This window comes from Periophthalmus magnuspinnatus, chromosome 7 (genome assembly GCF_009829125.3).
Source record: "Periophthalmus magnuspinnatus isolate fPerMag1 chromosome 7, fPerMag1.2.pri, whole genome shotgun sequence".
Classification (NCBI taxonomy): domain Eukaryota; kingdom Metazoa; phylum Chordata; class Actinopteri; order Gobiiformes; family Gobiidae; genus Periophthalmus; species Periophthalmus magnuspinnatus.
Genome location: NC_047132.1, coordinates 15,636,719 through 15,771,277, shown reverse-complemented (window position 1 = coordinate 15,771,277; position 134,559 = coordinate 15,636,719). Strand labels below are relative to the sequence as shown.

General features: G+C 39.0%; 8 protein-coding genes across 11 annotated transcripts; 2 read left to right on the top strand and 6 right to left on the bottom strand.

Annotated features, from left to right (window-relative positions):
* Positions 1–4,127: 4,127 nt before the first annotated feature.
* On the bottom strand, positions 4,128–4,811 carry her12 (hairy-related 12). The gene is made up of 2 exons (XM_033968829.1): positions 4,749–4,811; positions 4,128–4,436 (listed from the first exon to the last, which is right to left on the bottom strand). The coding sequence occupies exons 1-2, from the start codon at positions 4,809–4,811 to the stop codon at positions 4,128–4,130; spliced, it is 372 nt and encodes a 123-aa protein (XP_033824720.1).
* Positions 4,812–8,872: 4,061 nt separating this feature from the next.
* Positions 8,873–9,974, bottom strand: LOC117373773 (transcription factor HES-5-like). Its single transcript, XM_033969874.2, has 2 exons — positions 9,907–9,974; positions 8,873–9,801 (listed from the first exon to the last, which is right to left on the bottom strand). The coding sequence occupies exons 1-2, from the start codon at positions 9,958–9,960 to the stop codon at positions 9,373–9,375; spliced, it is 483 nt and encodes a 160-aa protein (XP_033825765.1). The 5' UTR covers positions 9,961–9,974; the 3' UTR covers positions 8,873–9,372.
* Positions 9,975–14,984: 5,010 nt separating this feature from the next.
* On the bottom strand, positions 14,985–67,151 carry ubr4 (ubiquitin protein ligase E3 component n-recognin 4). 4 transcript variants are annotated; one of them, XM_055223096.1, is made up of 106 exons: positions 67,015–67,151; positions 65,207–65,304; positions 65,024–65,127; positions 64,366–64,495; positions 63,800–63,948; positions 62,075–62,174; positions 61,851–61,992; positions 60,816–60,940; positions 60,585–60,709; positions 60,454–60,513; positions 60,179–60,369; positions 60,011–60,110; positions 56,945–57,082; positions 56,744–56,861; positions 56,356–56,397; positions 54,927–55,114; positions 54,690–54,846; positions 54,529–54,614; positions 53,806–53,975; positions 53,126–53,405; positions 52,592–52,724; positions 52,418–52,497; positions 52,212–52,340; positions 51,952–52,134; positions 51,747–51,869; positions 51,435–51,664; positions 50,825–50,943; positions 50,652–50,749; positions 50,401–50,558; positions 50,125–50,331; positions 49,930–50,031; positions 49,435–49,535; positions 48,955–49,342; positions 48,801–48,864; positions 48,512–48,703; positions 48,356–48,426; positions 47,904–48,096; positions 47,140–47,373; positions 45,728–45,898; positions 45,369–45,551; positions 45,126–45,284; positions 44,580–44,732; positions 44,277–44,504; positions 43,571–43,728; positions 43,323–43,497; positions 43,043–43,244; positions 37,295–37,458; positions 36,982–37,198; positions 36,411–36,627; positions 35,859–35,891; positions 35,523–35,586; positions 35,113–35,247; positions 34,722–34,893; positions 34,484–34,606; positions 34,278–34,399; positions 34,076–34,187; positions 33,257–33,387; positions 33,007–33,184; positions 32,792–32,896; positions 32,477–32,614; positions 32,074–32,242; positions 31,619–31,823; positions 31,321–31,434; positions 31,046–31,255; positions 30,806–30,955; positions 30,451–30,678; positions 30,296–30,374; positions 29,774–30,016; positions 29,521–29,689; positions 29,293–29,437; positions 29,126–29,211; positions 28,965–29,052; positions 28,662–28,855; positions 27,629–27,868; positions 27,416–27,554; positions 27,191–27,316; positions 26,980–27,108; positions 26,310–26,659; positions 25,755–25,845; positions 25,575–25,659; positions 25,359–25,486; positions 25,147–25,276; positions 24,904–25,064; positions 24,728–24,837; positions 24,472–24,613; positions 24,127–24,208; positions 23,873–24,046; positions 23,664–23,785; positions 23,278–23,475; positions 23,111–23,191; positions 22,943–23,030; positions 22,712–22,839; positions 22,512–22,619; positions 22,313–22,429; positions 22,028–22,218; positions 21,745–21,918; positions 21,579–21,678; positions 21,060–21,278; positions 20,539–20,652; positions 20,311–20,453; positions 20,108–20,233; positions 18,027–18,221; positions 17,117–17,341; positions 16,589–16,679; positions 16,339–16,501; positions 14,985–15,831 (listed from the first exon to the last, which is right to left on the bottom strand). In XM_055223096.1, the coding sequence occupies exons 1-106, from the start codon at positions 67,134–67,136 to the stop codon at positions 15,767–15,769; spliced, it is 15,585 nt and encodes a 5,194-aa protein (XP_055079071.1). In that variant the 5' UTR covers positions 67,137–67,151; the 3' UTR covers positions 14,985–15,766. The 4 variants fall into 4 exon arrangements, with proteins under 4 accessions (XP_055079071.1, XP_055079070.1, XP_055079069.1 ...); XM_055223095.1 differs by having other exon boundaries at positions 33,257–33,384; positions 47,949–48,096; XM_055223094.1 differs by lacking the exon at positions 35,859–35,891 and having other exon boundaries at positions 33,257–33,384.
* Positions 67,152–68,657: 1,506 nt separating this feature from the next.
* emc1 (ER membrane protein complex subunit 1) lies at positions 68,658–82,651 on the top strand. The gene is made up of 22 exons (XM_033969061.2): positions 68,658–68,777; positions 69,179–69,306; positions 69,404–69,469; positions 69,543–69,636; positions 70,035–70,163; positions 70,304–70,430; positions 70,504–70,653; positions 71,644–71,811; positions 71,895–71,966; positions 72,341–72,439; positions 72,524–72,620; positions 73,128–73,244; positions 74,652–74,851; positions 75,735–75,884; positions 75,969–76,130; positions 76,577–76,696; positions 76,916–77,053; positions 78,990–79,163; positions 79,547–79,757; positions 80,389–80,473; positions 80,558–80,687; positions 81,852–82,651. Exons 1-22 carry the CDS (start codon positions 68,686–68,688, stop codon positions 82,029–82,031), a joined length of 2,889 nt encoding a protein of 962 aa, XP_033824952.1. The 5' UTR covers positions 68,658–68,685; the 3' UTR covers positions 82,032–82,651.
* Positions 82,652–82,789: 138 nt separating this feature from the next.
* Positions 82,790–92,984, bottom strand: LOC117373166 (ERBB receptor feedback inhibitor 1). Its single transcript, XM_033969062.2, has 4 exons — positions 92,808–92,984; positions 88,108–88,258; positions 87,426–87,481; positions 82,790–85,604 (listed from the first exon to the last, which is right to left on the bottom strand). The coding sequence occupies exons 2-4, from the start codon at positions 88,152–88,154 to the stop codon at positions 84,685–84,687; spliced, it is 1,023 nt and encodes a 340-aa protein (XP_033824953.1). The 5' UTR covers positions 88,155–88,258; positions 92,808–92,984; the 3' UTR covers positions 82,790–84,684.
* Positions 92,985–106,907: 13,923 nt separating this feature from the next.
* On the bottom strand, positions 106,908–109,071 carry LOC129456389 (tripartite motif-containing protein 16-like). The gene is made up of 2 exons (XM_055223047.1): positions 108,776–109,071; positions 106,908–108,099 (listed from the first exon to the last, which is right to left on the bottom strand). Exons 1-2 carry the CDS (start codon positions 108,866–108,868, stop codon positions 107,269–107,271), a joined length of 924 nt encoding a protein of 307 aa, XP_055079022.1. The 5' UTR covers positions 108,869–109,071; the 3' UTR covers positions 106,908–107,268.
* Positions 109,072–110,833: 1,762 nt separating this feature from the next.
* On the bottom strand, positions 110,834–113,323 carry LOC129456375 (tripartite motif-containing protein 16-like). Its single transcript, XM_055222898.1, has 3 exons — positions 112,619–113,323; positions 112,166–112,434; positions 110,834–111,930 (listed from the first exon to the last, which is right to left on the bottom strand). Exons 1-3 carry the CDS (start codon positions 113,190–113,192, stop codon positions 111,106–111,108), a joined length of 1,668 nt encoding a protein of 555 aa, XP_055078873.1. The 5' UTR covers positions 113,193–113,323; the 3' UTR covers positions 110,834–111,105.
* A 3,166-nt stretch (positions 113,324–116,489) lies between these two features.
* alas2 (aminolevulinate, delta-, synthase 2) lies at positions 116,490–124,922 on the top strand. The gene is made up of 10 exons (XM_033969575.2): positions 116,490–116,617; positions 118,303–118,675; positions 118,852–118,947; positions 119,233–119,455; positions 120,760–120,944; positions 121,172–121,351; positions 121,708–121,872; positions 122,795–123,063; positions 123,673–123,835; positions 124,506–124,922. Exons 2-10 carry the CDS (start codon positions 118,327–118,329, stop codon positions 124,667–124,669), a joined length of 1,794 nt encoding a protein of 597 aa, XP_033825466.1. The 5' UTR covers positions 116,490–116,617; positions 118,303–118,326; the 3' UTR covers positions 124,670–124,922.
* The last annotated feature ends 9,637 nt before the right edge of the window (positions 124,923–134,559 follow it).

The following is a 134,559-nucleotide window of genomic DNA, read 5'->3' as shown; positions in this document are numbered from 1 at the left end:
ACCTTGCCACTTAACACTAATCTATTCATTAAAGTGTGGTCTAATTATGAGTCTATCACTCCCTGAAGGCTGTGGGATGAAACTGCAGTGTGAGATAAGGATTCCCAAAGGACACAGGCTGACAGCACATTTAGACTACATCAATCTTCTTTATCTTATCTGCACAGCCTGCAGCCATGGCCCATCCTGAACAAACCAGGGCACGCGTTAATATATATCCTATATTATATTGAATAATCACTGTCTGGTGCTTTTGTGTAGGCCTACTCTCTACGGAAGTGGCTCTTGACTTGGCTACTATACAATTCGAGACTTGGTTGATGTCCTGTTGATGTATGATGCCCTACATTAGATGGGATTAACCCAAGGGTGTCAAACTGATTTTGGTCTGGGGGCCACATATGACCTAATTTGATCTCAAGAGGGCTGGACCAGAAAACTCACAGCATAAAAACCTGAAAATAGCAATAAGTCACAATTTTTGAGCACAGAAACAAGTGTAATACAAAATGTGTTTATTTAAAGACTGTTCTTTTACAAAATATATTATGAACAACCTGAGACTTTAAGAAAGGTAGGTTCAATTTCAACACAATATCTCAGTTTTGACATTCATTTGTGTGCAGTACACAACAAATATTTAGTTTATTTAGTGTATGTTGCGATTAATATAGAAATTATTTCAACTCCAATCTGCACATCTGTGAAATAATTCTGTCAAATAATGTTTCAAGAGGCATTTCACAGAATTTAGTCCTGCTTTGTTTTTACTTCAGAAACTTGGCATCTTTTAGCCTGCACAAGTGCAACAATATCAGGCACCTGAGTAGCTGCCAATTTCAGAATGTCATTTAAGTGCCTGTGTGTTAGCTTTGAGCGTAGCTTTGTCATATCAATGAAAACCTGCTCACAAAGGTAGGTAGTCCCGAATGTGCACAGCATTTTTGCAGCTAGCACTGTTCATTTAGGGTATCCTGGCAGAAGACACTGATAAAATGTGTCCAAGCCCACAGAAGCAAATTTGTCCTTCAGTGTTAGATCACACTGTAAATCTATTATTTCAAGTTGCATGTCGGTGGGCACATCAGAAGTATTGACTGTGAATGGGGTGCGAAAAACTGTGAATTCTGTCTCGAGTTTGCTAAAGACTTGAAATCATCTCTCAAACTCCATCAACACTCCTGCAATCTTGTCTTTGTACAGACTCATGTCAGCAGTACGGTTGACTGCACATACATGTCTCAGACTAGGAAAATGAGCAGTGTGATTATAATACTGGGTGGCATTTTTTTGCACCCTTGCAACATTTTGTTCAGATTGTTCAAGTGCTCCATAATATCAACCATAAATTCAAAGTCCTGTAGCCATTGTTCAGACTGTAATTCCATCACAGGTTTACCTTTTTTCAGCGTGAACTGTCCAATTTCCTCACTTACATCAAAAAAGCTCTTTAGCACAGCACCTCAGCTTGACCATCTTACTTCAGTGTAGTAAGGCAGACCATGGGTGATGTTATTGTCAGTGAGAAAGCAGTCAAACTGGCTATTATTCAGGCCTCTGGCTCTGATGAAATTAACGATTTGAACAACTTCCATAACGTGATCCATTCTTAACGACTTGCAGCACAATGCCTCTTGGTGGAATATACAGTGAAATCTCCAAAAATCACCACCTCCATTTGCGGCTTGAACTTTCTCTCTGAACTTTGTCAAAACACCTGCCTTTTTTCCCCAAGCATTGAGGGCACACCATCATTGGCCAGGCTGAGAGCGTGAGACTAGTCCACACCTACTCTGTTTGGTGTGCCAACATCAGCGCAGAAAAGGTGCTCGACTGTTGTGGTATTTAACAGAGGCACCAACTCCAAAAATTCCTCCCTAACAGTTAAAGTCTCATCAACACCACAAATGAATATGGCCAGCTGAGCAATGTCTGTAATATAAGCAACAGAAAATGCTACAAACTGTCCATATCTGTTGCTAGTTCTGAAATCCTTTGTGCCACACAATTCCTTGACAGGCTGATGTTGGCAAAAACTTGTCGTTTCTCAGGACACATAATTTCTGCAGCCTTCAGCATGCAAGTTTTGACAAACTTGCACTCACGGTTCGGCTTTGATGATAATGCTATTTTGCTTGCAATCAGGTAGCTTGCTTTCAAGGCGGCATCACTAACCTCTAAGCTCCAGCGAAAACAGACTGCTGTCTCAATTAGTTTATCTTCCGTCTTCTCAATTCTTCATTCAAGTTGCTGTATTTTTTGCCATGCTGAGTCTCATAGTGGTCAGATTATATTCCTTCAGCACCACCACTTGTTGCATGCATACCAAGCACACCAGTTTCCCGTTCACCTCCCTGAACAAAAAGGAATTAGTCTTTTTTTTTTTTTTTTTTTTTTTTGAAAATCAGGGTGCAATCACAGAAGAGCCCATTAACTGCATTCACAAGAGTCAAGTCTTCATTTGTGCCCGCTCTGGACACGCTGCTAAACTAGGCCACGTCACGTTGCAAATGTTTAGGTTTCATATAAAATCAGCTGAGGGCCATTTCAGATTTCTAGGTGGGCCGGACCTGGCCCACGGGCCACATCTTTGACACCCCTGGATTAACCATTGCTCTTGGTTTAAAACTGATTTAGTCTCATTCGATATCACAATAAATATGAGAATCCTGGATAAGGAAGAAAAATATATTTGTTTATTTATTTTGTTGTATTATCCTATTGCTTCCATTCACTCACACTATTCTGAAAATTGAAAAAGAGATCTGAAACTGTATTTTAAAGATCAAGTTTTTTTGGCAGTAAACAGAAGGAAAACGTTTATGCCTCTAACTCAATATTAAGGCAGAAATGTGGGCCAAGGGGAAGCTCTATCAATGTGGCAGACAAGGTGGCAGGGAAAACTAAATACCTGTGTCCATGAGAGAAAGGAGTTTGTTAAGAATTATATATAAGATTTGAAGGAGAATCTCCATCAATGTAGAGAGAAAGGAAGCACTTCAACATTTCTGTCTATTTAGCAGATCCGGATCAGAAACTGGAGGAAGGTAAAGCCACTTAACAAAGTGTAGGCTTGAAGGAGTCACAGGACAGCACAGTATCCACACAGAGGAGCAGCCATCTCCCAACGCCACTCAGCCAGTTTCAAAATAGCAAGTGCATGGACCCCCTAAAGTGGAGGAGAAACCAGCAGAGGTGTCCTCATCTGAACTGCCACAGGCAGGACACCAGCAGTGAGGACAGTGAAGAGCCAGAAATACAGCTAGGAAAACCCAAAAGAAACCAATAGGAAAAAACAGCAGAAGACACCGACCGATGCCTCAAATGAAGATGACTACCGGCTGATTAGTGAAGTGAACAAAGTCGATAGACTTTTCAATTCAAGAGTTTTCAGCCAAAAAGTTCCTCCCAAGAAGCATACATTTCCTACGTTTTCTTCTATGACCATAATTTACCAACCCTGGTGACTGGAGGAGATGTTTAAGACCTTCATGCACAAACTCTTAATCTCGATGTAAGTATTATTGTATATATCCATTATTTTACAGACACATTTTATGCACTTAAAATATATTTCCTGCTCAGTTCAATAAGGTTGCTATTCATGAGGTTACTTAATACAGTTTGTTGCATTAGTATTTACATTTTTGGAAAACAAAGCTAAAATAGGCTTGAAATAAGAGGTCTCAGTTTTTTTGATTGCAACTTTTATTCATTGTCATACAAAAAATACAATACAATTAAGAGCATACAAGAACAATAAGTGAAAATACCACAACAACTTAAGTACGCATGTCATTCAGCACTCATGCAGTTACTCACACATTCATTCATAACTTTAACATTTGGTACAAAGCACAAGAGAAATATTCTCAACAACAGTTGCATTTAACACATAAAGGCCTTAACACAACCTTCACTCCACTGGAGTAACTACAGTTTGGTCCACCGTCATCAATTAAATGAGCAAAACAAACATCTAAGATCAAGCACGACTGGAATGTCCATCAATGTGATGATAAGAGCCTCCAGATCTGTCCAACAGGGGGCAACACAGAATCAATTAGACCAGACTGTGTACATTATCAGAAATACAGTCAGCAATCCCAGAGTCTTTGGTGAGGTGTTCACCATGGCCTCCAAACAGGGACGCTGTTGGTAACAGTGTCTCTGGGCTGTGGGCTGGTGGTGGAGCCCCGCAGCCAGGCCTCGGTCTGGGGGAGTGTGTGTGGTGCTCCTTGGACCTCCTTGTTGGGTGCTCTCTGTACCTGTCCCAGTTGCTGTTTGAGGAAGCACACAGTCATCTCCAGCACATCGGCCTTCTCCAGTTTGGAGCATCCCTCGCGGTGCAGTTCCTTCTCCAGGAGGACCTTAAGCTGCTCAATGCAACCGTTGATCCGGTCACGACGCATCTTTTCAACTACAGGCTTTCTCAACTAAAAGAAAAAAAGAAAAGATGATTATTATCAGTCAATGAAACAATGTCAACACATCAGTTAATACTAACTAATCAAACAATGAATCGAAAAACCTGCTGAATCTTGAGTGTAGTAATGAAGCATCTACAAGCAACTACAAGTCTTGTCTACAGTAAATGTTTTCAAGAACAGAGCAAACAAAAACTTCACTATATCTTTGCACCCAAACAGGCAATTCTGCAACCAGTCTTTGCGGTTAAAAACATAACATATCATTTATATTAAAGCTTACAAAAGTAGTAAATCCACACATTGTCCAGTGGTACTTACTTTGATGGGATCTCTGTCAGTCCTGGCTTGATGCAGGGTCGAAAAGCTGCTGTAAGGAGCCATCAGTTCAGTTGTTACTCTGTGAAGTTTCTGGAGCTCTGAGAGACACCCTAGCCCTTATATACTGTCCCATTACCATAAGAAAAGCCTCATGTCCCAGGAGGCACTGATGTTCCCACACTCACCACCCCCAGGGAACAATACTGACCTGTGCATTGCAAATAGGGACATTTATCTACAGTATCTAGCATGGCTGCTTTCCAAGATAAGCAACAGGTAGAGACTGATAGAAATAGAATAAGAATTAAAATGTATTGGGTATAATTTCAATGTACAAATGGTGTAGGATTCCCCAAAGGAAAGGATAGTAATTAGGAACCATATGCTTCCCTAGCAATAAAGCAATATAAAGTGTATAGCTGTAGAGGCCTATTCATTGTAAAAAATAAATAAATAAATAAATTAAATTAAAAAAAAAAAAAAAAAAAAAAAAAAAAGGTTTTGGCTACTAATAAAATATATAGTTGTAGACATTTGGAGACAAATTCCCACAATGGCAAGTCTTATAGTGTTGCCCTAAAGTGTTGTCCTGAGTCTTAAAGGAAAGGACCACAGAAATGCCAGATTGTGTAGCTACAATTACAATTACAGACAGACAGACAAACAGACAGACAGACTGACAAACAGACAGACAGACAGACAAACAGACAGACATTCAGACAGACAGACAGACAAACAGACAGACAGGCTACACACCGGGAATCAGATGAAATGCTTAATATAACAGCTTCTGACTACTACTGCTTAAAGTTCCTGATGACAAATGACATGTTAACACAGAATAAGCAATGTAGCAGTCAGTGTTATATATTCTAGTCTTTTCATTTTAATTAGCCTATTGAGAAAGTTTATGTAGTGATTGCCCAACTTTACGAACACTTGTTAGAAGGATAAGTGGAAACAGCTTCATTTCAACTAAACTGAGCCAAACTTTAGTTATCTTATAAACAGTATTCTTTACTATCGTCAGGTTAGCCAAACTGCAGCGTACCGTGTGCCTCTCGGAAGTGGAAGGTGTGCAGGAGCCCGAGGTTTACGGCGGCATCGTGGCGTTACATCCTCCGAGCGCGCGGGCGGGAGGTGTGAACGGCGCGAGGTTCCCACACAGACAAGCACGCGGAACATCAGGGCTTGGGCACGAGGATCAAAGGGCCGCAGGCAGCACGCGCCCCTCCAGGTGTGAAAACTTGCACCTGGGGCACGCACGAGCCGGTTCAGCGCGTGTCTCCTGTCTGACGTAGCGACGCACAGCAGGGAGCGCATGTTTATGACTGGGTACCCACAGAGCAGAGTGAGTGAAAGGATAACTCATGTTACCATAAGGCGATGGGCTACACATAAAATCTATAATACATAAAGGGCCAGTTATTCATATTCAAAGCATTCAACTTTTACTGTTCTAAGAGCCCCAATCCACGTGGGGTAATGAGAAGGGGACACTTTTTCATTTGAGTGGGAAGAAGACAAATTATCATAGATTTAGGTCAATTTATTTAGCCTACACCCTGAGTATTATTACTACGGGCTATGCTATATTTTCAAATAGGCTAACAATGCCCTTATTACTGAAATTGCTGTGGTCGCTGCCATCGCTATTCAGGTTGTATTATTTTTGCATGAGATAATAAGTTGTATATGACTACAAAGCTTTTTAAAGCCTCCTGGAGAATCAGTGCATTGTTGACTTGTTGTTACACATAAACAATGAACATTTGATACAAATCAGCCTACTTTCATATTTTAGCGGTGAAACTTTTCGAAATTCCCGCTGAACCGGAAGTGCCTCCAAAAAGAAACCGCGGTTTAGTAGAATTTACGACAAAAGTGGGCGGGGCGGAATAAGGTCAAGCCTTTAGACAGGTACTGTCTCTTTTTAGTTTCTGGAGTAGTAGGCAGGTTATGTTAGTTAGGTTATGCCAGGGTTGTCCAAACTTTTCTCATTAGGGGCCACATATAAAAACACAGACAAAGTTGAGGGCCAATTGAGGGCCATAGACTGGTCCCGAATACAGTGAATACTTCAAATCTGTGTTATTATTACAAGTTAGACTGAACCACTAGACTTTTATTCATGCTTTCATCCTCAACGGGACACATTAAATATTTGATATGGGCTTGTTAAAGTAGATTTTCAGAAATATACAGTCAAAAGTACTGTTTAAGGTAATATGGGCCAATTCACTTGGAACCTTGAGGGCCAAGAAAAATTGGTCTGAGGGCCACATTTGGTCCCCGGGCCACAGTTTGGGCATGCCTGGGCTATGCAGTTAACTTAACAGATTAATTTAACACACAGACAATCTTTCGTTAGTGCGTTGGCCTAATGTGTCTTGAAACAAAACTAGTCTTCATTGTTAATTACTTTTAAGCACGCAAATGTCCCGTAAAAGAACTGTCCATCACACTGAGCCTCGCAATCAAAATGTCATTTGTCCAAATTTTACAGACCATATTACTATATTACAAAATAAAATCTTAGGATAAATCTTGGTATCAGAAGCATTAGGTCAGATTTTCTGTTTAATCTAGCATGTTGAACGTCATAAACAATCAATGACTGAGTACTGACTTTCTGTCCAGGCTGACACATGTCTCTCTTTGGCCCCTGGAACTGCCCCTTATCCCAGATGTGGACTGTGGCTGGTTCTGTGGGCAGTCCAGCCTCTTCACTTTCCCACAGTTCCCCTCACATCGCTGACAGGTATGTAAATGTTAGCTAGTCTTTTGTCTTGGCTATGTGTCCATGGTTTAGATTCTCAAGTGCATAGCCTACTGTCATAGTGCCCCTGAGCAAGACACTCCATCCACATTGGCCAGTCCAGTTACAGTAATGCGACTGCTTGTAAAAGGCAGGGCATCTGGAGTACAAATCTACAATTATTACTATATGTGTACAAATTTACTTGTGGCTATAGAGATCCAGATGTTTTTTTTAGAAAACTCTTAGTGAAATCTTGGGAACATCCTAAATCTTGTATTTGCCTTGCTCGTGTCTCTGTATCGACACATCAGTGTTAACCCTTTCCTATCTGGTCCAGTACGAGAGCCCCAGTGTCTACATGTGAGTGCAAAGGCGAGCTCCCCTCCCACAGCCTACGGGGCGCAACTTTGAACCCTGTCGTAAAAGTGCAGCAGAGGCAGAGCTGGACCTGTGAGTGTGCTATCTCCAGTTTCCCACACTGCACTCCATTCAGTCAGCCCTCTGCACAGGACAATAGACGTGTGTCCTGTTACACATCACATTAGCCCACTGTTTGATCTCCTCTCCACAGACAGGACAGGGGAGAGGGGAGGGAGGGGGCAGGCGAGGGACAGCTGCGCAGGACTGTCAGAGCCTGAGAAAGTCCCAGCACAGCCAAACTCCATACCACTAAAGAAAAGTTTGAATGAGTTTTGGGTGGCACATTTTGGGGCGTGCTTCAGCGGGACATGGGAACGTGAGGTGGGGGTGTGTCCAGTTTGGGGCAGCTGTCGGGGGGGCTGATGGGAAAAAACTCTGGACAACAGAAACAGGACAGATTCACACACATTTGTCAGTATTCAGGAATGTGCTTAATCTTATTTCACACTCAAGTATGACACATGTTTGATTAATCTGGCAATACGATTGTTCAGTATGATTTACATATAGGCCACTGTGCTATGTGAAAGACACTGACCTAAGGCCTAATGTAATGTAATGGGACTGGTATATTTTATACTAGCCTATAAAGATTTTTATATTCATCAACTTCATTCTCATCATTCTCTGCAGCAAACACAGGACCAGTGCAGAGCTGGTGAGGGTTTAAAAGCAGATCAACTCTTGAAGTGTGCCTGGTGATACCTGTTACTCTATGTATAAATAGTAACAGTATAATAATTAAAGGTAATCAATAATTAATAGTTTAAAGAGCACAGAGACTGTGATGTCATGTCAAACTTCATGTGAAGTTGTGTTTATTTTTGTTTATTTTCAGCTGCTTCTCAGAAGCATCATAAATGTGACCTTTATCAAAGGCATTTCACAAGATGAACATCATCTCACATAGATAGTATACATTATAATATATAATATATACCATTATCAGACATGGGACAAATAAAGTCACAGTTTAAATCAAATGAAATCATTTGAGATTTACACAGGCAGATCCATAGGATCACAGGCTCAACAGATACTCAGTATCACACTTTAGTTTTTCTTATTATCAACAATAACCCAATGGGGTGTAACATGTAACAGACTCCAATGTGGGTTTAATATTTTAACATTGTAACCCAAAAGCGGGTTTAACGGTATAAACCAAAAATAGGTTTAACATTGAACATAGACATTTGTAAACAAACACATGACAGTTCTGTCCCAGAGGAACAAGAGAAGAGCTTCTATCGAAGTAAGAGAAGAGCTTCTACAGAAGTACAGAAGTCCACAGCTCTGAGGAACCAGAGCCTCAAATCTTCATCCACATGTCCCATCAGAAGCATAGGGACAGGAGCATGTCCCATCTGGGACTGAGGGGTCCTACAGCAGTCCATGACATCATAGACAGGGTTTAGTCCACTCCAGACTTTAAACTTAGTCCTACCAGGGCCTCCAAAGCCCGTTACTCTGGATTTGGACCTTGCAGTGGTCCTTCTGCAGAGGGGAGCGTGGGGGACTGACAGGAGGGCTCCCAGGGGCCCGTCCCTGGAAGTGTCCCAGCAGCCTCCTGTGCGCTTGGGTCTGCAGCTCACAGTGTGACAGGAAGCTGACAGCCTCCTGGATACAGCGTGTGTATCCTTCACCAGAGGTCCTCATGTTGGGGACAGGGGCTCTTTTAGTGGTCACTTTAGGGGGCGCCTGCTGCTGCCAGGCCTGTAGGTAGGCCACAGTCATCTCCAGAACGTCTGCCTTCTCCTGCTTGGAGTCGGGCTGCTGCCGGAGGAACTCTGGGCCCAACAGGGACTTGAGTTGCTCAATGCTGGAGTTAATCCGATCACGACGCAGCTTTTCAACCATGGGCTTTCTCAACTACAGAGAGAGAGAGAGAACATTTAGCATATCTGGGTCAAAATATCAACATGTGTCATAACTAAATATACTTTTAGTTATTGAATGTACCGGAGCTTAATTTACCTTATGAGCTGAAGCCATCTCCTTAGAGCAGTGTGCAGAGACAGTGGGAGCCATTGCAGTGGTTTCAGAGAAGAAGAGCTTCTGATCTGCCTACACTCAGCTTGTGCCCTGTATTTATACTCCTCCCTCTGCCTGGGAGCGTGTGGGTCCTGGGTCCGCCGCACTTTCTCACAGTCCCTTGGCCAATCACAGTGCTGGGAAGGAGCTGCCACACGATCAATGGGCTGTTTAGGGTCCCGGGACAAAGCCTGAGGGCCTCATGGGAGCAGGTGGAGTCGTCTGGGGAGGGTGAGGCCGGGGGAGGGGGGGTCACTCTGCATGGGAAAGTCCTGACCCCACAGACAGGCAGGACGCCGGGGGTGATGAAGGCACACGTGGGGGACACACTTCCACACAGAGCAGTGAGAAGGCTAAGCGATACTTGAAGAAGTTACTAGTATGAAAACTTGTATAGAAGATTGTGTTCAGGATCATAATGTGGATCCTGACTATTAGAACCAGATTATTTGACATTCATTTAGCTCATATTACATCAAGCAGTAGTATAGAAATGTATGTAGTTCAATGGTTACTTATCTTATGATTTGATAGGGTATTTTTTATAAAAGTAGTTTTGACTTGCAAAGAAGCATTGGGGTGTAGAAAGTTTTCCAATAGATTTGTAATTGTGATATAAATAATTTAATATACATTGAAGTCAAGAATATCATGTATTGTTTATAGTAAGTCATTTTACTAGTTTATTTTTGGTCATTTAAACCGTTTTAACTTCAGCTCAATCACAAACTAATAGAAATATATAATTACACAAACATTTTACTTTTTTTTTTTTTATTCATAAGATGCAGGACACCACAGCAAAAGATTGGGGAGAGAGTGGGGAGAGACATTCAGCATTCATCAGGAATCTAAAAACAATATACCAGGTAAGTTTTCATGCATATGTACTGTAGCTTAACCACTAAGCCACAAATCAACTAAGAAGATACCCCTAAGGCTTACTGCTATGGGAAAATTCTATATATTTCTAAGAGAGGGCTCTTTTGAAGTGTGCTTCACAAAGTTATGTTTGTGGCAGTAGCAGTTGGAGGGGAGTTATTGAGTGTTAAATTTGTCACTTGTCATGGAGGGCACACTTGAGGACACACTCCGTTCACACCTCTCTTTTCTTCACTTCCTATCAGCTGCTGAAGGAGACCACAGGAAGGAGACCCTAAATATAGACAGCAAAGGGCCTTCTATTAAATGCATTATTTTGATGGAGGTAAGTTTGTGTTATAGTTTGGAGATTTTCTGACCCCAAAACAAAGCTAATATTTCTCCAGTAGTGGATTGGGGAGATATTTGGGTTACTGGTACTATCCTTCAAAATATTTCATGATTGTTATCTTGATTCAAAATTGTATGATCAGAAACCACTTATAAATGTACATAATGAAACATATTTGTGCCCATCTGAATTCAAATGGGCATCTTTAACAATAGGACATATTTATAAAAAGTGTTATTTATAAAAAGATTTGATTGTAGAGATTGTTAGATAAAAATTTCAAATGTTCTTTTATGCATTAAACTGATTTGGCAGTGTCAAAGTAGTGTCTGTACTTTGTTACACCATGTCATTCATAATAACATTGGCATGACTGATGCTAAATTGTCCATATAGTTGTAGTTTTTACTTTTGTATATTTTTGGTTCAGAATATTCATTGCAAACTAGGGCTGCGACGATTAATTGACTAATTATGACTAGTTGACCATAAAAAATTATTGTAGTTGTGTTTTGATCATTGTAATTGTTAACGTCTCAAAGACATGCCAAAACACCTTTTTAGAATAAAGACAGTAGCATTATTAAATCAAAATGTGCAAAAACAACAAACAATTCCTGATTTTCAACAATAATACACATTTGTGAATATTCTCTATGTAGAAGCCTCCCGTGTTCGTATGTCAACCTTTATTTGGTACAAGTGAAATAATCGTGTATTTAGTATTGTTATGATACTAAACTTTCAAACTCGATTTCGATACAAAGGAACTGACTCAATCCTCGATACCAATTACAATACCATGATGAAGATGAAAAGGCTACTTTTTAGATAACAAAATTTACAAAGTAATTGTCCTTTCTTTATGTTAGCTTGAGGTCTTCTTTCTGTTATGATAAAGCTCAGGTGCATACTAAAACTGTTCAGGAAAGCTCAAATTTTGTCCCGTTAATGTGATTTTTTTGCTACTTGCTCAAATTAGTATCTAATTTCAATATTAGTTTCAGTATTGATTAGTATCTGATTCCCAATACTTTTGACAACCCTATTAACTAATTGAAAATATAATTGTTGTCTAGTCAACTACTAAAATAATTGTTAGTTGCAGCCCTGTTTACCTAAAACCTTAAACCGTTAATATTGCATTCCCATCACTGAGCCCAAACCATTATAGATAAATGGGCCCACTGAATCTCAAGGAATGCATGACGTAGCTCGCTTGTCATTTCTGAGCCTCAGTATGAGGCACACTTCACCCCCTTGGACCACCCCCGCGCCCTTCACGTCCCCTCACACACTCCTGTCTTTGGCCTGAGGGACGTGAGAGCGCCTACGTCCTGCTCATTCCCACACTCCGCTCTCCTCCAGGACACTGCTCTGGGGCAAAGGGGGACAAAAGAAGTGTGCTCCCCCTCCCCTCTCCCTCCTTCTCCCTCCCCCCTTCTCTGTTCCATATAAGGGACACTCAATAAAGTCCAGGCTCACCATCTGGACCCAGGGCTATTACTGAAGGACTATTGGCGTGAGAAACAGAGGTGAGGAGCCAGGCCAGTGGGAAAAAAGTTGGTCAGTGGTTGGGTCAAGTTCGGGGATAATAACAATGGAAGTTATGTGGTGCAATGTAAAGGAATACTATGATAGGGATGCATTAAAATATGAAATATGAACAGTGATATACCAAGTTACACCAAGTAAGTTGGCCTAAACTATTCAAATAAATGTTTTATTTATTTATAGGCCTATGTTAGTTTTTTATAATAAAAAGTACACTTTAGGCCTGAACTAATGCGTACATTTTATGTAAGATGACTATAACATAAAAAAAATGCATTTTTTCCCTTTTTTTTGTTTTAAATAAAGACCCAATCTGTAACTTTGCAAAAGCATGAACAGCATGATCAGTAATGTTACCAGTAGACTGATAAAATCATTCAAATGCAGTAAAATAAATAAATCTTATAAAACTTCAGTTTACTAAATAGGAATATTTGAAAATCACATTGGTCACCTCCAATGTATGTATCTCAATTCATGAGAACTTAAAGCTGGGGTCAGTATCTTTGACAGTGTCTGCAACACTGAATCTGTTATTTCTGAAGCAGATGTTTTTGGTGCATGTTCCCACCGCATTTCACCACATGCACTCACCCCTCCGAATCAGAACAAGGATCTGTACCAGGATCTGAACCAAGCCTTTCTTAGGACTGGCCCCTCCCTCCTGTTTTTTACACCCTGTCATTGTTGTCTGTGAATGACAAAGGTGATTGTCAGAACGGTGCACTGTGATTGGTGGATTGAAATAATGAGTCCTGATTGGTCAAAGTGTGTGAGAAATGGTCAGTGATAAAGCTTGTTTAAAGAAATTTAACTGGATATGGATATGAAGAACAACACTACCACGTAAGCACTTATAGTCATTATATACAACAATAAACAATAAAAGTTCAATTCAATTAGAAGTTGAAAGTAACTATTACTACTGATTCTACTACCATTTCTCATATTATTGATTAAAAGCTCATTTGAAAGTGTAGGTGCTCCTCAGAAATATTCCATTATTCAGTTACATCTTATTATGTTCATACTTCACTTTATTTTTTTATGATTAATATTTTCTTACACACAAATACAGCTTATTTATTGATCTAGTATCACAAAGCAATTTAATAAACACAGTTTAGGCTAATATTTACCTGACTAAGTGTTGTTATGTGTTATTTATCACACTGTTTAAACTAAAATCTGTATGGACACAATTCCTTATGTGCACAAATTAGATCAACAACATGATTTCAATTATTTTAAGGTCAGATGAGGGTCAAACTAGGTGAATATTATAGACTGACTATGTTTAAGGTAGGTTAAACATCAAGAAATTAATGTCAATGTAATGTCCTCGAGAAAAATGGAAACTCAACATATTTTTGGAGTGTAATGCCTAATAATTTATTTTCCTCAGTAAGTGCAGGATGCAAGATATTTTGGTGAATATGTTTTCCAATGTTTTTGTAGTTTTGTTTATATATGACCATTGATTCTGCGAATTACCTTTTCTGTACACAACCGTTTGCAATTTCTTGACTTTATTTTTTTTCTTTTTTTAATAGAGAATTTTCAGAATAAGAGACATTAAACTCACAATACAAACAAAAACAGAAATATATGTAATGACTGAATGTGCCTTAAGAAGTAAATACATTGGATAGACCCTATATTTGTTTGCTCATATTACAAGCTCTTAAAATGTTCTATTATCTTGTTGATAAAACTTCATGTCATCTGAAGATTCACACTGCCCTCTGGTGGCCTTTTGCATGCAAAACTTTGGTATCATTTGGACTTTTCATACGCCTCTCAGGAAAAGCCGGGCCGTGTAAAGAGACCACCCTCGCCACGGAGCCTTGTCTTTTCACCCTCTGGTTTTATGTTTTATTGAATTTTTAACATAATTGTTATGAAAACTAGCCAAAGGCGGTTTGAAAGTCCGGCTCAGACCAGGTGAGTCTTGAGGGTTTTGCATGTCCCGGCCCAGCCTATGATCCGAGTTTCACCTCTGCGCCTCTGAAAAAATACGCACTTGGTAAAAGCTGGAGGACCATTAGTAAGTTTAGCCGATTAAATAATAAAATGTCTTTTTTTTTTCTGAATTACCACAATCAGGGGGCCGGTCCAGATCAAAAAGTCCAGGGCCGATTTTTTCTCCCAGTCCAGCCTGGGTATATACAAGTGAACAGTTCCAACACGAGCAGTAATACATTTGTATTCTGGGTTTGTGTTTGAAATCAAATGAAGAGACAATATTTCCAGGTTCAGATAGAATAATTAGGGCTTTATTAATTCTCGGCTAAAGTTTCCAGAAGCAGACATTCAGCAACAGTTTGACAAAAACAGTTTTAGCAGCGGGAAAGAAACTGAGAAGAAATCTGCATCAACTCCACACTCCATGCATTCGGCTTAGCTTCACATTTCCAGATGCTGTTTTGGGGTAAAACAAACAAACCAAAAAAAAAAAAAAAAAAAAAAAATCAAAGAAACTATAGTCACAAACACATAAGTAAAGGCAGAAATGTGTTTAAGATATAACATGACAACTTATTATGATTTTAAGAACTTATTTCAAAATGAGTTGGTGTTTATTTGGGCATTTGAATTCACTGCTTTTTCCTTTGTTGCTCTGGTAAAGTCAATAAAAACATCAAAAAGAAAAATTTTAATTCCAGTTACATAAACCAACAATAGTTGTAAAGAATACAGACATAACCACTGAAACCTGCTCCTAACTGGTTTAAAAGCGTCAACCCAAACAAAAAGATAAAACCAAATGCCACTCAGAGTTTAAATATTGCACCCAAATATTAAGAGGGAGAACAACCGCAATTAAAATGATTCCTGCAAATGTTCTGTATTGTTATTTTTTTGTTAAAGATGTTTTGTGGTAGGAGAGGGAGGTGAGTAGATGCTTGGTGTTAAGGAAACCTAGCAGTGCGTAAAGAAAATAAACATACTTTTGTTTATGGTTTGAGTGAGTCCTGGTTTTAATTCAGTAATTTTGGGCTAGTCGTTTTCGGAGGGAAAGAAAGAGGAGTAGGGTTAGGGCACAGAGTTCAACACATCTTGTAGGAACGAGTCCGGGTCTGGGATTTCAGAGAGTAGACCTGAAAAACGTACAAATAATCTGCATTAGTTACTACATAAAGAAACATTAACATAAAGAGCTTATACAGTGCCATATAGAATACTTGCAGTAGATTTACATTAAGCAAAACTGTTTAAAATATCTTAATTAAAAAGCAAGCAATTGTAAAAGCATTGCTTTATTGTAACAGTACAGATAATAGACATACTCACTACAATATGACTATTTTGAAAATTGTTTGACCAAATAAACTGAAAATATGCAAAAAATAAACCTATGCTCTATTTGAGCAACATTTTATATATTGTAAGCAGCTCTTTGGACCACTGCAAACAGTTAAAAATGTGAAGTCCTGTTAATTTTAAAGATGATAAAAATCAGATAAAGCGTCTTTAGCTGCATGCATGGTTCTACACTTCTTAACACATTCATTGCAACTACCACAAAAACTAGCTGCCCCCAAAACTCTGCAATTATTTATTTGCAAGCATTTATTGATGTTTTGTATCTACAATCCTGCACTAACCTACGACATCGAAGAACTCCGCCAGGCTCTCAGCGGGCATGAGTTCGTCCTGGAAGGCTCGGAGGACCCTCTCGGATGCCTCATAGATGGGCATGTCATTGTGCCGCACGTACTCTGCCAGCGAGAAGGACCAACCGCCCTCTGTGGTACTGGTAGGCACCTTCTATAGCACAAATATAACAAAGAACAGGAGATGGAGTTAGAGAAGGTTCAGAAGAATGAAGAAAAAATGTTGGGCTAAGGTGCTTACCCTGAACATGTCATAGACCAGATCCACCAGCCCCCAGAAGAGAAGTGGGGAGCGGTAAACTGCATATTCCTTTGGTGCTTTGTCTGTGAGTCTGGAAGAAAAAGACAAGAATGGAAATTGAAATTAAAATGGTGTTTTTTTCCAATAGTTATTTCAATAATATAAAATTTGACAAAAGCACAAAAACTACTAAATTGCTTTTAAGAAATCTCCAAGTTTTTGCCAATATACTTTGCACAGCTAATTGTTAATGTTTTGTCTGTACTTTATATATTTATATTTTGTTCATTTATTCTAATACTCATTTCATGCATGCCTTTATTTGACCATATTTTATAAGTTACCATTTTATTACTAGCGTTATTCCTTGTTATTGCACATTCCTAGCTTAAGGATTGTGTTCACTGACAACTGATTCCGATTCACTACTAAAGAAATCTTTACTAACATAACAATAGTTTGAACTATTATATCTATTGTACAATACGCCCATTGAAAGGGCTGAATCTGAAAAGCCTTCTGTCTCACTTGTTGGTGGTGGCAGCGGAGACTTTGCGTGCGTGTGCAGTGAGCAGCAAGCGCCTGAGAAAGTAGAGGCGTGTGGTCCTCCAGCGCTCAGGCGGCTGAATGTGCATGCCCAGAATAGTGTAGTAGTGCGGGCCCTCCACCTCATACGAGCTTTCCACCCACTTCTCACATGGCTGCTCCAGGAAACTCTGCAGGTTCTTCTCCTCCCGGGAGGTAGCCCTTGTGCTGGGGGGGAAAGACAGGATACAGTTCACAACAAAACACAAAAACATTTTTACTATTGCTAAATCTAATTTATCAGGCTCACCTAGGGCAGGCAAAGAAATGTTAAAAGTAGGGTGTGTAAAAATATATTTCAAATTTACATGACATGACCAGTCTGTGTCTGTGTGTTTGGTTTTAAAGATTATCCAATTAGCTGGAGGGTATGTCCTGTTTTTATGGGGAAAAGTTTAACAACATTTCAATGTCCAATTCGAAAGATAATTCTTAGATAATTTTCTCATTTAGGTTGCCAGCTCGTACAGTTAAAATCAGTTGGAAATAAACCCAAAAAGGACTTTCTCAGACCTGAATATTCACTAGATAAACCAATCATTGGTCAGTGTTAATCCCGCCTCTGCAGCTCGTGGAGTGAGCTTTCATGAGACCTGTCCATGTACAAGATTCTGAGAATGAGCAAAATGTGACTGTTTTTATATGCACATTAAGACACTGTTAAATCAGTTTGAGAGTGCGGGCTATATGTCATACCTTTAACACATTCTTTTTTTTGTTGCTTATTCATTGGACTAATCTCGTCTCTGGGTTATGCTTACAGGAGAAAAGTTTAATAACAGCATTTCATTCACTATGCTATGCTGAGCCTAACTCTGAACACACATCGTTCCCGTTAGTGGTGTCTCCTTACGTGTTGAGCACATAGAGGACAGTGTGGATGATATAGGGGATGAGGTGGATGTTGCTCTCTCTCCCTCCTCCTCCCGTGTCCACGCTGAAGGACTGCTCTGTGGCGAAGCGCAGAAACAGCAGTTTGGTGTCGTGGATGTTCAGCTGGTACGTGGGCTCGCGCTGCCCTGTGCACTCCTGCAGATATGTGTTGTGCCTGGAACAACATGGCAACAGGGAAATTAGAATTAGATTAGAAGATGGGAAAGAAATTGCCATCTTTGAATGTAAAAGTGGCTATTTTATTTCTATGACACAACTTAAAAAAACAAACAGTTACTTATATAACCTCTAAATTATGTTTCATTTTGATTTGCCAAGACATTCCTGCTTTCCACTTTGGCTAGTTAAATTTTAGACATAGTCCTAATCCTGACTTATTTTACAACAATGCAAGCCATTATTTTTTGTACTATTATAATTGTGGCTAGATAAGACAACTACTTCAGTAGCTTTTTTAAGTAACTGCTTAAAGTAAAAAATGTAAAGCCCTAAACTTTTTTGCCATCAGAAAGTTGATTATGAAATGAATGGACACAGTAACACTACAAATTTGTTACCATTTTGTCAGTTTGTTACCATTTTGTTACATTTGCTAATCTTTTATTTGGTTTTAAGAAGGTACAATGTTCCAAAAAGTTTGAAGAAAAAAGTTTTTCACTTGAAAAATTACAAAGTTGTAAGCGTAAAACAAAAAATTTGTTTTACGCTTACAATTTTGTAATTTTTCAATTACAAATCTGAAAATTACGCTTTTGCCAGTTTTGAGACATTTGTTGCACCAAGTTTATCTCAAAAGGATTTGTAAGCGCAACTGCTGATTTGAACCTGAAGGCACCGGGGGTTGCAGTGGCAAAAGTTAACTAACCCGAATTCAGAAAGTACATGACCTTTATGTGATATTATGATGTGCATTATTAACCTTTTTAATAAGTTGTATACCAAGGTAAATTGCTTAGATAACACTTTTGTAGCCACACTGGCTTTAACAAGTTTTTCAGAAAATTAGATGTTACCATTAGTTAGCACTAGCGGACTTCTCCGAGGCTTATTTCTGCTAATAAGGCTAGTGTGGCATTATGAGTGGTTACAAACATTAAACATTGCGCTTCCAGTTTTCACTCTCTCTTGTATGTTTCAGGTGATTTGTGGTTGCTTTGCCTACAGCAGTGGAGCTATAGCACTGATGTGGGTGTGTGTACCGTTTTGTCTTTTGTTTTATGAACTATTTCCAAAAACGCAGTCCCTGATTCGCTGGGTGTGTATAATTTGCAGATCACGGACTGCCTGGGCAAGGGGACGGGTCCAAGAACTAATTAATTCATGTACTGCTCTAATTTATTGTATTCTACCCAGACGGCATGAAGTTAACTGAAACATTTTATGTCTTCACATTGTAAATTAAACCCAATGCTACATTATGTGGAGCCTACCCTGTTCTGTAATAAGTGTCTTTCTCCAGGTTAACTGGAGTGGCGTTGTTGCTAAAAATGTAACATCTAATATTTGTAACCACTCATAATTCTACACTAGCAGGAAAAAGTCAGGGAGTCTGCTAGCATAAGGCACTAACTAATGCCAACATGTCGTTTTCTGAAAAACGTCTTAACATTTTTGTAGCCACACTAGCTTTATCTTCACAATTTACCTTGGTTTACAACTTATTAAAATGTTGCAAATCATAATATCACATGAAGGTGACGTACTGTCTGAATTTGGGTCAACTACTCCTTTACTGTATAGCAACCAGTTTAGATGTTGCCATACAGCAACCTTGGTCCCTCTAGCCCCGCCCCCTGCTGTCTTCAGGCTTAAATCAGCCGTTGCACTTACAAATCGTTTTGAGAAATCTCAGCGCAACAAATGTCTCAAAACTTGTGAAAGCGTAATTTTTCAGATTTGTACTTGTAAAATTACAAAGTTATAAGCTTAAAAAGATATTTGTATGTGTAAAACATAAATATTTTTATTTACCAGTGAACAAACCAAAATTTACACATTAAAACCTATGGAGGTACAATTGTTCCAAAATGTTTTAGTTACCTCGCTAAACAGGTAGCAAAAGCCGATTCTGGCACATGTGGCCCCCAAACAGGAAGTAGTCCATTGCACTTGGTACTGGCATTCTGTAGAGCAGCACTCTCCCACTCCTCCCGACCTCGAGCCAGTCTGAACCAAACCAAATATTACACATATAGTTAAAGATATAATTTCACAAGAATAAAAATAATGTTATTGCTGTGTACCTGACAGCAGCTAAATGACAGTCGTAGTGGACTATGTTAAAGTGCGACACAGTGCTGTAGCCCTGCTGCTTACGAGGCTTGTTCTCAAACTCCTCCAGATTCACTCGTTTTGTGAACGTGTAAATACCCAGCACTTTGGTTGGCTGCAAAACACATGCACATTTTATATTCCAATTTCAATCTACATAATTGTTTTTTCTTTTTTCTAGAGCTCTGATAACTTTTTACCTGAAACTTATATCCCTCTCTACAGATGCAGCAGGTCAGGCCCGGCTCCTCGATCAACTCCTCCATTTGCTTCAACAGTGACGTCTTGGTCACCACCTGCCCCTTTTCATTGGTCTGAGAGCACAGGAAAAAACAACACAAATTTTCCAGATTAAACTATAATCTGTAAACTTTAATGATTTAAACAGATGTTTTTAATAATGCCACAACCAGAAACATATCAGGGGTTTAAATCAAGTACAGCCCTAGAAAATATTTGGCTTTCTCAGAACTCCAAAACTATGATTATACAAAAAAGTATAATAGACTAAAATTGTTCAAAACAAGCACAAATAGTCTTTTTTTGTGTATTAAATGACCCTGCAGTGGAAAGCAATTTGCTTAAGCTGCCTGGTCTATGTTCAAGAACCTTACTCCTTTCTTTACTTATGCATTTTAATAAGTTAAAAAAGAAAAAATACCAAAAAGCTATAAATATAAAACATTCTTCTCTTCTTTGTATTTATTAACAGTGCCCATACCGTCATGCCCAATGTGCCCAGTGCCTTCTGCCTCATTGCCATGGCCATTCGTTTCTTCTCGGCTCTGGTCTCCCTCCGAGCAGCATCAATCTTCAGGTTCACGTCACTGTGTTCCCTCAGAGCCTCCAGAAGGTTCTCTGCCAGAGTCCCGATGCCCTCGTCACTGGAAACCTGCTCCAGTTTATGTAGGTTTGTGATGGAATCTGTCCCTATCAAAACCTGTAGAGGGAAGTCCTTCCTGGTTACACAATTTCTGAATATATTGTCAGTACATTTATCAATTTCTCTACTTTTTTTAAAGCATGCATGCATTTCAATTGTTTGAATATTGAGTAAATTATGTTAGTAAAAACAAAGGTGGATCGTAAAAAAAACAAACATTTTCTTGAGTAATCTTTTAAACATTAGTAGTTCTATCAACTACTGTATGACTATAAATCAAAACAAAAAAAATTATTACATTATAGTATATGTCTAAGTTCAAAGCCGCATTAAGGATTAAAAGACAGCCCTAAGCACCTGTGTTGGAGGATGTTGTGTTGCTAAACCACGCAGAAGTCTAAGAATGAAAGGCAGCGCTGGTCGAGAGAGGAACTTCTTCCATACATCAGCATCAAGACTAAAACAAGAGGGGAAAAAGTTTAATGATTAGTTAACTGTGAAAAGTAGGAAATAGTAACCATACTTTTTCGCATTGGGGATATGTTTCTTCATGTAGTCCAGTGCGCTCTGAGTGATTCCCTTCTGGAGTATCAGGTCTTTGAGTTGGTGCCCATTGCTATTGTTTTTGATTCCTGCTGCAATTTTACAGAAACAGTCTAAAAACACCTTTTCATCTGCACTGTGCTCCTCGTCATACCTGGAAATCAACACAAAATCTAGTTAGTGTCACCAAAATCATGGATAATTTATGGTTTCATGTTTTTTGCCTGTAATTTTAAGTATGAGGAGAGTATAAGAATGTGTACTTGTCAAAACTGCAGCAGGGTTTGAAGCGCTCCACCAGGATCCTCATCTTCTCCAACTCTCCGAAGGACAAGTAGGGGATGATTCTCAGGAGGCCTTGTAAAACACTGGGGTTGGAGCGAACGAAGAGAGTATTGATCTGATCTAACAACATCACCAACTGGTCTTTGTCTCCCGTCAGCAGCAGGTTACCCTAAAACAAAAACAAATGCACAACAACAATGATGCGTTGACATAAGAAAAACCTTTTGTAGATGTTTCAAAATTGTCTTCATTGTTGTCAGTACCTTGTCCTCTGAAATCTCTGCATTGGCTTCATCCAGAATGATCTCCATAATGCTCAAGACCTGTTCAGCTATGGACGCTCCTCCGCTGTCTTTACTCTCCTGCTCAGCCACTAATGCCTGCAACAAACGAGATTGTCAAATTCTAATATATATTTTATTATAAACACATTTCCTTACATTGGAAAACACTATCACATACCAGGTTGAGGGTGCCCAACATGACATTAAGTGTGTTCATTTCTGGTTTCACAAGTTGCTGTCGGTTGATCTTCACTTTTACGCAGTAACTAAATAACTTCAACAGGACCTACAATTGAAGAAAGTAACAGTATATTTATAACCCATTCCAGTTAGATGGACCGAAAACAAAAAGTCAAGCATTATGTGCTGCTGTCTTACGGTGAGCAGGTGTCTCCCTTGTTTGAAGTCCTTGATTCCTGACAATCTGTTGAGCATACACTCCAGTCCTCCACACTGAGCCATCACTCCAGCCATTTTGTACACCTCCTCATCGTCCTCTTCCTCATCTAGGAAGAAAATCGTTTTACCTTGTATATTGGCTATAACATGAAAATAACCTGGGAATAACCCCTCTTTCCTGAATCACAACTGTGTATTTCTCAAACTAACCTGTGGTGGAATCTAGGGATTCAATGAACTCCTCTGTAGCATCTCCCAGCAACCCTCTCATCCTGTAGATTATTCTCATGGGCTCACCCTGAAGAAAGAAAATATAATAATTATTAAACGCATTAATTTGGGATTAAATTAAAATAACATTGTTTGAGAAATACAAACCTCATTTGTAGGGCACCACACTTTCTTGTAGACTTCAGCCACTGACAGATCCAAACTGATGATTTTGTTATTCACTAAAAGCTAAAAAAGGTTCAAAAATATGAGATCAAGTTTGGTCAAATAAAAAATTCAGTCCTGAACAGTACAACTGAAAATGGCAGCCATACCTCCATGCCACTGTCGTCCTCCAGCAGAGCCACCAGGTCACAGTCCTGGCAGATCTTATTCTTGATGTCCCTCATCAGGGGTCCGATCCCAGGCTCATTGCTGCTGTAGGGGTTCCCAGGCATCCGGCCCTGAAGGAAGTCCTCCTGCTGAGGGTCCTTCTCCAAAGTCACAAAGAACTCGGTCACCTCATTCTCCTCCTGGAAATCAGAGAGGCAAGAGGTAAGAATGTTCATATGATAATACAATCTTCAATAGGAGGACTTGAAGATTGCCAAACCTACTCAGTAATTTACTATTATTACTATTAACTATTATTAATCTTACAAGAACAATACTACCACTGTTTAAACCAATGTTTACTTTTTTTTTTTTTTTAGAAACTTACAGGGTAAATGATGCTGCACAGCCTTTCAAATATAAAGACTGGAGTCCTGTAGTCATCCAGATTGTACCTCTTTGCGGTTTCAATGCACACTGCCATGAACGCTTTGGTTTCAGACTCCGTACCTAGACATATGAGAAAAAGCATTTTAGCTCAATATCTACCACTGATTTAGGCTATATCAAAAATATTATATAAATGTGTTAACATACCTGTGGTCATGTCTTCGAGCATCTCCAGCAGCATGTCCTGAGTCTCGTCGATCAGCTTGGTCCTCTGCACCACCAGTTTCCTCAGACACAGGTAACCGTTGAGCACGGTGCCCACCAGCCGGCTCTTAAAGTGACGCTTTATGGACTCCACCTCCACAAAAGAGGAGAGCAAGCCTGCAATATGACAGAACAAAACAGGATTTAATATCACAGAACTTAAAGATTTCATTGTGATAAAAGAGGACTGTATTTACCAGTAAGGCTTTTGAGTGCATAGCCTTGCTGCAGGTCTGTGCTCAGAGTGGCTTCTTCCAGGGCCAGAAGATTTGCAATTTCCTAAAATAAAAGATAGTTTTAATAGTGCAGGAAGTACATGTTGGACATTTGAATGTTAATATAATCTATGATAAATTCAAGGGAAACGTTTTACAATAACATAATAGGAATGCATTTCACGTTAAGTGGTACAATCTTTTTCATACACAAAAGTACAAGTTTGTCTCCTTGGCTCCTGATAATACATGTAAATTAAATTCAAATGTGTTCCAAAGGTTAATTCCCATAAACTACTAGCAAACAGAAGGTCAGGTTGTAATTACCTTAGTGATGAGGTTGCCGATGTAGGGCAGGACTCCTCGAGCGGCGAGGTAAACTTTCCAATGAGTGGGTTTGATTAGCTTCTGATACAGACCCAGGTACTCCACTGCACACTCTCCTGCCACACTCAGCTCATCCAGGTAACTACAGGGACACACAAATTCATTCAAACATTATACAATACAGTGCACAGGGCATTGCCAAACTATTATATTTATATATTTAACTTTATTATATTAGTTTTATCTTTGTGCATACCTAGTGAGGAGGTCTAGGACTTGCTGTTTGCGACTGGGGATGGTGGTCAGGGCTTCTACAATGGTGCAGGCAGCTTGTCGAGCTGCTTGAGTGGCTGGAGTAAACAAAACCTGAAACAAACACAATATCGGTGAAGACAAGACCAAAAAAAGGACAAAATAGTCCTCGATATTCACCTGTCGAAGCCAGTTGTTGTGGCTAAGTTTGAGCAGTCGTGGGAACAGACCATCTCCTTTTCTGGATCTCATAAACTGCTTCCATTTCCAGGCATATTTCTCCAACAAGTACTGCCTCCTCAACTCTGCTTTATTCTGCGGCTTGGGCAAGTTCTCTTGGCCTGTAAAACAATAGATCATTAAATTCTTAAAACATTTGACAGTATTTGATGTATATTATATGACTGTCATGATGGTGCTCACATCTTGCTGGGAGACACTTCTTCCAAGCCTCATATGATGCTTTGGGGTCCTTCTTGAGCCAGAGTTGGGCCTGGGCATGGATCTCATTACTGTACGGTCTGATGGTGGTGAGGGACTCTACAGCAGCATCCTAAAAAAAAAAAAAAGATTATTTTGTTGATAAAACTGCGATGTTTGTGATATGAGTCAAAGTAATTCAGGGTTTTTTGTACCTTGTTCTTCTTGCTGGTTGGAGCGGGTGGCTTGATAAGCTTCTGGAGAATCCTCAAACACATTAAAGTGATGTTCTCCACCACAACAGGAGTCTTTATGTTGACAGACATCAGGAATAGGCTCAGAGCTGGTACAAAAAAGAGGTTACTGCTTGCACTTGATAACTTTTTGTGTATGATAAACTGTATTCCATAAAATGTCATTGATGGACTTACCACAGCGCAGCCGCAGCTCCCAACATCCTCCCTCTTTGGAGATAGAGTCTGTCAGCAATAGCATCTCGTACTGAAGATTACTGACCTGTAACAAAAAAGGCAAATACATGTCAATAAGGAATACTGAAGTGATGATTACATAAATTTAATTGCTATTGGTGCCACAATAGTGCAACTTACCAGGTCAGGATTCGCCCAGTGACCTTTGAGGGCAGCAGAAACTTTTGCAATGATGAGGTCGTTCATCTGTTGAGTGGCTTCTGGGTGATCTCTGTAAACACAAATATCAGGATTTTAACCCATTGGGAAAAACAGAGGTCGAAATGGGGATCACTAAAACCATATGCTGGAATTCACAACTAGATGATAAGGAAGGGGGGGCACTTACTCTATTGAAATAAATATTGTTGCAACTGAAATTCTTTAAATTAAATTTAACTCTGGTTGTCCAATTACAGAGTGTAATATTCAGGTATAAAGCAACTCAACACAGCTACAACCACTTAATAATAATAAATTTTATATATATATATATATATATATATATATATATATATATATATATATATATATATATATATATATATATATATATATATATATATATATATATATATATATATATATATATATATATAAAATCACACAAAAAACAAAATATATACATTTTTTAGGATACCAATTCCCTTTTCACAAAGATATGCACAAAATTTATAAAAACCAAAGTAACAGTACCTTGTGAGTAGGCAGATGAGTTGCCGGACCTCCTCCCTCATGGCTGCAGTCCCTCTCCTCAGATTGTACTCAAATAGTTCCCTGATCAATCCCTGCAGTACCAGTATCTGCCTGAGGGCAGGGTTAGTGGCCAGGGCCCTGAGCAGAGTGATGCAGTGCCCGGTGACGGCAGAAGCACATCCATAACATTTAGTAGAGGAGGTGTGCCCGCAGCCCAGCACGGACAGGGCGCGGTACTGAGACGCAGTGAATGTGGGTTGGTGACTGCTGCTGTTGCGGGATGATTTGGTAGCTGCTTCTCGCTGCTGAAGGTCGTACTCCAATAATTCTTTACGTGACGCTAGGACTTTCTGTAAATGCAACAAAATGTAATATATTAGTTTTGGTAAACATATTACACACAATTTCCCTTGTGGATCAATAAAGTTTGTCTAAGTACACAATATGCATTCATCAAATAATATAGATTTGAGATGTATTTAATTTTGGATTTAAATGAAGTAGGTCAAGTAGGGCTGGATAACTGAAGAAAAAATCTGAATCACAAATACTTCTAGTCATAATTTAAATCACAATTTGAAACATTTATTCATGTACTGCCAAAATCATTCAGAACTGAATAACATAACATTTTTTTATGGATGTCCCTGGATTGTTTTATGAATTTCACCTGTATAATCTTTGAGAGTTCATCAAATGATGTTTTGCAGTCTCCACTGTACTCCTGCGCAAGCTGCTGGATGTAGCGGTTGACATTTGCTGAAGACGTACCCAGACCTGCTGCTGCACCAGTGTCATCCTAGGAAAGGCAAGGAGAATCTAGTGCTTAGAAACACAAGCTTTTTATACAAAATCTGGCGTTTTTTTGTCCTTAAATCCACCTGTGGTTTCTCTGGTGCAGCTTCATTGACCTTGGACAGAAGGCTCTCCAGCTGAGGTCTATGGCCCATGAGCTGGTGGTAAACTCTGTCCGCTTTGTCCAAAAGAGTGTTGATGTTTGTTACAGCCTAGAGAGTACATAAACAGAAAAGATTATTTGGGCAATTTATATTGCAAGCACAGCACATTTTATTTTATTTATATAATCGATAATAATAAAGATGTACCTTCTTCCTGTCCTCTTCGTTTTCAATGGGGTCCACGGCGCAGCAGGGTTTGGCATAGAGCATGAAGTCAAAGCGAGCGTATTTACAGAAACCACAAGCGTTGCACAGGAACGGATCTTTCTCATCATAGTTGATTGATCTAAAATTACAATAGTTATTACATTACCGCAAGACTTCATCCTCATTATAAACAAATGGCATATAGTTCCTAACCTGCATTTGTGGCACTGGTAGACATTCTCCCCACAGTTGCCGCAGACTCCGGGATTGGCTGGGACAGAGGCGCTACAGCGAGGGCACTGCAGGGTCTCAGTGGACGCCTGGTAATTCTCGTAGAAATCTGAAAACTCGATCATTAGGTTGGAGGCAACAATGGGCAGAGGCAGGTCGATCTTCACCTCAGTCTGGCCAGGAGTGAGTTGTACTTTCTTAGCTTTGTGCCAACGTGCTGGTCTGGAGATGCAACAAAATGTTAATTAAAGTATTCATCATAATATATAGTGTGTGCTCTCTTGCGTTACAACAAGTCTGCCTAAGCATTATTTTACATTTTAGTGTCATTTTAGGACTATTACAATGTACAATCTCTGCACTTCAAATTCCATCAATATTTTACAAATAAGACAATATTCAATGGTTAAATTAACTAAAATGCCAAATAAATCACTAAAAAAAAAAAAAATGAATTTTTTCCCAAATGCTTAATTTCCTGTATTCTTTAGATTATAAATGACTAAAAGTTTCAGATTTTTAAGTTAGATGATGTTTCTACCTGCTATACTTTTTGAGATGGATGCTTTATGAATGCAAAAAAACAAAACATTTCAAAAGCTGAATAAAGATAAATAAAAATTAACTAATTTATGAGTTGGTGAATGATTAAAAATAAAAATTTTAGAGGCCCTAAATTAATAGATATTTGTCATGTTGATCAACATGTTCATTTATGAAATGTTTAAAAAAAATTTAAATTTGTTTCCTAAACAATTACATTGCAATTGCATTGTTTTGTTATTGTTTTGACGTGAGAATTTTTACATTTTTTTGTGGGAAAATCAGATATAAGAAAACAGAACTTGGTCATAAATGGGTTGTTTTTAAAGAAGATTTTGCCAATCTAGATAAATTGTGATATAGTTCACATGAACTGTGACAGGATCAAAACTGTAATGGTGTCTGGTAGAAAATTGTGATATTTGCATTTACTATTATTATGATCTTTGTGAAGGTGGTAGAATAAACTCACTTGTTCTTGAGTTCCACAATGGCCTGCACAGTTCTGTTGTTGTAGTACAGATTGATGGTTCGAACCATTTTGGTACGTTTGAGGTCTCCAATCTTCACCGTAACTTTGCTGATTGTGTGACTGCCGATGAGCTTCACCACCTGCTGTGTGGTGGTGTAGCGAGTATCCACTTTGATGGAGGACAATTTGATATTCTGGAGAGAAAAGATTATTATTATTATTATTATTATCAAGGGCAAATTTAGCAAAAAAGTAAGTTGACTGCTGTGTTAGTACAAACTGTTCTGCAATTGAATAACTTACTGAGAAGGGCACTTCCGGATTGTTACAGACCAAGCAAGGATCACTCTCCAAGTAAAAACCATCAAATTCCACCAGACCTGACAATGTGCTATAGAATGAAACTAAAATGATTAGTCTCTTTTAAAATAATATTGTTAACATGATATACTTGATACACATACTTGTAGATGTTAGAGTTAGGGTGATTTGTCAGGATATGGTTCTGTGCCCGTAGGATTTCCACAGCCTTTTGAGAATACTCCTTTAACTAAAAACACAAATACAGGATATAAATATCTACAGGAAGTACATTTAAAAATGTATGTAAAAAGAAGGAAACACAACCAACCTTCTTTTCTGTCTGAGGGGTCTTGAGAGAGAAGTATCCAAGCAGATCGACAAACTGAGCCGCTTTACGACCGTAAGCAGGGAGCTCAGGCCAAATCGCCCAAGTCAGCTCAAGCAGTAACTCTTGTTGGGATTTACTTGAGTTCCTAAAGAAAAACAATTAAAGTAGATAGTGTATAATAGTAACGGTCATTGGCAAGGTTGTCTTAAAATCTTTATAACTGATTACCTGTAGATGTGCAGCGCTAGACAGTGGGCCTGCCAGCGAACAGCTGATGAATTGGACTCCAGAAGGAAGCAGCGCAAGAACTGGATAAGAGTCTCTTTATCAGCAAACTTGTTGAGCTGACTGACAAGAGCCATGCACAGCTGGTCCTCCTGGCTTCCCCCTCCCTCACCTACAAAACAAATCAACAATAACATGCAATATGGAACAAACATTTATGCGGCATTAATAGCAAGGACTAAAGGAATTATTCTACCTTCTTTTTCCTTCTCCTTCTCCTCCTTCTTGCTCTTTTTGCTAGAGGACTTGCTCTGGGACGATTGGGAAGTGCCAGTTTGCCCCGCGCTGGTGGAGCCTCCCGCTGAGAAAGAGGAGGAGTTGGAGGAAGAGGTGGCCAGCACTTTACTGCCACACAAGGCACAGGAGAGTAGCTGCAACAGGACCGGAGACACACCCTCATCCACCAGGAAGCTCACTTGGAGCAGGAAGTACAAAACCGCTGAAAATACAGAGGGAAAAATAATATATTTATGTTTTAAAGTTTTACCAGAAGTTTAGTTCCAGAGGGGATTATAATCTAATAGAAAACTATATCAAAATTGGGACTACACCAGGACTCAACCAAGAGTAGAACAGGATCGAGCCAATGCTACATCAGAACTAAACTACTTCAAACCAGTGAAGTGTGAAAGCAGCCTTAGTTTTGGTATCTTAAAAAAGTTAAATAAAAATATATTATTCTGTTTTAATGACTAATATTGATACATTTAAGACTTACAATCATCCTTCATGCAGAATTTTTGCCAGTTGATGGTCCTCTGAGTTGCAATTTCAGCACAAGCTTTAAGGTGCTCCATCTGAGTGACAATAAGACATTGTCAAATAAATATTGACTTTGTGATATAAATAATGATAAAAATGCACAAATCTTACCAGACTGATAAGAGTGTCATACTGCAGGGCAGATCCAGATGTGGCGGTCACCACCCCAGCTCTGAGGAAGATGCCCTGTTCTTCCAGCAGCTTCTTGATGCTCCTTACATGAGAGTCCAGAGTGTGTAGGTCTCTAAGCTGACGGTACTTCTCCTTTGAGCCACAGATGAAGAGCAACAGCTTTCTGACCTGCCTTCGGACGAACGGGGTCTGCTGGATCATCAAGTACTGGAGAGCAAAGGGTCATTATACACTGTGCATCGTTTTGTTTCCACTTCAATTGTGCGTAACAGTAGCATATAAATCTGTATTATCTCACATAACTAGAACTTGATGAAAAAATTCCATGGCATACCTCAGACAAAAAGTAGAACCAAGAGTGGTCAAAAACTGGGGGAGGGATGCGTGGGTTAGTGTCTGCAATTTTCTTTATTTGATAGGGGAGTCGGAGCACCATCTCTGTCAATAGCTGTGAGTAGGCTTCAAATACATCAGCAGCATGGCCCTGTAGCAGAATAAAAAACAAAGTGGTCGCAAAACGCTGATTTACAATAAAAACATTTTTATACTTCTACAAAAAGGATTTATACCATACCTTAACATACTGACGTAGGAAGAAGGGGCTCATGTCTGGGGGAGAAGAGGCTGTGTGGGGCCGGAGCAACTGGCTGGTGGTCACTGCCTCCTCTTCTCCCTGTTGGCTTTTCCAAAATTCCAACAAAGACTTGAGCACATGCAGGCAGTAGTCAATAGCACCTAGGCTGAGCAGAGCAGTGGCTGTGGCATTGGAGATGAGAGACGAAGACTGGAAACAAGAGAAACACAATTATGAGATTAGGTATCTCCAAATGCATAAACTAATAAAAGTACCTCAGAGGAGGATTTGGAGCCAGATTTTGTTCGGGACATGAAGACGCTGAGAAGTCTCATGATGACCAGGTGGACCTCATTGATGGCGCTACGTTCATTCTTCTTTGAGACATCCTAAAATGACGAAAGATTTAACAAATTCAGCATTGAATAACAAAGTATTACCAAATATTCCCAAAACTTAGACTTTTTTAGACTTAAAATTATACTCTGAAACTCTAATTTAAATTTGGACTTGGAAAAAAACCCAAAACAGTAAAACAGCTGAACAAACAGCATTGCTTTGTAAAAACATTACCTTCTTGTTAATGCCCAGTTCTGCGATGAGTTGAGCGAGCAGGTCATCCAATGCCCCTTTGTCTTTCTCGTCCTCTCCGTCAAGGTCAGAGGTCAGCATGAGAATGACTTGCATGTATGGGATGGCCTGGACTCCGCCCACATTATGTAACTGGGAAAGGTGCTGGAGAAGGCGCTCCAAAAGCATGAGGCGCACCATGTGCAGTCTGATAAGGAAATTATCATCAATGGGAGAAAACAGATTTTATTATGATTTTTTTTTTTCATGTCCTTTTCCATTACATGGAAAGCTCATTCTAGGCCTATAAGAACCCTTCTAGCTCTGTTCACTGTTCCACCTCTGTGCATGTCTTAATTATCTTATCTTTGATGTCCATCTGGGGTATTCCTGTACTCTTTTATGAAATCTTTGCATAGTTTTTTTTTTGAGCAAACACTTAATTTAGCTTTAGTGACCTGTTACTGGTGTGGATGTCGCCCTCATTCTCTGCCTCTCCCTCAGACCCCTCTCCTTCCTGCTGGGCTGTTGTAGTGCTGATGGCTCCTGTGCTGGAGCTCACACTGCCTGGACCAGCGGGGTGCCCCTCCACTGTAGTGTCTCCATAGGCACTGCTGCGACCAGACACTAGAAAGACAACATGTACAAAATACAAGTTATATATATTGTAAATTATCCACATTTAATGTTAACATGAATAATTTTGGGTAGGTTAGTGGAAATACAAAACAAAATTTCAATTTTTAGTTTCTACATAACTGACTCAACTCTTGTGCCAAATTACACAGTTGTCTTATTTTGGCTTTAAGAAAAGACAGTTAAAATGTTTAGGGTTTTATTTCAGTTTGTAAAGTGACCCACCACTGTGCTCTCCAGCTACAGAGTCTATGGCCGATCCCCCACTCTCAGAGCCCACACTGCCCCCGTGTTCAGCTGGAGACGTTCTGAGCGTGGAGCCATCTGTGGCCGCTGTGCTGCCCTCGTCGTCTGAGGCTGGGGCTGAAATCATAGCAAGAGCTGGAACAGTAAATACACTGCCGTCATCCGGACAAGATTCAGCATCTGCGTACTGGCATATGCTCCATGCAACACACATGCACAAGCTATATGATGTTATTCTTGTGCTTATTACATTGAAAGGTCTCTCTCTAAACTATTCTATTTACTATCTGTTACCTGAGGCAGTGGTATCTGATAGAGTGCCAGCGTCCAGTGAAGAGGAGCTTGGGGCCTGGCCAGAAAGACCGAGGCTCTGTAGGCCAAGAGCACTGCTGCTGCTGCCTACAAATGCCAAACATGGATATTCAATATAAGTATAATCGAATGTATACTAATACTAATCTGTCTACTTCATAAGCACTCACACTTGGAAACAAATTGCTGTTCCATACCTTGCTGATCTTGCTGCAGGCTGAGTGCTATGGCTAGTTCAACCATTGTTTCGTCATCTGCATCTGGAGGGATGTCGAGCATTGGGGGGAAGCCCTCAGCTCCAGCCAGTAGAGCCTCCAAAGGAGATGGGTTTCCATTGTTCACATTATCTGACGTGTCCAGGACCATTGACTCAGACTGATCAAAAGGAATCCATGTTAATATTTAGCCAGAAGCTAAAGGAGTTTACTTCCTTGTGTTTCTATTTACCACCATCTCAAAACCCTCGTGGTCCACCTCGCTCTGCTCCTGACTCTCCTGCCGCCCCTCCTCTACTCCTGTCAGAACTGAAGATTGAATTTTGTCATCTGCATCATCGTCGTCGTCATCGTCCTTGTCTCCTGGGGAAAATCCAAACTATTTTGATTGTTTCAAACATACAGATCCTTTAACAGATAACCAGTAGTGGAACGTAACAAAGTAAAAGTAGTAAAGTACTGTACTTGAGTATAGATACCTAAAATTTATACTTGTGTAGATTTTAAAGCGGATAATTTTTACTTCACTACATCTGAGAGCAGGTATCTGTACTTTCTACTTGACTACATTTTTAATTCAACTGACAAGTAAAAGTAATTTTTATGATTGTCTGAGACCTGATGAAAAGTCTGCGTATTTTAGTTTCCTCAAACTACCAATGTGTTAAAAATAAACCCCCCATAGAAACAGCAACAGAAAAAACTGTGAAGTCAATTGTTTCTGTTTAATAAAATTCACGACAAATCTTTATCAGACTCACTACATTTGAAGCGTCATTAGACCTCAAAATCTCCGCAAAATACTTTCATACTTTTTCATCTGATACTTTTACTTGAGTAACAGAATTGAGCACTTCTTCCACCACTGCAGACAAATAAGACTAGTCTAAGCTCGATGGCTAGCATGCATTATGGAAAGTTCTTTAAACAAGCCTTCAGTGTCAAGATCCAAGTCCTCTAAATTTGAAATCCTGACATTTCGCAAATTGTCGTCACTTAAAAATAGCAAAAAGCACAATTTAGAACTATATAATATGAATACATCTGTCACCTATGGGCGTGTTGGATCGTGGAGGAGAGGGGAGGGTCACATGGCGACGCTTGTTTCTCGGTCTGAGCACGCGAATCAGAGCCTGTTTACAAGCAAAGCTGACCGATGTGTCCTGAAAATTGATTAGAAGGAAACTGTTAATGATTGGTTCAACATTTACTTAACCGTTGACAAAGTAACTAAACTCATTTGTCGTACTTACTGGACACAGTAACATTTGCATATAGATCTTGGAGGCTACATTGATATAATCCAGTTCACAAGCGCAATAAGCATGAATGATGTCCACCAAAGCATTTACTGTGGCTTCAATGTGGGTTAAGCCTGGAAAAAGAAGACAATTTAGAATAAAACTGGACTCTATTCAATACAATGCATTTTTACATTCGACAACAATTTGAAACTAACCTGGCAGGCAAGCAGGTGCAAGAAAAGCATTCTTTGGTTTAAGGGCATGTAGTTTCCAGAAGTTGTTCATGAGTTGAGTGATGAAATTACAGCTTTCTCCATCAAACGGTTTGTGTCCATCATCTGCTTGGTGGATGGACAACAAAATAAAAGCAAACAAAAACAGATTTTGTCTAAAAAGATGTAATAAAAATAAAAGTTAGATATTTTTCGGAACTGTTTATTTTCAGTTTCATACCATCTTGATGCAGTGCCTTATTCTCTGTAAAGTGAACCAGGTTGTTGGGTCTCATTATTGCAATGGAGCGAGCCGTGATCACCAGTCTCTGGAACACATCGGGGTCCAACTCTCTTCCTTCTCGAGTGCTGCTGTTCAGACACTGCACCGCATTACTCAACAACGACTGGTCCTAAGAAGATGAAAAATATGTATAAGTGTTATGGCAGCTGTAAAACTAAGCTAATTCACAAGTCTGAAAAATCTGTACTTTCTCCTGTTTTACAAGAATTTATGGTATTGGCAAAGTCATTAATCAATATAATGGCAATATGATGGTCTCATAAAGAAGATCCATGTCCTATAATCTCTGGATAAAGAGACAATCTGAAATTTGTAGAGTAAAGAGTACCTTGTGATTGTGATACGCTGTGCGGCTGGTGTGCAGACTGGCCAACAGTCCCTTGGTCTGCTGTTGGACTCCAGTGGGGGTCGGCATGGACAGGAGCAGAGTGGCTAGCTCCAGTGCGGCAGTCTTGTTTTTCTCCTGCAAGAGAGGTACAATTAAAATTTACTAAAACAAAGACTGTCAAAAAGTGCTTAAAATAAAATACAACTCACAAAAAAACTTTCCATCTACTTACATTATATATTTTTGTAGAATGACAAACAAAATATGAAAAATATTTTATTTTTAAAATGAATATTTATAATTAATATTTCACAGTTGGGCTTTCTCCTAAATTCAACATATCAAAATGTGTTTGTGTTGTGTGTATTAGTACTATATGTAAAAATAATTACATTTAGATTTGCTATTACCTTTTCACCGGAGGAGCCCACAGCAAAGCAACTTTCCAAAGCCTCAAGGGAATTGACTACCAACCTGCAACAGGAAAAAAAGATTTATGTCTCTTGATCACAAAAACAAAGGGGGAAAAACAAGCAAGAAATTAAGGTCAAATCTTAGTCTTCTACGAATGTGCTAAACTAAATGCAAAAGAACAACACTCAATGCAAGAGGAAATGCCATTGGGGGGTATTTTAAAAGTGGAGATGGTGCATGGTATGTTCACAGTCCACAGGCAGGGGACATCACACAAGCAGCAGACATGCACAAAACCCATTCAAGCAAGCAGAGAAAGGGCTGTTACTAACCGGTCCAATGTTGACAAGGACTCAGTTTCAGAACTTTTTATTGTATTTGTGGGAGCAAAAGAAAAAGAACAAAAAAGTGTGAGGTCCACATAAATAAACCAGTGAATTTGAATGATTCTGTTGAACAAAAGGAGAGCATGCAAGAGAGATGAAGTCACAATAGCCATGCAATATTTACTCCTGTAATACTGAATATGAAATTTTAAATGTACAGTTCCAATGACCAAGGCTTAATGTAGTTTTCTACCTAAACATTCTTTCAAGAATAAAGTTGCATTATACACCATTTATGCATGTAACACATATTTTATCAATTGTCCAAGCCCAAAACAGCGTATTTAGATTTGGCTACTGGGAAATCTAGCTTTTATAATACAGTAACCACAAGATTTGTAGCATTACCAGTTTTTCAAGCCCTAACTTTAAAACGGCAACCAATTAACTCAACTATAGAATTCATTCTGTAAAATGAATATTTCAAGAAAAAAGAAATACTTCTGTCAAGTTAATACATTTCCTGTTCTAAGGAGCCATAATCCCCAAAACATGTACCTTTCAAGCACAGTGCCACTGGCTGTGGTGGGGGTGGAAATGTCACCGTCACTGGAGCCGTTGCCCTGGTTGAGGTTGGGGCTGCACACGTTATTGACCGAGGCGGAGGAGAAGTCTTCAGGAGGGTCCTCTGGCCAGCCAAACTGCTCCTTAGTTTTACCATAGATCTTAATGGAATCCAGCATAGTGACACCGGCTGGGTCCACAGACGCACCAACTTAAGACGAAGAATTCACAAGATTAGTAACTATGACGGAGAAGTTTTATATTATATTATATAAAATTGTTGTGTGAATTAGTCTCAAAAATAATATGCATTTTGCAACTCTCCAAAAATAGACTATGAACCAATTTAAATTATATGAGTAAATGTTGCTTAAGACTATAGGTTTTTGACTTATTTATAAGTTGAAGACTAAGAAGCCTTAGCATTCCTTCTTGTCATTTCACAAACTATCATTTAATTGAGAATTAATTTACAATTAATAATGCTACCTTATTGCCTTTACAAATATAAACTTATTGAGCCAAATTGGACAATGTAACAATAAATATTTGCATTTGCTCTTACTGAATATTGAAAGCTTCTTGTCTGCCTGCAGGGCCTCTTCTCTTGTGAAGGGGAAGTCAAACCACCTGGCCCTGGTCAGGTTGATCTGCATGGTTCTCCCAAACACCTCCACATATGAAGGAGCTCTCTCTATGGCCTGGGTCCCCACCTGAACCCTCATCCCAGTCATCACCATGGAGCTGTTGTTATTGACCGCCTCCACTGTGAACCCACCAGGCTGAAAGTGACAGTTAGCAATAGCATATAGCATTTAGTGAAATTTTGTATTAATGAACAATAATTTGTAATTACTGTATAATTAATTTGTAAGTACCTTGGTGTTGGCCACATACATCCCAGTTGAGTTGAGTCTGTGTTTTATCTGTTGTCCATTGTAAACCTGGAGTAAGTCATTGCCTCCAAATTCCACCTCCGTGAGCTGCTGGTTGTGTTCAAAGAAGTCTACAGGAAAGGTCACCTGACTAGAGGTTCGTGTCGCTAAAAGGTAAAAATTGAAAAGTTGACTGGGTTACTGTGCTACATCAACTTTTTTTTAGCCTACTACCATATAACGTTCCCTCATCAAAATATGCCTGAAGTGGTTTTCTACATGATTTAAGTCTGAGTAATCTTGAGGTCTCTCCCAGGCACTATTGGAACAGCCAACAAGCCTATGTATACAGGAAGCTCTCTGCTCTCTGCCCCCCCTAAAATAAAACTCCAATACAATTTTTAATAACTTTTTTCTGCAAATATACCATTTTCAAACCACCAAAATGTAATATGGTCATCTAAATATGTCAAGAGTTTGTGATTAATGCCCCAACTTTTCATTACTTTCTTCATTCAAAGTACATACATTTTGTTAGCATTTGGTACAATTGCCTTTAAACTGTGACTTGGGTCAAGCATTTTGGATATTCTTCACCAAACTTCTCACAATAGTTGACAGGAATTTTGGCCCATTTCTCCTGAGAGAACTGGTGTAACGGAGCCAAGCTTGTAGGCTACTTTACTCACATGCCTTTTCATAGCTGTCCATAAATTTTCAAGAGGATTGAGGATCAGGGCTTTCCAACAGCCACTCCAAAGCACTGACTATGTTATCAGTTTGGCTGTATGCTTTGGGTCAAAGTGACATAAGGATAACATTGTCCATGTGGAAGAGCCATTTGCGCCCAAAAATTTAACTTCCTGGCTGATGTCTTGAGATATTGCTTCATTATTTCCTCATAATGTTCTTTACTCATGATGCCATTTTGTGAAGTGCACCAGTCCCTTCTGCAGCAAAACTGACGCAACAAGATGCTGCCACCCCCATATTTCACAGTTGGGGTAAACTTGCAAGCCTGAGAACACCATCCCTTTTTCCTCCAAAGGTAACAATGCTCATTATGGCCAAACAGTTCAATTTTAGTTTCATCAGACCACAGGACATGTCCTCCAAAAATAAATTATTTGTCCCTGTGTGTATTTGCAAACTGTAATCTGGCTTTTTTATGTTTCAAGGCATAGTGGCCTTTCAGCTCATGTCAGTACACTACTCGATTCACTGTGGATAATGACACACTCTTACCAGCTTCAACCTGCATCGTTACAAGGTCTCCTGCTTTTGTTCTTGGGTCGATATGCACATTTCAAACCAAAGCACATTCATCTCTGGGACACAGAACCAGTCTCCTTCCTGAGCGGTATAATGGCTGGACATTCCCATGGTGTTTATACTTGTGTAATTGTTTGAACACATAAAAGGTGTCACCTTCATGTTTAATCAATAAAAAATGTTGTTCTTTCAGATAACTTTTATTCCTTCGTCCTTAGTATCTCAGTGAACAAGAGTAGCCCACCTCAGAAGCTCTCGAGTGAACTCCCAGCCCGCGCCAAACACACTGCCACACCTCCCAAACCTCCCACATGGGCACACAAGAAAACATAACTTAACAATCTTCCCTTTTTTTTCTTTTTAGAAAAGTGCCGTAACAACAAAGAATGCAAACATTACTTGGGTGTATCTCACCCTCCACCGAATGAACTTCCATTCCAATGTAGCTGAAGTCATAGTGCTCTTCCTGTCCTACCTGAAAGGCAGTTTTTAACTGCAGGATGACAGTAGTGGAGAATACACCAGTTCCCCCCCCCAAATAAAATCATCCATGTGAGTCGCAAGGATTCCTTTCACTGTGCCACTCTGATCGAGCCAGTAAAACACTGCTGGGTCCACCTTAGACACTTTAGCTCCCAACTGCTGCATTGTATCTCTGACTCTATACCAGTACAAAGAAGCATCTGTGAGACCATAAACACACTTCTTTAACTTCCATACTCGTCCTTTGCTCTGTGCTTCCTGTGGTGGACGAATGTAAATAGCTCTATCCAGTGTTTTACCTTGCAGAAAAGTCTATGGAGTTCAGCTGCCATTTGTTTTGACTTACAACCGCCATAATCATTTTCAAGGATTCCGTGGCACATGTAGGTGAGTCTTTTGGTCTTGTGTGTTTAGCTCTTCAAAGCCTCTTGCCACGAGTCTAGCTTTTGGCACAACCCCTACAGCTGTTTCTTTAAGTGTGCACACCCACCTTGTTGAGACACATTTCTGACCTTCATCTTTGACGTCTTCAAATACATAATTTTTCTTCCAGTTTGTGAGTTCTGCAAATTTGGCAGGCATAAAGACATCGTCATGGACAACAAAAACATCATCTCTAATGTTGTAAGCACACTCCTTACTTTCTGAGGGGACCACTTGAACACTGTCCATTACTTCAAGGTTGACTGATCCTGATGTACCTGCTATTTCCTGAGGCTGGCTGAACTGCAAGTTGTACCAGTCTTTGTTTTCCCTTAGCCTTCCCTGCTCGGCTAAGGACTTTTCCAGTACGGCTTTGACCACTTTCATTGTCTATATATGTAATCACCTGGCCAACTTTTAATTGAAGGCTTTCATAGGAAGAAGGGGCTTGTGGTGTTTGACTGGTTCCTGTAGTTAGCTCTGCTGCATCAGGGGGTTCATTGGTCTCAGCATTAAGTGGCTCAGGGTCTTGTGTTGCGTCTTCATCACTTTCAGTGTCAGAAAGATCTGCTGCTGGTGGTGCTATAGGGTTTTCAATAGTTTTTATTTCTGATTTTGTATCACCTGCCTTAGTTTGAGTTTCATTCACCTTTCTTAATCTAGACTGATGTAACCGTACATAAGATCCTCCATGTCTCACGAATACAACAGCTCCGTCTTGTCCTATCACCACCCCTGGACCTTTCCACTCATTATAGTCCACCCGCTTGTAGTAGACTTTATCTCCTGTGACATACCTTTCATCAACTGGCCGTAGTTGTTTCCGAATGGCTCTCCTAAGTCTTTTGGAGCATTCTGCCTCTGTGAATGCCTTTCTCATAGCATGTAGCGGCGCACTGTGTTGAGCTACCCAGGAGCTCACACTGGTTTCCAGGGCAGGGGGTTTGTCAGTAAGCACGAAGGGCAAGTTTGGATTCTGACCAAACACTAGTTGGTAGGGACTGTACCCGTGTACATTATGCATAGAGTTCTTTGCCATTAGTGCCCAATCTAGTGCTGTTCTCCAGTCACAATTGTTGTCCTTTTTAACTTTGAGCAATATTTCAGTGAGAGTTTGATTATGCCTTTCCAGAAGCCCATTGCTCCATGGGCTGTAAGCTGCAGTTGTTTTGATTTCAATATTGAACTTTTCGGCCATGTCCTTCATTTCTTCATTATTGACCGCTCACCGTTGTCACTAAACAGTCTGCGCGGGGGACCATGAACACTGATCCAACAGTGAATAAACTGCTTCACAATTTCTTTGGGGTTCTTGGTTGTGACAATACTTCCTGCACTGAAGCGTGTAAAGTGGTCAATCGCATACAAATACCACACATTATGGTCAAGCTCATGCAAGTCAACAGCCACTGTTTCATTATAGGTTGTAGCCATCGGCAGACCAACTATTGGCTTATGTTTTGGCTTGCTGTACCTGGCACATGTTTCACAGTTTTTTTTACAATGCTCTTGAGAATAGTGCTGCTTTCTTTGTCGTGAGCGCCTGAACAGGTGAGTAATTTCTGCAACCTGTCAACTGGGGCATGTCCAAACTGTCTGTGTAGTTTCCAAAGAATTCTTTTCTTTTCTTCTGTACTCATATTTTCTTTAACAATGAGAATCTCCTCATCTTCACTTCTTGTCTCCTTTTTATCCTGACTGCTCTTGTCTCTCAAGGTCACACAGTAATGTCCAGAAGATGTCAGTTCAAGTTTAACAGGTTGTTAGAACATTGTCGCTTTGTCATGTTTAATGTCTAACACTGCACTTGCCATTGTTGCTAAGCAAGGCTTCTCTAAAAAGGGCATGTTTGCAGGGACAACCTCTGTTTCTATTTTGCATTTGGTCTGACCTATTTTTGCTGGCAAAGTAACTTTTCTTGTGGAATGAACAACTTTACCATCACCAAATCTGAATGGCCTTGCACTGATTTCACCTACTATTTTGTGTAACTCACTTTTTGGCAGTCCACTTGTATAATCTTCCAGCCATTTTTCTCCACACACTGTTCTTGTGCAGGCTGTGTCGATTACTGCTGACCCCAAAGCCTCCACCATAAAGACATCTGTGTCAGACAGTCTCTCATCTGAAAACAAAGTGATGTTGCATTCCTCATATTCAGCCTTTTGCTCATCATCTTCTGTCACTTTTACATGTTCTCTCTTGTTTGGACAGTCTTTTGCCCAGTGAAATGTGCTCTGGCAAAACAAACAGTCCACAAGGCCAAAAGATGGCGCAAGGCACAAACCCCATTGATAAACATGGGAGGAGAACAAGGTGTGCAGTCTCTTTTACCTGTATATCTCGTGTAATAGGCGCACTCACTGTCATTACTCATTTGCATCGGGCTGCTACCCTCGCATGGTAATGTCACGTCTCCAAAAATTCTTTTCAAAGCTGATTTCATATTGGCAAAGGAGACAGTGGGGCAGGCTGTGAGTGCTAACTGTTTATCTTTTATATTGAGTCCGGCCGTATCTAGTAGTTTAAAGGTTAGCACGGCATCTGGAAGCTCCATTCTGAATTTGCGCATCCTGTTGTATCGGCGTTCAAACTCGACAATGTAATCCACCATGGACACAGCGCTCTCTAGGGACACGATCAAACTCCGTGTACGCTTCGTATTGGCGATCCTTTTCTTCTTTTAAGAACACGGAGTCTAGTTTTTCCAATAGAGCAGCCATACCGGTGTCAGCATTCAAACCATCAGCGGGAATCTCCAGCGCACTTTCCCTCGCCCGTCCTGTTAGCGATAAGGTAACTGCTAGCGCTTGCTTCTTTTTGTCCAGATCAGTCACTAATCTCCAGATTTCAATTTCATTTTTCCAAGTTTCATAAGACGTCTTCTCATCAAATAGCGGCGGAATCTTGTAATTACCAGCAGCAGCCATCCTCTGCTACCAATGATTAATCAATAAAAAATGTTGTTCTTTCAGATAACTTTTATTCCTTCATCCTTAGCATCTCAGTGAACAAGAGTAGCCCACCCCAGACGCCCTCGCGTGAACTCCCAGCCCGCGCCAAACACACTGCCACACCTCCCAAACCTCCCACATGGGCACACAAGAAAACATAACTTAACACTTCAAGCATCTGGAAATTGCACCCAAGGATAAACCAAAGTCCACAATTCTCTTCCTGATATCTTGGCTGATTTCTTTTGACTTCTCCATGATGTTACACAAAGAAGTGTTTCACATGTGCTTTCAAATACATCCACAGATGTGTCTCTAATTAACTCAAACCATCAGAAGCTTCCAAAGACATGACATGATCATGATCATCAACTGGGTTTTCCCAAATTGTTTAAAGCCATAGTAATCTCACTGTATGTAAAAATCAGAAGTAAAGTAAAATTTATCTTTAAAAAACTCTCATTATTCTGGCATTTAGCAAATAGAAATTTTGGAAATCCTAAATGACCTAAAACAGGAAATGTTTAATCTGATTTCATGTCAGTGAGGAAAAAAGCCTATATGTCTTTTTATATAGTGTATGCAAACTGTTGGTTTTGTGCTAAAATTCAATACTTACTGGTAGCAGCTGCCTTGCGCTTGCGGACAGGCTTCATAATGCTGATGCCACAGCTGGGCTGCAGTGCTGGCTGTAGCCAGTAGGAGGTGTTGTCCACATTGGCCATGTAAATCCGTAAACTTCCATCTTCACAAAGCAGAATCATGGTTGTGCGTTGTTGTTCGTTGCTAGCAGTGTGCCGGATAGCAACCATGTCTTGAATCTGAGAAGATAATGTGTTATTGATGCAGTACAAAGACAGGAGATATGTGTAGTATTGAAACTTTGGTGCAGGTTTTACTTTAGCTTTGGCCGGAAGAGTTTTGATCTCTTGGATGAGGAAAGTGTCTGGTTTGACCATAATAACCAGTGGTATGCCTGTAGTTTGTTGAACGCAGCAGACCAGTCCAGGGTGGTTCATAACTTCAGACCACTGGCATAGCGCAGGGGACATCTTACTGCTGCCTCCATTTGACCTGAACAAACCAGCACATAACAATGAGATCAAGTTTTAAGATAATGTTTGATTTTTAGCAGTGATAGCCTTACCCTTTGATGTTGATGGTAAAGAGGCGTTGTACTTCAGTGGTGCTGCGGCTAACTGTGGCAGCGAAGGACTTGCCCTGACTATAGCTGAAGAAAAGCATCTGCAGCACATGAGAGTAATACACAGAGACGCCTCCACCTGCCACCTGGCCATTAGTGTCCTGGAAATGGAGGAAAAGGAGATAATAGTCCATATCCAACCACAATATCAGCTAAAAATTCCATTGAACTGTGCATTATTGGTCCACATTCCATATAGCAAAGAAAAGAACTGAAGATTGCAGGGTAGGGTGATACTTCAGTACTTGAGCGTTATATTTACCAGTCCACTGTTAATGTGATACTAAACCAAGGCATTTACCAACACCTTCTCAAATTTTTGTTTGCAAAATATGATTTGATTATGTGAGAATTCAAAAAATGCAGGCATATACATTTGTGGCAATGAAAAACCCACCCACATTTACTTTAAATCAATATTATTTTCAATACAGATACTTTAAAATAAAATCTTTCCCCCATCTCCTCTCAAACCCAGATTTGACGTCAGTATTATAAAACATCTAATTAACATAAGATAACCAATACCAAGTAAAGTTTCAGAATGTATTACCTCTACCAGTTTAGAATCATTCAAATAATCTAGAACAGGGTTGTACCAATAATAAGCAGTTCTTTTAATAAATGTACATGACAAAATTCAAGTTACCTTTAGGTCTTCATGGGTAATCTCCAGTACATTGGTGACATAGAAGGGCCCATGCTGAGCGCTGCTGGATTCATCCATAACCTGAGTGTACATGTAACCAGCAGAGGACATGATCACAATGATGTTTTTGCCTTCCTCGTTGAAAAGGAAGGTAGCATCTCGAATCTTTGAGCTGGGAAGCAGGAAGTAGTACATGGGGCTCAATGCATCTACAGATAAGTCATAAACCTGCGTGACAAAGGGAGAAATCGAAAATGTAACATTCACAGGATCAGAATCATACATTTGATTTTAAAATCAGACCTTGACAAAGTCTGCCGTGATGATGGCTAGTTCAGTCTGTGAGCCAGGGAGCCAGATAGCTTTGATGATGAAGTTGCCAGTGGCGAGTTGTGGATGTAGCACTAAGTGATCAGAGACAGAACCTGTACTGCTGAATGTAAGCACATGGCAATCCTGAAAGTAAAAAATAAATAAATAAAACTGTCAAAAACAGTCAAACACATTTAATTAGTTGCCATAGCTATGTTTTGTAAAATACATCAGGATAAAGTCACCTTGACTTTTAATAGTTTTTAATGACTATAAAAAATAGGAGGTGTGTGCAAAGGTCCAAAGAAAGAAAGAACAGTGAAAACAATTATTTTATATTTAATTTCCTCTTCATTTAACTGAACTTTTTTAATTCAAACTTATGATTTAAAAACCTAATATTAAAAAAAAACTTACGAGGTAACCTACAAAGTAAACCAGATTGTAGGAATAAAAGTAGAATGTCCAACAAAAGTACACATGACATATTAAAAAGGCATTATAGTATTATAGTATAGCATCATTGTAGTATTTCACCTTAAGTCCACAAACAGCCAGGTAGTCCTCATTACACGGGTTCCCTGTAAGACTGAGTACAGTGAAAGGAACCGGTGCTGAGGCCAGACGGGTCAGAGTCAGCTTCCTCTTACTGGAGTCTGCCTGTTTCAGGAGAGTGGACAACTGCAGCACTGTGATCTATGAAGAAAATACAGAATGTAGACATATTTAGTGTTTGTGCATTTCAATAAAGGCAAGTAAAATTAAAGTACTAATACTTACTTTTCCCTTCTCATGGCTAACTGCGAGGTGCTGTCTGCGTCCATGTGGTGAAGATAGCACACACATAGCCACTCTCCTCAGGACATGTGCACTGATGAGCTGTCTGATGGTCTGGCCCTGGTCCCCACTGTAGTTCATCCTGACGTTTTCAAAAGCTCCTTCCTGAGAGCCAAGAGTAGGAACCTGAAGAAAGAGGATACAGTGAGACCACCAGGGAGGTTCAAATTAATACATCAAGATATTGCTAAAAATGCAGTTAATAGTAATTCTAATTCTTATTCACAATTATAATCATGAATTATAAAGAAAATTCTGACTCCTATGTAAAATTATCAAAGAAACTTAATAGTGTATAATACCATGAGCTGGTCAGTCATGTCCACTGTTTTGTCTTGAGTGTGCAGTTCGTTGAGAGCCTGTTGGGCTCGGCTGCTGCTGCCCACCGCAGAAGCCTGCTGAAAATTAGTCTGAATGGCCTCCATCAGAAACATGAGCATCTCCAGGATCGCTGCTGCCGTAGACGAGCCCATCTGACAAGGAAATGGAGAAAAGAATGTTTTACGAAAGTAAACAGGATTTATTGGTTGCAATCTGACTAACTGGTTTTAAAGAGGGGGTATTACACTTCTATGGAGTATTAATGGCTAACACATAACCAACATATTTAGGTCATGTTACTTCTTTTATAAGTTTCACTTTTGTATTTGATGCTTTGAGTCAAAAGTCACTTCCCCTTCAGAGCGCCATCACATTACAATCGGCGTGCATTTCACTAATGAAACTACTGCACATTGCATGAGGTTTGTAAAGCTGTTGGGGCCTTTTTTTCATGCTTTTGAATAATTACAGAGAACTGTTGTGTGGAGAATGGATGACGTAGGCCTGTGGGCACAGCATTGGATAATCTTACAGCTAATGCTAAGGAGGGTTCGAATAGGGCCTGGGACATAAACATGCATGGATGACATCTAAAAACTTTTCAGGCATGTTCTTAATAAGGGAACAAAATTACAATCTGGCAGAAAGTTCCAAAAAGTTAATTTAGCATAATATCCCCTTCCTGATCTTTGAATAAATTCCTTCACATTTTTAATTAATTTTTTTTTTTTATTGAATGAATGAAGAAATTAGTCATGCACTGTTATAAGTTAATCTGCAGAGAAAAATTGACCTGTTATTTCCAAATTCAAGTGAGGAGTTGGATAGAGTGTGTGTGTATGTATGTATGTATGTATGTGTGTGTGTGTATGTATGTATGTATGTATGTGTGTGTATGTATGTATGTATGTGTGTGTATGTATGTATGTGTGTGTATGTATGTGTGTGTGTATGTATGTGTGTGTGTATGTATGTGTGTGTGTATGTGTGTGTGTGTGTATGTATATGTATATATAACTAAACTAAACTGATTAATGAAAATGAAGACTTGTGGACTTCAAATTATGCAGTATACCAGGGGTGTCAAACACATTTTCTAACTACTTTTTAACTTGTTTATTCATTGTTTCTGTATTTATTACTTATTCACGTTACAAATATTGCATATACATTTGCCTAGATGTAAAACTATGGCTATGTAACTGTGTATCTCCTGATAAAATGACATTTAAAGACCATCATACCCTTTAGCCTGTCGAGGGCGACATTTGGCCCCAGGGCCTTGAGTTTGACATATGTGCAGTGTACAATTACAGTGGACAATTCAGCCATATATACTGCCTAATCTACATATAAATAAACACATGTGAAACAAATGAAGTTGTTTTGGTACCACTTGTGAGAGCAGTTCCTCCTGGCATCCCTCGATGCTCTTGCACACACTGCTCTTCTTGGGCCGGTCCTCGTCTCCAGGTTTCCCGTCACAGATGGTCACCTTTCCCTTATCGGACGGAGAGGAGTTCTGGTGGCGTATGGCACTTTCAGGCATTCGCAGTTCACTCTGGAAGGCAGAAGACTCCTTCAGAGTGGAGCCAATACCACTGCTGGGGCTACGTTTGACCAAAGCCTGAGAAGAGATGGGAAATTAGAAACAGCATTAAATAAAACTAATGAAGTTCAAGTTGATATAAATACTGAAAAATGCATTCAAATAATATTGGATGGGAGGTGGAAGCCTATACTATGACAAACAATAACCACACAGTATTCTATTCACTGTAAATGAATGGCATGCCAATATATGCTACATCAAGATGTAGATTTGCACAAGTTCAATTTAACCAGTAAACTGACATTATATTATTCATTATTTCTGTTAAAAGGGACATTATTGTGGGATATCAGCTGAGATTTAACTTATTCCTAAGAGTAGATGTATATCAGCACCACCTGATAATTTAAATTAACAGTGTTTGCTGCACATGGTCTTAATTAAATAATATTTATTTATATACTCCTACATAGAATAAATTTACCAAGCTAAAAGATTAACATTCAGAAATATATCAATATCCACATTTGGTGCTAGCTATGTCCCTGTCTGGTGAAATGAAAGGATGGAGGTCGATGGGAGAATGACTGTCGAGCCAAAGTTACCGCTGTTGTTCTCTTCCCATGATGACCTGAGGTATGCGGTCTCACCTGGCAGCTGCCATCCTCTTTGGCCCCGCAGTCACAGAAGAAAGAGCCATATTTGGCATAGGAGATCTCATGGTCTTTGTGACAGACCTTGGCGCACACTGTGCACACACCTACCCCATCCACCATTTTACAGGTGTGACAGTGGTACCTGCGGGACAAAGAGGGTCCACAGATATCAATACAATGACAGAAATGGACATTTAAATTATAAATTAGCCATTTATATGTAAGCAATTAAGAGTTGAAGGTATGGCTGATAATGTCACCATTAAAAAGGTACCAAAACCTACTGAGTATGCTTTTATGCTATTGTTATGCTTTCGACTAGAGCTTTATGAGGCAAACTGAACCCCAAATCAGCATTGTTCGACCCACTGCTGTCACATACAGTCTAAAACGTTTTTTACCAGTGCTGGTTCATGAACTCCTTCTGTGTGATGGTAAAGGTGCAAAGTTTGTTGCAAAGAGAGTCTTCATCCTGTGAACATTGTATGAAGGTCAAATTGTAACCAAAACATTTAAAACAAAACCATTTCTATGAATGAGACGTGAAATGATCTTACTGAATCCTCAGCCTGGGAGTCATCCTCCTCCACTGCCAGCTCCTCCACCCAGTCTGAGTCCACCTCCATGGCCTTCTCCTCTCCATCCACTAACAGAGAAGAGTTTCCCTGTCCACTACTCTGCCTCAGCGCATTCATCACATCAGCCAGATACGAAATGATGTGGCACGAGCACTCCAACATACTAGCATGCTGTGGATTCAGTTGTTTTTTTTTTTAACATTATAAAGTTTAACACATTTCCACCTCCATTTTTGGACACACAATAAGTCAAATCTACGCAACTCACCTTTCCTTGTGTTAGATTTGTGCTCACTTTTTCAACAACATTCTTCTGAGTTAGATATTTTTTGCTAGAAATACAAAAGTGAAAAATTTAAATGATTAAAAACAAATTATCGTTTGTACCAACAATTTAGTAATTCACTTTTAGAATGTCTTACCATCTTGTCAGCCAGTCTATAGCTGCTCTGTGTAGCTGTAGATGCCCTGCTCCTTGTCCAGCACTGGCTAAAGTGGCCATAATCACCATAAGCTCTGGAAACCCTGTCCCGTCCCCATTGGCTAACATATCTGTGGCCATCGGTATGAGCGTACTGAGGAGGACAGTGCACACGCCTTCTCCGACCTGGCTGTTGTCTCGAACTATGTGGGTGGTGAGGAGCTGCAGTAGTTGGCGGTTTTCTTGAACTACATCCAGGTGCTCTGAGTCCTTGGGCGGCGTAGCAGTCATTCTCGTTAGCCAGGACTGTAGACGGGATGGCTCAACACAGGCTAACTGAGCCAGAGAGCCACACAGACACAGCAGGCTGGGGTTGGGGCTCTTCTCGGCTATAGAATTGATATATTAGTTTTGAAAGATTGCATGTCATGGTTTAAACTATAAAAAATATTACATCAAGTCAAGGGCAGTTTAGGCTTACTTAGTTGGAAAAGTTTAGTAAAGAACTTGAGAACCCTGTTGCAGAATTTTGCAGAGAGGTTTTCATTTGCTGTGGCCATCATGATTTGGACAAGTTCACCACTGTAGGAGATAATGCATATAATTAGATGGTTATTAGCAAGCACATACTGTATAAAGTGTACCTTGAGGAATGGTTAGTCATTTGTCCATTGTTTGTATATTTATAAGATGTATTAAGTTGTTTTTTTTTCTTTTATTGTGTGATGTGAGGTTAAACCCCAGTCAGTAAGTAATTAAATACAACATCGGCATGCGTTTATTTTGCATAACTTATAAGTAGTCTAAGAACAGCTGTGCCCATCACCATAGTAATGGCAAACAACTGAGCTGCTCCTGTGACTTCAGAATGGGAGTACTGGTCTCATGAAATGATGAATAACACCTGGTAATGTATACCTGGTAATGTATAGTGTTTGTGTCATCACCAAAAGGTATTACACAACATTATGTTTACCCAAATGAGAAGAACTCTTCCATCGCCTTTCGGACTTGACTGCTTTCTAGTTGCTTCTCAAGATATTGAAGGCACTCCTCCAGGACAGATTCATCCAAACCACTAAGGATACATATATAAGACGTAAATGCTATTTACACAATGGAAAAATCCAATTATTAAAGCAGTTATAGCAGAAAGGAGTTTTTAACATACCTATTGGGGTCAGAGTGGTTGGCGATGATGTTGTAACAACCCGTCACTAAGCGCTCATAAATCCGGGCAAGGAAGGCGTCTGACTCAGAAGGCCCAAGGATCCGCTCCAGTGAAGTGCTGCTGATTTCTGCTACACTTTCTGTACTACTCTCCAACAGCAAAGGCAACAGTGTGCGCACAACCTGGGATGGATTCAACTCCTCCGTTCTGAAGAGAATAAGCAGTTGTGTCTAATTTTGTACTTTGTTTATTTATCTATTTCCACCTTTTACTTACACAATGAGGTCTCCGATGAGACGAACCAAAGACAGCAGGATGTGTTTTAATGAAGAGGCGAGAGGTAAAGACTGGCAGCTCAGAGTGCCCAGGTGAGCAGCCTGGATGGCACTGATGTAGCTCTCAGACGGTATGGTGTCATTAGCAAATGCATTACGCTAAAGAGATCATTTACAGAAAAACTTTACTCTTTCACAAGTAAGTAAAATGATTAAATACTCTATTTTATTTTTATTCAGAACATTACTAACCCAGGAGCCAATGTTGGGAAACTCATTGGTGTGGATGCCGTTCCAGGTCTCACACACTGTCTGCACAGCAGGGGGCAGGTTCTGCATTACACTGTGACCTGTGATACAGTAACAAAAATGTATTTATTTCTGATTGAATAAAGATAAGTGATATTTAATGAGCCTTTTACTACCTAGCATATTGGCCTTGCAGCGAGTTGATCCGATGGAGAGAACAGCTGCGTAGCCCTGGAGTTTAGAATCTGTCAATTTATTCTCTCCCTCCTCTGGGATGTTCATCAGCAGGTAGGACCTAAAACATATTTAGTTGTGTTAGGGTTAGTAAGTAGTTAATAGTGGATAACTACGGTTCACAATTGTAAAGTACCGTTGTCAATTTTAAAGAGGCTGTACATGATATTGCATGGTGTGAACAAGAAGGGATACATGTCATGTATAAACATGATATTGAGAGAAAGAAAATTAGATTGCAAGATATCAGCCAGGCATTTTAAGGCTAAAATATTGAAAAACATGTATAAGCAAATGTCAAGGACAACTTTTTTTGTCCAATTAGTAACATAGTTGGATGAGTGCAAAATTTCAGTTAGTGACTATACTAGGCAGTTGCTTTTCTGTTATGATTCAACATTAGAGTGAGAGAAGGGCTCAGTGCCAACTAAAACATGGCTCAAAATTCATTAAAACATGAAAACAACTATGATGCAAAGATTTAGGCAAGTGGTCAAGTAGTACCGTAAGCAATAAGGAATAGGACTTCCTTAAACTATCCCTTCTTCTCACCTTGTAAAAGCTGTGTAAACATCTGTGAGCTGCAGTGTGGCTGGTAGCAGGTTCTTTGTGATCTCAGAGGACTTCTGAGTGTCCGTTTCAATGGCCACTTTGGACAGATGCTCGTCCAGAGAAACTTGCACTTTGGAGATGACAGCATCCAGAGTGTAGATGGCCTGAAGAGAGGGCAGCTGCCGGAGAGGAAGGATTGCACTGGGGTCCACGCTGGAGAAAGTGGAAATCTGGAACAAAAATTTGAAATGTATAAAGTAAATGTGCTAAATATAGTGCATTTGTGTTTGTGTCATTAGTACGTTATATTACCTGTCTGGCTATGTACTCCTCTGCCAAGTCCACATCATATTTAACTGTACTACACAGAGCTGCTGTTGATTCCACCAATGTAGTTGCTTGATCTGCTTTCATTCCCTGCTCCACCAAGTGCTCCTAAAAAAATAATTGCAACAGATTATGCAGCTCTAACTGACCAATATAAATGCACAAAAAAATCTAAACGCTTTCAACAAACCTTGATCCAGTTGACATAGGTAGACACTCGTAGGCGTGACGACCATCTCAGAGTGTGGAGGATATCGCTCTCAGTTGGGTCACTGCAGCCCACTTTCAACTGCTCAATGTAGGCCTTGGATGGGGGCAATACACCCAGAATCCTCCACAACACCAGGAAGTAGTACTGCAGTGAACATGCCTCCTGTACAAAGTCACAAAGACTGCTCAGTATATTGTCAGTGGAAGTTTTTGGTTATTTGGGCATTTATCTGCCCATACCATTGCTGTAATAGGCTTGGTCTCCTGTCTTCTAGCTGTGTCAAACTGGGATCCTGCCGCCAAGAGTGAGACGAGCCAAGAGTAGAGCTCATCGTATTTAACTGCTCCACTGAAGAGTTTTGGAAAGACCTATAACAAAAATAAAAGATCATTAATAGAGTTTGTGAATGAAGATATGAACAAAATATGAAAGAATGTAACATTACCTTCCCATCTAATCTGCTTATATCATCTTCAGATGCCTCAGGGGACAGGACACAGTAGAATTTGGGTTGAACATTTGAGTCTGAAAAAAAAAAAAGAGATAATTTTTAGACCCACTAGCAAGTACACTAGGATCAGATGTCAACAGTAACACTATTTGTGTTGAATGTCCTTACCTGCTGAACAGTGCTTGGCCCAGTTTTCCTCTACCTCTTTGAAGCCATAGTACAGAGGCAAACTACTGCGCTTGCCTCCTTCCTGAGCAGAGCTGGGCCCAGAAGAGGGTGGAGTCAGGAGATTGTATTGTACCTAGGAAATAAATGAAAGAGAAAAAAAAAAAACATTAGCCAATCCAGTCAACTACATTTGGACAAGATTGATCTGCTTAAATGAAATGTAATTTCCAGATTGTGAGGAGATTGTATGGTCAGAAATTATTTGCTAGGCTTTTCCCAATAAGGGCAAAATGGATCAACTATCAACCTTCTCAGAATGGAGCATAAACCAAAACCAAATTGCTTCCTCTACTGAGCAGGTGCGATTAAAAATTGTAATGTCAATATCTTGTTGTCATCAAGATTGTTTATTTTTCTTGAGCCATATTATGCCCATGGCCTATCCACACAACTTCTTATTGGTTGGCCCGCTAGAAAAGTTCTTATGAATAAGCAAAATAACCAAAGTTTTTACAATCCATTGCAAAAACCTACCTGTTCAAAGAGGTAGAGTGGAGCTTTGGAGTAATGTCGTATTAGGTAGTCAAACACCAGTAGGAGCCGCGCTAGGTTGAGGGGCACAGTCTTGAGTTGGGAGTCTCTACTCTGAGCCACTTCAGCAATGGCCTGTGTGACCAGAGTGAGCACAGTCCGGCGTCCGCGCTCTGACAGGTTGTGGAAAAGGAGCAACAGAAGCTGGAGATGCTCCACGTTCAAGTCATCGTCTCCATGGACTGTGCCCTGAAGAGTGTGCTGCTTCAGGGTGCCCAGGAATCTAGAAAGAAAAGTAGTATGTTAATCCTTTTTGCCATTTTGTCTACAACTAACAAAATAAATCATGCAAACTATGCTCAAGTCACAAATGAGCAATGAGTTTTCTGTTATTGTATGACTGGTGGTGGGTTTCAAAGGTATTTATTGGCGATGAAAAATTTACTGTTGCTACAACAGTTAGCAGAACAAAATAAAATATTTTGTCTTTTTAAATGGTCAAAAGTCTTCAAAATGGCTTCAAAAACCTTACAACTGAAAACCATACATGGAGGAATCACGCTCAATAACAAACTTTAAAAAAATACATAAAATAATTACTAAAAAGTAAAGCAACTGAACACAACAAACCAGAAAAACCAATGAACTTGGCAACCAAAATTCTCTAATTTGAACCGACTTACCTTTCCCAGACCTTCATACACTCTGGGACGTCTGGGTCTCCTTGGACAGTGGCCTTGTGTTGCCAGATGAGCAGCAGCCTGGACAGCACTGATAGAGATTGAGGGTGGATGTACAAAGGCCAGGGACCCTCTGAGAAAGGGGCAACCCCCAACTGCTGAAGGAGGGTGCTCTGCAAAGACATGAGGACATTGTAGCAATACTGTATTTTGCTTATGTAGTATTAATAATTAATATTGGGAATTTTGAAAACTCTTTATTATACGTTTTATTAAATAATGTAATAATTCAGTTTTCATTAATACGCTTTTCTGTAGGTACTGAATAAACAGATTTTCAACATTGAGCTATAGAAGGACAATTTTATCTGTAAATAAGGCATTTATTTAAAAGAAATTGTGTTGTTAATGTTCAAGTAATGGATAGTAAATAAGAAATGAGTCAACAATTATTCATCATGATCTTGTGCTTTATAGTGCAAGTTCTCTACCAACATTCATTCCAGTAGCCCAGCACAGGTCTATTCAAACTGAGGCCCTGGAGGATATTTTGTACTACCATGGATTTTGTTAAAAGTGGTAGCGTGTCATGCACCTATCCAGCCCAGAAGCCATGGACCTCAGAAAAATCTCAAGAAAATTTTGTTGAATAGCTCTGTCTTGCATGTAGTCATGAGATTATCTACACCACCTTTAATAGCTATTTTATATAAATGTTCTTTGTACCTGTAGGGCTGGAGATGGAAGATCAGACGTAACCAAAGTGTGATTGAAGTGATACAGAGCTAAAGAAAATACTTCATCTGATGACCCTGTAAATACAACACACATTTAATCTTGAAAAACCAACTCATGGTAAAATTACTTTCCTGGTCAGGTTGATTTACCTTTCACATCCTTATCAACATCTTTAATGATACTGGCCAGAGTCGCCATGTGCTGCTCTGTCAGAGACACGCTCAGATAGTTACGAATAAAGTTATTTCTTGATTTGAGCATCGAGGTGGTGATGAAATTTAAAATACTGGAGGCCAAACTGAGAAACTGTAGAAATAGCCAAAGTCAATCAACAGTAGATAATAGTAGATAATACACAATAGCATGTTTGTTAGCAGGGTCCTCACCAGCTCTGGATCTTTACGTCCAGCTAAAATATTCCCATTCTCACTTGGGTTCTGCTTGCTGGGGCTTTTTAACCTGGGTGAAGTTTCCAAAGGTGGGGGTGGCGGGGGAGGTGGGGGTGCTACTTTGTCCTTCGATGGGGATATTGTCTCTTCAAACCACAACCCCAGAATTGGTTCACTATCGTCATCTGCAGATAATGGCAAACAAATTATAAAACAAAACTGAAAATGTTTATACAAAGGCTGAAGCTTGAAGCATGGCGTCACAAAGCCAAAATGTAGAAGCATCAAAAAACTTGGAGACACCTACAACACTGTGAAGGAGGTGGACAAAAGCCAAGGACTACATTGCCAGTGTAGTGTTGGTGGATAACAGCTTAAAGAAGATAACTGCACAAGAATTAACTTGCTACAGTTTAAAATGAATGCACCAATACCACAATCTGTATACATGCATAGAAAATCTAGCCTAGTAGAGCAGAATTCAATATATCCCAGTAATCAAAAGCATTGCAAAGCTTTATCTGTGGTCACCAGGGTAGCAGCAATAAGCAGAAGAATGAAAGCATATTTTTAGAAGGATTTTGTAAAACATAAAAATCAGACTAGTTCAAATGCTGCATCTTAACTTAATCACATAGTTTGCAGTTGATCATACCCAGAACTAGCTATAGCTATAAACAATGAACAATTCTAAAACCTTCATTAGCGATGGCATTTCTGCACATTTTCATTTGCTATGCTATAGCTTCCATAGGAGTGCATCACTCTTTCTCCAATGTGGAGAATATCACTTCAAGTTGATATTCATGTGTGCATGCGACATACACAATCATAACTGTTCAGGTGACAGCTAGACATAGTGTGATTGAGCCCAACAAGCACAACATCTGTACAAGAACAATACCACTGTTTGACATGGGATTCTTCTATTCTCTTCAAATAATGTCTATCAAGTATCATTGACATGTTTGAAGACTCAGGTTACAAGAGAAAAAAAAACACATTTTGCCATTTATGTTTTCCATATTTCTCAAGACAGGTGATGATAAGTATCTACAGACAACAAATGGCCTGTTAGACATCTCTCAAATGTAAAATTTGGTATTTTGAATTTCAATGATCAGTTGTGAGCAAAGGAAGACATGTTGAATGATTATAGGATGGAGCTGAAGTGCCTTGGGGAAGTTCTCTCCTCTACATGTCAATACCATTGGTATTATCCTTACATCTACACTGAGCCAGAGTGAAATAGTCTGTCAAACAGAATTTAGTGTATGTTTAATCAAACCAGTGTGTTTTGCCAGAGCTGCTTCACCAGTGGCTCAGTCTGTCCTAAACTACAGGGCCACAGCTCAGAGCCTACTGTGAGACAAACAGGGACAGAATGATTCGGGGACAGTGAGGTGGACACTGAGTCTGTTCTGACCTGAGACACAAGCTGCACTTGTCTTCTCCTGTCTTCTCTCTGCTGGGATAAAGACTGTCACTACACTGACAGCAGTAGTGGACAGACAGCTCATAGTCACAGTTTTGTGTAGTGTTTATGCTCCTGACTGCCCCTTGCCTGAGGCCGCAGGCAGAGCACCTGTCCCGCTGCCTCTCTCACACAGCACAGCACTGACACAGAGAAAGGCTTTACACTCATTACAAAAAATATCTGCTGTAGATTTACAGTTAGTGGTCTTAATTGACCTTTCTTCATAATTCAAGGAGTCACGTTGCGACCTCAGCTACGCATGTGGTAATATATGTGAATTCAGTAGAATCTTCCCATTCAAAGAATGCTGTACTAGTGTTTGGTTGTGCTAGAGTACCTTGGCTGCTGTCCTCCTCTGTGCTGCTAAAGTCGTCCTCGTAGTAAGTGTTAGAATCTGTGGAAGCACTGGCATCGCTGCTGACTGAACCTTTCCTCTGTCTCTGGAGAACACAAGCCTAAAACACATTATTTTAACAAATGTAGTAAATAAAGAATGTGATATTAGTAGGTATGGACAAATTTGTAGAGGTGCCTGTACCTTTTTGTATGATGTGCACAGCAGAGTAAACAGGAGGTTGGTGAGGGGGACAGAGTCTATGAGCCTTTGAACTCTCTGAATAGAAGTGCTCTGGGCCATGATGTTGAGTTCAGCTGGAGGACCATCACTCGCCCACCCCTGCACAAAATGTGAGGAAAATCAGGAGCAAAAGTAAGAAGCAATTAATGTGACCAATATAGCAAGTTTAGAATTGGTCACTGCAGGATTTCAAACTTATGCAAAAGAAACTGCAAGAGATTCAATGGCTTGTCCTATGCTTCCGATGAAGGGCCCGTGGCCTCCTCCCAATGGGACATGCCCGGAACACTTCCCTAGGGAGGTGTCCGGGAGGCACCCAGAACAGATGTCCGACCTTAGCTGGCTCCTCTCGATGTTGAGGACCACCAGCTCTACTCTGAGCTCCTCCCCTGTGACCAAGCTCCTCACCCTATCTCTAACGGAGTGCCCAGCTACTCAGTGGACAAACTCATTTTGGCCGCTTGTATCTGCGATCTTGTCCTTTCGGTCATTATCCAAAGCTCCTGACCATAGGTGATTGTAGGAACGTAGATTGGAAAGGCAAAGCTCTTGATTTACCGGTCACTCAGCTCCTTTACCACAACGGTCAAATACAGCGAGCACATCAATGTAAACGCTGCACGGTCCACCTGTCAATCTCATACTTCATCCTTCCCTCACTTGTGAACAAGACCTCGAAATACTTGAACCCCTACACTTGAGGCAAGGACTCTCCACCCACGCGGAGAGAGCAAGACACTTTTTTCCGAGCCACTTCACATTCGACTGCAAACTGTCCCACTGCCTGCTGCAGGTCCTGGTTCGACGAAGCCATCAGGATAACGTCATCTGCAAAGAGCAGAGATGAGATCCTGTGGTCCCTGAACTGGACCCCATTGGGCCTCTGCCAGGGCTGCCCATTGTCACAGATTCTGTTCAATGTATTTATGGACAGAATTTCGAGGCACAGTCAGAGTCCAACGTGCATTGGGAACAGGTCTGACTTACTGCTGGCGATGCAAAGATAGCTCCTGCTCCGGTCATACATCATACAGGGACCGGACAGTCCTTAGCAAAGGGCCCCGGACCTCGTACTCCCAGGGCACCCCCAAAGGGCACCGTGAGGGACATGGTTGAAGGCCTTCTCTAGATCCACAAAGCACATGTGGACTGGTTGGGCAAACTCCCACTGACCTTAAAGCATCTGATGGAGAGTATCAAGCTCGTCCACTGTGCTGTGACTGGAAAGAAAACCACACTGCTCCTCTTGAATCTGAGGTTCGACTATCAGTTGCATTCTCCTCTCCAGTACCCTGGAATAGACCTTACCAGGGAGGCTGAGAAGTGTGATTCCCTTCTTAAAACAGAGGGACCACCCTGTCTGCCATTCCAGAGGTACTGGTCCCCGACCGTTGTTGCAGAGACATGTCAGCCAAGAAAGCACTACAAAATCCAGATCCAGGTGGATCTCATCCACCCCTGGAGCCTTGCCATAGGGGAGCTTGACAACCACCTCAGTGACTTCAGCCAGGGTGTTGAATCCGCCTCCAAGTCCTCAGTCTCTGCTTGCTCTTCGGAAGATGTGATGGTGAGATTGAGAAGTATTCCTTCCACCATATGGCAACATCCACAGTCAAGGTCAGCAGTTCTCCACCCATACTGGTATCAGTGATGGTGAAGCACTGCTTCCCCCTCTTGAGGAATCGGATGGTTTGCTAAAATTCCTTTGAGGCCGATAGGACTCTTTCTGCAGCCTGGCAGCATCCCTTAATGACAGCATCCCTTACTAGGTTCTTCCCAATCACCCCTCTCCAGTTGTGACTGTCGTCCACACGTGCGTTTAAGCCCCCCAGAACAAAAACAGAGTCCTCGGTCGGTCCAAGAAGGCTGGGTACTCTGCACTGCTCACTGATGAGCACCCACCCCAGGCCTGGCTTCAGGGTGGGTCCCCAATAAGGCCAATCCGGGTGACATAACTAAATCAACAAATATTGAAACGTATTGTTTGGGATCCCCCTATGAATCTTATGACTTATAGTCTGAAATTCACTGTACTATAAGTTGCTACTTTTTTCCCCACACTTTGAACCCTGAGGCTCATACCAGGTAATTTATAGATTTTTACTGACCACCAGGGATTTTTACGGCCACCGGGGGGTACTCTCTAGCTGTAAAAGCTAAAGTGAGACAGACATGGGGAAAGATTATGCACTACAGAATACACTAATTATTTTGAACTGTCATTTTGAGCATCATGCAGACGCCGAAAACAGACAAAGAAATACATATGATGCAGTTTTTAAGTTAAAGACAATCGATCTGGCCATTAAAGGAGGAAATAGAGCCACTTCATGAAAGTTTGGCATCAATGAATCAATGGTGCAACATTGTAGGCAGCTGCAGGAAGAACTTAGTCAATGTAAAATTACGACAAAAGATTTCAGAGGAAATAAAAGCAGATGTTGGTGCAGTTTTATTTTCCAAATATGCAGGTATGTTCATCCTGTGTTACTGTCATGTCGGTGCTATGTTGATGCCGTTTTATTTTCTAGACGTGCAGGTATGTTCATCCTGTGTTGATGGCATGTTGGTGCTGTACTGCCGATTTCCAGGCACAGTTTTTAAATAAATAAAAAAAAAACTTGTGTATTGTCTTTCTGTGTAAATATCTCATGTTACAACATGAAATCCTGCAGCTTACATATGTACAAAATAGATTTTCTTTTAAAATTTAGCTGCTGTGGCTTATATTCAGGTGCACTCAATAGTCTGAAATTTACGGTACTTTTGTGAAAATTAATTGTTTCAGTTTTGCTGACAGAAGACATTGGATTTCATGTCAGTTATAGTTTCATGTAGTTAGGTCCACAAATCAGACATAAACCAAGTCAACAAATATGTAATCTGACAGTAAAACTACAAATTTTGCCACATAATTGTGACCTGTCCCTCCTGCTTAATTTCAAACTATAAGGAGTCTAGAATGCCATTATCACTATAGCGATAAAGCATAACTGTAATAAAAAATTAAGTAGTTTGGTAGTTTACCCGGTGCAGTGCTTCTACTTGCAGATCTTGGAAAAGTGAGGTCAGAAGTTTGATGGCATGGTTTGCCAGGATGACAGACAAAACTCCAAACCCTTGGTGCCTTTAACAAAAAAAATCTAAATGTAATTAGACATATTTCAACAAGAAAAAAAACTTATGTTTTCTTACCCTTTTCCAGGACCAAGTTTGGGTGAACCAGCTCCATCTTTAGTGCGAGCAGCGATGTCCCGCACTCTGAGAGCAGCCAGAGGGTCCTTCTCTTTGCCCTTATCAGCCAGAGCAGTGGGGCTGAGGTTCAGGATTAAATACAGGCTATTTAATAGGCACCAGGCTCCAAGCAGCTGGAAGTTCTGGTAATGCTGTGAAGGGGGAAATTATTATTACATTATTTATTTCCAAGTAAATATTCTGTTGACAAATTAGCTGTTTAAGAGGTAAAATACCTCTCCTCCAGCTCTGCGAGAGTTGCTGATGGCTTGTCCAATCATTTCATAAATTTCCAGCTAGAAAAAAAAAGGTTTCCATCAATTAGGTCTGGTGTAGGTAGGAGTAACGCATATTAACATTTACGTACACATTTTTGAACAATTGTGGCAGCATCATTTTCATAGTCCTCCTCTTTAGTCCCAGTGGTGGCAGAGCGAAGCTGTAAACCACTACCAACTTGCAGAATAGCCATGCAGGTGGCCACACTCACACCTACACAGGTAATTATAGAATTTAGCACACATCATAAATAATCGTATAGATGCACTCAATAAATAATTGCGCTTATCTAGATATTTGGTTATACAATAGTACCAACCAGCATAGAGGCAGCTCAGAGCCAGCACAGTCATGTCCAGAAGTCTCCCAGGAGTCAGAGGCTCGAGAACAGGGAGAGAGAGTGTGTCCAATGCCATTGTCACATCTATCACTAAGGAATGAAATCTGCAAAAGAAAGATGTCATGTTAGGCATCGTTAACAGAAAAAGGCTAAATAGAAGACTATTACATTTAACTTAATACATTTCTATTATAGGTTGTATTTAGTTGTATTCATATTTTAAGTTAGCCTGTGCAGTTAATCAAATAAATTTTAATCAAGATTCAGTCAATTATAATCGTCAGCTTTGTTCCAAATGACATGCTACACCTCTAAGTTTCAAAAGACCAGAGTTTAGACTTAGAGTTTAGATGCCTGGAAATACAGATTGATCTCTGTATTTTTCAGATTGGTCAAATCAGTCTTTTCCCCACATCCTCAATTGTGTCTCAAGCCCAGTCAAACGATATGGTGCAATCAGATCTGTTTTTTTCAGTGACCCATATGAAACAAAGGAAGTCACCTATGATTTACAAATAAATCAAACTTATCTCACCTCAGATGACCAGTTTAATACTTCATCCACTGATTCTGCAGAAATCTGTAATGTTTGTTAGCCCTCTGCAATATTTTTTTCTTTTACTTTTTTGGATTCGGACAGACCATGCACCAATTGGCTAATCCACCAGCCAATCAGGGCCATTTGAAAATGGGGAGATTCACCGGTGCCCAGAATCACATCTTCATAAGTAGTAAGTATTGAATAGGTGTGTATGCAGGTAAAGAGTGTAGAGAAGGAAATTTCAGTATTTTTGTTAAATAATGAATGTCTTCCTTGTTTTTGGTCAAAAAATAAATATTGAAATGCATTTTTAGTTTATCTTTTTTTGAGTTACAAATTCAAGATTGTGATCAATATATATGAGAAGTTCAACAACATTAATATGAAACAAAGTAAAACTGAGAAGAATCAACTCAATCTTAGTCCCAAACTCTTGCATAAACTTTTACAAAAGATACAGAAAATATACACACCCATTGCGGACAGCCGTAGCATCCGCCACAGTGGCAGGCATGATAAAGAAAGAGTTGGCCGACACAGCATCTTGGAAACGATTGATGTAGCGTAGGAAGTAGGGCAAGTTGAGGCACACTCGCAGCAGTTTCTCAGACCCACCTAAAAAGATAAAGCACATTAAAAAGTGCACCGTGAAAAATGACCTGAAACACAGTTGTAACAGAGCCAGGTTTTAACTCACCAAGTTCCTGTAAGCTTGACACATTCTGAGATACAAAGGCATTTTTCATTTTGGCCTGAAGAGCCTGGTCTGAGGTTTGGTCGTCGCAGTCGCTCTCAGTCTGTAAAAAAAGTTAAAATGAGTAAGAACAACTCATTTATACGCCAGTGTAACAAAGTACAGTAGGCCAAGACTTTATTATCTTGCTAGAAAACACAGCAACAATATGCACTGGTGGTTGGGTATCAAATCACCGACTTTCAGATTATAGGGCAAAAGCTCTACCTACAAAGCCACCAGGGTCAAAACTTATTTTATGTGATAGGAATCTAGTGTAAACAATTGGCAGTCCCGCCGACTTCGAAATCTTTGAAGGTAAATTTTCCATTCATTTTTCCCATAGACCTTACGAAAAAATCCAATATCAAGAGTTCAAAGGCATCGCAGAGGCTAACCAGCTACATCAGGGGTGCTCAGACTTTTTCAGTATGTGAGCTACTTTTAAAATGATCGTGTCTGAAAGATCTACCACCTAATACAAAAATGTTAAACATATATTTATTTGTAAATGAATTCTTACATGTACAGTGCATTTTGATGTGCACAACGTCATGAGATAATACTGCACAACACAATGGAACTTCCTACATGTTCATAATTACTTGAATGATGATTACTGCTCTGACTTGCACTGAATAGAATCAGTGAGGGATGAATAGTTCGGGCAGTAGCTTCTGACAGCCAGGAGTAAAATAGCATTTTTCGTTTGAAAGCGATAACAGAGCTAATCATGTTGATTACGGCTTTGTCTTTTTTTTATAGCCATAAAAATCATGTTAAACGAAGTATCAGAATTTAGAATAAATGACTGGGAAAATCCCTGCAGCGCCCGCGCTCTCATTCGTCACCTTCGAGGGACAACAGAGGCAGATTACCGTAATGATGGTAAAATATTTAGACAGCCCCATGTCTCCGCTTTGAGACGGCGTTTGAATTTACATGAGAGCACAACTGGGCGCGGAGTTACGCTGCTGGAAAGTCCGCAACCGCGCTCTATCGGCGACGATAGGATCCAACGCTATGGGGATAAACTAACTCGCACTTGTTAATGCGTGTGCAACGCCCATGATGTGACCTAGGGTCAGGTGTAATCTGACTGGTTGTCCTGTATATTAGTCATGTGACTGGATGGATGATGGGACGTGATCTACCCAAAATGCCTTCGCGATCGACTGGTAGATCGCGATCGACTGGTAGATCGCGATCGACTGGTAGATCGCGATCGACTGGTAGATCGCGATCGACTGGTAGATCGCGATCGACTGGTAGATCGCGATCGACGTAATGAACACCCCTGAGCTACATGGTAACTAATATCCATAATGCTGTTTTCAGACACTTGACAAATGTTTCCAGTCCAAAAAGACAGTTTGAAGTACAAGATTCACTGAAATGTTTTAATAACTTAATGGTTTATAAAGTTTCAGAAACAGACATTAAATAAAAATTTGTTGTCATAAGTTACCACATAGGTGATTAGCCTTAAACTTTCAAACTCAAAAATCTATGGGAAAAATCAATGAGAAAGTTACTTCCGGAACAAGGGGTGGGTGTTCACTGCTGAGCTCAATACCAAGGTCTCAATGTGTAAAAAAATTACAAATTCTTTGACTAAAATAAGGTCTGGTTGGCAGGTTGGCTTGTTTATATAATTGTGTTGTTTGTAAGTGAAAAATATAAACGTACCTGCATGTGCGCTGTTGAAGGGGAGGCCAAGATGGTGGTAAGGTCCGGATTAAAAACTGAAGTGAGCTGATTAAAGAAGTTCATTTGTACTTCTTTTTGTCTAAGCTCAGGGTTCACAGTAGTAGTGGGCAGTTCTTTCTGATCCTCCACTGTTGGAAAAAAGCACATTTAAAATTTTAATGTTTTCATAGCCCTGCAAGGACCCAACAGCAGCATCTGTTATATTAAATACATTCATTAAACCACCACAGAATTTTAGAGACTGGTTGAAACAACAAGATAAATCCTTGAGTAGCACTAAGCACTACTCAAACAACTACATTTTCGCATGGTACTCGCCCAATCGTCATTAAAAAAAAAAAATCCCTCTACAAGGAACTGCACAAATGATACTCAAAAATTCATGTCCTTGCTCAAAGATTCTCTGTTTTCCATTCCTACAAAGCAGTGTCCATCTCCTTTGTGAATTTGAAAACTATGGACTAGAACGTAGGGGTTCAACAGTGAGGACTGGCAGACTCCCTCTGCGCTCAGTAGAGGCTTATAGCAACTCTACTTCCACTTACCATCTGAAAGGGTTTTGACGGTTTGAGGCAACTTGGCAGACTTCATCATAGCAGTGAAAGTAATGATTTCTGTGCGGTCCAGTCTGCTGCAGCCGGTGCAAAGTCCTTTTATGAGAAGAATCAGGTGTTTCTGAGGATAAACAAACATACAAGATGTATATGGCAGTAAAAACTGGATTCAAATAAGAGAACTGTAAGACTGTAAGAAGTAATTGAGCTGAAAAGGCATTTGGGAAAAAAAAAAAAAAACACAAAACAAAACATTCAACATTTTTGCGATATACACCTACAGCCTTAATTTTAGTGCCCGATAGCTCAATAAAAACATTATCAAAGCATTATCAAAGCTATATTCGAGCATTATAGAACAGTTTTGAAAAAAATCAAATATTAAGAGTTCAAAAGGCACTGCAGAGACTATCCAATTACATTGTAACTAATATCCACAATGCCATAACATCCATGCAATATATTTTAGTGGTGATTACCTTGAATGAATCATTATAGGACAGCAAATGACAAAATGTAAGGGGTATTTATATAAAACAAACTCTATACATCAGTAAATACAAAAATGTTTGATTTATCGGGTATACCATAACAGATAGATATGGGAAAAAAATGAATGCGTTAGGATTCGTTGCAACTTGTTTCCTACCTGTGACACTGCACATGCTTCATCCGGGTTCTCCAGCCGCAATAGCGAGAACTCGATCAATACTTTGCATGCTGCTGCCACTGACAGCAACTGATTTCTTGGTACTAGAGACAGAATTTGGAGGTTCATTTGTGAACAATAAGATAAAGTATGGGGTTTGAGAAACACTTGTTTAAAACTTACTCTGCCCACATACTGTGGTGATGTAATGAGCGGAGAGAGCCACAAATGACGAGTAGAAAGGCTCGTACTGCTTGTCGTGGTGTAGAATATCTGTTTCACTAGAATAAATAACGAAGCAAAGGACATCCAAAACAATATTACTCTACATCACTGATAGACTTTAATTAAGTTAAAACATGCATAATATCCAATGTGTTACAAGTCTTATGATAAGAAGTAATTGTTAGCTATTGGTATACAAGGTATAGTCTCTTGTGACTTAACAGTCACTAAATCACCAAAATCTTGGAAATCAAACAAAACTCAACTTATAAAAGACTCTTTCAGGTTAAAAAACTAACTGAAGGGTTTGAACATTCAGAAACAAATTCTGCCTGCTCCACCTTGCACTATACAAGTATATCCTCAAATCCCACTGTATTTCTCAAAACATTCAAAGCAATAATGTCTAGTATTTCTTTTTGGAAAATATGTTAAATCCATCCAAGCATCCTACAAACCAGGAGAGTCCTGTGTGGAAGAATAGGCAGGACCCATATACATACTTAACTAGGTGTATGATAGCTCAACCCTAATCCAAAATAGAAGAATATCCATTATTAAAGTTATATTTGTGATAAAGCTTTATTATTAAAGCTATATTTGTCACTTTCAGTTGGAGTGCCTATGGGAGATGTCATGTGGATGCGTCATAACAAAACATACTAGATAGATATTATGAAATACAAATTATGAAATCGTACTGATCCTAATTAAAATGGTAAAATTGCTGGCAAACTAGTTTAGTCGTCTATACAGGATTCACGACAATATGTCATCAAACCGAAACAGCGTTTGTGTTTCGTTTTCAGTAAAACATGCCAGGAGCGTTTTCCTTTAAAACTGCCAGGTGCACCACAAAAACAATGATTAAAACAATACTGTGAAGAGCTCCTCAGTTGAACGCGCACCGTCAGCCTGTTCAAACTGGGAGTGTCAAGTGTCTGAGCCGGGATCTGTGCAACGCTGAAATAGCAACAATACTATTTTACACTATGGAGCTTTATGTGGGTCGACTGACTAGCACACGTAAAGACTTCCTTCTCAGAAATAGCTGTTACGCCACAATATACACCAAAATCAGATTACATGAATAGTTATGTGTTACTGAACAAAACAGTCAAAGACCGTGTTGATCATTAACTCGAATTTTGGCGTATTTTAACGACACATTTCCACGCATCAATCCAAAGTGAGAGAAGGGTCTCCGCCTACTTCAGCTCAGCCAGATGTTGACTTCAAACTGCGTTATCAGCTTTTGAATACATTGTCACGTAAAAATATGAATAGGTTCTTCATTATATCCATGAAACTTAATGTTAATTCTGTATAACCGGCTAATGTATTCAAATATAAAATGTGACATTATGAAATGATGGCAGAAGGCCCTTTGCCCATTTCAGCTGCTAATGTTTGTGTTAGCTAGCTAATGATGAAGCAAATTTTCAACACGCTGTATTCACTCATCCAACATATTTTGTGCCACTTTGCATTTCTGGTGCAACGCTGCAGTTGATTACCAATGCAACACTTAAAGCAATGTGACAGCGGTACAAAAACGAGTGAACCGAAAGCGTATAAAGTAAGTTGGCTAACATTAGCACGAAAGCTAACGCTCAAACTGCTCTGGTGCAGTGCAACTTAAGGCAATGTAACTTGATGCTAACTGAGAGCTAAGTTAGCATGTTAGCCGAGCAGCTGACTCCGGAGTGGACACAGCCTAAACTGAGCGCCAGAGACTCCAAACAAGTTGACATTCAGCGCCTCACCTGTTTATTATAGACCCGACAAGCTGAGGTAGCTCCTTCGTTTCAAAAGCGGTGTACGAGGCTGATAAAAGCGGTCGCACTGCCGCTGTCCATTCGTGTTCATCTCCTCCGCTTGACGCCATCTTGAAATCCCACAGAAAAAAGCTTGAGTCAAAAGAAAGCTCACAGGGGGCGCTCACAGCAATACTGTATCCCCGTACCAGGGTGGGTCCACTCCCCCCAGTGGGTGTGGGCACGTAGAGGAGAGGGGGGCACTACAGCATTCCTTACATCCTAAAAGTGTGAGGCAGTTTTATTAGAGCTTTGAGAATACTCATACAAGTACATATTCATCTTAACAAACTGGACTGCATTCACAGCATATATGCAGTGTCCAGGAAGGGCCAGAGCAGAGGAGGAGACTGAGGGAGCCACTCCTGAGGACTTCTACGACTCTGTGATGACATTAGCCATCCTGCACGGTGTGGTCTGCTGGAGCAGCAGCATCACGAAGAGGGAGAAGAAGAAACTGGACAATGTCATGAAAAAGTCCAGCTTAGCCCTGGGCTTTTCTCTGGACTCAGTGCTGTTCTGACTGTCTGTCAGAGCAGCTTCAGTGACAGACTGATCCTCTCTCACTGTGTGAAAGAGAGGCTCCACAGGTCTTTCCTTCCTGTTGCTGTCAGACGGAGACAGTGACCACTACTAGCCCTCTGCATGCCCTACCTGTAGTAACCATGTGCAATACTGTAACAGAATGTGAATCATCACTGGTACAATTCACTAAAAGTCACCTTGCCTACTATTTATTTATTCTGTCTGTCTTTATATGCTGCACTGTTATTAAACATAGTTATCCTCACTTATTGCACACAACAGTATAATACACTTAAGTCAATTTACCTGCTATTTATTTTTGTACATTGTACTGTATAACCATATATAGCCAAAGACACTTAACCCATAGCTATTCTACTGGCACAGTGTTGTGTTAGAATGTTGCTCACATGTTGTGTGAAGAGCATGTGTGCCATGTCTTTCCACTGCCACTCAGCCATTGTCATAGAAAGGCTTGTATTTTCACTGGCATATGTCTCCACAAGTTAACTTGCAGTAGCACTAAGATGTTTCATATACTGATTCACCTATGTAAAAAATATCCAAAAGGAATATCCAAAAATGTTGAATCTGTTTACATAGTATATAGCTTTCTGGAGGTGTGTGATGCCATGGAAATAGAAAGTTAAAACCATATTTGGAACATTCACCATGGAGATAGATTTTATGCCATTCTGTGGAAGATAAGAGTCAGATTTATGGATATGCAAGCCCGCTCACAGTAGGGACAAATGTTTTTAAATGTTTTTGTACTGCAATTTTCATTCTGTGGCTTTAAGATCACATCATTGACCCATCATTTCTAATAGAAATGCATTTTTTTGTTGGTTTATAGTGAGTTCAGGGGTTTAGTCACTTATATAAATAGTCAGACTCAACTTAATAAATGCCATATCCATAAGGCATTTTCATAGAAGTAAAATAAGATAATAAGATATAGTAAGATCCATTTTTATCAATGAAAGTGTAGAGCTCCTGAACACTAGAGGGCAGTATTCTGCAAGTGTAACGACAACATTGACATTTGCCACTTCCGGCTTCGTCCTACCCCGGAGAGCAAGCCCAACTGCAGCAATGGCTAAGCTCATTCTACTATTTCTGAAATTTCTTGTGGTTTTCTGCTCTGTGCAGGCTGTGTTTGAGGACCAAGTTGGGAAATTTGATTGGTAAGATATATGGCTAAACTGATTGCAATTTATAATTATGTAAATGCAGATTTCATTGTAAAAATATTTCAACGCTAACACCTGCCATACACCGTAGCTTCGACGCGGAGTGTGGATGTAGGCTATAGAAAAAATAAAGAATGGGCAATATATTGACATATTGCTACGATTTATTTTTCACAACTTGATTATATTTATGGAATTTAATTGACAATGGAATATTTGCGCATTGGATCCTATCATCTGATACATGGCCAGGGTCCTAAATGCTTATCCATAATTTTAGAATTCAGTTTTATAAAAGATTTGTATTTGTATTTCTGTGTTAAAAATCACAAATGTAATTACACTGTTCTTCATAGAAAATAGACTAAAGAAAAAACTTTTCTTTTCTCAACCAGGAGGCAGCAGTTTGTAGGAAATGTCCGCTTTGCTCATTTTGACAATCAGATCCAGTCATCCAAAAAGATACTTGTAGCCACAGACAAGAATGTTTTTGCAGCAATCAATACAAGAACTGGAGATCTATGTAAGTTTTAATCGCCTTACCACTCCCATATAGTTCACACACAACATTTTCCCCCCACACATTACCCACATATTCAAACTTTTCTTCATCTTTTTAGTCTGGCGTCATGTTGACAAGAATGGACCAGAGGGAAATATTGATGCCCTTCTGTTGCAAGGACAAGGTTATATTTTGCACTTAGATATTGTTTATTGGTAAGTGAATCACGTTTACAAAAGTCTTTTTTTTTTCTCCAGATGCAGTTATGCTGGTCGGTAATGGGCGGTTGCTGCGCTCTTGGGAGGTGAATTTTGGTGGATTGAACTGGGAGGTTGTGCTCGATTCTGGGAGGTACAAGATATTCTTTTCAGCTTTTACAACATATTAAAGAATTTGCATTATCGCATGTTTAACTTTTTACATTAGGGATGCACCGATTCTGTAATACTGGTATTGATTATCACGGCTAATACTGAAAATTGCATCGTAATTGACATAATAAGACAATTTATTGGTCGTAGTTGGCCCAGGAAGTCTCATAATGTTTGAATTTTATTTATACAAACCTTTTCTGTAGTTATTTAAGTAGTTACTTATTTTTGTTTTAAGGAAATAAATGCTGTTACTGTCTCAACACTGGTATTGATTAATATCGGTTACTGGCAGTTACTTAAAGCCATAGTATCAGAAACTGTCGGAACTGAAAAAGCTGGATCTGTGCATCCCTAATTTACATACATTCTTCGTAGTTTCCAGTCTGCTTCTTTAGTGGGGCAGCAGGAGCATGTCAGATATGTGGCTGTTTTGAAAAAGACTGCCATCTCTCTTCACTACCTTTCCAATGGACATCAGAAATGGATTGAAAATCTTCCAGAAAGGTAGGAAAGACAAGCAGCAAGTATGAGTAGTAGTACATTTGGAAGTTATATTTCATATTTAACATATGTTGTACTGATTAAATAATTAAAAAATGGCCAAGAACTACATTTTTACATATTATATTACATATCTGTTACAGTGACATGGTGGATTACCAGTCCGTCTATTCTGATGATACTGGCGAGGTTTTTGTTCTGGGCCTTGTCCCTAACTCTGAAATTACAGTGGTGGTTTACAGCTTGGATGATGGGGAAATACTAAAACAGGCAAGTCATTTTGGCCATTACTCTTATCTCTTGCAGATGGATTCATTACTTCTATATTTATCTTTATGTGCAGTTTACAGTTAAAGCTCCGTGGCTGTCTGACCTCCAGTCCAGCTGCTCTGTGATTGGGAAGGGCATGCTCACTTGTGTGGACTCAGACTCTCTATCCTTGAATATGTTGGACCTGCACTCACACTCTCAGATGAATCAGATCTCACTGCAGGTATGCAACCATTTGATTGTTATTTTTGCTCATTATTGACTTTTTTGTTGCATGCAACTTTATAACTTAGACATCACCATTACTGTATAACCCAAAATACAGTCAAACTAACTATATATACACTCTTATAAAACAAAGCAGGGGTGTCTAAACTATGGCCCGGGGGCCGAGTGGGGCCCTCGTTTGCAAATTTTGAAAAATTGTGCTATCATAACTAGAGATTGGCCAATGCTGATACCGATAGAATCTAGAGCAACCAATGGCTGATCAGGTCTGCTAATATTTTTTGGCCGATATGTGTCCATTTTTACCGCAGAGCTTCAACAGAGCAGTGTAGTCATGTTTTGAGTGGTTATCTAATTGCATTTAAGTCTTAAAATTAAGCTTTGTGTATATATTAGGTCAGCCAAATCAAAATTATCGGCCTGTGCTAGAGATTTAAGACCGATATCCGATTCACTAAAGAGTGCAAACATTGGCCAAACGATACATCCGTTGGTCTATTGCGCCAGTGGCTACCTTTCACTATCTCTAATCATAACTTAAATAACAAGCATTTTGATGTGATATAGTCTGAACATAAAACCTCCAAGCCATATTAAATGTGTGATGGCTCTGTCAAACCTACGTCAAAATGCAACATTTTGAATTATTCACTTCACTATCTTGTAATGTGTGGCCTTTCACTATGTTTTATTGTCAATATGGCTGGGACATTACTAGAGTATATATACTTGCGCAAGGTTCACACAACAGGTTAATAGTTGGCCCACTGCACCACTGTCATTTACTCAGATGGTGTAATTAAAACTGCTTCTGTATTGTCTTGTTATAAAGATGTATTATGTGATAATATTTTCAGCTCTGACAATAAGTAACAAATGTATATAGATTCCAAAAATTGTTCATTATATTATCTTGTTTTTTTTAATGACCAACACAATGGATGTTTCAGACCTAATATATTATTGTCCATTTATTTTCATCCAGTCAATTGGTCTGGAAATTTCCCCTGATTTCCGCCCAGTGCTAGTCTCTTCTCAACCCAACGCTGCTCGATCTCCGCTTTCTGAGTTTTTCCTCCAGACCGGACCAGATCAACACGTGCTGCTGCAACTCAACAAAGGACAGATACTCACGATCAGGGATTTCAAACCAGTATGTTCATTTAAAAACAAATTTTATATTTTGGGTTTATAATTTCAGAGTCTTTAGGCGTATTTGTTTAATCTTGTTTTTAGGCAATGCTGGTTTCATTTGCTACCACTGGAGAGAAGACTGTTGTGGCCGTTATGTCGCCCAAGAACAAAACCGTGAGTGGTACAATATGTGGTCAATATGATTATCTATACCAGTGGTTCTCAAACTGTGGTATGTAAGATCCTTCATGTGGTACTCTGATTAGTCTGCACTTCAAATATTTGCTAAATTTACAATCGGTTTAATCCACATTTTGTTCTCCTTTCGGTTAGTCCTTGTTTAGAACTAGTATAGAAATTGTATAGTCCTATTTTAGACATGGTTTAGCGCCAATTTAGCTCTAGAACTTAAGAGCAGGTTTAGATCTGGTGGTACTCAGAAGGCCACATATTTTCAGTGGTGGTACTCAGTGTAAAACATTTGAAGCCCACTATTATTAATATCATAACCATATTTTACTATTGTTTATTTCTTGTTTCCATCATAGGCTTCTAGTATTAACCTCTTCAGTGCTGAAACTGGACGCAGACTTCTAGACACAACTCTGATTTTTACCATGGATCCAAATGGAGGAAATCCAGAGAGGGTTGGTCTTAGATTCAGCCTTTCAACTTGTCATCATAAAACAAGACAAGTTGCAAGATACGTTGTGTTTTTTTCTCTTTTGCAGCTGTATGTGCAGGTGTTTTTGAAGAAGGATGACTCAGTGGGTTACAGGGTGATGGTACAAACAGAGGATCACCAGCTCACATTTATCCAGCAGCCAGGTATTTCTCTTTGATGGAAACTCTTGAAAGACGAGGTTGACTGTACGGCACTTACTGCAACTGCCACAGGAGGGCGCTAAAGACACTATTTTGTTTTGTTTTTCAAAAGTGATCCTCTATGGGGTTTCTGATTCATGAAAAATTTGCATGGTCGCCATAGCAAGTTACAATTTATAACCTGAGTACCTTCATTATGTGAATGGTTAAAATGTCCTCAAGATGGCATGAGGCTGTTGAAACAGAAAGCGTGATTTAACGTTATATCAGGTAGGGCCACATTTAAATTTGTAATAAAAGCTGTTTGTTAAATAAAAATGTTTTTAAAAAATCGGAAATGGTGAAAAAATTTAGCCATTTGGGTTTATTTTTGCATTTGTTCAACTTTCTACAGTCTCACAAATGTAGTTCTATGCTGTAATGTATAATACATACATATTATAGTTGCGCAGTTGGGTGTGGTGAATGTTTGCTGGGACAGTATAGTTAAAATGAATGTTATTTTCCTAGGGCGAGTGATGTGGACCAGAGAGGAGGCCCTGTCTGATGTGGTAACCATGGAAATGGTGGATCTGCCACTCACAGCCACCCAGGCTGAGCTCGAGGGAGAGTTTGGCAAGAAGGCTGGTAAATGCTCCACCAAATCATTCATTATAGCGCTTTATAATAACATAGTAATTTGTCAATTTGATAAAAGAGCATTTCAGGGTCTACAGCATAGCACCCCTATCTTATCTGCTTACTAATTTGCTCACTCACTGCTTACAATGTTTGGAGTTTGTTTCTGGTGTATGTTGCTTCACTTGCTTTTACTTTGTCTTCCTTTTAATGCCTCTCTTGGATGCAGCCATTCAAGGTAACAACTTCTCTTGTCTTTATAAATTGTGAGGTTTTCATGTGATTACTTTGTGGTCAGTGTATTGTAGGTTAAGATGCTGGGCAGGCAGAAATATATCAAGTACCGGTATATCAAATATATCAAGTAACATAAAGTCTTAAGGTATATAAAGTTTTTTGACAAGGTGGGTGAAATGTTCTGCCCAAAGTCAACCTAAAAGTAAAAGAGTCTGGTTCACTGCTGCACTGTTTTCAGCATCTATTCTAGTAGATGAAGGATTAAGGCAGTGCTTCTCAAATAGTGGCATCTCCCCACTATGCCAGGGGAGATGCCGGGGGGGGGCACGTATGACTCCGCGTATGACACTGTAGTACTGTAGACAGCGCGTACGCAGTGCGCACACAGCAAAGAGCAGGAGAGCGCGAACAGATCCTGACAGAGGGCAGTGAACAAGGAACACTTTTGCTAAAGAGTCACTATGGAAATCATTTTAACAGGGATGAAAAGAAAGGCGGAGATAGATGGAGGTAATGAGACGCACGAAAGACACCCGAAAAGTAAGACGAGGAAGTCCGATGAAGAGTATTTAGCACTTGGCTTCACCGTGACTCCTGTGAACGACAGACCGGTGTCTGCTGTGTCTGAAAATGTTGGTAGTGGACAGTGTAAAGCCAAATAAGTTAAGGCGCCACCTCATTACACCTCAATCACGCTGATAATACGCTGGAGTTTTTTCAGCATAAACGTGCCAAATATTGCCAACAATCATCCCGCATTGTGAATGTCATTTAAACCAACAAGCACTGTTAGCATCATATAAGGTGGCATACCAAATTGCTAAATTGCTTGTTTTAATTTGATATTTATTTAATTTGAATGTATTATTTTGATATTTATTTAATTTTAATTTATTTGTTTGATTTTTATTTAATTTTATTTTTTATTTGATATTTAATTAAATTTCATTATATTTTATTTTATATAAAATAATTGAGAAGCACTGGATTAAGGAAACACTGAGTTAAAATTGATGATATGATTGCTGTAGATTCACACACTTGCCTGCCCTCCACCCAGGTTTCTAAACTGATTTAATCTGGAAGAGTGTACAGTTTGATGCATGCTTTCTACTCCATTACAATATCTTTTTTTCAAACTGACTTGTCCTTTATTAACATCTCTCTATTTCTCTGCAGATGGTCTGATGTCCATGGTCTTAAAGAGACTGTCTTCTCAGCTGATCCTGCTTCAGGCCTGGGCCTCCCATCTCTGGAAACTCTTCTATGATGCCCGAAAACCACGCAGCCAAGTCAAGAACGAAGTGACCATCGAAAACCTGTCACGAGACGAGTTCAACCTGCAGAAGATGATGGTCATGGTGACTGCATCTGGAAAGGTACAGGAATTACATACCAATAATATCTACTCACTACCACTTTTAGAAAAATGATACTGAAATTTCAGTATCAATTTCAATGTTAAGCAAATGGCCATATGTGGATTTTGATACCACAATTATGATAAAAGCATATAATTCGTGTGTATGTGTACGTATATGTAATTATATGTACAGTTGTCCCTCACTGCTGCGGTTCACCTTTCATGGTCTCGCTGTTTCTGCTTTTTTAATAGCATTTGAATGCGCATTGTGTTCTGCGTCCTGATTGGCTAAGGGACTGTAGACCATTGTCAATCATTCTCCTCCGTGCCATGTCTCCTGTACAGTACAGAACGCATTCAGCTTGTCAAATTTACATAAATGTTCGTTCGCTAGCTGTGTGACTCGGAAGTGCTGTATGTTTGCAAGTTTTCTCCCCGACAAACCCCACAATGTCAAAATATTCTGTATTGACAAAGGCACCTGTGAAGGTTTGAACTTTGAGAGGGTTTAAACAAGAGAGAAATGTAAGAAAATGTGAATGTCTGTCTGAGAAAAGTGTATAAAGTGTGTGATGAGGGGTTTTACATCTTTAAAATGTATATAATAATTGTAAAAAATAAAGCTGACTACTTTACAGAGGGTTATTATTAGAATGTAACCCCCACGATAAATGAGGGATCATTGTATACTGTATTTAGATATATATATATACATATCTATACTTATACAAAGACAGGCTCTGTCTTTGTATAAGTATAGAGGCTCTAAGTGGTATACTAGTTAGCTAGTAAGTTTTAGTATATTTTTTGTCTTATTTATATTTCATAATCCTTATTACTGTTAACTGCTTTTTGCTTGTTAGACAAAATATGTGTTACAACATATTTTATGTTTGTAGCTTTTTGGCATTGACAGCAAAACCGGCACCATTGTTTGGAAGCACTACCTGGAGAATGTCCCTTCGAGTGCAGCGTTTAATCTGATGGTACAGAGAACAACAGCCCACTTCCCTCACCCTCCACAGTGCACTCTGCTCATCAAAGACAAGGTAATGATTGGCCCCTTTCAAACTTGTTTAATACCAAATATATATGGCATGTTTTTGAAGTAGTATTGTTTTCTGTCCCATTAGGATACAGGTCTGGCCACGCTCCATGTTTTTAACCCCATCTATGGAAAAAAGAGCCACATCACTCCCCCTCTGCTCCCTCAGCCCATCCTCCAGTCCATGCTGCTGCCACTGATGGACCAGGATTATGCCAAAGTCTTGCTGCTTGTGGATGACCAGTATAAAGTAAGCAGCTATTCATTCTATGTAGCGATGTCACAATATCAAACTGAATTGTGGAATTACAATTATTTTGAGACGTAGTCTACAAACCTTAATTTTCACCATTCCAAAAAATCAAACTTTCTGAGGTTTATATATGTGGTGTAAACAACAGTTTTTGTAGTATAGATGAAATTGAAATTTCTTGTTTTTGCTTCTAACTGGTCACAATGAATATTTTTGGTACCCAATATCACAATTATCCCAAATTAACTGAATAAGCTTGACATGAATAATACCAAGTCTCAAAAAAACTTTGAACACCTTGTACCACCCCAGAAAATTCTTGCTCTCTATTTAGAATCCTTCATTATCTGAACTATGTACTGTTTCCTGTTTTTACAGAGCCAACACAGTTCAATCATTTACATTTTTCTATAAATTGTGAAAAAAACCCAACTTTTTTTCAGGTGTCTGCTTTTCCGTCCACTAAGAATGTCCTCCAACAACTTCAAGAAGTGGCCTCCTCCATTTTCTTTTTTCTTGTCGATGCAAATCAGGGGAGGCTCAGTGGTTACAGGCTACGAACAGTAAGTAGTAATATTTTGAAGTGATGCATATTAGTGCTCAATAGACATTATTAATGTACAAATCCTAAGGTGTACACAATTGAGTCTAGTTCCAGTTCAAAGCCAAGATACATTTGAAAATGTCTGTCTGGGAGGGCATCTGATCTAGTAAATCATTTAGTCACTTCTAACAAGCTGACTTTCTGTATGTTTAAAAATAGCATGTAACTGTGTTTCCAGGACTTGTCAACTGAACTGATCTGGGAGGTGGTGATTCCTACAGAGGTGCAGAAAATTGTCGCTGTGAAAGGGAAGAAAGCCAATGAACACGTCCATTCTCAGGGCAGAGTCATGGGAGACCGCAGCGTCCTATATAAGGTAATGACCGTAACTTATTAATTTTCATTTTTAAAATGTTTTTTTTTTTTTTTTTAAGGCCTGGTTTGGTTTATTTTAGTGCATGTAATTCTATAACCTATTTAGCCGACTTAGTATTGTGTATATTGACTTTATTCATCTAGGTCTGTCTGTGTGTTAGATTAAGTTAGAAAATACATTAAGCCCATTTTCTATTCGCACAAGTAGTTCATGCTGCTAGCTAATACTGGTGGTTTTACATAAATGTTTTTTAGTAATGCGCATTGTCTCTGTTTGAATAATAAAAAAAAATAAAATAAAAAAAACATAATAAAAGTTACTTTAAAGTGAAATAAAATGTTTGCTTATAAATTACTTGCACACAGTAAGATTATCTTAAAACTATTCCAATGGTACATACACATTTAGAAACCACTGGTTAATATGGTTTCTAATAAATAGGTCCTAATGTCAAACAGGACGGGTGAAATCATTTTTGAAAAAATTAAACTATGGAATTAACAAATACATGACAACTGAACAGAAAGAGAAACACACAATTAGTCTCTAAATATATAACAGTGTTTTAAAAAGTCCATAAATGATTATACTTAAATGAAAGAGAAAGCTGCCCGCTACATGTTTCATATCAGGTTGTCTTGCTCAGTCTTGTCCGTGTCACACCCTAGTTCCCACACATCACACCCACAGCTGAATCAGTGCCTTTTATTTGGAGGGTGGGTGTCAAAATGACTGAAGTCTGTGCCAATCAAAAGACACGCTGAATAACCTGACACAAGTGCACTTTGGTTTCTTCATTCGTGTGACTCTCCCCATTTTATAATTCTCCCTCTGAATCACTTCCCTTCAGCCACAGTCTCGATAATACTAGGGTTTACAGTGTCTCATTCTTTTTGTGTATATTACAGCCCATTTTTAGCCCTATATTGAATCATCTGTTCCACGTCAAAGTGTAATACTACAATTAAGGGCTGCAAAATATAATTTTATATTGAACAATGCATTCTCCATATTTAAATGTAAAAAGCAAAATAAGTATAGCAATAAAGTCTGTTAATCTAACAGGAAACATTTTATATTTGAATTGGAAAGAAATCTAAATATGACTTGTATTATTGTGTTTATCTATTGATGTTTAAATTGCACAAAAATATCCCAATATTTAACAAAGGCAATATTTCGGCTGCACATTAAACGGCAAAACTATAAATGTGTCAGCAAATGTATTGAAATATTGGCTGACACATTGATAACACTGGTAACACCAAGATTTTCAAGCTGATGTTTTTTTTTGTTTTTTTTTTTTCTTTAAAGGGAATGGTTAAAAGACAGATTTTACTCATTATTCTTCTTATGTCCTAAATTAGCCAATGATTTAAAGCAGACCTATTACGTCAAATAAACTTTAAGATGCAGACATCAAATTGAAAATGAGCGAATATTTGCATAAAAACAAAGTTTATCAGTTTGAACATTAAAAATCATGTCTTTGTAGTTTATTCAGTTCAATATAGGTTGAAAAGGATTTGCGAATCATTGTATTCTGTATTTAAGTTTTACACTGTGTCCCAACTTCATTGGAATTGGGGTTGTAAAACAGGAAAAGTTTAGTCTGACAGTGAGGGGGAAAAAAAGCTTGTGTCTTTTAATATAGTGTATGTATGGTAAACTTCTGGTTTCAAATGTATGTCATTTATCTTCTCTAACAGCCCTAATTAATTGACTTACTGGAATCTAAATTATACAATTATATTTTAAAGCTGTGACCAAGCGGCACCATTAAAACCTTTGTTTAAGACTTCTTTGACTTCTAAATGTGAGTTGAAATGTTCTTCGTTAAAACGTTGTCCAGAAGTGTCTACCTTGGGTCATTCCTGGACAAATGAGGGATTACTGTAAGAGGTTGTTTAATCAGTTTTCTTTTTCCTCTGCTCAGTACCTGAACCCAAACCTACTAGCTTTGGTAACGGAGAGCACTGACCAGCACCAGGAGCGCAGTTTCGTGGGAATCATTCTCATCGATGGCATCACTGGAAGAATCATCCACGAGGCCGTCCAGAGGAAAGCCAGAGGTCCAGTCCACATCGTGCACTCAGAGAACTGGGTGGTGGTGAGTGGGAAGCACACATAGGCTAAATAACCAGGATTACAAATTGCATTCCTGTAAACATCTAAGAGATGGAACTTATCTGTGAGAAAATGTAGGAGAGGTAGAATATAAAGTAATAATGGTAGCCAGAAATGCACTGTTTAACACACACGAAAGCATTTGAGGTATAATTCAGTTATTTTCAATTTCACTACCTAAGCCTTATCACAAGATGAATGTAAAGCAAGTTTATTTTAGCTGGATTCATATTAAACAGTGTGAGATTTTAATACATTTGAAAGACATTCTACTTTGAGTACGGTACATTTTTTGGTTACTCTACCCACCTCTGCCATAATGATGCTTTTTTCAAACCTTTTTTGTCTTGCCTGTCTGCTCCACAGTATGAATACTGGAGCACAAAGTCCCGTAGAGTGGAGTTCTCTGTGATCGAGCTGTATGAGGGGATGGAGCTCTACAACAGTACGGTCTTCAGCTCTCTGGACCGGCCCTTCGCTCCTCAGGTTTTACAGCAGTCCTACATCTTTCCCTCGGCCATCTCTGCCATGGAGGCCACCCTGACGGAGAAGGGCATCACCAGCAGACACCTCCTCAGTGAGTTATTGTCACATTCAAGTTTTAACAAGGCATCTAAAATTTTCCTGATAAGAATTACTGAAAGAATAAATGGGTTAAGTATAATTTCATACTGTGATTAAAGGAAACAGGAAATGGGAAAAATTCTTACAGTGCTAAATAAGAAAAAAGGAAATAATTTGAAATTTGAGACAATCTTAGATGGGGTTTCCTGGTGAAACACTAAGGGCACTTGGACGGCTATATTTCTTTCAACAAGATTTAACAAATTAACAATACAGAATATAAAAATAACAGACTGACATAACTGACATTCCTTACTAAAACCTTGAATAGGTTATTATGATTTGTCCATAGACTGACTGAAGTCAAAAGCACCTTTTCTGTTTTGGAGTTATGCTGCAAATGTCATTAAGTGCAGCAGCTCGGTCAGTCAGACTAACCCACTTTCTGACACTAGAACAGTCCACTTTGTGTGAATGAAACTCAAAACAATGCAATGTGACTGTTCACTACATGTGTGAGAATTCTATTCTCAACTAAGCCTGCTTGACACATTTTTATTATATTCAAGCAATGTAAATACCTAGCTAATTATCTGTAGAATAAAATCAGAATAAAAAGATTCCCTGTTGTATTTCCTTGTCAGTTGGTTTACCATCAGGAGGCATTTTATCTCTACCAAAGATGTTCCTGGACCCTCGCAGACCTGAGATTGTGTCTGAGCAGAGTCGGTAAGTAAATCCTACACTTATTTATTACATATGTTGTTGAATGCTTTTTATATTTATATTGACTAATGATCTTTATGTTCTCAGTGAGGAGAACTTAATCCCGTATGCACCAGAGCTGCCAATCCGAACAGAGTGGTACATCAACTATAACCAGTCTGTGTCGCGGGTAAGGGGGATCCACACTGTCCCCTCTGGGCTGGAGTCCACATGCCTGGTGAGACAGTTTATTACTAAATAGTTGTACATTTCTAATTGTCTGTCCATAGATTTTGATTGTCCATTGATTGATAAAATTGTTGTGTAAATAAAAATAATACCAACCAGATTTCTACTCCACCTTAAAATTTAACTTATCACTTGCAATTCTTAAAATAATTGGACGGGGGCAGCAGTATGGCGCTAAGCGCCAAGCACCTGCCGAAAGTCAAGAGTAAACAGTCCAGGTGTCCTTCCAGTTGCAATATTACTGTGAATGAAAAGAATCATTGGGGTGAAGTCTGACAACATAGCTCCTGCTAGATTGATGTGTGTCACCCTGAATTGAGTTCTATGCATTATCAGTCTGGGAGGGCTCTTACTGAAACCGATCAGGAAACGCAGAACGTCATGATGATTATTTGAATCTGATTGGTCAAAGCATCACAACAGTGGAACAAGGTGAAAAATGTAACATGTTACATCCAGGTGATGGAAAAGATTCTTCCCTGTCCACAAATGCACAAAGCGCTTACCTTAAGCATGTTTTTCACAAACAAAATAGTCCATATTGACGCTAAAATAGGCTGAAGTACATCTGTCAGCATCGCTATGTTTGTTTTTGGTTTGCTTGATACTCTACGATTGATGTGCCAACCACCTGTTGGGCCCCATTGCACCAGACAAGAAAGGTGCATTCAGATGAAATTAAAAAAACAGGAGTTGTGAACATTTGGAATAGTTGCTGGTTTGCTGTGACAAAAAAACAATATATAACAAGTACAAATTTAAAGGTACACTATCTAGCTGGTAGAGGGTTTCGGCTTGTCACCATGGATATTGCTTTGCTTAGAATGTTCCACAGTAAACTTGGAACTTGTCTATCTATACGGATGAGCAGATTAAGACATCAGGCCAAGTTACAGGTCAGATTTGTGATGACCCTGCCAATAGTAATATTTAATATTTTACAAGATATTTGAGCAGTAAAAACACCTTTAATTGAATAAATGCAAGATATGTTAGATGAATGCCATACAGTGGAACATTCCAGCCAAAGCAATACATCTCCATGGAGGCAAACTGTTGGTGACTCCTCCCCTAGAAAAGTAACATATGGCACCTGTTAACACAACATTATCGAATTAACATGTTTTTTCTTGATTTCATCCTTTTTTGTCAGGTGGTTGCGTATGGCCTGGACATCTACCAAACCCGCGTGTACCCCTCGAAACAATTTGATGTTTTGAAGGACGATTACGACTACATGCTTATTTCCAGTGTCTTATTGGCTCTGTTTTTCGCTACAATGATCAGCAAACGTTTAGCCGAGGTCAAACTACTCAACCGGGCGTGGAGATAAACAAAAAAAAAAATCTAATTTATTTAATATACAAAGATGTACCATCTAACAGCGCCCAGATGCTGCACTGAGAAGGACCCCAGTCTTAATACAAGTGAGTGGGCTAAGGATGTGCCTGTTTAGATTTATAACTTTGACCAATAGGAACTGCACTGATGGGAGGGGCAAAAGGAGTAGAATGACTTTTGTGTGTTTTTTAACTTATTTTGAGAGATAGTTATGTTTGTGCCATTAAAATTAACTATTTAAGTTGAGCTGTAAGTATTACAGGAGAATTTTATGAAAAATAATTGAAAGATTAGATTAAAATTGAAGGAGATGCTGGTGCAGTCCTGTCCAAGTTGAAATCCATGAATATAATAGTTTCACCAGTTGTGCTATTTCATGTGGTACCTACTACCTAATGCCAATGGGTTTTACGGCAAATGAACTGTGAATAATTTTTGTGGACATGCTACTGCGTGAATGGATATTTAAGCTGTTTAATGTGTCATCCTTTTTATGTTCACTGAATCCTTGTAGATTGCTGGTTCATTATGTACAGGCTTCATCTTGTAGCTCACTAAATGGTTTGCTCTTTGTCAAGCATAACGTTTAAATTAAAGATTTCTCAACAAAACTAGTTTCTTCATGTTTTGTATGCGAGAGGTGTCTTTTTGTTCATCTTTGCCGCGAAATATTGTACATTTAGCTTGACCTTCAGCTGACAGTGCAGAATTAATTATTCATGTAATTGTATTTAAGACGGATTCCAATGGTTCAATGAATAAGTTACTTTATTTCTATAAATAGATTAAACAAATGTTACAATACTCTCAGAAACCTTTAAGACAAAATTACCAATATAATAATGTACAGAGAAACCTGTAAACACTGACAGTGTAACATATCTACATTAGGACGGATCAATTTATCATGTTACTTATGCTTGTTGAGTCAGTTCTATTGATTTGAGCTCATTTCACTTTTTATCTATAAGAGGTTTCGATGTGTACTTGAGAGTGACTCATGAAAAAGTAGTGGCTAAACTAGTTAAAACTAGTATGATTTTAATGTGTTGACACTTTACATAATAATCTGCCTTAATTACAGGTGAAGATGATTTTATAACTAAGTAAAATATTTCAATAAATTCAGTGGCTAATTGGCTATAACGTGTTTGTTTCTTTACAATACATTTGATAAATTGTAATTTAATTAAGTCTATAAATACATTTAATTACAGTAAAATTTAAGCAGCAAGTTGTAAAAAGACACGTCATATTTGTACAAGCCCAGCTTGTACACAGTTAAGAGGAACAGTTCAGTCCTGGTTAGGCTAATTTCACAGCACATGCAGACACTTTATTAGGTACACCGATAATGGTTCAAAACTGCTTCTAATACTCAAGCAACTCATTTCACAACTCACATTTAGTTTAGTTTTAGTTTACATGTTTCTTTTGATACTTTTTGTCCTGTGGACTTTTCCTTGTTTTGGTCCACCTGTGTTTATTTTTGATTGTACATGAGGAACTCAATAATATGTGAATATTTGAACATTGCTCAAATATTTGTTGTTGCAAAGTGACTAGCATTTGAAGCGCCAGGAAACAGTGTACCTAATAAAGTGGCCAGTGAATATAGGCCAACCACTCCATAGTGGTTTCAGGAGGTATATTTCTCTAACATTGATTAAAATACTGGAATGTTAGTTTCTTTTCTTTTACAATGGAATACTGGCAGGTAACATATTACATCCTATAAAGGGATTATAGCATGATAAGTTATTTCAATATCTACTTCCCTGTTAATATTCATTTTTACGACTATGCCCAGTCAAGTTCTAATCACTTAATTATAATATGCTAAGGTTAATTAATGTGCTGCATTGAATCCCTTTTATGCAAAAAATAATATAGCAACCAGGCATAACATTATGACCATTGGCTAGAGAAGTAAAAATTAAACAGTTTTTTTGTGGATGTTCCCAGTTTGCAGTATTATTCATATGTGGTCCAAACAAGGTGGTGCAGGTTAAAGGGTCAAATATTTATTACCTGAGGAGAGTAGTACTCATATTCTCAGATATATATACTCATTCAATTTTTCATAAAAATTTTGTCTTCTCTGAGTAATACATTTCATAGAGCAACAGTACAGTGAGTAGGTTTTTGGAAGTGCCGAATGTTTATGTGACAATATAGGAACTAAATTAATTTGTGATCCATGCATCACTCTGAGATATAATTTGTTTTTGTTATTTTTATGGTATGACCTTTAAATACCAGATTTTGTTTATTATATAATATTTTGACCTTAAATGTAACATCAAATCATAAATCAAATCTCACATCCAGACAGTTGCTTTTAAAGTTACTCTGACTTGAGTAGTAGTTTCCCCAACTCTTACTTGAATAATTTCCCAGACCACTACATTGTACTTCTACTTAAGTTGATGTAACTTTACTCTTACTTGGCTACTCTGCCCACCTTTGTTCTGAAAGAAAGTATTTTCAACAAGTGGTCATAAGGCTATACCTGATTATAATACCTCAAAATAGCAGTCCCTCTAATTTACTTCAACTGTCTTTTCTGGTAATGAATATGCCCCTCATTCATACCTCCTTCATAACATCTTTAATGTCCATTTCATATTATTATATTATTAAATTTATCGTTTTTTCCAGAAGCCTCCATTTGACTTCCTGGTCGGTTCACTCTGCAGTCTGTCTCTCCTGTTAGAGTTCGCTGGTCGCCCTGGAGGTAGTAGAATGTAGTGCGTGGTACTGGCTTGTCTTCCATCTTTTAAAATGGGCACTATACATGGCGAAGACTGAGTTGTACTGGGCACCCTTTCACTGTGATGTCGCTGTAGCGTTTTGCTGACATAATTGGGGTTAGCGGCAAAACTCTGTGTAGGCGGCATTACTCCATTGATGTAGATTGGAAGACTTTTGGGACTCGGGGTTCTGGGAGGGCAAGGTGGTACCAACGGAACTCTGGGTGGGATTTTTGGAGGTTTATCGTCATTCGAAAGAGTTAGGTTTTTAGGTTTGATCGGTATGCGCGGTGGGACTTCAGGTTTGTTGTCAGGAATAGGGGGTACAGAGCAAGAGAAGCGCATTTTAGGGGTTAAATCTTCCGGTTTACCCCAAAATGCATCTCCGCTATCAAAGTTATTTGCACCAAAATGGTTGCCTCTAGTCTGTAGTCTGTCATCGCATCCAGGCCATGAAAACGCCATATTCCCACTGTCTTTATCAAGCAAAGATACGTCCTGATAAGCATAGTTCACTTGCCCATTCTGTCTAGTGTTAACATTATTGCTCTCTTTACATGGGACTTTGGGAAAGGACTTAGGGAGTAGACATCGTCGGTCACTAGTGAAAAACTCCACTTCTTGGTCCGCGGCTTCGTCTGACATAAGTTCCTCGGGGTCCGGAAGAGGGGGTAAGGGTTTGGCCTCTCGCTGTCTCAGAACGCTGCACCCTCTCTGGGCTGAAGGTACGACCTGGTCCCCCTCTTGTGGAGATGGCAGTGGTTCAGAGCTGAGGTAAGAGTTGGAAAAGTAAGGCGTCTGGGAGAGAGAGGCTGTGAAGGGAGAGGACACAGTTTAGTTCCAAAGTAACTTGTTGTTAAAATACTTAGAATAAGAATAATCAAGTACTAATCACACAAAGGACATATTGATGGATCGTGGACTTTTGGAATATTATTTCTCTAAAAATAAAAAACACAAAATTTTCATTTTGCCATTTCATACAAAAAAAGTTGCTCTGCTCCAAACCGCATACTTTTAGTGACAGAGGATTGGCTGTAGAAGTCTTGATAAAAAAAACCCAAGTTGATCATTGACGATTAAAAATGACTGAATCTCGATTAAATTAATTTTGTTACACAGCCCTAGTTGGTGGATAATATAGAAGCCACAATCATAAATAAAATTCACAAGAGCCCTTTTAATATTACAGAATTATACATAATATATATTCCAATTATTAACTCATTTAAATATTTGATGTTTCTATTCATTATGATTTGACAGTGTATTAGTGACAAATATATGTAATGGTGACCCAGAAAGATCAGGACATAGCAGACTGATAACATTTCCAAATTTGAATATCTTTCCAGATCAATAAATAAGTCTTAAACATTTTTTGACCAGAAGCTGTAACTAACTCTCCTCCCTCATGTGTCTGTAGGAGGGCACATACCAGCGGCAGTGGGCGGCTCTCTACAGACTTGTTTTTGTTTCTAACGGAAGTACAACTCAAAACACAATGAAAAGTCAGGCTTAACCTATCGCCCCCTTTGTCAAACATCAGCCACAACATGCAGATTAACGCTTTATCTGCAACTCAGCCTCCACAACCCTCTCACAACATCCGACCAGCTGGGCACACATACACTGGATTCTATTACTGTTTATTTTATTAATTTAGGCAATATATAGGTTCTACCTGGAGTTGAAAGTATCAAAAATCAGATACTAATTGATACTAAAAAAAAAAGATGGCATCAAAACTACATACTCATTTGAGCCTGTATGGACACTAAAAGATTCACAAGAACATTCCTTGAATAGCTTTAGAACAATCTTGAGTTGTATCAGAACAATTAGAAGATCTGGACCACTGAGGGTCACAGATATAAGGCCACATGGTAATATAAAAGAAAGTACTATTATTTAATGTTGAAAATTACATTCTATTGTCTAAATAGTGTTTTTATCAACATAGTGGTATCAGAAGAATCAGAATTGAGTATCGAGTCAATTGCTTAGTATCGAAAACGACTTTCAGATTTTAGTATCATGACGATACTAATCAGTAAAAAAGACCCATGACATTGTTTTATTAAATTTTTTTCTGACTGTGCATATGAATATAAACATACTAGATTTGCTTAGGCTCCAGTCACACTCCACCCGCCCAACGTGGTTGCAGCAAGGCTCAACTCACCAACGTGAGTTAGTAGAAGGGCAGCCTTCTGACAGACCCCGTGTTAGTTTAATATAAAAGGTGCACTATAGTGGGATGGGTTCTTCACGCACTTGTCTCATGAAACTGTTATTGCTTTACCATGAATGTTTCACTCTATGGTATAAACCCTTTCCATCTTTCATTTATTACATTTTTATTGTCAAAAAACACCTTTGTAGAGTCGCCAGCTTGTCTCCATAGAGAGTTTTAAGACACTTTGTAGATCATTCCAGGCAAAACAATAACATCTGGATATCTTAAAGTTTCCAAGTCTCCACCTTAAAACTGACCATCTCATCAATCAAATTGGCAAGCAAATTTAACTTTTGGGATTTTCTGATAGCGGCCATTTATATTGTGATTATTATTTGATTTTGATATACAAGACAAATGCATTAAAGTCTAACTATAGAGCAATGATACTCACCAAAGTCCTTGTGGAGGCTCTTGAGGTTGTGGTCCATATCCAGTCCGAAGCAGTCTCTGAAAAACAGCCTTGGATCAGTATAGGCTTGTGTAGGTCAGAGTCAATCATTTGTCACATGGGGATCTGTAGTGACCCATTACATGTCCAAAAACACATAGGACATATGCTCCATACATGTCATGTGATGTCCTGATATATAACAGCTATTCATTTACAAGGCTATGAAATCATATGTCCACTATGTTCACTAAAACCCGCATGCTGTTGCAGCCTATGTAAGGCGAACAACACTAACAACCGAGAGAAGAAAAAATGTATAAAAGTGTGTACATATTGTGTGTATAATGTGTGTTTTTTTATTGTTATTTTATTGCAATTTTCACATTTTTACTTGGTTAGTTGAATAATTCTAGCTAAATCACAACTTAAGTTTGATTCCACAGTTCAATACTTTAATTGTAACCAATGTTTAGAGACAATATTCAGTGACAAGTACCATCTCATATTTCAAACTCTAAAATCAAAATAAGTCTATGGAATGTACGAACATAAATGAGTTGACACATGTTTAGTTAAGATTTCCCAAACTTCTATTGTTTTGACAGCTACAGGAGGGATAGTTAACATATGTATGGAAGTATAGAGATTGGATTCATTGATAACTTAACTTTCAACCACTCACCTGCTTAGACTGTGCTGTATCCATAGGTTATTCTCATTCCCAGCCATGCTGACACCAAAAATATATTACTGTATTTCTAAAAAGCATCAAAAGTCGTCTGGTACCGGTGCAGGACTTGCTCCATCACTGCTTCAGGGCACACACTGAAAAACTGTATGGAAAACAGAGACAAAAGTACATCAAATCCAAAAGCTAAACATGTTGACCACTTACAGACTGTAAAATAAACAAAATCCCTCCACATGTGGTTTGAATCAGGGATTATGGGAGAAATGAAGGAATGGAGGAGACGTGTAAACAGCACACATCTGGGACTGAATGTACAACGCAGCTGTAGGGGTCAAAGGTCGGCCCATGAAGTAAAACAAACATACAGGCTGCATTAGGAAACACTGTGCAGACCAGTAAATGATGTGGATACAATAGTTAGTGCAAATACTTCTTACATGCTGCTCTATTGAGGAAATGGATTGCTCTTGATGATATGGATTTTTTTTAAATCTTCCATTTATTCAGTTTGAGGTGTTTTTATTGCTAAACAATATCTTTTTACCAAGGAGGAAGATGATTTTGTAATATTAGTTAATGCATTATAGTGGTCAATTCCAACAAGTTACCTAGAGCACTTTTAAATATTACAATTTTTTTTTTTTTTTTTATGCAACTAAGCCAATATGAAAAGTAATTACCTTCTTGGACCATCTTGGAAGTGATATTAACATTTAACATCTTACAATTATATGGTATTATCAATCATCGTCCCAAATACCATCTTTATTATGTTACTGCTACAATACGTATAATGCCTGTGGGAAGATATCGCAGCGAAAACTGCATTATGAAACCATTTACACTCACAAGCCCACACAGAAACGATAGGGAATGTCGAAGTGACTTGCTTAAGAACACAACAGCAACAGGAGAGATTGAACCACCATCCTTTTGGTCAGTGAACAACCAACTCAACAACTTTTATTTGATTTAAGAAGTGGGGCAAGAGGATTACTATATTATTATATACACACACATATACAGTCTGGGAATCAAACCAGTAAGCGTCTCACTACTAGGCACTAAATATTTATATTCAACTACAGTGTCACCACATATTCTACTCTGATGGGGGCGCGTAGTGTCCTCCTCTGTCCCTCTGTCCTGCCTGTAAACCACATGAACAGCCTGTATCCTGAGTAACAACAGGGAGGATTGTGTGGCGTTCCTCTGAAGCCCAGGGACCACCTCCTCCTCCAGCTCTGCTCCAGGACCAGACCAGAGTCACAGTGTCTCAAAGGAAGGGCTGTCCTCTGCACGGGAACATGACGAAGGGACAATGGCGAGTTGAAGTAGTTTGAAATTGTGATGTATGAATGAAGAAAACTTAACTTAAAAAAACATAAATCATACCTTGAGCTGTCAGTTTCAATAATTATTAGTTGATTATTCGTCTATTTTAAATGTCACAGGTAGGGAATGATTGATCAGATTTTAAGTACATAAAAGTTGAAATAAAATTAATTTGATGTAGCTTACTGCTGATTGAACTGAAAATTATTCTTGGTGATACATCAGCTCATAGTACTTCATGGTTTCAGTCCTATCAGGTTATAGCAAAGAAAAACAACATCTGCCAACTTGAGAAAAGTGATAGTCTGTGATGACGTAAAGTTGGAAGGTATAAAGGGGGAAACTTTAAGTAAGGGAAGGGAGAGCACTTTTTGTGAAATAATCAAGACCACAGCATTTATAATGGATTGCCATAATACTGTCAAAACAGATTTAAATAAATATCAAAACAATTACCCATACCTAACATTATGTTATTCCCTAGTAGTACATCTATAAACCTCTTCAAAACTGCTAAATAAACCATGAACAACCCTCATTACATAACGCCACTATTCTTTCAGGCTGGGCGTCGATCTGAAGCATCCATAATTCAATGACAAATCCACTACAGAAAGCTTTCATTTGAATATTTATGTCCCTAAAACAAGCTAAAGTGGCGTCATATCCGTCAGTGGGGCTCGGAGATGGAAGAGGCAGAACAATTACGGATTCTACCCACAATTACTGCCCTGAATGAGGCCACTCTGGGCCGTGAATGGGAGCTTTGTGAGGGTCTGGTGCAGCCTGAACTATCCCAGGAGGTTAGGACACAGGGACACTCCATGGTGACAAGGAACCCGGCCTGAAGTATGGAGCTCGGAGCAAAAAAGTTAAAGAAAATTGTTTATGTGGGGTAGAAAGCATTGGAGATTGACTAATGGTTCTGGCGTGAATTGAAAAGGGTCAAATGCAAAATAAACACCTAATTTGTCACCACTTAATAAACAGGCTAGTAATAAATGTTCTATCTACTAAGGACAGATTAAGGTGGACTTTTTTGCTCTTTTATGCCCTTTTAGACAAATGCGTCCTCTGCATACCCTTCTATGCAGCTGAAACAAACTGTCAGGAGAAGTAGGCCAACGCAGTATTCAGCTCTTAAACCAAGATTTTTATCAAGTTTACTGAGATGGAGAATGGTGCAGGTTTTATGGAGGAAACCAAAGTAGCCACTGAAAACCCACCTGGATATAAACGGCATGCTAACTTCACTCAGTCCAAGAACTGAACCCAAGACTTTCTTGCCATGCCTGACTGCTATGCCACTGTACCACCAAGAATGAAATTGGTTAATGTAACTAACTAATTTATATACTAGCAAGATACGTCTACTACTATTGCAATTTTCTTTTTTTAAAGTTTCACAATACGGAAAAGTTGTGTTCTTTCTGTTTAGATTATTGGTATAATTATTATGTGATATGATTATTTTTATTACAGCTAAAGGCGGTAATAAAAATGCAATGGTAACTACAATAAAGTACATTTATAACAATGATTGTCCTTTTACAATTTCACAAAACTATTTCTGGATTCCATTTGTTATCTTAGGAACATTACTTTTCAGAACTTTTAGCTTCGGGATTATCAATTCCAGCTTGTTGTACATTTAGTCCTTTTAAACATTATTTAGCTGCTGTTTACCTATAAGCAAACCAATTCCTAAAAGTATCTGTGGCTACCTCTAGCCAAATCCTAAAACACGAGACTGCATTGTTGTTTCTATTGTATTTGAAATCACAAACATCTCACTTGGACAATGGAAGGTGTCTGCTGCTCACTCTCAACAATGACTAGCACATTCTGCAGCTAAGATAATGTTGTCCACCCATAATTCTGACAAAGATCTGTACTGCATCACTCTGCAAGTCATGCCTTCTCCTCCAGGTTTCCAAGTTTCTGTTTTGGTTTTCGATTTGGCTTTGACAAGACTTTTGGGAAGATATTATAGCTCGAAGAGGAAATGAGGACTGTAAACACAAGATAATGGTATCAAACCGGAATGTATATGAGACAGCAGCAAGTCAAAAGAGTTCAACAATGGAGTGTGGTGTCTACAAGAGCTAAAGGGGCATGGTTTGAGATTGGTTCAGTCCTGGTTCAGTCCTGGTTCAGTCCTGGTTCAGTCCTGGTTCAGTCCTGGTTCAGTGCCGATTTAGTGCCGATTTAGTGCCGATTTAGTGTAACCCAGTATGAATAAGATAAGTCCTGAGTAGTCCCACTGTATTTAGTTTGATACTTTAATCCTGGTAAAGAGCAGTCCTGACACAACATTATTATTGTGGCTTGATTAGGGGAAAGTTTATGCATGACTGGTCTAGCTCTATTCTTGTCCTCGTTTACTTCCAGTTTAATTCTTTCTTAGAGCTCATATTGGGTCATAATAGCATGGTTTCCCATTGTAACATGTAATCCCCACTCTCTTGTTTTGCCACAGGTTATCCCTATTTAAGACCTGATTTAGTTGTGGCCACCCACAATGTTAACCCCAAACCTATGTCAACCAAGCTTACAACTAAAATTATAATAAATCACATTTTAATTATAGTGTTGATCTGGTTATATTTTGCTCTGGAGTTTTGACATTCAGGTCATTCATTAGCACTGAGATGGAAAATTAGATGTGCAAATGTTTGGGTGAATCAGTAAGCAGGTTATTGGTACAGAGAAGTGGAAAATAAATGAACAAATCAAGAGATCAAGAGAATCAGTTGGGTAAGATGATGAATTCACTCTGCTATAGAGATACAGTAATTATGTTATGGGTTTGTTTAAAGGACAAATTCAAGTTTAAATCTGACATAGCTCTGGTTTGGAACTTGTTAAAATAGATCAGACTTGGTTTTGTTAGTCTTATATAACCCCTTATATTTATTTTGGAATTTCTATAGGCTAGAACATAGTTATTTGCTCTATTTACGTTTTTTTCTTGGTTCAAGTTCATTACTTTTCATGGCCTGTCATAAGCAAGTTATAACAAACTCATAACTCATATTCTTTACTTAGCCACTAAATTATAGAGCACTGCGCCCACTTGTGGCTTAAGTCTGACCGTTTTGGCAGATATTCATTGGGCCAAATTGAAAAACAGTTTCGACTTGAAATGTAATTAAATAACCCCAAATCACGCACAGGAAAGGCATTACGCACGGCTCAATTGATCGCTTGCTTGAACAAATGACACTAGATTTGCCCATAATGCGGCAAAACGCGATGAAAAACTGTCTTATGTAAAGGTATTGAGGCGTCAGCGATGCTACTGTCAATTTAATTCCCAAATGGACCGCAATAATAATAGTTTAAACATGTCTTACCGCGCAAAACGTGCCCGGATACTCCCATTGTATCGCCAAGTAACATATATCCAATTCTTTCTAGTCAAATTCCGCGTTTTTCTTCGCTTTTACGCAGCAAAATTCCCAGAGAGCATCGGACCATGTGCACATCCCAGTTCTGACAACACTCCGGGGTGGACACACAAGTTTTGTCACGGTGACGCACATTTCCTGCTCGCCTTTTATATACTTCTCCAGCTTCTTCCACCGCTCAGACTCCACCCCACTGTCCTTAAAGGGAGACATTCCTTCAAAACCATGGAACTCTCAGGAAAACTACCAGGGATTTGGATCAGAGAGAGGAATGTTATGTGAGACTAATATTAGTAAGGGGCTAAATTGTCTACGCGTTTCAGCAGAGCAGTATTTAATGTGTGGAGGTGTGGATAGACTACACAGATGAGAGCGCCTGGTGTATTCCGGGACAACTGAAAAACAATTTACGCACGAAATTCTCTCCATGAAAGTCAGTCACCACTTATACATAAATACGTAAATATTAACAAATACCAGATCTAAGTGTTGTGTCTGGAAACTGTTATGACTGCATTGGGACCAACGTTGTTTTTTTTTGTTGTTTTTTGTTGTTTGTTTTTTTTGAAAGATTGCAAACGATTGTAGTCCTATGCATTATATATATATATTTGCAATGTTTTTAGTGGTTGTTTGAATGTTTTTAGTTTTTTTTTGTTGTTCTGTGCAGTGTCCTTGTGTGTTTATTAATTGACAATAAAACAAATCACCCATTTTATTAACAACTAAGACTGTACCCCCACATCAAACTGGATTCACTGTGTCATTCTGTGTAACATTTAAGAACTTCATTAAACAATCTTATGTGTCCCATTGATTATTAAAACTAGAGTACTTGGTTGTCACAATAATAGTACTGTTGCAGTTGCATCAAATGATACATTTTACATAGTTTTCTTGCAGCGGAATTGGAAAAGTATACTGCAGAGAGACACATTGCTATGGTTCAGTGCAGCCAACATGAAGAAACTAGGCATAATTTTGTGAGCTAGAACAACAAAAATTGCTAGTTTCTCTGACCTCACCATAACATATTTTGAGGCTAATATTAATGTACCATTGCTGGGTTTCAGCTGACATTGCAACATATATAGGGCAATAATATTTAATACAGATGGGGTGTAGCTAATATATATATTGTTAAAATGTATTTTGTTGTTGTAATACGGTGACTTTTAGATCTTGTGAATGATAGAAATGATCAAGTTTAACATTTGTGAACTTTTGATTAGTTCATTACAATGTAATCAATCGGGAAAAGTGTCTCTTGTCTCCAACTGAGATTATGACATCATCACATTCTTGTCTAGTCTGAAAAACTTTTAATATTGTAACCATGGAAAAATATCACTACTGTTGTAACAATAGTTTTGCATTTTGGATACTGATAAACCTTTCCTTGTATGGATGTAGAATAATGAGTCACATTTGCTTCGGTCATTTTGGAGTCCTTATGACGTCTGTGTGGTGTGTAAAGGTCCCAGCCTGGTCCTGTCCTGGTACAGTGTGGTCCTCTGAGAACCTGCCCTTCGTACATAGCAGTAAACAGACTGCCCCAGCAGAGACGTGTGGGCGGACTGCACCGGCACCACGCCACTAGAGCCTGTTTTTGAACCCTCCAGTTCTGGGTGAGAGTTGAGTGTTTATATTCAACCCATAGACTGTATAAAGAAGACTTATATATACAGTTTATGATTTAACCACACAGACAACATGAGGAGTAAAGACTAAGTACTATAATATAAGAATGCTAAACTGTGGAACTAATATGCAGAACAGATGCAAATCATAAGGGGAAGGAATTACAGTATTATTATTATTATATTTAGAGTGGGGATGTAACTAAACACATGTACCGAAAAATGCATATTCAGAATACCAGTTCTGAGTAACTGTATTCTGGTACAGTTACTCTTTCATTCTGTGGTATTCAGAATATACCGTAGTCACTTTCCTAAAATCAAATAATTGCAGGACTTTTTTTTTATGCTTCAAACTGCACGTAATTAGTGAGATCAGTGCATGTATTTTTTTTCCTTTTCTAGTGATAGGTAAATGCAGAAACAGTGAAGCAAACATTTATAGTTTTAATATAACACAACTCAATGTGAAAATATTCTAAATATTCAGAATACGGTACTCCCCTGGGCCTTTTTTATACAGCCTACAATGAGGAGGAAGGATTATGAACCCAAACTAGACTGAAGCCAACTCTATCCCTTTATACTATTTTTTTCTGTGTGAAAGTTGTATGAAATCTAAACATACAGAGACAATATTTTTGTAACAGCAGTGCCTGGATTTTATTCACTTATAAAGTATTTTACTGGCCTTTCTAGTGCAAGTGCTACTACTGCCATCCAACCACCATAGTACAGCAATAATCACAGGTTATAATATGATATAACAAGCTAAAACTACCTTTTTACAAATATTACAACAACAATAATTGCATATACTTCCCAAAAAAAATCTGTACATATAATTATGGTACTGTTTAAGGCTGAAAAATGATTTCAAATTTTGTAAAACCCATCTGTAATGTATTTCAGAAATGGTTTCGATTGACAAAATGTTTGTGCAAATGTACATAGTATGCAGTAGACCAGTATGTGCAATATTGACCCATTGCTTGTTGCCCATATATTTCCCATCACATCTTGGGTATTTCCACATTGACCTTGTTCCAGTATCGATGGGAGTCTGTTTGCACAAAAGAATAGTCACTTATCAAACACATTTTATCTGCTTCCTGTTGAGTAACCAAACGATTCAAAGTAATGGGTACTAATGGAGAAAGACCAGTAAGGATGACAAATTTAAAGAGGGATGAGAACCTAGGCTTACTGGTACTTGGGTTTTGGAGTAGAGTTGGGTACAGATTAAGTTTGATGGTTGGCTCTTTGTTATTGGTAATGTCATTGAGCAAGGCACTTCTGTTTCCTATATATATTAATGTGTGATGGTGGTCAATGAGGCTCAAAGTGTTTTGAACCAGTTAGCCTTCACTTGGTACCCACTTCTCTTTTCAAACATGGTTGCCTTTTTGTAGAAGTTTTTTTATCCTGTCATTCACAAGTACTATGTTTTGTTCTAAAGAAAGATGGCTTTTATCTACTCTGTGCGTGTATTTCTTTGCATAGTAGTTCCAGGCAGAGTAACATGCACATACTACTTTCATGTTATAGAGGCAGCCCTGTGTCCGTGTGGGCCGCTCTCCCACGGGACAGGGTCATGTCACTTCCTGCTTCAAAAGACCTCCGTCCTACAGCTGCCAGTTCTTCTGATTTATTTAGTCCTAGTCTAGTCCTGCTTTTGTTCTGGTCTAGATCTGGTTATTCAAGGTTTAGATCTAGATTAGTGCTGGTTTAGATCTGTTTTTGTTCAGTCTTGAAGAATTAGTCCTCACTTACTTTTTGAGTTTTCTGTGTTTTATTTGAGTGCATGTTACATTTCATAATATAAGTCCTGCTGAGATGTTAAATACATGTGACAATTTTGTTCAAAACACTTTCTAGTCCTTGTAACTTTTCTGGAGGAGGGTGCACTTGGTTGTCTCTATGACAATCATGTTCTACAATATGGCATTAAACTCATCTGTCTTGTATTTATTAAGTTACAGGTGTTTTTATTGCTTAACTAATACATTGAACACATCCTTTCTTACTGTGAGTGGGCTCTTGTCTCCACAGACTTTACCTGTAACTTTGACTGGTTATATTATCTTGCCATTCAGTGGAACATTCCAGAGATCTCCACTCAGAAAACCAAGTGGCATACCTTCCTTTAGGAAAGCTACATAGTGCACCTTTAAGCCCTAGTTTAGCTTTACTTTGTTATCCTGGCTTGGTCTTATGGAGCTGTAGTTCTGAAAGTAAATTTCTGATTCATTTTCCCCATAGACTTTTCAAAAAATGTTGAATGCGAAGAGTTAAAAGACACGAGGTAATCCATGTGGTGACTAATGTCCAGTTATTTTAAGTTCAAAATTTTAAAACATTAAAAACTCAATAAATTAGTGATTCATAAAGTTTCTGAAACAGATTTGAAATAAAACCATAGGTCTTGTGGTCATTAGTTACCACATAACTGATTAACCCAGAGTAAGTGTTAATAGTTTTTATTTTCTTCTTTTTTCATAAAGTCTATGGGAAAATAAATGTGAAATGTACTTTCGGAACCAAGCAGTGGGCGGCCACTGTTGAGCTCTATAGTTATCCTGGTTCAAATACAGACATAATATAGCCAAACTAAAGCAAACTTATCTCTTTCTGGACTTGTTGAGAGAACTACTCCTACAGCCCTCCTTCACTGACACCTTGGAAACTGAGTGTGTGTAGTACGTAGTTTTGGTGAGGGGGCTGTTTCCTGGAGGGTCAGAGCCTCAGGACGGGGTCAGGTCACTTCCTGTCCCACTGCAGACCGGACCACCTCCTACAGCTGCTGGAGATCTGTCAAATACATTATATATGACTACATGTCACTGTGTCAAATTCTAGTGTTTTAGAAAGGAAACAAAGCGATTTTACAATTGTCAGAATGATTAACTCCATGACTCTGTGTATGTTTTTATTATTTAACTGCAAAAGTGACTGACACATTGGTTTATTACAGTACAGATATGAAATTATTGAAATGTCATGTGATTATTGTAGTTGTCTGATTTTTGTTGGCCATGTAAATGTACCCACTGTTGCTTTTGTAATTGTTTGAATCATCCAATAGTGGATTAATCATATAGAAATTTGAAACGCTTTCTCAATACTCTATTGGAGTGTTACCCACTCTGCTGCACTTCTATGTTTGGATTAGCCCCAGACAAGAGATCCTAGACTAAGGTATTGATTTGCAAATGCTTAAACTCAATCCTAATTTTGATCCTTATTTTTCTGATCTTTCCTGTGATTTTGATCAAATGACATTTAAATATGTTAAAGCCTAGATATTTTCTAGACATTCAAGGTCACTTGACAATTTTGTGCATTTTTTTATTCACTTCTCAGTTGCCCTGGGACAGAATAATTAAAGCTTCACCATCAACCACCAATCAGAGAATGACCTCACCAACACATGTGTCTATAGGCACAACAGCCAAAAAATCTAGTGTGGAAACTAACTCTAACCATCAGTTCTCAGTTTTATTATAAATTTAAGACCAGATAAGTCCCAAATTGCGTGTCGCTCTATCAGTGTGGCTGCCTCCCCCTGCTCGCTGTAAGTAGGTGCTGTTGATACATGTGAATGTTAAGTTCATTTGAGTGGGCCCAGGCTCTTATAGAGGAACCAGCTGTGTACAAACATGCAATAGTGATTATAGTGCATGTTTGTAGAGTCACGCTCGGGAGGACCCCCACATTCCACACGTATATGAAAACTATCAGTCACTTTAATCAGCCAACGTGGAGGACGCATTTACTGTGAACGGCTAAAACATGTGTGCGCAGGAATACAGGGACAGGCTGAAGATTAAAGCAGGTAAGGGTATGGAATGAAGACATCAATGAACTGTGAACTGGGAAATATATAAGTGCCATAGTGCTAAGTGTTGGGTGCAAAATGCCTAGATACTAAACTTGTATTTTTTCTGGTGGATGTCCACCACATTTTGCCTCCATGAAGACGTTACCTGCCCCCATATTATGGCATTAAACTTACATATCTTGCATTTATTAAATTACTGGTGAACATATTGGTTACAAAAAAGACTTTGACAAACATGCATTCTTAGTGTGAGCAGGGTCACCTCTTTGCAGATCGGACCTGTAATTTGGACTGGTGGTCTCTATGGTGAAAGACATGTTTAATGGCATAATGTGGAACATTACAGTCAAAGCAAACATTTATTCATGGAGACAAGCAGCTGCCTCCCCCACCACCAGAAAATTTACATAGTTAGGTGTACCTTTGATGTGAGAAACTGACTGAGATCAAAATTATCTGATTGGAATATTTTTGCAACCCAAGAGGTTCACAGGTGAAATTTCTTAAAAGAAAAGAAAAACTTGAATGTCAAGGTATGCATAAGAAGAATAAAAATGAAACAAAAAATGCATCGAAAAAGAATAAAACAAAACAGTATCCCTTCCATCACCATTAAAATATTGAGATTTTGCTTATTTTAAAAGCTCATAAAAGTAAATAAAAGTTAAGTACTTTTATTTACTAAACACTTGTGTTTTTGACTAATTACCCTCTGCTGAGTCACGCTGCTCATGGGTCAGTTGAGTGGGATTTTGTACACAGTGTTTGGCCTTGAGACTGCTCGGTTATCAAAGAGCGGTTATCAAAGAGTGGAGAAGAGGAGGAGGAAGAAGAGGAGGACGGGATGAAGAGTGATGGTCAGGACAACTTTGATCATATGTGTGGGCCTTATACAAAGCACTGTGTGAACTGTGGAGGGAGGCCATTAAACAGCAGCAGACAGAGTGAGACAGATGAGGTCAGGAGGTCAAGGACTGCAGATAAAGCTGATGGGAGGCTACAAGGGTGCATTGTGGGAAATGTAGTAACTGTCCCATAAGTGAAGTGAGTAGTTCTCCTGGATTTTGAGAAAAAAATACTACACAAATACCAAAAATATTAACAAATTCAGCAATGAATTAAAATATCATTGTCAAATTAAAAGAAAACATAAAAAACTCTAAGTCTCTAAGTAAAAAGTCTATGCTAATTAAGTACTAAATGACTCAACAATGGAATAAAAGAAAACTCAAATTTTACTGAAGCACTTATTCATTTGTATAACTGTGGTGCAATAAACTGTGTAACCTTAAACTTGAACACAATTCAAACTGACCTCACTAAGCCAGATTTGCAAATATTGACACTGTTGCACCAGTTTCTATGAAAAAATCGATCAGCACAATACAAGAGCAGACAGGACAAAACTGCAATTTTTAGTTACCGGTAGTCTCTCTGTGTCAATACTTGTCTCCAGTTTAGTTAATTTAAGAGCTTATGGAAAGAAAAACATTATTTATGGTTGTGGTTACTGTTGGAACCTATTAAAAGCATCAGAAATCAGTTTGTCAATTTTCACATAAAATCACAAAATGTTATTTAGAACTTTTTTTTTACTGTTTGAAAATCTTTTTGAAAATCTTTTATAGATTCCACATTTTCAAAAAGGTTTTCAAACTTTGGATCTAAATTTACAATTTAAAAAAAATTTTCCATCTTGTGAAAACTGACCTTTTAGGATTTAGTAAATTTCTTGCCTTTCCTCCAAAGTTACAAGAACTTGATTTTTGAGTCTGAGGCTGTTATACAGCATGATACAACAATCTATGCATTTTAAACACGCACTATGTAACATTTTGAGCTAAAGATTATCGCTTTTCCCTTTTGCGTTCATGTAGTATTAGTGAATACAGGCTAGCAGCTGTGTTTTATGGGCCCAGAATTCCTCATTAAAAGCCTATATGTTGGTGCTGATTGTCTGAGTTAGCCTTAAGTCAAAGTCCAGAGCCCGCTCTCATCCTTCACTCCCACCTGGACAGGAGGCACTATGGCGTAGGGTTACATCCTTTTGTATCAGCGCTCTGTCATGTCCTGTTGACTCATGGTGACACTGAACTTCACTCATTAGTCCATAGTTTACTCATGGTTCATGCTTGATAGCTTTGTGGCTTTTATTGATATTGGCGTGTGAGATTGTCAGTTTAAAATGCTTCAAGGAAATTCAATGTTTCCCTGCATCTGACCCCTCCCAGAGACCTTTAGACATGCTGTTGATGACTTGCAAAGCACTCATGTTTCACGCATGGTAAATAAGGTATATTGCCTTATATTAAAAAAAGTAAAATATGAAGTATATAAATTAAAAGGTGACTGTCTGACACATCATGACTTGGATACACAAGCTATGGAAATAATCTCAGTTTTCTTATTTTTTATTTCTCATGTATTCATTGGCAGTTAGTGAAATGTGTTTTTTTTTATCTGTCAATATAAAACAAGTACTAAGATTAGCCTGATGTGCCAGTCACATGAGGAAATCAAAAACAAACATGAGTAGAAGATGCTAATTCCACACAGAAAGGCCTCACATTTGGGAATCAAACTTGGAAGATGCAATGAGCTAAACTACAATTCTAAATTAAACATGGTCCGATATAGATTTTGTTCATTATCTGATATTTGTCTTGTAGTTGTGACCAATAACCTATAGTATATTTGCCCATGCCAAAGATACCATTTTACCAACTATAGCAAGGCCATGGATAGTAGAGGTCCCAAATTACATAAATTAACTTTACACTTTTGAAAAATTTTCTCACATATTGTATACTTTATCCATACATTTTCCTTTAAAAACAGAAAAAAAATCTCCTGTTACTTTTCAGATACCAATATGACAAAAATCCTCCAATACTGGCAGCAAATTATTGCCTGTAAAATTGTAAGATAGGGCCAATGCCTTCACTGTCTCAGCAGTCATAATTTAGGTTGATTAAGCCTGCATGGTCTGTAATTCTGGCACATCTCTGGCTTTAGTCCTGGTTTTGGAATCGATTGTGGGCTATAATTTCCCATTAGTCACTTTATTATTAAACTCCTCTACATTCTTCCCACACATCTGTATCTGCCATGAAAATACAGAGCTGGCTTAACCTCTAATAAAAGCAGACAAGTCCCAGCTAAGCCTGACTTTGAGCTTAGAGCTTTGAAGTTATTTCCTGGCAACATGACTAACCCATACAGTAAGTAGAGCATCCAAGTGAGTCAGGCTTAACCACATCCATGTACCCACTTGGATATTATATTTCTGTTCAAATAAACAATGGCGTTTATTTATTTAATAAACATAATAAAACAAATATTAGGTAACCATGGGTGTATCAAATGAGTAAAATTATTCATGCTAATATTAGACACATGGGACATGGAAGTAAAAACGACTATTATGAGCTTTTAATCATGTTATAACAGTATTCCTTCAGCATTAACATTCTTAATAATTGTATTTGAAGGCAACTTTCAGAGGCCAGAGTGGAATTTTGCCATCATGGTAATGCTAACAACAACTAGCATGCTAATGCACACTTCCTGATTAATGGAAAATAAAGCCTTTCATAATTAGATGCAGGCAGCACACAGCAGACTGATTCTGACCTCAAGAGCTGCTTATACAATATATTTTCACTGGGGCAAGACTAATTTTGGTACACAGCCTTTAATTACATTTTTTTTTTTTAACCAATAACATACATAATGGATTAAGAAATGTCACAAAGCTAGACAATATTAAAAAAAAAAACAGAAAACATGAAAATCAAAGAAATGTCACTAGAAAAGGCAGGGTCTGTTCACTCTGCAGTTTTGAACAAGAACTCAGCCATAGTTGTCTGAGTAAGGCCGGGCCTGGCTAGTACTTGGTTGGGAGACTACTGTGAATATCAGGTGCCACAGTGGGGCGTAAGTGGGTGTAGGCAAGGCACTACACCCACATTGCCTAGTACGAATGTGTGTGTTATTGGTGGTGTTAGTTGGAGGGGCTGATGGTGCAGATTGGCAGCCTCACTTCTGTCAGTCTACCCCAGGGCAGCTGTGGTTACAACATCAATGAGTGTGGAGTGAATTGGAAAACCATAAAATTAACCCAATAGTTAATTACAATGATAATTACAATTTACAATGAGCGAAATGTAAAATGATTGATGTATAATACTACACACCTGAGAAAAGCATAATCTGTCTTTTTTTAATAATTAGAAAGATATATACCCAGGAAGTTTGAATTTGACACATTCTTAAACGTTTTCTTTTTTTTTTTTTGTCCAATTTCTTTCTTCTAGTATAAAGGTTAAAGTTTATTTTAACTATAATATTATTAGTACTGTTTCAAATAATCATGATTTCACTTATGACCATAGTAGCTGTGATTAATATTTTGACAAATAGATGAAGCTGAGAGCCACACATTTTAGCTCTTTGTAACAGAAAGTCAAATTGGGCAGCTGCACTTTATTAGAGGTCAAAGCTGAGAATGATTTACATTTTACTATCACCATAAAACATTTATTCAGGCCTAATGTGAAGTCTATCTTTGTAATGAGGTTAATCAATATACATACTTTTAAAACGTGCTGAATAAAGTTGGGAGTACAAGCTGGAGGAATAGTCTGTTACCTGGAGGTCACTTGTTTCTAGGGCTGTAAGATTAATTGCAATGAAATAGAAATTGCAATGCTTGTAATTATGTTTTCCCTCCAAATGGATGCAAGTTAATCTGAATCAACAAACTGAAAACGTCAATAAATTCTGCATCCTCTTTCCTCATAGCAACTAAGTTTAATTACACAAATGTCCTCCTGTCTGCAGCTCCAATATCACCATCCTTCTGTTCACTATCCCTCCTCAGGTCCAAACCAGCTCAATCTGGACATACCTGACCAGTATTATCATTCTCCAAAATGACTTTCTTCCTTATAGGGATGCAAAATATATTGCAAAAGTATTAATATCACAATATTAATATCACAATATTGATTGAAGAGGTAGTAATAGATTAAGAAATAGAAGTAGAAGTAGTAGTAGCAGTAGTAGAAGTAGTAGAAGAAGTAGCTGTAGTAGAAGTAGTAGAAGAGGTAGTAGTAGAAGTAGCAGAAGAAAAAGCAGTAGTAGAAGTAGTACAGTAATAGAAGAGATAGTAGAAGAAGAAGAGGGTATTTTTCTGTACATTCAATACACTGTTGGTAAATATTTTTTGTGGTGAGAATAGGGTGTTTTTTATCCTTTTAAATGTACTGTAATTATATTGCTATTGTATTATCTTCTTCTCCTGAAATAACTGAGTCAAAAGGTACATCAAAATATCATAATAATACTGAAATGACAGTTCAGAACAGCTATATCACATATCACAAAATTTCGCAGTACTGTGCAGCCCTTGATATAAAGTGAATATTTCCAGTATGATTCAGGTCTTTTCCTCAGTGGACAGGACAAAAAACACCCCTCTTGACCATAAACAAACTGGGTTGCTAAGGGGCAAGGATGGGTGAGCAACTATTTCCATCCAATTAAAATGAGGTTGTTAGACATGCACTTGAGGTTTGGAGTTTATACAAGGAAACTCTCACTCATAGGACAGATGGCGACATTAACATGTAGTTAAATGTGTGGTTAAAATAAAAATGTAATTTAATTTGTAGATCTTGGTAGTTATAATTGGTTTCATTTACTTTTGTTTAATTGTTAGAATTGTATTTCTGTGTAGTTTTTATTTATTTATTTTTTATTTTTTTATTTCAAGCTTTACATTCTTTCTGCATGGGAAGATTTGTTTGAGACTTTTTTTTAATCAGTCAGAAATATTGTGCACAAAAAGTACTATAGTTAAGGTCTCAAATAGTAAACAATTCTATAGTAAAAAAAAATGACAAAAAATAGAGCTAGGCCTGTTACAATAATTACTATATTGACTTATCGTTCAGTACTTGATTTTGAGGGTCAGTATTTATTGTAGGTACTTTTTCTTTGTACTAGTCGGGATTTTTTGGTTATTTTTCGTAGGATAAGATTTGAGCTGTAGGGAGTTGAATAAATAACTTCTATGACTCGAGTGTTTCTCTTACTTATTGCAGCTCATGTTCATTAACAATTCCGCACATACAGAATTTATTTTTTTGGGGGGTAGGGGTCCTGCTTTAGGGTTTTCAGGTTAGGGGCATAATGACATAATTCAGTATGATCGTTCAGTCTATATTTTCTTCAGTAATATATCGTAATTTCAAAATGTGTTACCATGACAGGCCTACCTAGCAAAATATAGTCTGGCTCTCAAACCTACCACTTAAAAAAGTTTCTTTATGAATTCCCCCAGATCCAGGTAATAGGTGTAAATTACGGGTAAACCACATATATTAAAAAAAACTTCACCAATGCCATTGTAGTTTTAACCAGGAAATTACCCAATGGATGACCACACCTCACAGCAAGCAGCATGTGACTTGGAAACTATTTTTATTGAAGCCTAGATAAAACAGTATTTCATTAATGGGCCATATACACGCTGCTATGTAAACAGTGGGGATGTTATGACAGGAAATGATGCGTTAGTGATGTCATAGTGCGGGGCGGGGCTGGGAGCTGGAAGGTGAGTCAGAGCTGCAGTGAGTCAGGCCCAAAGAGCGAAAAACACAACCAGCACTGCTCAGAAACAGAGAAACAAAGGAAACGTGCCAGGGAGTGTGTACACTATAGAGTGCTGCTGTTGTGAGCGGGGCCAGACTAGGGCAGTGCTGCAGACAACAAAGGACTGATCATATTTCCACTATGAATACTACTAGGACTGGAGAGGAGATGGGTTTACTAGAAAATCAGTTATATAGCTCTGACCTTTTCAAAGTTTTATTCACCACAAACGCAAATTCTTTACATGGCATCTTTAAGACTAAACCTGGATTCATTTAATATTGATCTACTGCTTACTGTTTAAATAGTATTGAATAACAATACTAAACAAAAAGTAAACCATGGTATAGTAGCTAAAAGTGCATGATGTAACTTTTTTGGTGGAGCGTGAACCATCTTCTTGTTTCTATGCAGATGTTATTGCTTTGCCTAGTATGTTCCACAAGTGGCATTAATGACATTAACCTTATCTCCATGGAGACAAGCAGGTGATGCAACCAGGCCAAGTTACAGGTCAGATCTGTGTATAGGCAGGCCAGCTCACAGTAAAAATACATGTTGTTTCGAAAAATTAAAACAACTGTTGAATAAATGTAAGATAAGTTAAATGTCATATTGTTCTATATGTTAACAATAAAATAGAAAGTAGTAGACCATCCACCAGAGACGTTACACAGTCCAGATTTAAACTACACCACAATAAAGAATATTTAGATTAGTTAATATATATTATTTACTTCAAGTGTACTTCCTTACTGGAAAATACCCAGAGAAAATCTTGAAAAAAACCCTAATAATATATACCATAAAGGTTTTATTATGGTTCTGTACCTGCTTTGTGCCCCATGGTTCATAGTTAATTTAAAAATGGTTGATTAGTCTTGTCAAATGGCACAAGTAGGACTCAAACCTCTGGCATTTGGTTACCCACCCAAATCTTTTGAACAGTTTGAATGTGTATTCAAAAAGATGACACAAAAATGCTCCCTCAGTCAGTCCAGTACTTCACAATTGGAAACTATAACTTCTCGCATGCATGTACCTTATGTCTTCTCTTGTAAAATGGAATAAAAACCTAAGTGACATCACATGGAAAGTGTAGCTTTGCCAAAACCCAAAGGAGTGCCGTGTTCTGCTGATGTAATCCAACAGCCCTGGCTCTGGGTCAAGGCAAAGCAGTGATTTCGTAATTTCTCTCCTTCACACACTCTCAGTCAATATATAGGCCAAATCTGTCATTACTACAACATGTGAGCTAACCAGCCAACAGGGCCAAAGGACTCTGGGACTGCAGCCAAAACCATTCATTCCAGTACTTTTGTTACACCTGACTTTATTGTCACTGTGGGATCATTAACGCTGGATACCTCCCTTTATGGACAGATAAGCAAGTGTCATATTATATTAGTCATGGTTTACTGGCTTTTTATGGCTGCAATTTACAAATGTAAAGTTGTTGCCAGGTTGTGCATGCCGGAGGCCATGTATTTACTTGACAGGAATAATTCAAATTGAAACAGGGACTGAAACAAAAACTAAATAAAGACCAAATCTGGTCAAAGCTAGGCTAAAACTCAGATCTAATAGCCACTACAGATAGGACAAAATCAGGATTTCCAAAAGGCTGAAGGAGGTACCAACTTAAGCACAATGAATTATTGCATTTTGGGACAGGGTAAAAATGTTGAGTCCAATCTCTGCTCCTCTTCTGCCTCCTTGTGGCTCAATTGTGGAGCTGCAGAGGACCGATTTCAGTTTAGTGTGACATAGATAGTAATTGTATTTACTGTATCCTGGTGTACCCAAATGAAAAGACATCTTTAATTTTATTATTATTTTTTTAATAGAAAAATAGAGTTATTTAGGGAGCTAGTCCTAACCTCATACAGTCCAAATAATCTTGACAATGAAATTACAAAATATTTAATGAATATCAAAGTAAAAAAAATGACCAAAGAAAATGCAGAGAACAAGAAGATGCATTCAACCATTGTTTTTAAAAAGGGCAACAAGATGAGCACACTGTAATACCAAATCTTAAAACAATAATTGAAAATGAACATAAAAACAATGATTGTGTGATGTATTGATTTTGAGTCGAGTGATTTTAAAACCAACAACAGCTAAAATCAGCACAAGGAACAGTTTAGAACAGAATTTTTGTCAGCACTGACTAAGGCTATGCAGCTCTATTCTAAAAAATACAAGTAGATCAAAAAGACCAAAGAGCTATAACAATCAAAGGATGTAGGGACATTAACAGCAAAAACTACTCCATCTCCTCTACCGAACGGATCACCACTTGGTCTCCCTGATACAAGAACAGTGCCCCAAAATACAATGGCTCTGTAAACTTCGTCTCGACCTTGTGCAGAATGGACAACTTGTCATATAAGACAGAATAAAAGGTCAAAATGCCTTGGTCGTGGTCTAGGTGGACAGCCACTCTATTGCTGAACTTCTTTGGAATGAGCAACCACGTGTCACTGTAGGTACAGAGAGGCATGTAACCTCCTCCGAAACACGCCCAAGACTTGTCATACAACCCCAGAACGGATGGGTTATTGTTGCCCTTTCTCTCAATGCTTTTGTAGGTGAGCCCCACAAAGCAGCCTCCTGATGAACATATCTCAAAGTAGCAGCGCCCAGTAAGCGCTTCTCTGCTCAGAACTTGGACACAGTGGGTGAAGCGGTCTGGGTGGTCTGGGTAGCCCCTCGGTTGGGATGTAAACACCGCGCGTTCTTCGCCTTTGTCTGTCAGCCCAAGCAAGACATTACTATGGGCAGTGCTGGGGTCCCACGTGATGGTCCAGAGGTCTGCGGAGTCCATGCACGCCTTCCTCTCCTCACTGTAAACTACTTCAGATGCCCGGGACTGGTTGAAGACTGAGAGAGACGTGACACACATGGGAAATTGGGTTACGTCCATGGTGAACTTCTTGAATGGGAGCCAGTGGTGGGTCGTGTACCGTGGCTCGGGGAGTTCGGGGATCTCCAGGAGGGAGTTGTGTTCGAGGAGGAACTTGTAGGGATCCTGGGTCTTTAAGAGAGACTCGCGTTGGGACATCTGCAGGTTGTCCATGTCTTCATCAACACGGTCCTGGGTAGAAAAAGTGCAAAGAAAACATTTTAGAGGTGGGTTGAGAAATACCACAGGACGAGACTCTAGAATAAATCTAAAATCAACAAGACAGGGTTTTGACATAATTTACAATTTGAATCATACATTTTGCTAGATTTCTATACATTGCTGCCCCCCCCTTAAATTTTTTGACTATAAGAATTTAAAAATGCACTATGTAATTTTTCAGGAAAGTCCATCACCCGTTTGGCTTCAAGATAATGTTATTGCTCTGCCTGAAAGTAAGTTTAATGCCATATTCTGGAACCTATCTCTATAGAGACCAGCAGGTGTTGCCACTGCACCAGATCTGTGGAGAGGCAACCCTGCTTACAGTATGAATGTCTGTGTTTTTAAGGTATTTTTTCAGCCTAATGTCATACAGAGAATCATTTCAGGCAAACAACATCTTCATGGATACAAGCAGATGGCAGTAAAGTTGCATGACTCTTCACATAAAAGGTGTGCTATGCAAATCAATAATGTGAAAAAAAAAGTTTACTAATTTACTTACTTTACTTACTAATAATTCTTGGCATATTCAGATCAGATATGTTCAATTAGTTTTGAAACTGAAAAAGTGCAGCAATCTCTAGTCTCTTTTTTTATAACTGGCAGCTATAGAAAAAAGTGTAGTAATTTGAAACAGAAATACCAAATGCACCCGGAATCCAGTCTGAGCGCTGAACTGGTACGTTTTGATCAGTTGCACCATTGAGGAGGCCCTTTCTGTCATTAGATCAACCATCTTGCCGAATATGACTCGGTTGCATTCAAGTACTGTCTCTGCAGTGGAATAAAATTCATTGGATTTCTTTCTCAGCTCCTTCAGATCTTTCTCCTTCTGCTCTATTTTGAGTTTAATTTGTCGCCTCCTCTCAGCCAGATCCTCCAGAAGCTGTGCAAGTTCTTCTGTAGTCCTCCTTCTATCACCTGAGTAGAAAAAGAATGAATACAGTACACACACGCGCACCTTTTAGCCTTTCCCAATGCCCTGTGTCTAGCACCGTTTAACCTCATAATGCTGTTCTATTAAAAAAAAAAAAAAAAAAAACATGCATCAATGGGTTTAAATAGGGGCATGGTTGCACTATCAAGTTGAAATCCATTTAAAGTCCATTTTCACTCTGAAATAACTAAATAAAAACACTTACTCATAGTGGTTAATGGTTTGAAATGAACAAACGGCGATATGACACAGAAGCACGCAGTAACTCGCGCCAGTACCACGCGTTTGTATGGCCAGTGAACAGGTTTACGCAGCACAGGTTATTTAAATAGACCCATGATGAGCGCAGGCTGCAGAAACAAGCGCGCGCTCATTTTTTTGGTGGCGTCACATCCGGCCTACTTAACCACGAATTTTAACAATCATTTTAACTGTATTTTAATCGCATTTTATTAAAATACATGGTTTGTTATTTTGTCAATAACAGACCAAAAAAAAAAAAAAAAAAAAGGGTTCATGAGAGTTTCCCCAATCAGTCCACATGTGTTTTGTGGACCTGGAAAAGGCATTCGACCGTGTCCCTCGAGGTATCGTTTGGGGGGTGTCTCTGGGAGTATGGGGTCCGGGGCCCTTTGCTAAGGGCTGTCCGGTCCCTGTATGACCGGAGCAGGAGCTGTGTTTGCATTGCCGGCAGTAAGTCAGACCTGTTTCCGGTGCATGTTGGACTCCGCCAGGGCTGCCCTTTGTCACCGGTTCTGTTCATTATATTTATGGACAGAATTTCTAGGCGCAGCCAGAGGCCGGAGGGGGTCTGGTTTGGGAACCACAGGATTTCATCTCTGCTGTTTGCAGATGATGTTGTCCTGATGGCTTCTTCGAGCCAGGACCTGCAGCAGGCACTGGGCGGTTTGCAGCCGAGTGTGAAGCGGCTGGGATGAGAATCAGCTCCTTCAAATCCAAGGCCATGGTTCTCAACCGGGAAAAGGTGGTTTGCTCTCTCCGGGTCGGTGGAGAGTCCTTGCCTCAAGTGGAGGAGTTCAAATATCTCGGGGTCTTGTTCACGAGTGAGGGAAGGATGGAGCCTGAGATTGACAGGCGGATCTGTGCAGCGTCTGCAGTGATGCGGTCACTGGACCTTTGTGGTAAAGAAGGAGCTGAGCTGGAAGGCAAAGCGCTCGATTTACCGATCAATCTACATTCCTACCCTCACCTATGGTCATGAGCTCTGGGTAATGACCGGGGATTCTCCCGGAGGAGCTGGAGGACGTGTGTGTGGAGAGGGAAGTCTGGGCCTCTGCTACCTGCGCAACCCGGCCCCGTATGAAGCGGAAGAAAATGGAGGGATGGATTTTTTTATTTGCAAACATATTTTTGAAATTACAACACTCTTTTCCCCTGTTAGATTTCAAGTACATAAACTCTTTTCTGCTCATCAACTGAAAAAGTACATTTTCTGAAATCTTATGGACAATTTAATCATGTGATTGCAGTTACCTTTATTGTATACAGTAATAGTCCAATAACTCAATGAGCTCTATACTTGAAAGTTGCTGTTATAGGTAAAATGTTATTGCTGATTATTATTAAATTACTACTTTATTTACAATGATGTTGAATGTCTGTTTAGTCAACGACTGTCATAATATATTGCCACCAGTTTAACCATTTCCACACTCATCAACCAACTGTACACTTATTAACAGTATACTGCCATGTCCTTCCTCAATTAATTTTCTTAAAATAAAACACAAATTAGATATTTTTAATTAAAATCAAATGTGTTTATTTTTGACAAGATGTGATAACAAGTATTAGAATACATTCAAGTAAACAAAACCAAATTAAATTCAATTAAAATAGCGATTACAAAAACATAACATAGAAACAATGAAAAACTAGATGGATTGAATGGGCTGAGGTCGACTTTGAAGAGGCAGAGTTTTTTGAGCAATCAAAACCAAATTTAGAAAATCAAATGTAATCTTGCAACCTAAAGAGGTTTAGGTGGTACATTTTGTTGGCCCCGAGAGCTGCAATTACTTTAGTTTCACAAACTCAAGAGAGTTCTTCTTTTCAGTAAATCTGGCTGCCACATACACCGGCTTTTGAAAGACAGTCTGGACTTTAGCAAGCTGGCACATCTCTTGATCAACATCATAAAAGGAGATGTTCCCTGCCGTCTGGTCTAGATATACTCCTACTCTGTTCACTTTGTAAAAACTCATAATTTCCACCTCTTCTCCATTGTGCCACAGGGAGGTCTTCGAATGGTAAAAATGCAAAGCCCATGACTTATCATTCATTCCCAGGATACAATCGTCTCGTTTTCCCTTTCTTCCAATCTTCTTGTATGTAAATCCTAAAAACTTTGGTTGTTTCTGCCACTGCACTTCAAAGTAGCGCCGTCCTGTTAACTCTTGGTTGCTCAAGGCCTGTAGAACATGACTAAAGCGGGCAGGATGGGCAGGATAGTCCTGCTCCTGCTTAACCACACTGATTTTGCAGTTCTCCTCTGATAGTACCAGTCGTCTGTGTGCAGTGTTAGGGTCCAGGCTGATGTTAACTGCGTAGTTCAGATACTGCTCTCTGGTGATGGGCTGTTGCCCCAGCAGTGGGTTCTGGGTCATAGCAAGTCCCAAGTTTGTGCAGTTGGAGAGTCTAAGGGGGATGTCAATCAGAGCTTCCATGAGCTTAAAAATAAAACAAGGAGGTAAATGGTCACTGACAAAATGAGGATTCTCCTTCAGCTCAGAGAGCTGGTGATACTTTAGTAAGAACTGAGCTGGGTCCTGTGTCAGAGACAGAGAATCCAATTCAACCTGCTGCCTCCTCAGCTCAGACAGTTCCTGCTCCACATGGTCCTGAAAAGGAAAAACATCATACATGTTGACCTGCCCAATGGTTATGACCAAGATGGAGAAAATATTTCTTTCCATGCAATACAACATATTAACTTTTGGTTAACTCTTTTAGACTGTCCTTTGTTCAAAAAGTAGGTAGAATGTGCAAAGTTAATAAGATATTTCAGACACAGAATATGATAGAACAGATTAGTGCCCATTACAGCTCCACAAATGTGCAAATAACTGCATGTACCTCAAGCTTTTGGAGTGATCTCTTGTGCATCGTGATCTCATCCTCCACCTCGTACTGTCGTCTCTGCATCAGCTGGATTAACCACAAGAACCGCACTGATCTTAACTGCCCCTCACTGTCTGCCCTGGAAGTCAGACCATCAATCATCTTTTCAATCTTCTTCCGCACCTCCTGGTGGTGCAGCAATTGGGCCTCTAAACGCTCCTCCTCTGAAAGCATCACTGCCTTCCTCCGCTTCATTTCAGTTCTAGTGGAGGTTATTTTATGGCCTGTGCACAAAAAGAACAAATATGGCAGGAAATGCATTTTTACCCATATACAGGGTGTCCATAAAGTATTTTTACAATTTAAAAATGTACAAAGGTAACCGATATGATTTACTCAATATATGAAATATGAAAAATACTTGTTTCCTTGTGGTTTTATCAATTGCCCCCCTAAGCTTGAGTTTACCTTCATGTTGTCTGGTTGCGCAGGTGGGGCAGACCATGTGGTTGTCTGTACAGCAGTACTTGGTTACATACTGGTGGTGGATAGGGCAGACGTTGTCCTTTAGATTTATACCTGGCTTCACTAACGTGTGCGTTTTGTACGCGTCTTTCCCATTATAGTGGTCCCAGATGTGGCTTTCACAGTATGATATCCGACAGCCCATGCACGCGGAAACAGCTTTTCGTTTCTTTCTGGGGCACATGTCGCACGCTGCGTCTCCCGGTTGCGCGTAAACAAATGCTGCCGCTTTGTCCCGCACTGCCTTGATCTCGTCTTCCAGCGTGGTGTTTCTAATCAGGACGGGCCTCGGCCAGAACTCCTCCAGGCACTGGGGGCAGGTGTGCCAAGACCGACAGTCCTCTCTGTCCCAGTGGGTCGTAACGCACTGGGCACAAAAAGTATGGCCACAAGGGATAGTGGCGGGATCCTTCAGCACCTCCGAGCAAACACTGCAGCTAAACTTCTCTGGACTAAAGTCACGTTCCTTTGCTATGAGCTGCAGGATAGGCGGCACCCACTCGCAGGACTTATACATTTCGTCCAATATTTTAGAAAGCCCCGGTCATAGACTGTATGTGTTAACAATCCACAAACCTCCAGCGAAGAAACAGCACGTGCTCCGTGTGGCCACGAGGTTATAAAGGCAAGACATTCGTCATATCCGGAGAAATCAGCCAGTAAAACAGCTTATATATACATATTTATATGTAAAAATATTTATTTATTTCAGCAAAAATATTTAAAACCACACACAAATTGAATTTGGTAGTATGTTACATATCTGAATTATTTAATATCAATACAATTAAGATACTTTTTTACCTTGAACTTGAGTGAAAATTTTACATACTTACACTTTGCCAGGTAACAATCAAAAATCAAATGCCTAGTTGAAATAAATGAATGTACAAGGAACAATGACTGGGATTACGGTTGATTTTTTGGAAAGAATCTATAAAAAGCAAAAAAGATCTTAACTAACAAAGAAATTTGTCATTCATGTTGGTTACCCCAAATCAGATCTACAGGATAAAAAAAATGGCACTCCAAAATACAGGGGCTCAGTGAATTGCGTTTCCACTATATGGATATCAAAAAGGGTGGACCCTCTCATTAGATAATTGGTCAGTTTACCAGCACCATGATCCAAATAGACTCCAACTCTGTTCAACACATCTGGACACAACACCCAATTATCACTGTTGCCTACATTTTATTATTATTATTATTTTTTTTTTTGCCTTAAAACCTCTCCTAAAACACATCCAGGACTTCTTATCCAACCCAGAACACAATGATTGCCCTTACCCTTTCTCTCGATGCTTTTATAGGCAAGTCCAATAAAGCAACCACCAGATGAACAAAGCTCAAAGTAGCATTGTCCCGTTAGTGGCTTTTTGCTTAGGACCTGAACACAGTCATTAAAGCAGTCTGGGTGGTCTTGGACATCCTTAGGTTGTGCTGTAAACAATGCACATGGATTTGTGTTTGAAAGGTTCTGTGTAGTTATTATAAAAAAGTTACTTACTCTCTTATTGTTAAATATTGTTAAAACAATGGCTATATTAGTACATTTTCTGCTCATTTTACTGCACTCAACAGTAGCAGTGAAACACAGGCTCTATTTCACAAAGCATCTTGAAGTAACCCTGACTTTTATTGACACAGAGTTTCCTACTCAGGCAGGTCCCACTCAGAGTTTCCCGTTTCAGAAAAGAAGTTTGGAGCTGATGTAGACTACTCAGAGTTTCTTCATTTTGAGTTTAGCTGAGGTGAAAAGCCATGACCAAAGGATCTCAGAAAATAAGATTCATGGCAATGGTAAACCAGCGGTGACTATCATCTTAAAGGGAAAGGAGGGAAAGGAGAGACACTGTAATTCACACTGACTAGTAGTCACACCAGAAGGTTATAGTTAGATAATAGTAGAGGTACCTGAACCAGTTGAATACTAAACTGTGAGACACTTGTGACATTTGATCTGCTGCTCCGCTGAAGACTTTTCCTGCTTCAGCCATCTGAAGGTCTTCGTGAGCGTGTCCTTGTTTTGTTGCAGAGCTGCGTCTGCTGATGTCCATCTCAGCTCCTCCAGTTGCTTTTCCTTTTTATTTTGATCTTTGTGAATTTGAGCCTTCTCAGCGTCTGTTCAGCATAATTCATGACCTGTTAAAAAAAAGACAATTTCACTATTTTGTAAAATTAGTTGTTTTTAAGAAAATAATGCAACCTTTAGCCAGACATGTGAGTTTAAATTGATTTATTGCAACTAATCATAAAACAAATACAAATAATGAGAAACCAATTATAAAAATTTGTCATTGAAAATAAGTAGCTTAAAGTACAATACTAACCCTTCATTAGTCTATGGACCAAAGCAATAAACAGGCCTATACTGACCTTTACAATGGTCTACAATGCACAGGGGACATATGCTTTGGTCATCACTCTTACAGAATTACTTTGAGACCTCATTGTGGACAGGGCAGATATTCTCCGAGACCAGATTGTCCATAGGATCTACCAGTTTATGCTTTTGAAACTGAGGAACGTCACAGTGAGGGCAAAGATGGGTCTCACAAAAATTTACCCTACAACTCAGACACAACTTTGCGGCTTTCAGCTTTTTTTCGGGCGGGCACACTTCACATGTAACACAGTCAGAAAGTAGACCCACGATGACCCTTCTCATTACCAAATGTATTAATTTCTTAATTGTGTATGAGTTGTTTTTAAATGCTCACTCCTGCCTAATCATCTGAAAACTTAAAGATAATTAAACTTCCTTGGTTGCAAATTATATTATTGGAAGCACATGTTTTACATAAAATAAATGTATTAATATTATCATGTTTAAAATTAAACAGGAATGTTATCAAAAAGGCACATTGTACTAGCACCATCTAGTGATCAAACATTTCCGGGGTAAATGTAAAAAGGTAAAAACAAACCAAAGGAGAAAAAAGCAACAGGTAACATGAACCTGAAAAAAAAAAAATACAGATACAAATATGGATTATGACTAAAATAAAATATTTGCCTGGAGATGTGGCAGTTGATTTTTTGATGAAACTGTGGATTCAGTTCTAGTGCAGCTCTTCTCTTTCTGCATTACTATTATTTGACAAAATCAATAGACATGTCCCAGAAGGTGAATCCAACAGCAACATACAGTGGCTCTTTGAGTGTGGTCCGAATGTGCCCAAAGTGGAACATCTCTTTTGGGTTGTTTCTATAAGCGGAGATGACTCCATATGCCGTATGTGATTGGACACATCAGGTTTTACAGCCCAGGATACAATATTATATTCCAAGACAGATTCCTTCACATCATTCTTCCTCTGAATTCTCTTGTATGTAAATCCAGCTCATGGTATCGCCACACTCCACCTCACAGTAGCATTGTCCATTTAGAGCCTCTTTGCTTAACACCTGCCACACTAACTCTGCGGTTATCCTCTAACATATGTAGAGTATGTAAGCCAGAAGTTTACATACTCTATATAAAAAGACATATTTATTCATTTATTGCAATATGTTATATCCACATGATTTGTTTTTTATTATAATAAACAAAGTCTGTCTGTGAGTCAAGTGAGTTGTATAAGTACTTGCCCAGTCCCCACCTAAGCCCACTGTTTTTCTGTACCTGGAGAAGACACTCCACTTAACACTCTACTTCAGTCACAAAGCTGGTTACGACAGGAAACTGCCAAATAACAATAGGGCTCATTCACTGTGGCAACCTAGAAATGAGTAACCGAGGAACAAATTGGGAGGAGAAATCTCAAGTAAATGTGCTGTGAATGCAACACGTGTGCATTTTGTATATTTTCAGGGAGGCCCCGTAAAGCAGAGGAAGGGAGTGGTTACATCATCTGCCCATTTGATAAACTCGCCTCTCTCTCCTCCTCCTTCAAACCATCAGCTGTCCAAGCGTTCGTCCTCAGTGCAGGTCAACAGGTGAGGCTATTTTAACTCATTTTGTGTTTTTCTGAATGTATTATGAATTTATACCAGTGTTGTACCGATAGAAGTGTTGGTATATGACACAAACCTCTGATGATTGTTTGTAAATTTAAGCTTTTTTTTGTTTTGGAGTCCACCGGTCCATCGACTGATTTTTAAAAAATTGTCTTTAATAGTGTTGTCACAATACTGAAATTTAAAACTCAATTTTTATGTTAAGGAAAAGGCTTGATCCTCGATATCAATTTAGATACCACAATGATTGAAAAAAACACTTAGACAATAGAATATAATTTTCAGCACAAAATAATAGTGCTTTCTTTAAGTTACTGTGTGCTTCCATACCGGTGTAGATAACGTTCAAGATTAAAACTGTTTAAGAAAGGTCAAACTTTGTCATGTTTATAGTATTTAGTATATAGTATATATATATATGAAATTGTTCATCACATCTTATTTCACATAGTATGTATTTTTAAACTTCTAACTTTTAGACTTAGCTTGACCTTATTTCCTTGTCTCTTCTCCTCTGAATGTAAACACAAAGACTCTACTATCTTGCTCAGAAAAATGTACAGATAATATATTTTTGACCAAGTAATGTGGTTTAAGCCACCAGTTTGGTCGATAGCATCTCAAAACCGAAACCCACAAATCCCCAGAAATCCCTTATCACTAAAACACCAGATGGTAAAGTGACATATATACTATCTACTACAAAATTAGAATATTTACCAGTAGATACATTAGGTTTTAGTTATATTTTATCCACTGGATAATGAGATATTTACTAGTGTGAATGAAGTAGTTAAATTATATATTATTATTACATAGTTTTGTATATCTGGCATATTCGGAGCTGGGCTTGGAATTACGTCATATCAGTTGACTTGGTGGTCTGCTAATGATGATAGTGTTTGGTCAAGGGCCGCACCCCAAAGGAGGTACTTATCAGTTTTGAGAGACAGTCACTTTGAATTATCTGGTATTACTTCATCATTTTCTGACTCATTTATGATAGAGTTGTAGGCTATACTTTCATCATGCCTATTATATTCTAAATAGTTGTCAATTAGTAATAATAATAATAATAATAATAATAATAATAATAATAATAATAATAATAATAATAATAAATTTTATTTGTATTGCACTTTACATTTCAAAGAAATCTCAGAGTGCTACACAATTAGTGATATATTTGTTTTAGCATTTTGCCCTTAATTAGCTGGCTCCTCTTATGGTAAATCAAGGACACATGGTACAACTGAACAATTTGGGGAAAATATCTAATTGTGATTTTTTTCCGACAAGAAAATAGGATCCAGTTCAAAGTGTACATTTTAAAGAGAAGAATGGTCAGAAAGAATAAAATGTGAAATTAAACTAATACGAGACACACGTCAGGACATAGTGGTCTAAGCTACCAGGTTTGCTGTTTGTGGAGGAAATTATGTTACTTTGGTACATTACAAAAAATTTAGTAACTTCCTAATTGCTTCCCATGAAATTGCAATTTTGATTCAAGTTTGATTAATCATGCAGCCCTAACACATGGGGAGCAGGAATCGAAACACCAGTATTGCACGTTGTTATAGTGTTTGTTGTAATACTTATGCTTTATAAAAGTAAAACTCCCTTACAATAGTTATATTGACGTATCATTGTATTTCTTTCAGTGTAGGAACAGCTCTTGATCCAAAATGGCTGCCTTTCTCCATCACTGCCCTTTCCTGAAGTCGGCCCCTCAGCCTTTTCTGAGGAGAACTGGAGCTGCCCTCATGTCTATGGCCGACCAGTGCCCTATCATTACGCGTCAGATCAGTGTGAGCACGCTGGCCACTCTGGAGAAGCAATCTACAGAGTGTGGACCAGCCCAGAAGAGAGTCCTAGGTTTGAACCAGAGGAAAGTCCTAGGTCTGGACCAGAAAAGGACCATGGCTCAGACTGCGACTGAGGTGGCGGTCTCTGCATCCAAGGGTTGTCCGTTTGTGAGTTCTCAGATTGGTTTGGTCCGTGCCAGTCCTGAAGTGCAAGAAGATGTGCAGGAAGGTGAGATGAAGCAAAAATCTGTTGATTATTTTAATTTTTTTTTATTCAATATTTTACCAGGTAAGTCAATTGAGAACACCTTCTCATTTGCAGTGAACATCTGCATATGCAATAAGATCTTATTATTTATTTATTAGTTTTAAATAAATTGATTATTTTTACTTTTTGTTCCACAGGGAGGATGACGTCTCTTCTGAAAAGTATTAAAGAAACCATTTTACCGAATGCAGCTCAGAAAACTCCTATCACACACCTGCTTAAAGACAATATGGGTAAAATTTGATTACACAGAGGGAGTTCTGTGTTCTACATACACATCAGTCTCAGTCTCCATTCTTCAAAACCAAAGTCACTTTAAAATTAGATTATTCATTTTGTTGGAAGTTACGGTAGCCCCAACTTCTACTAACTGATATTTAAAGTGACATAAGTTGAGAGTATATATCAAGATATAACTTTCTTAATTTCACTGTGGGGAAATTCACTATATACTATAAACTGTATGTAATTGTAATGACCAATAGGAGTACAAACTTGATTTCAATTTTTTTCCCCAGTTGGCCCATGTTATGACTATGACCGTTTCTTTGTGGAGAAGATCAGTGAGAAGAAGCAGGACCACACATATAGGGTATTTAAGACAGTGAACCGCAGTGCCCTCTCCTTCCCATTCGCCCAGGACTTCTCTGTCGCCGGGCGAGAGGGGGCCGAGGTCTCCGTCTGGTGCAGCAACGACTACCTGGGAATGAGCCGTCACCCACGCGTCATCAAGTCCATCAGGTAGGATTAGGAAAGTGTACATCAGATGGATAGTGAAATATTTGCAAGATTTAGCCTACTTGACAATCAAGTTCTAAATACTTTCATAAACTTATTTGCAAATTGATTCATATTCTCATCAGTGTATACACTGCCATAACCAAGTATAGTGGTAATGTTTTATGGAGGACCTATGGAGGAAGTGAGAGAATAAGTTCTATATCAGGAGTCACCAACCTTTTTTAACCTGAGAGCTTTTTTATGGGCACTGAGTCATACGAAGGGCTACCAGTTTGAGACGCTCTTCTGAAATAACACATTTTCTCAGTTTGCCTTTAGTTGTACATTATTAATAATGATAAATGACAATCATCTATGTGAACACACTGATCACGTTGCAAGACACTGATCACATTAATGATTTCTCAGAATAATTATCAACAATGAGCAAGGAGGGAAACAGATATCAGTATTCAGCACTTTAACTTTACTAATCTTAGTAATTGTTAAATTTCCAGATGACACTTACATCACTACATCTCATAGGAAAAGTGTCCCATTTTCACTATCCATTGACAAACCTTTTTAACAAAACATAAATAATATACATTGCACCATGTTTCATAAAGTTATCAATTATGTAATGTTAAAGAAAAATAAGCTTATATATTTTTAAAGCCTGTTGTTTACTCAAAGCTTCGTTTAGCTCTGGGCTTGTTCTGCCCATAGTGCTCGTCCCCGTGGGGAGTGCGCGCCCCCGTGGGTAGTTAGTGTGGAGTTTTGTGAGACGTAGTGAAGTGTCCCTCCACATTGTGCTGCTTTGCCGTCACCACAGTCGCTCTGCAGATGAGAGACGCGCAGGTTTCTTTTACAGTTTTAAATGGTTGTGAAAGTGATCTCTTTATTTTCTACCATGTTTTGGAGTAAGAAACTGCATTCAGCGCATCCTCACAGCGCTCGCGAGCGGAGCACTGGTTTTGTCACGCGCACAATACTGACCTTTGAAGTGAGTAGGTCAAAGTTCACCTTAACTTATCTAAACTTCACGTATAATGAACATATGTTTAAGATATTGTCATTTTTAAATCTATATAAACGCAAGGGTGATAAAAAAAAAAAAAAACAACAGAATAAAATTAAACTTTAGATGCAGCTCATTAGTGAGTTGTGCCACTTTTAGAACCGGTCTGTGGGCGACTCATGTGGGGCTTGGGGGCGACATGGCGCCCGCGGGCACAGGGTTGGTGACCCCTGTTCTATATCTTCATTATTTACCTTGTTCACTTGTTGTCAGCCTATTTTAAAATCCCCTCTTCCCTCGTCAGTTCTGCCCTGGATAGACATGGTGCAGGGGCCGGTGGTACCAGGAACATCTCTGGAACCAGTAACTACCATGTAACATTGGAGAAAGAACTGGCAGAACTTCACCAGAAGAGTGGCGCACTCGTGTTCAGCTCCTGCTTTGTGGCCAATGACTCCACTCTGTTCACATTGGCCAAGATGCTTCCAGGTAACCTCTATGGGCAACAAAACTAATTCAAACAAAACCAGGTATAAAAAATTGTCAATTTTTCTATAAATCTCCTCTTTGGTATATTTCTAGGCCTCAATTTTTCTAACAGCTCTTATAATAACAATATATCACCCTATACTTAGCTTAGCTGACTTATCTTTGCAACTTCCATTGTCCTGATAGTGCATTCAATGTTCTCATGATGCGTTCACGGTCCCCTCCAGGCTGCGAGATCTACTCTGATGCAGGGAACCATGCCTCGATGATCCAGGGCATCCGGAACAGTGGAGCCAAGAGATTCATCTTCAGGCACAATGACAGCAAGCACCTGGAGGAGCTTCTGGAGAAGTCCGACCCAGCCACACCCAAGATAGTGGCATTTGAGACTGTGCACTCCATGGATGGTGTGTATGCTTTTCTTTCACTTGCACCTAAATAAATAGTTAAAATATAAATATTTATTTAGGTGGAAGTATATTTAAAGGTGGTCTATGTAACTCTGGTGGCTCCACTAGTTGCTTCTCTCCATAGAGATGCTATGGCATTGGAATGTCTCACTTATTTATGTCCGTGGAGATAAACAGGTTGAGCCATCAAGCTAATAATAATAAATTATCCACAGTTATAATTAATAAATGCAAGATAGCTAGATATGCTATACCATGGAACATTAAAGGCAAAAAGTTATGCATGTGGGAAATATGTCATACATGTTTTGCAATTTGCAATGCACTAATCCAGCTGTTTATGTTGTTTATAGGTGCGATCTGCCCCCTGGAGGAGCTGTGTGATGTTGCACACAGATATGGAGCTCTGACATTTGTGGATGAGGTCCACGCTGTGGGTTTATACGGAGCCCACGGAGCAGGGGTAGGAGAGAGGGACAATGTCATGCACAAGATCGACATTGTGTCTGGAACTTTGGGTGAGTTTAGCTGAATATGCGTTTTTTATTACTTCATAAATAAATGGTTAAAAGTAAAAGTGTAATATTCACACATAGGGAGCCAAATATATGAATATATATATATATATATATATATATATATATATATATATATATATATATATATATATAGATATAGATATAGATATAGATATAGATATAGATAGATAGATAGATATAGATATATATATATATATATATATATATATATATATATATATATATATATATATATATATATATATATATAGATAGATAGATAGATAGATAGATAGATATAGATATATATAGATATATATAGATATGTATATATATATTCTCGTTTCTCGCTGAGTGCAGGTCAGATCAGGTCACAGTCTTATCAGCTCAGCAGCGTGTGGAGCTGTAGATAAAACTTTCATCGACACAGACACAGGTCAACCCCGTTTATATGTTCAATGTAATGTTATATAAACAAATATAAAGTAGATTAAGTAAACCTAATCCTTGTTACAAAGACCAGTGATGGCAGATATCATTTTGGGCTCCAGCTAACAATTATTTTAGTAACTGACTAGTCAGCAATGTTTTTTCTGTTAATAATAAAACATCTTTTGACATATGTACTTTGTGTAGTCCATTTATCACTATTACAATTATAAAACAAACAATTACAAATACTGAATACATTTGCCTCAAATCTGTATAAAAAAATATATATATACACTGATACAGATTATGCTTGGACACAATATTTAAGTGATTTGCAAGCTTTTGATTGACTGCTGCTATACAACAATTAACATTTTTGTTGTTTTGTATTATACAAAAGAATGGATAGTGTATGTTGAGTACTTATTTTACCAAGTAATTTTGTACATTTGAAAACAAACAAGCGATTACTACTTTATTTCCTTCACAGGTAAGGCCTTTGGTTGTGTAGGAGGTTACATAGCCAGCAGCGCTGCCCTGGTCGACACAGTTCGTTCCTACGCAGCAGGGTTTATTTTCACCACTGCGCTTCCCCCCATGGTCCTGGCGGGGGCACTGGAGTCGGTGCGAGTCCTCAAAAGCGCAGAGGGACAGGCTTTACGCAGAGCCCACCAGAGGAACGTCAAACACATGAGACAGCTGCTGATGGACCGGGGGCTGCCTGTAGTCAACTGCCCCAGCCACATCATCCCCATTCGGGTAAGAGGGGCTGGAAACACTGGGGTCCATGTGGAAGTGTGGATGAAGGACAATAGAGGAAAAAGTGATGATAATAAGAGAGAGCAGGGCAATTCAGACTACTTCTAGGTTCATTCCATGCTCCAGTAACTACTTAGTATTGTTGCGCTGCTGGGCAAAACACTTGACTATCTGTGCCTCCAGTTTCTGTGTATATAATTAGATGGATGTGTATGTGGGCAATATTCCAGTGATGAAAATATTTATTATTGGATCAACAAGTAATTCATCTAATAGTTTCAGGTATGAACAGGTCATGGTTAGGGTTTAAGTTAAGGTTAGGCAAGTAGTGACGAGGATTAAGGTTAGGATAAGGCTCCAGAGAAATTAAAATAAATATTAGTAAGTATTTTGTCCCCATGAAGCATGGAAAACCATCGTCCATGTGTATGCTGGCATGAATGTCCCTACCAAAATAATGAAAACACTAATAACCATTGCTGCACAATGTGAGAGATATATCATTTATTAAAGTTAAAGTTTATGTAAGTTATTCAAAAATATTTTATAGCTAACAATGTATTTACATATTATTGCACCCTTTGTTATGACTAATTGTTCTGCTTGTAGGTTGGAAATGCAGAGCTAAACACCAAAGTGTGTGACACTCTTCTGGAGAAATACAATATCTATGTCCAGGCCATAAACTACCCTACAGTTCCCCGAGGAGAGGAGCTGCTGAGGCTGGCCCCGTCCCCCCACCACCATCCTGACATGATGGACTACTTTGTCGGTGAGTTATCAAACACTTAATAAAACTTAACACAGCTTTACTTATTCGTGAGGAAAATGCTTTGTTTGTAGCAATTGTAATCATATGAAACAATAGGGCAGAGCAATTAATCCAATTTTAATCAAGACTGTGATTCAGTAATTTCTAAACATCAATGATCACAGAGGCTATAGCCAATCTGCCGTCGCATGCTTTGTGGAGCAGAGCTACATCAGAAGCCTTATTAATCTTCAGAATTTTTAAAATATAAAAAATAATGTTTAAAAAGTGATAGAAAAGTATATATTTAATGTATAATATACAAATATACTGTATATACTGTACTGGCAGATTGTTTACTATATATTTAAGCAAATGCAAATATTAAGTAGCAATAGAAGCTAAAAATAGTAGTAGTAGTATACTACTACTAGTACGTTGTAGAAGAATGACTCAATTCACCATATCCAATATTGATTTGTACAACTTTACAGATATTTTAGCAGTAGTTGTGGTAATACTGTTGTATTTGTAGTCCGCACAAGATTATTTTAACAAAATGTATACTGTTTATTTTGTTTTAAAATCAAAATCCCATTACATTTTTACATTTTTAAAGTAGCATTACTTTATTTTACGATAGATTTCTATTTACCATGAACATCACATTATTCCCATCTTTCCCATATAGACAAACTTGTGGAGGTGTGGCAGGAGGCTGGTCTGGTACTGAACAACCCAAACTTAGCAGCATGCACCTTTTGTAACCGCCCGCTGCATTTCGACCTCATGAGCGAATGGGAAAAGTCCTACTTCGGAAACATGGAGCCTCAATACATCACTGTGTTAGCCTAAGATACTAAATCATATATTTCCTAAAGATTTATTTAAAAATGTGCTGGTGCCTTACAAGTGGACATTATTCTGTACATTGTTTGTTAATATATTATTTATTATAATGAATCAATATAAAGTAAAAAGTGCCTTTCAATGGTACAGACAAATCCTGCACTAGGCACTTTCTCTCCATTTAAGAGTGAAGAAATAAAAGGTTTGTAAAAAGTTGTAAGTTGGTGGTGTGGGCTATCAAATAAAGCTTGGAACAATTACTCACAAGTGTACTCAATTGTCACTGCATGTGTAATATAGGATTAATTATAATAAATCAAAAATAATAATTAAAATAATACATAGTTGTTTAAATTTGTCAGTTCAGACAAGGGATGGCAATATCCAAAATGTATAAATTATGGAAGTCTAAACTATGGAGAAAAATAATAATAATAATAAATGTGGATCTTGAAGTATATCCATGCGCCTGCTGGTTAATCGTGTAGGCAGACCAATCACTGAGCAGCACTGAGGTTTTTGTGGAAGTCAAAGGCCAAGCACCCAAGCAAACCAAAACAAACATGTCTGTGTAATCTCTCAATAGTCCAGGTCTGATCCATAGTAAAAGCAGTGAGTGCTAGTCACTCAGCCACTATGCTGCTACTATTTATATTATAGACATTTTAGTTAATTAATTAAACAGTAAATCAGAAATGTCTTGGTTTAAGTCTAGGGTGAAGACGTTTCGATGCTCATCCAAGCCTGAAGAAGCAGCTTGGATGAACAGCAAAATGTCTCCTACAACTTTTTGTCCAGTTGACAGATTTAACTAACGGTTTGTTTTTACCAAAACAAACATGGCAACACTGACAGATGTACTTCAGCCTGTTTTAGCATCAATGCAAACTATTTTGTTTGTGAAAAACAGAATGTAAGGGCTTTTTTGTATTTGTGAATAGCGACGATGTCTGTGGTTTTCTCTCAGCTGGATGTAACAAAAGTTCGACTCATCAGATTCAAATAACCGTGATGATGTTCCTCATTTTATGAACGCTTTCAGTGTGAGTCATCCCAGATTTATAATGTGTAGAATTCAATTTAGAGTGTTACACATATCAATCTGGATGTGAACCAGGTTTATATCCATGATCCATGGTGAAAATTAAGATTCAAAACAAGATGATATCAATCTTTTGAATGGTGACAAGTCCTCAAAATGTCGGCTACAAACAGGAAGCTGAAACCCATGAATATATCAGAATAGAATGAAATCCTAATTCACATTACATGGACTGGCCACTTCTCTTTTCACCCTAGTCCTCAGTCTCCTTAGCTCTGCGTTCTCACTGTCCACTGCTAACCCACATTCTACCAGTGTCCAAGCCTTGTCCAACTGCTGCTCCCCATAGTGCTGCAGTGCCCCCTTCAGGAAGCACTCCGCTGCTTTGCTCCTGCCTAAACCGGACTCTATACACCCAACTGCCTGGTCCCGGTGAAGTCTAAGGGCTTTGGTGAAGTCCTCTAAAGCCGGAGCTTCTTTTAAACTTAGCACCAAACTCCTACCCCGTCTACACAAATCCTCCGATTGAATTTTGAGCTCGTCTTCACTGCATGGGGCGCTGCTGTGGCGGAGGATGATGTGGCTCAGGTCGGAGATGGCGTGGTCGTGCAGTCCCAGTTGTGCCAAGCATGCAGCACGTTGGCGGAGGTACTGGAGTTTGTGGTTACCTACGGCTTGGACAGAGACAGTGAGGAGGGATAGGGCCTGGTCCCACTGGCCGCAGGAGGACACTCTGCTGGCTTCTGCTGCTCCTGCCTGAGGGGAGAAATAACTGTTAAAGGTACTCTGTGGAACTTTTCTGGTGGAGGGCTTGCTATCTGTTTGTCACCATAGGGATGTTTTTTTAGTTTTTAGGGTTTTTTTGCCTGGAACGTTCTAAATGATACATTTTTCCATGGAGGCAAGCAGGTGACACAGCCTGGCCAGTTTTTCACGGTACTTTTGTGCAATAAAAGACTTGCAATTGAAACATATGCACGATGGATATTTAATGCTATAGTGTGGAAAATTACAAGCAGAACAATAACATCTCCACGAGGCAAGTAGATGACATACCTATTAGAAAAGTTGCATAGTGCACCTTTAACAAAACTGGGTATAATGATGATCCACAGGTAAACAGTTTTTGGTCTGTTTTGGTTTGTTTTTTAGACTTAATTCTGGTTCAAGCCTAGTTTATGGACCTTTTGTAACTTCTTTGTTTGTTTACTGGACAGACTTGAACATGAATGTATTACCACTATTCAATTCAGCCTGCAATTTCAGATTCCAATTTGCCTTTGTCTTAATTTTTTGAATGACTGTTGCTATATTTGCTTATTAAAGCAGGTTGTATTAATTATGATTATAATAGTTGATTGTTTTACCTGTGCAGTCCGTCTCCTCTGGTTGGTGGGTATTAGTTGCAGTAGAAACTCCAGCACCTCCATGTGTTTGTCTGTGAGTTTACTGAGTCGGAGGGCAGCCCTGCAGTACTGCTGTTCCCAGGCCTCCACCACCCCAAGCCTGCCTTGAGCTACAGCGTCTCTAGGCTCCTGTCCGAAAACCTGCACCAATTGAGCAGCAGCTGTCTTTACATCACCTAAAACAGTAAAATACAGTAATATCGAAGTGCCTTGCCCAAGGACACAATAACATAAACACAATGACATAAATTACACAGTATAAACTATGTGGTTGAACAAATAAGTATAAACTGATTTTGTTTATTTTATACAGTCCTTTTGTAGAGCTGGGTGATATGAAATTGATGACAGTTTTTCTTCATCTTGACTGATCATTATTTTCTATTTAATTTCATTATGTCTTACTAAAAACTGATAAAAAAAATACTTATTATCATATTAACTTCTTGAACATAAACAGCACACCTTTAAATGGAAAAGTGTACTATGTAACTTTTCTGGTGGAGTCTGCTACCTGCTATTCTCCATCGAGATGTTATTGCTTGAATCTTTCACAGTATGGTTTTTAACTTCCCTGTTTGGAGATAAGAAGGTGATGCCACTATGCCAAGCTACAGGCCAAATCTGTGGAGACGTGACCCTGCCCTCCCAACACAGGCGGAGGATTGGCTGAGGACTCTTTAATTAACCCAATCATATCATTACTCCTTAATTAGCACCCACCTTTAGCTAACAGTAAATCCAGGTAAAGCAGATGCCATCTTGGATCTCTAGTCTCCGTCTTCAGCAGAGTTGCACACACCATACTCTCTTCTCGCAATTGTTCCTCTGGTACTGGGACACCATTACAGGACAGACTATGGGACATTTTACGGAGGCAGAACTCGTGCAGCCAGTCACACACCAGCTTGCGTGCCTTGTCCTTCAGAGAGAGGATGTCTTTGCTTACTTCGTCAGGGCAGATCAGCAGAGCAGCCAACAGGTCCTGAGTGCACTCCTGAGAGAAAGGGGAGAGAGGGTGGAGGAATACAATAATACAGAGATTTTACATGATACTTTTCAAACTAGAAGCCAAGCCTAAACCAAGTCTTAATTAATTCATTCATTCATTAAAATGTCTATAATTTAAATCGTAGCAGCATAGTGGCTGAGTGACTAGACCAAGCCTAGCTCATTAGGCACACCCACTGCTCCTGACAGGTTGCCCCCAACACTATCAAAGGATGTGTCAAATGCAGAGGACAAATTCCCCTACAGGGACAATGAAGAGTGCCTTAATCTTAACATTCATTGCTACTGGGACCATGTTGATGCTGAAATTACAAGATGTCCTACCTGATTCCTACTGTCACCTATTACTGTCAGCCAATCCGCCAAGCAGAAGCCTCTCCATGGACACAAGATAGTGGAAAAAGTTACTTAGTACACCTTTAAATCATCTTTCACGCTAACCCAATTGCAGCAGCAGAACTACTGACCATCTCAGCCTCTACCTCTCCTTACTATCACTACCAGTGTCTAGTCCCCAGAGAAGATATTGCCACTGACAAATCTATCACGCTCTATTGTCATTTCATTAGCACATCAAAATCAAAGTATCTCTAGGCCAAAATATATTGTACCTTTTGTTGGTTGAGCATGAGATAGGTGAAGCCTCTGCCACACAGCGCTTGGACATGTTTGGGCTTATCTTTTAAAATGGAACTGAAGTCGTAGATGGCTGTTTTTCTTTGGCCCAAAAAGGCATAACACCGGGCTCTCTCAAGCAGTGATTCAGAAGCATCTCCACCTACAAACACAACACATTACAACAGGACCAATGATACCAATTCATTCAGCTAAAACATTAACTGACAGGAGACCATATGTTGACAATAACAGCAATAGTTTTCATTAAGTATATTACTAACCAGACGCCATGATGCTAATGGACAGATAGGCCACTGCCTCTCTCATGGTGCTCTCGTCTCTCAAGCCCTCTAAGATTCGTTTGGCCACAAAATGACAGTGTTTCTGCAGCTGTGACCGGTCTTTCTTATGAGCCACAGCCAGCAGGGGGCGTAAGCAGCTTGTATCGCCACACTGGATCAGTTTTTTCAACAACTGAAGTAGACATGAAGAAAAATATGCACCAATAGAATTACCATAATGTTACCCTTAACAAGTGCAACTGAACCATGGCACAGTACAAGTTTAGTTTATGAAAAAGATTTGTATTATATTTATCTCTGGGGTCACTGCAGTACATTATGTTATGGATTATTAGAAGCAAACACAAGTCAAACAGATTTGCTCATGAGCAGACTTTTTTATAAGTAAAATCAACACCAGGAGCCTTCAAAATAAAAAAAATACCTCTGCCATGGCACTGATCTTATCTCACAAAAAGAAATATTGCAGGGTATTTAATGTACCATAACCCTAAATATTTAACAATCTTACTAACATAGTTTATTTTATTAAGTTAATTCTATCTCTTTGTGTTCTGCATTCTTTGGTCTGCATCTCAAATTACAAAATTTCAATTGATTACCGGTAGTATATGATAAAAGTTCAAAGTAAGTGACATGCATTGTACATTTTTTGTCAGACCTGATTGGTATCATATAGAAAGCCCCTATGCAGTTGGAGCAGAGCCAGTCGAGCCAGGACCAGGGCTCTGGGGGAGTTGGGCCCGATGGACAGCAGCAGACGGTAGGCCTCCTCCACTCGCCCGAGCTGGTACAGGGAGTCTGCACTGAGGATTTGAGGCCCGTCTGAATCAGGCTGCAGCTCAGAGAGGAGAGAGGCCAGACACTGCACACCTGCAGGTGTACTGGGATAGGGACACAAGTGTTAAAGCTTAAACGCCTCTACTGCAGTTTCAATTAAAATTGGACTAGGTTAGGTACCAATCAAATACCAGTAATAAATAATACCTGGTCTTTGACAATAGCTGGAAATTAAAACCAGTATGAGATTTTTGGACTTGAAAATGCCAAGAGATTTTACATTGCACTTATTTAAATAATTCTTTATATTTATTTTTACACAGGGTTAGCATTGCATTTAATATCATAACTTTTTTCAATGCCAAAGAGGTATCATTTAAAGCAACACCATGTAACTTTCTGGAGGTAGCACGTAACCACCACTGAATAGAAAGTGAAAAATATAATCGGAACATTCTTCCTGAAGATAAGTTTTATGCCATACTTTGGAAAATTATAGCCAAAGGAAAAACATTTCCATGAAAACAAGCAGGAGTTTGTAGAGATGCAAGTCTGCTCAGTGTAAGTATGGACATTTAAGGTATTTTCTAGCAGTGCAGCACTACATAAAACTGGTACCTTGATTTACTAATGCTAAGATAAATAACACATGCCCACCAGTGGGGTGCAGATGTATGGAATGCGTGGGGAGCTTATGAGGACGCCGCGCAGACCAGAAGAAGGTACAAACACACACACGCATGCGCACACGCACACACACATACATTGAGAGACACTAAAAAACGTTGCTTCATTATTCACTTTACCTTTGTGGAACTCATTAAAACCCTTCTGACTTTATGTTTCAGACACTTGGTCCTCTTTGAAGTTTACACCAGAAACGAACATTCTTATAGACGTATATTTTTCTATGTTTTTCAGTGCAACAAAAACAACCAAAATGGAAAAAACATGCTTTTATTTTTAATCTTTTTTTTCTGGCAAAAAAAAGGTAAATGGTGGGGCTTTAACATCACTCTCCTACCTCAATTTGCATTGCACAATTATTCTGATATAACTGTAACATTTGACTTCAGCTCCTTCAGATCCTGGACATATTTCATAGTATATCCTCTCTTGAAAGTGCTGTTTTAGAGGGGTTTGCAGATCTGTCATATGCATAATAGTAAGAGTAAAGATATGGATAGAAGGAGTTTCGAAATTCTGGATGACAAAAAAGGAACTGTATGCATTTGTGAAACACATAAAGTTATGTGGTGTGATAAAGTGATAAACAATTCACTGTTGCACCCCCTAAAGGACTGATATGTACTAAACTTACCCTGACCTGTGCTTGTTCTTCTTGCTTGCATCCTCCTCTTCCTCCTTTTGCTTCTCCTCACTGACACAAGATGGTGACCGCTCCATCCTAGTTGCCTCCAGCATCACTCTCCCTTGCTCCAGCAGCACAGTGACCAACAGTCCTCTGTAGTTCCATGGCACTAGACTTCTAACACACAGCGCTGTCTCTTGAGGATGCAACCTACAGGCCGTCATGTAGTCTAACGCGGTCAGGTAGTTCAGTCCGCCAATCATTCTCAACAACCCTCTTCCACATAACGCCCTGACACAGCTGGACGGGTGAGGTGTGCTGTGTTCTATCACTGCCTGAAAATCCTCCAGAGCTCCTTTATGGTTGTCCGAAAAAAATCTGGCGTAACCTCGTAAGACTTGGACGGTGTTTTGGTAGCTTTGTTGCCCCTGTGCACTAGCAAGTTGGCTACAAATTGACAACGCTTCCTTGTGTTCTCCACGAAGTAAAAGACAATCAGCTAGGCGTACTCTTAACTCTCTTCCACCTCCGTCTGGTTCCAGGTGGCACAAAGTTCGTAGATTGCTTATAGCCAGGTCTAGCAGCTCCACTCCTTCTGAGGATCTTAAATCTTGTCTTAAAAGCACGCGTTCTTTAAAGTCGGATAGTCCTCTTTCAGCTTGTTGTTGTAGGTGGCTTCGAGTTGCCATTCCAGTCCCCTGCTCAGTGAAAAACGTTTGAAAATAGTTTCTAGCAGTCGCAGGGTGGATTTTGAACGCTTCACCTAAATCTCTACATCCATCTTGGACTCTTCCCACAACGGAAAAGCAGGCAGCCGCTCGACCAGTCAGGAGTCTTGCAACTATTTCTAATGAATTGTCAGAAGTTTTTTGATCTATGATAGCTGTGTATGCATCAATACTCTCTACACATTTTCCAACAAAGAATAAATGTTGCGCTTTAAGTTCCTGCAACTCCAAATTATTTAGTGATAATGCTAATGCAAACTCAATACCTGCCATTGCCAATTCAATCTCTAGATGTTTGTTTTCTTCTGCTAACTTAGCTTTAGATATCAAAGAAAGGTGTCTTTGCGATATATTGTCTTTAAAAGCACTGACTATTTTATCCAAATGTTGACCCTGTCTGCTTTTAACTAATTGCACAGTTTCCATTTTGTTTTTATGATATGCTTTGAGGTACAACTTTAACCCTGTGACAGCATGGCATTCGGAAAACAAGCAAGCTAACGCACGGGTTAGCTCCAAAACTAAAATTGTTTGACCCTCCGGAGGCTTGTTTCTCTTGCCTTCAAGTATAGAGGTACAACGAGCAAATATTTCTTCACAACTATGCCCGCCGTTTAGAAGCAAAGACTCCATTTTGAAAATGGTAGCCGAAATATTATTTGGGCAAAGTGTGGACAAAAACACGGCGACTAAACCTTTACTGAATCTTTCAGGGTCACTATGGCCATCCAGCCAATTTTCCAAAGTAGAAATAATGACTTGTAGGTTGGATAGTTTTCTCATATGGGACACAGTGGGTCCAGCGTGAGTCCTGAAAGCAGACATGTAAAGAGCTGATGCTTTATCAAGTTCCCCAGCTGCTAAAAAACGGTCTGCCTCTTCACAGAGCTCAGAAAAATGGCTGCCAGGATGAGAAGGTGAGGTCATGGTCAACTGACGGCATAGGCAGACCTGCAAAAAGAAAACAAAAATTGTGAAAATTTAAATAGAAATGTAATATTTTAATTAGAGTCAGAGAGAACAGGCATGGTCCCTTGTACTTTTAAAAAATTAATTTCTTTTTGTCCACCATCTGATAATCAGGAACTATCAAGCTCATGGACATGTAAAACATTAATGGAAAGCTGTAACCCACGTATTTTCAGCCAAATAAACCATTCTGAAAAGAATCAGGACCAGTTTGTACTCCAAACCCACAAATAAAAAATAAATCTAAAATTCACAACATTTTAATAGGATTTTTATATAAATTCCCCACAGACTTTTCTACCTAATGTAGCATTACAGATTGACCTATGAAACTGTGAGAAGCACCGCTTCACCATTGTCATGACTTCACTGTTGCTGTCCCAACTCCCATCACACCAGACCTAGATTCTATCCTGAAGATTTATGGCTGCACATTCAAACAGGCAACGACACAGTAGTTTGAAATTTGGATTAAACTTTGGAATTAACTCTTCTTAAAGAACTACTAAATTTTTCCTACAATGAAATAATTCGCAAGCTGAAGTAATTCAGAAGAATTTGCCATAACTGAAAGACTTCACAGTTAAAGGACAAATGTCATGAGATTAAACACTCAGTCAATGAATGACTTTCTCCAGAGAAAGAAGAGGAACAGTGTAAACTTTTCATGCTGTAAATCTTGAATTGATCTGTAATGTTTTGTATATATATTTTTATTAGTGTAAAACTGGTTCATACATTGCACATGTGATCAGTGGAAGTTTCAGGACTTTCCCCTTCCTCATGTTAACTCACTACTCATGAGTTCATTGGTTAACTCTCCTGCCGTCCTGAAAAAGGATGGTCTTTTAACAAGAAACACTGGCCATCTTTTTATTCTGTGACTGTTGCTGCTGAGACTTTATGGATATCAACCAGAAAAGCGTCCTTCCCTCCTTTCTCAACACTGGAAGAGAGACTGTGAGCATAGACCTCTAGATCGCTGCCCTGCGAACAGGTCAGAATCAGATCTGTGGAAAGGAGACCATGCTCAAAGTAAGAACTGATGTTCTGGAAGTATTTTTGAGTAAGCTAGTTTTCTTCTTAGCGTGGAAATTTGCAGTCACAACAATAATACAATCTCCATGGAAACCCTCTACCAGAAAAGTTACTCTGTGCACCTTTAACAATACTAACTTAAAAATGCTTGTTCTAGGCCCTAAAAGTCTCACACTTACTACAAGTGCAAAGAAGAGGGTTACATTTGCAAACGAAACTAATACTGTTTAGGCCTGTTAAGTCAGAGGTAGTGCCTGCTCCAGAGCACAGTGCCTACTCTGCCTTTCACTACGCACCCACCTGCAGCTGCTGTGGAGGTCAGGCCCTGCTTTAGACCGCATAAACACTGAAAAAGCCCTTGACTTCAGAATCGTAGATAGCGTCCTCGGCCACGCTCGATGTCACTTTATTTTGGCGAACACAAACGCAGCGCGGGCCCCTTTCACGTAACTCAATGCCTTTGGTGCGCCGTCTCCAGGGCAACAGGTGTCCTGCGTGAAGCCTGCAACAAACAGACTGCTCATCCATGTAGGCTTAAACATGTAGGCTCCAACATGTAGGCTCAAACATGTAGGCCCCAACATGTAGGCTCAAACATGTAGGCCCCAACATGTAGGCTTAAACATGTAGGCTTAAACATGTAGACTCAACCATGTAGGCTCCAACATGTAGGCTCAACCATGTAGGCTC

What these genes read in the sequence shown, in the direction of transcription:
- ubr4 (XM_055223096.1), bottom strand. Translation starts at nt 67,136, where the DNA reads ATGGCGTCAAGCGGAGGAGATGAACACGAATGGACAGCGGCAGTGCGA. An exon ending in TTCCATCTCCAGCCCTACAG is followed by an intron (nt 53,976 to 54,528) that starts GTACAAAGAACA and finishes ATGTCTTTGCAG; the next exon opens with AGCACCCTCCTTCAGCAGTT. An exon ending in AACTCTCAAAGATTATACAG is followed by an intron (nt 26,660 to 26,979) that starts GTGAAATTCATA and finishes TTGCATTTACAG; the next exon opens with AAAGTCCTAGCGTCACGTAA.
- emc1 (XM_033969061.2), top strand. Translation starts at nt 68,686, where the DNA reads ATGGCTAAGCTCATTCTACTATTTCTGAAATTTCTTGTGGTTTTCTGC. An exon ending in CACATTTATCCAGCAGCCAG is followed by an intron (nt 72,621 to 73,127) that starts GTATTTCTCTTT and finishes TTATTTTCCTAG; the next exon opens with GGCGAGTGATGTGGACCAGA. An exon ending in TGGTGACTGCATCTGGAAAG is followed by an intron (nt 74,852 to 75,734) that starts GTACAGGAATTA and finishes TTATGTTTGTAG; the next exon opens with CTTTTTGGCATTGACAGCAA.
- her12 (XM_033968829.1), bottom strand. Translation starts at nt 4,811, where the DNA reads ATGGCTCCTTACAGCAGCTTTTCGACCCTGCATCAAGCCAGGACTGAC. An exon ending in CTGACAGAGATCCCATCAAA is followed by an intron (nt 4,437 to 4,748) that starts GTAAGTACCACT and finishes TTTTTCTTTTAG; the next exon opens with TTGAGAAAGCCTGTAGTTGA.
- LOC129456389 (XM_055223047.1), bottom strand. Translation starts at nt 108,868, where the DNA reads ATGGTTGATCTAATGACAGAAAGGGCCTCCTCAATGGTGCAACTGATC. An exon ending in CTGGATTCCGGGTGCATTTG is followed by an intron (nt 108,100 to 108,775) that starts GTATTTCTGTTT and finishes TTTTCTACCCAG; the next exon opens with GACCGTGTTGATGAAGACAT.
- LOC117373773 (XM_033969874.2), bottom strand. Translation starts at nt 9,960, where the DNA reads ATGGCTCCCACTGTCTCTGCACACTGCTCTAAGGAGATGGCTTCAGCT. An exon ending in AGATGGCTTCAGCTCATAAG is followed by an intron (nt 9,802 to 9,906) that starts GTAAATTAAGCT and finishes CTCTCTCTGTAG; the next exon opens with TTGAGAAAGCCCATGGTTGA.
- LOC129456375 (XM_055222898.1), bottom strand. Translation starts at nt 113,192, where the DNA reads ATGTATAAGTCCTGCGAGTGGGTGCCGCCTATCCTGCAGCTCATAGCA. An exon ending in CGCAACCAGACAACATGAAG is followed by an intron (nt 112,435 to 112,618) that starts GTAAACTCAAGC and finishes TTTTGTGCACAG; the next exon opens with GCCATAAAATAACCTCCACT. An exon ending in GATCACTCCAAAAGCTTGAG is followed by an intron (nt 111,931 to 112,165) that starts GTACATGCAGTT and finishes TTTCCTTTTCAG; the next exon opens with GACCATGTGGAGCAGGAACT.
- LOC117373166 (XM_033969062.2), bottom strand. Translation starts at nt 88,154, where the DNA reads ATGGCTGGGAATGAGAATAACCTATGGATACAGCACAGTCTAAGCAG. An exon ending in ATACAGCACAGTCTAAGCAG is followed by an intron (nt 87,482 to 88,107) that starts GTGAGTGGTTGA and finishes GCTGTTTTTCAG; the next exon opens with AGACTGCTTCGGACTGGATA. An exon ending in GAGCCTCCACAAGGACTTTG is followed by an intron (nt 85,605 to 87,425) that starts GTGAGTATCATT and finishes CTCCCTTCACAG; the next exon opens with CCTCTCTCTCCCAGACGCCT.
- alas2 (XM_033969575.2), top strand. Translation starts at nt 118,327, where the DNA reads ATGGCTGCCTTTCTCCATCACTGCCCTTTCCTGAAGTCGGCCCCTCAG. An exon ending in ATTGGCCAAGATGCTTCCAG is followed by an intron (nt 120,945 to 121,171) that starts GTAACCTCTATG and finishes GGTCCCCTCCAG; the next exon opens with GCTGCGAGATCTACTCTGAT. An exon ending in GCCACATCATCCCCATTCGG is followed by an intron (nt 123,064 to 123,672) that starts GTAAGAGGGGCT and finishes TTCTGCTTGTAG; the next exon opens with GTTGGAAATGCAGAGCTAAA.